Source organism: Perca fluviatilis, chromosome 14 (assembly GCF_010015445.1).
Source record: "Perca fluviatilis chromosome 14, GENO_Pfluv_1.0, whole genome shotgun sequence".
NCBI lineage: Eukaryota > Metazoa > Chordata > Actinopteri > Perciformes > Percidae > Perca > Perca fluviatilis.
The window spans coordinates 30,478,530-30,622,708 of record NC_053125.1 but is presented as its reverse complement, the minus strand read 5'-3'; the positions used below and the strand labels follow the sequence as shown (position 1 = coordinate 30,622,708).

General features: G+C 41.3%; 4 protein-coding genes, 4 long non-coding RNA genes and 1 pseudogene across 14 annotated transcripts in view; 6 read left to right on the top strand and 3 right to left on the bottom strand.

Annotated features, from left to right (window-relative positions):
• Positions 1-3,693, bottom strand: part of LOC120572855 (Fc receptor-like protein 5) — a 6,044-nt gene extending 2,351 nt beyond the window's left edge. Inside the window, exons 1-3 of one of the 2 annotated variants that reach the window (XM_039822354.1) lie at positions 3,576-3,693; positions 2,925-2,960; positions 2,102-2,365 (exon numbers count right to left, since the gene is read on the bottom strand). In XM_039822354.1, the coding sequence (XP_039678288.1) occupies positions 2,102-2,365; positions 2,925-2,960; positions 3,576-3,606 (331 nt within the window). In that variant the 5' untranslated portion in view covers positions 3,607-3,693. The remainder of the gene's footprint in view (positions 1-2,101; positions 2,366-2,924; positions 2,961-3,575) is intronic. The other variant, XM_039822355.1, reaches the window with a different exon arrangement.
• Positions 3,694-10,262: 6,569 nt separating this feature from the next.
• LOC120572838 (Fc receptor-like protein 5) lies at positions 10,263-16,181 on the top strand. Of its 4 annotated transcripts, XM_039822321.1 has the most exons (7): positions 10,266-10,712; positions 11,155-11,190; positions 11,474-11,525; positions 14,437-14,700; positions 14,780-15,022; positions 15,095-15,250; positions 16,123-16,181. In XM_039822321.1, exons 3-6 carry the CDS (start codon positions 11,483-11,485, stop codon positions 15,235-15,237), a joined length of 693 nt encoding a protein of 230 aa, XP_039678255.1. In that variant the 5' UTR covers positions 10,266-10,712; positions 11,155-11,190; positions 11,474-11,482; the 3' UTR covers positions 15,238-15,250; positions 16,123-16,181. The 4 variants fall into 4 exon arrangements, with proteins under 4 accessions (XP_039678257.1, XP_039678255.1, XP_039678254.1 ...); XM_039822323.1 differs by lacking the exon at positions 11,474-11,525 and having other exon boundaries at positions 10,263-10,712; positions 14,498-14,700; XM_039822320.1 differs by lacking the exon at positions 11,474-11,525.
• A 9,768-nt stretch (positions 16,182-25,949) lies between these two features.
• Positions 25,950-27,797, top strand: LOC120572999. The gene is made up of 3 exons (XR_005641574.1): positions 25,950-25,968; positions 26,687-26,722; positions 27,669-27,797. It is a non-coding gene; the product is annotated as an uncharacterized LOC120572999 (long non-coding RNA).
• A 19,291-nt stretch (positions 27,798-47,088) lies between these two features.
• Positions 47,089-107,653, top strand: LOC120572600 (annotated as a pseudogene).
• Positions 107,654-107,657: 4 nt separating this feature from the next.
• On the top strand, positions 107,658-109,057 carry LOC120572974. The gene is made up of 2 exons (XR_005641545.1): positions 107,658-107,912; positions 108,785-109,057. It is a non-coding gene; the product is annotated as an uncharacterized LOC120572974 (long non-coding RNA).
• LOC120573040 lies at positions 108,406-110,757 on the bottom strand. Its single transcript, XR_005641613.1, has 3 exons — positions 110,367-110,757; positions 108,797-108,883; positions 108,406-108,621 (listed from the first exon to the last, which is right to left on the bottom strand). It is a non-coding gene; the product is annotated as an uncharacterized LOC120573040 (long non-coding RNA).
• Positions 110,758-112,682: 1,925 nt separating this feature from the next.
• LOC120572891 (myelin protein zero-like protein 2) lies at positions 112,683-125,644 on the top strand. Of its 3 annotated transcripts, none has more exons than XR_005641506.1 (5): positions 112,683-112,786; positions 112,929-113,019; positions 114,233-114,496; positions 117,781-118,099; positions 119,373-119,593. XR_005641506.1 is itself a non-coding variant. In XM_039822405.1 (4 exons), the coding sequence occupies exons 2-4, from the start codon at positions 112,959-112,961 to the stop codon at positions 125,608-125,610; spliced, it is 423 nt and encodes a 140-aa protein (XP_039678339.1). In that variant the 5' UTR covers positions 112,683-112,786; positions 112,929-112,958; the 3' UTR covers positions 125,611-125,644. The 3 variants fall into 3 exon arrangements, 1 of the variants encoding a protein (XP_039678339.1); XR_005641505.1 differs by having other exon boundaries at positions 114,155-114,496; XM_039822405.1 differs by lacking the exons at positions 117,781-118,099; positions 119,373-119,593 and adding an exon at positions 125,591-125,644 and having other exon boundaries at positions 114,155-114,496.
• Positions 125,645-127,900: 2,256 nt separating this feature from the next.
• LOC120572861 (low affinity immunoglobulin gamma Fc region receptor II-b-like) lies at positions 127,901-130,913 on the top strand. The gene is made up of 5 exons (XM_039822369.1): positions 127,901-127,938; positions 129,201-129,464; positions 129,544-129,786; positions 130,357-130,521; positions 130,628-130,913. The coding sequence occupies exons 2-5, from the start codon at positions 129,212-129,214 to the stop codon at positions 130,738-130,740; spliced, it is 774 nt and encodes a 257-aa protein (XP_039678303.1). The 5' UTR covers positions 127,901-127,938; positions 129,201-129,211; the 3' UTR covers positions 130,741-130,913.
• Positions 130,914-136,785: 5,872 nt separating this feature from the next.
• LOC120572953 lies at positions 136,786-140,293 on the bottom strand. The gene is made up of 3 exons (XR_005641515.1): positions 140,148-140,293; positions 137,347-138,433; positions 136,786-136,976 (listed from the first exon to the last, which is right to left on the bottom strand). It is a non-coding gene; the product is annotated as an uncharacterized LOC120572953 (long non-coding RNA).
• Between the last annotated feature and the right edge of the window lie 3,886 nt (positions 140,294-144,179).

The window sequence follows — 144,179 nt, the reverse complement described above, 5'->3', positions numbered from 1 at the left end:
AAGCAGTAGTTAGGAGTTGTAGGAAGTCATAAGGAGTGATATGGGAGTTGTTGGCACTTCCAGTCAAGGTGGTGTCACATGAGAGTTGTTAGGATCATAGGTGGTCGTTGACCCGGTTGTCATGAGAGTCATCTGAGTCAAGGTGTCGAGGTCTTTTCAGCGAGGGAGGGAGCTCAGGACTGCAGTCCACAAATGACAACAAGGTGGGTCAACGATACACCTGTGATCCTAACAATTCCAAGGACGACTCCCAACGGCTCCTTACGACCTTCCTCTACTCCCATGTGACTCGATGACCCTTAAAGTGACACAACACACAAGAGATTAAATATCTGGGATTCCCCACTAGTCAGTCTGAACTGAAGTCTCTTGGATAGGAGAAGACATGTCTTCAAGAAGTTCTGCAAGACCAGTTGCTGTCTCATTTATAAAACTGTGCGTAGGATCCTTACAATAAGTGTATGTAAGCCCAAAAGCCCAAAATGGCGTACGCCGAAAAAAATTCAGATTCATAAAACCATGTATACGCACACCTGTAAGCAATGTTCCCTTTATAAATCAGAGATTACCTACAAGTGTGCGTACGTGGATCAGCCTCTTATCCCGCCCTGTACACGCCCATTTTAACCATAAATAGTATGTAAAGCACCTCATGAATGCTGATCAGTATATGAATGACACTGGCAGTGGTTACACCAAATCATGATGACTGGCGGAGAAAAAACAAAAAAAATCTCATTGTCAATCTTAATCTATTTTCGGCCTGTTCTTGCACAGTGTAGGGAAACCTGATCTATAACTACATTTATTAATAATACGTCTAAAACGGCAGGCATTACGGCACTCGGGGACAGCTTTGACATAATATTTATTAAAAAACCTTAGCTGCCGGACATTTCCCTCTGGAAACAGCCGGTTGCCCCCAGAGTGGCGAGCACCTGTTTTTGGACCGGGACTGATCGGTTCTGGCGCATTTCCCTACTGGACCCAGTTCAGTACATAGATCCAGGAGCTTAGCTTAAGGGAATCTAAATTGGCATATTAGCCAGTCATCGTCATGGTCCCTGAAGTCTCTTTTTGTCCTGATTCTTCCATTAGCGTAGTCCTCCTGCAGGGCCAGTAGTGCCATCATGCAGCATTACACATGGGGGTTACCGCAGTAGTTATACTCTGTGTTTACAACAATTTGTGATTGTTAACACCTTGCCAACACAGCATCAACTAGTGGTATCCCTCACTCTGAGATACAATTTGAAGACAAAAGAAAATGTAATGTAAACACACTTTTCTTCATGCAGGTTTTGTCACAAACAGTATTAAAGTTAGGACTGATAACGAGGACATTAAGGGTAACGATTGCGCAAGAGCTTAACGGCTGTATTTACAGACTTTAAAAGTTGATGATATATGCACAGTTTTAAAGACAGATATTTAGTTATTTAAACTTTGTTTTGCCGTTAGCTAATGCTAAGCTGTATTTGATACTATTCTGTATTCCATTCAGTCAGGTCATCCCCTACTCCTGTGCTCCGTAGTGGACAATGTGACGGCGAGACAGCGCCGATTAAACATTAAGAAGACATTTTTATTTAAGATTTGAGTTGGAGGTGTTTATGGAACAAGTATCACTCAGTAAAATAATAAAGCAAATAATACTGCTGGATTTAATCTTCATGGTAACGTGGATGATATGGAGTGAAAAAATGTGCTAGAGGCATCAGTTCTTGAAAATATTATGAGTTATCATTATTCCCATTTAATTTTTGCAGTCTGACTTCAGTTCACCACCTCACCATCTGCGTCGCCAATTCCTATTTTGTCTCAAAAAATGTGCGTACGCATGGGTCAGAGTTTGCGTGGAGGACCACACACTCTCTCCTGAAAGACCAGTTGCCTTTACTTATTACAGAGGATGTAAACATATTCTTTGTAAATCTTTACAATAAAAAAAAATAAACCAAGTTTCTTCAATACTCGCTATTTTTAGCTTGTAGCAGGCTAGCTCGAAGTTTACTGTTTCCCGGAGTGCAGATTGAGAACAACAACACATAGAGAGTGGAAGGTGAGGGACATCCGGAAATAATCCTGAAAATGTACTTACCAGTGATAGTGATGTTGATGCTGTTACTGGCCGCTCCCTCTCTGGACTCACACCAGTAAACTCCACTCTCCACTGGGTCCATGTAGCTGATGATACAGGAGAAACCAGTAGGTCTTCCCCAGTCAGGTCCACACTGAGTCCTGGTTTCTCTGTTTGTGTTCCTCCTCAGAGTCCATCCAGCAGAGCAGTCGTCCTCCTCACAGCTCAGAGAGACAGACTGTCCTTCAAACGTCTGAGAGCTGCTGGGACTCCCAGTCAGAGAGACTGGAGGGAGGAGGGTTTAGAAAACACAAAATTACTTCTGGAAGAAAGACTGGAGCCCAAACTTGTTTGTGTGGAGACTGAAGACAGATTTCACATGTCTAAAATATCTCATAGCTGCTTTATTTGAAGTCCCATTAGAAATTGGTCATTAGGATAACTTGTTAACTCACTCCAGTCCAGTCCTTATAAAAAAGGTACACTTACTTTCTCTGACAACCTGCCTCCCTGACTGACATGAGATGAAGCTGATTGATCGGCTGAGGGCTGAACATGTTGTGTACTGACTCTATAGTTTGTATTTGTAGAGAGAATTTAGGGGTTTTCCTCATTTCATTTCACTACACTCTGTTATCACAGCAGCGTCTAGTAGACAGTAGAGGATCTGCGGCTCACTTCAGCTCTGACACATTCAGCTGAGAAAAGTGCTGATGGTGTTTGTGTCCTATATAATGTGATCAACGTAACTTCTAATGTCATGCGTCCTCAGGTTGAACTCTACTATCAGGGTTTCTCAGACTGAATCAGGGAGTTTCAGATGTAATAGAAGACGTTTACTCACCTTGGTTTGTGGTGCTGCTCAGCAGTGAGGTCAGAACTGAAGAGAAATGAACCTCAGGTTAGTTTGAGCTTTTACTGCAGACAGAAAGAACAAATGTGAGCTCAGAGAAGATGGAGTCCATGATGCTAAATGGCCAGCCTTTTGTTTTTAATGAGAACTTTAACAGAACAAACATAACAGCAAAGAACACAGCTCCTTTGAGTTAGTACAAATCCTGCGACTTGGACAATTTTTTAAATGCTTTAAAAATATCTAGCAATAGGTGCCAGGATAGCTCAGTTGGTAGAGCGGGCACCTATGTGTGGAGGTTTACTCCTCGATGAAGTGGGCCAGGGTCCGACTCTGACCTGCAGCCCTCTGCTGTGTGTCATTCACCCCCCTTTCTCCCCCTACCATGTCTTCAGCCAACACTGCAGCTCAGTCCTGACATTAACCCTTAAACATTTTCTAAACATATTGAACTGTTAAATAATGTGTTAGTTACATCTTACTCGCTTACACCTCTTACACCTTTCTTTTTTGTTTTGCTCACAATGATCAGTAAACTGTAAGTTATGATATCTGAAGTTTTCCAGCTGATATATACCGCTTTCATTCTTCTCTGCACGGCAATATAAGGTCGAAAATTAGAAAAGAACAGAGTGTACTTACAGATCAGCCATTGCAGAGATGTTCGTGCCATCGTACCTGTTGGTGATGTGACACCGAGCACTTTGAATGCTAGACTCAGAGCTGCTAAAACCACACATTTCCTGCTTTAATGTCTGGTTTCCTCTGCAGTAGACAGGAAACTACATCCATAGAGATAAACATTGTTGTTTGTGATCAGATATTCTTAAAGAGGATTATTTCCATATGTGTTTATTTGTGATTGTGGTTATTTCTCTGAAGTTACAGACATGAAGGGAAAGAGGTCTTTCTGTCCTGTCCTCAGGTAGAGATACAAAATTCAGAGTTATAAAAACAAACTTTTCCTGGCCCAAGTTTCTCTCTAGTGTCTTAAATAAATAAAGTTTTTGTCATGATATTTTCCTGAACTAGTAAGATAGATGGCGCAACTGTATTGTCAGTTAACACTGAAATTCATATTGCAACCTTAGGCAGTTCCGTTTCAGAAATGAACATACAGTTACACATAAGACCCTTTTCTTGGACATACAAACGACAAACATATCCCAATAAAGTGCTCATATTATTTGTTTAACTTTGTCACTGGCATCAGTTTGTTTAGTAAAAATAACATGTACTGTATTTGGTGGATAGAAAGCATTCAGTCATAGTTCTGCAGTAACACAATTTCCCTGAAGGCAACATGACTGAGGACTCTTCTGCCTTCTTTGTTAGGCTGTCACTCATAATTCAACGCCCTTCTGAGTTGAAGGCACGCCCTCATGCAAAATCGGGGTTCAAAGTCTGAAACTTGAAAAAACAGATCTGAAACCGAAAAAAAGATTTGAAGCCGAAAGATTTGGCCCTGATTTACATAATAATAATAAATTTAATTTATATAGGTTGATCATTGTGGAGAAGAGGGTTCTGGGGTTTTGAAAGGGGTCGGTGAGGATGGCGGAGAGGTTTAGCAGCAAAATGGGCGGCGTCTTTGTAGGCAGTGAGGTGGAGTTTATAGGCTTCATGGTGGACTAAGAGAGATGATTTTATTGTCAGATGTTCAAGTTGGCGGCCAGTTTGTTTCATTTTCCGGAGTGCAGGTGTGTACCAGGGTGAAGAGGTGTTAAAAGTGACGTTTTTTGTTTTGAGGGGGGGCCAGGGTGTTGAGGGAGGTAGACAAGGTGGAGTTGAGGTGGTTTGTGAGGTCATCAGGTGAGGTGAGGGTTGAGTCCAGGTGGAGAGTGGTGGAGAGCAGGTCAGAGAGATGGTGGGGATTGATAGATTTGAGGTTGCGGAAGGTGATTTCTCTGAGGAGGCGGGGGCGTGGGGTTGGAGAAGGGATGGTGAACTATATCAGTTTGTGATCAGAGAGGGGAAAGAGGATGGAGGTCGAGCACCGGTTGATTTGTGGAGCAGACCAGGTCGAGGATGTGTCCTTTTTCATGGGTGGGGAATGTGACATGTTGGGTGAGAGAGACGTTATCGAAGTAAAATGGTGAATTCTGATGAGAGCTTGCAGGTGGGGGAGTCCATGTGGATGTTTAAGTCACAGAGTAGCAGCAGACATGGAGAGAGAGATGAGGCTAGTGTGAGGAGTTCAGTAAAACAGAGAGGAAGGAGGGATTTGGTTTGGTTTTGACTGTCATTGAGGAAAGATCTTTGAAGGCGATATATTCAAACGATGATACTGAGGGGAGGGGAGTTCTGTGATCTGGAAGTTCTGATTGAAAATAACAGTGAGGCCACCTACAGTACAGGAGAGGCTCTCGGGCAGTTTTAGGGTTAGGGAGTTAGGGTTAGGGCTAATTTGGGACACTAAACTAATTGGGGGCGTTAAACTGCACATATACCCAAAATTCTCTTCAGATTTCTGTAATTAAAAAGTTAAGATGAAAAACATAATTCATAGACCGAGCCGACAGAGTGAACTGTGAGCTGAACTGAGCATGTGTAAAGAAAGAGAAGGTGCTGTGCTGCCACCTGCTGGCTGTCTGACTCAACTGATATGATGCTTTCATCCACAGAAAGTAACACAGATCAATTTCCATGAAAAAAAGCTTTATTCTTATAAATATTCAGGATTACAGAGATAGCTGTGGCTTGCAGTAAAGGAGCAATTCAAACTTCTTTAAACATGTTTCTAACCCCCTCACACAAAAGGTAGTAGCTTGTGTTTAGCGACCAACGTCATTAATATCGGTGTCCGCCATCTTATACATATGAGACGGCACACATACACACTCGTCACACGGTCAAATTCAAGGTCTCTGTCAAAACACATTCATTTAGAATCCCTTGTGGTATATTATGACAATAGAGACAGTAGTTAACTTGTGTTTCCAGACTTTAGCTTCACTCAGTTCAAAATTTAAAGGGAAGGGGAATAGTTAAGGGCAAATAGTTAACACACAGTGCCACATATCACAGCAAATGGCGTTGTTTGCCTGACGGAGTGTGGAGGAACATAGATTTATATTAATAACTAATGATTTACATAAAAATAGGCCCTCCTGGGCCGCCAAAACATACAGAGGCGGTGACGGCTATGGCGGAACGCACGTAGCAGCTGTTAAATACACATCCAAGATCAAATCAAATAACTTCTCTCTGTGTGTCATTTTGTTTTCCCTGAGCTATTCCTGAAATGCTGGCTGCTTGCCAAGTTACACTGAATAAAGCTGTCAGGGCGGTTTGTTGACAAATCACTATGGAGTAATAGAAGACAAAAGCACCTGAGGTGTCAAAAGTATTCACATTCATTACTCAAGTAGAAGTTAGATACTTGGGTTTAAACGACTTCTGTAGAAGTTGAAGTATCAACTCAAGCTTTTTACTCAAGTAAAAGTGTAAAAAGTACTCGTTTCAAAACTATTTAAAGTATAAAAGTATAAGTAATATAAGGGGAAAAGGCCATTAAGGGCAAGCTTAGCCTGCCCCACAGGGCATATAGTGCACTACCCCACCTCCACAAAAACATTTTTCTAAAGGCAATAATGACTATAATGTTATATTAAAATCATACCTGCAAACTCAGAAGGGCTGATAAAGGTGACACATCTTTTCTCTCTATTATATATATATATATATATATATAAAAAAGGAGCACCTTGTTCAATTGTTTTTGTCTGTTCTGTATGTTCAAAAATATAAAACAATTAATAGTTCTAATTTTAAAAAAGGAGCACAAGACGACATTAAAGAATGGCTTGTGTATTGCTAAAGGCACATGGTCAAAAATTATTAAGTGATTTATTAAAATATCATAACAATAACTTATTTCAGGCTGAGTCTGTGTTTTTCAGACAATGGCAGCTAGTCTGGTGTTACATACTCTCCAGTGAAATACAGACACACTTTTACACGATCGCCGTGTCAGCATTTTAACTGTGTTTACTCCAGCTGCTAGCTAACGCTAGGCTAACGTTACCTGCTCCTACGTGTAGTGTTAACTAGCGTCCCATTCGGGCGATGTTTCAGTTCCCCCAAACATCCGTTTTCGGAGCATCAGAGAGAAGCGCAGGCATTTAAGTGGCACCTAAATAAGGCAACGAATTCCGCGTTGATATTCGGGTCCGGTAGATAACGGTCGTTAAGGCACCGGTGGCGTATTAGCACCGGGTCTGTGCAGGTGTGATGGATCGCGTACAAACCAATAGGGTGTCGGAATGGTATATGTTTATACAAGACACAAGTTTATTTAACTTTTTTTTGTGCTTTGAGCAATTGATTTATTGGAATGCACCAGATTGTTGTTGCAAACTAATTATATACCAATTATATACAATTAAACAATCATGTATACACAATCATTTAAAGATCGATATCAAGTATCTGAATGCTCTAAATGCTCTTTTAACTTGTAGAGTAATACACAGTAGCTGCCGAGATCTGATTTACCTGGAAGTAACTACAGTATATGCGCAACATGCGACGCACGCATCGCACGCACGCATACCACACACACACACACACACACACACACACACACACACACAGCATGGGAGGTGCTGCAACTTCACTCAACCATTTTGATGTTTACAGAGGAGAGAATAAAGAATCCGTGTTTGAGACCCGGTTTTATTGGTGCAGAAATGGGAGCAATTGGGCTTTCAGTATCTGGCCCAAGGACACTTTGACATCTTGGGCCCTATTTTAATGATCTAAACGCACGCTATTAAGTGCCCCCGCGCGGGTGCGTTTAGGACATGTAAAATCCACAAAAAGGGTCAGAATTGCGAGTGGTGGATTTAGCATTTTGGGGCCCAAGGCAAACACAGTCATGTCCCCATCTGTTGTTCTCCACCTTTATAAAATTTTTATTTAACGCTTTTCAAAGCTGATCCTCTCTGCATTATTGCGCAGTGTTCTTTGTCTGTCAGTTCTTTGGGCCAGAGTGCTGGGTCATCTTCATGTACAAGACATTGCTTAGTAGGGGGACTGCTAGACCCTAACGTTGCTTTGGACAGTTGTAAGATGTGGCACATGGAGACAGACAGCTAGAAGACGAGTGGCCTCAAAGGCCGGTTCCGACTGCCTGGAGCTCTCCTGTTGGATTTCTGTGCTGTTTTGGGCCCAGCGTTACAGAGAGGAGCACTCGAGAAACCACCCGCCCGTCCCACTTCCCCAAGGGGGTCAGCTCCGGCGTCCCGTGGCAGAAACACTTTCTCTGTGTAGAGCAAGGCGTTTTTGCATCAACTGTAATATCGTGTCCATGCTGTCGGTATGGATGAACATTCATTTGGGGCATTTCACTGACTATTTAAGGGCAACTATGGGCGTGACATAAAGCCGCCAAAGCTGCACCACATTTAGTGTCAATTGTGATTTATAAAGGGAATCTGGTGTAAGGACGCGTATTGTGCACGATTTTGGTGTTTACTGTGTTCTCATGTTTTCGTCGTATGCCACTTCTGAGAGTGTCAGCTGGTCCAGGTATGTTGGCCAGCTGGTTTACATTTGGGATGGTTGAGGTAGCTAGAGCACAACGGCCTATCGGATCGCCAGTTTATTTTTATGTTGAAATACCAATGTTAACTGACACATCACGTAAGAATTAAGAATACTACTTCCTAAGAAGGCAGGGATTTAAAACACACACACACACACACACACACACACACACACACACCACACACACACACACACACACACACACACACACACACGGCCGGGAGGTGTTGCAACTTCACTCTCCACCAGAGAATAAAGAATCCTGTTTGTCCTGTTTTGTTTCATTGGTTACATCTGACACAGAAGCAAGATGATAATTCAAAAGAAGCCTCTTATATGGCGAGTCAGCCTGCTGGCTGTTGGACTCTGTTTAAAGAGGCCGAGTGTTCAGAAGTCAAAAAGCCAGCACAGAGATCTTAATGGAGATCCTAAATTGGTGACCAACTTGATTATTGGCCAATGCTTTTTTCAGGTAACTCCCAACATGAGCATGCTCAGATCTCTTCTGAACACCAACGTTCGTCCTCCAAACAGCGATTTGGAGTCCCTCCATTTAAACGCAACAGGCTGTGTGTGCATGCATGCATGTGTGTGCAAACATTGGTGGTTCACATGCGCAAGTGGCAAGCGTGACAACATGAACTGTGTGTGTGTGTGTGTGTGTGTGTGTGTGTGTGTGTGTGTGTGTGTGTGTGTGTGTGTGTGTACATATGTGTGTTTCTGTGTTTCTGTGTGTGTAGAATGGGCACAAAGCACAGGAAAGTTGTAGGATTGTGTGTATGGAGATGTCTTTCATCTCCTGGATGAAAAATATACTCTTTCCCATTCATTTCCTATTACGGTCATTTTTGACCGTGAACAACAAAAGTTGAATAAATCACTCTAAATTCAAAGAAAGTAGTCACAATGAATTGTGTGTGTTCAAATGCCTTTTCTGAAGGATATCAGTAACGTCTTGAGGCAATCTGATGAAAAATGTCATATTTATGGTACAGGGAATGTGTAACTCGGTAATTTTTGACCGGAACACGTGTAAAGCCGCAACAGGCTGAAGAAGTCTTTCATACATCAGTCTGTCCTGTTGCTCAACTACCTGAGATCTTAATCCAGAGGTTTTAATGGCATATGTTTGTCATTTATACATCTTTGTCATTTATACGTCTATGAAAAGGGTCTTATGTGTAACTGTATACAGTAACAGGGCAAACGTTTGGACACACTTTCTCATTCAATGCGCGTTTCCTTTTTATTTTCATGACTATTTACATTGTAGATTCTCACTGAAGGCATGAAAACTATGAATGAACACATATGGAATTATGTACTTAACAAAAAGTGTGAAATAACTGAAAACATGTCTTATATTTTAGATTCTTTAAAGTAGCCACCCTTTGCTTTTTATTAATAAGGGAAAAAATTCCACTAATTAACCCTGACAAAGCACACCTGTGAAGGTAAAACCATTTCAGGTGACTACCTCATGAAGCTCATTGAGAGAACACCAAGGGTTTGCAGAGTTATCAATACGCAAAAGGGTGGCTACTTTGAAGAATCTAAAATATAAGACACGTTTTCAGTTATTTCACACTTTCTTTAAGTACATAATTCCATATGTGTTCATTCATAGTTTTGTTGCCTTCAGTGAGAATCTACAATGTAAATAGTCATGAAAATAAAGAAACACATTGAATGAGAAGGTGTCCAAACTTTTGGGCCTGTACTGTACATATGCATGTATATGTATGCTCATTTCTTAAATGCAACTACCTAAGGTTGCAAAATGAATTTCAGTGTTAATTGACGTTACGGCCGAATAGTATCTTAGCTATTTGAGAAAATGTCATGACAAAACTTTATTTATGACACTAGAGAGAATCTTGGGCCAGGAACAGTTTGTGTTAAACTGTTTTTATAACTCTGAATTTTGTATCTCTACATGAGGACAGGACAGAAAGACCTCTTTCCCTTCATGTCTGTAACTTCAGAGAAATGACAACAATCACAAATAAACACATATGGAAATAATCCTCTTTAAGAATATGTGATCACAAACAATGTTTATCTCTACAGATGTATACTTAAAGTTTCCTGTCTACTGCAGAGGAAACCAGACATTAAAAGCACACAGAGGAAATGGTGGTTTTGCTGCTTTGAGTCAAACATTCAAAGTGCTCGATGTCACATCACCAACAGGTACGATGGGACAGACATCTCTGCAATGGCTGATCTGTAAGTACACTCTGTTCTTTTCTAATTTTTGACCTTACATTGCTGTGCAGAGAAGAATGAAGGCGAGATAATATCAGCTGGAAAAATTCAGATATGATAACATCTTACAGTTTACTGATCAGTGTGAGCAAAACAAGTTTTAGATTGGATTAGATTCAACTTCATTGTCTTCATTGTGATATGTGCAACGTAGCAGCAGTGACATTTTACTAGTAGTAAGAATATAGATAGGGATATATGCAGTGTATTAACAGAATATATATACATATACAGTATATATATACAGTATATATATATAATGTTATGTTTGTTCTGTTAAAGTTCTCATTAAATACAAAAGTCTGGCCATTTAGCACCATGGACTCCATCTTCTCTGAGCTCACAGTTGTTCTGTCTGTCTGCAGTAAAAGCTCAAACTAACCTGACGTTCATTTCTCTTCAGTTGTGACCTCACTGCTGACCAGCACAACACACCAAGGTCGGTAAAGTCCTTCTATTATATTTGTAACTCCCTGATTCAGTCTGATAAACCCTTATAGTAGAGTGGGATCTGAGGATGCATGACATTTTAAGTTACATTGATCACATTATATAGGACACAAACACAATCAGCACTTTTCTTAGCTAAATGTGTCAGAGCGAAGTGAGCCACAGATCCTCTACTGTCTTCTAGACGCTGCTGTGATAACACACTGTATTAAAGTGAATGCCCAACTTCTCTCTACAGATGCAAACTTACAAGTTTTCACTGTCTCATTTAGTTGTGTTTAATGGCAGTAGAGATGATTTTTCCCCTTGGTGCAGTCCGTTTACGTAAGTATGAATGCAGAAATCGTACTCCGGTTGAGCACTAGAAGTAGACCAAACAAGCCTACGCTTCAGTATGCTGTCAATCACAATATGTGTTTGTGGTGAGAACAGCTGTGCACTCTGCAAGTCTGAGCGAAACAGCTCCTGTAGTCTGGTGTGCTTTACCATCGGAGGTGTGGCAGTGCAGCAAACTGAAGCAGCTTTGATGTTTCTCTCACAGTCAACCCCATCACTTACTTCTCTGTGGTCAAACCAGCTGCCGCTAAAGTTGGAGACAGACACTGGCAGAGCAGAGCCAAGTCTCTGTGAGTGGGGCAGACGTAGAAACAACAATGGCCAGTGTTTGGCAAGTCACTTTAAAAAAGTAACTAAATTAGTTACTCAGTTACAACTTATAAAAGTCACTAGTTACTTCAGAAAGTTACTTTCAAGTACATTTAAAATGCTCAAATGTGACCCCACTTCCACCCCTCTTTAACAGAACTTAAAATACATGTGCATGTTCAATTATTGATGATAAATCTGAATATCATAATGAAATGGACACTTAATACACTACATTATTAACAGAAACAATGTACACAAATCTAAACTATTTTAATGTTGCTGTGGGACAAAATGAGACTAGCCTCCAATCAAATGCTATGTATGTATGGATTAATAGATTAATGGATAGATGAATGAATGAATGTTCAGGAGCAAAAGTTGGATACAGTCTGAAGTTGTGTTGCATCTTATTACATTTGCACTAAAAAGAGTGTATATATTTTTTGAATACATTTTTGGTACATTGCTTAAAGAGCATAATTTAATTTAGATGTATTTGTTAGCTGGCTGCAGGCTCTTGAAGTGAGATTGTCAATGGCCAGAGAAAGAGATTTATTTATATGGGGATGTATTTTTTATTTTTTATGTATTACCTGTTTATATTAGGGTGACCAAACGTCCTCTTTTGCCCGGACATGTCCACTTTTTACCTACTGTCCGGGGCGTCCGGGTTTTTTTTATAAATTCATTAAAATGTCCAGTTTTCACTGTTTTTCATGGGACCATTAAGCGTGTACTTAAATTGACTGGCACTTTGCTCAACACAATACTACGGTAGGATACTTTGTTGTGTGACATAATATCCCAGAGGCTGCCTTGTGAGCGTCTCACAGCCGCATACACACAGGGACCAGGACAGACAGACAGGGACCGGGACCAGGACAGACAGACAGGGACCAGGACAGACAGACAGGGACCAGGACAGACAGACAGGGACCAGGGCAGACAGCGGAGCAGCATTACACACAAAATGCTCGGGCGTTTCCTGCTAAAGATTTCCCACCGTGGTCAGAAAACGCAGGGGAGACACTTTGTTTCTCTCACTATGACTCTAGAGTCGGTAGGACTCGCTCGCTGTCACTCTCACTTCTCCCACCGCTCCATATCACCCACTCCCCCCACACACACACACACACACACACACACACACACGCCGTCTCGACGCACACACTAGAGCACAAGTATAAACATCAGTCCACTTACAACCATAAAACAAGACTAGTGCAGCTTCACAGTTGAACTGCAAAAAAAATGTCCCACATACCGTCCCACATACCGTCCCGGTCGGGACCGGACAAGTGGGAGGCGGAGTGCACCGTGTGCAAAGCTGGCACATATGTTTCAGTGTCTTTATTATTTATCTTATTACATTGAAAAGGTATTAAGAGATATTTTGTTGAAGCTGGATTTTCTAACACAGAAGAGGTCATATTTAGAACATTATTTCATATTATTTATTTATTTTAAAAGAGAGCTTTGCAGAGAGAGCTTTTGTTACATGTTGTTACAGATTTTATTTTATTACAGAAGTTATTTTTGCACAATTGAGGCATAATAAAGCATGTTCATTAACCTCTGAGAATCACCACTGTCTGGATTTGTCTCGAAGCCAGGCCGAGTGTCCTCTTTTTTGGAAATCAAAATATGGTCACCCTAGTTTATATTTGGATTCCTTAGTTTAGCTATACATTGCACTTCTCAGTTACATTGAAAGCACTTCATATTGTTACACTGTTCTACTTTTTTGTGCTACTTTTGGATTATTTGGGATTGCCATACCTGTCTCTCGTTGACTGACTCGCTTGTGTTGTTCGTTGTGTGTCCAACTATGCGTGCTTTTGAACACCCACCCAACTCTACCTCTGATTGGCTTACCATGAAATTTTACTCAACCTCAGCCAATCGTCAGCATTTATGCGCTTGTCTCGTGCACTGCCTACTAACCAATGAAGAACAGTAAAAAAAAGCCTTTGCCTCTTGGCTCACACTCAGAGATCAAGTTGGTCTGATGAAAAAACAGCTTCAATTATAGTAACACGCCGCCTGTTTTGGCAGTAACGGTAACGCCGTTATTAAGATGGGAAGAGTAATCAATTAGATAACTTGTTATTGAAATAAGTAACACCTTTAGTAACGCCATTATTTATACACTGTTATTCTCATCACTGCTTAAGAATGATTGAAATGTAATTAACTGATTTGACGTCCGGAACACAGGACCTTTTTCCTATATTTACGTCTCTTGCTCCCGCCCCCCAGACACATATTACCAATAAGAGAAGTAAAAAAGTTCAGTGATGCATCTTTGATTTGCTTGGGTTTTCTCCATGTGAAAGTAAACTGAATCAAGTGGAAAAAGCTGCAGGTTTACAAACTCATCAACTGTTTCAGACTAGAGGAAACAAACTTCAGGTGTGAAAACAAGTGACATTTCATCCTATCAGAGTCAGCCTTGGTGATTGCCACTAGCTTTTCACACCTCAAATATGGCAAATAGTGACAGTCTTTAGTCTCTGCACAAACAAGTTAGGGTTTCAGACTTTCTTCTCTGGGTCATTTAGTGTTTTCTAAACCCTCCTCCCTCCAGTCTCTCTGACTATGAGTCCCAGCAGCTCTCAGATGTTTCAAGGACAGTTTGTCTCTCTGAGGTGTGAGGAGGACGACAGCTCTGCTGGATGGACTCTGAGGAGGAACACAAGTGATAAAACCAGGACTCAGTGTGGAGATGGCTGGGGAAGACCTGCTGGTTCTTCCTGTAACATCAGCCACATGGTCACATGGCACAGTGGAGTTTACTGGTGTGAGTCCAGAGAGGGAGCAACCAGTAACATCATCACCATCACTGTCACTGGTAAGATCAGACTGTGGAGTCAGTATTGATGAAGCTGTGTGTGAATGGATGACATGCTGTAGTTTGTCTCTGTGTTGAGATGGACCAGTGATCCTGCAGAGTCCTGTCCTCCCTGTGATGGAGGGAGAAGACCTCACTCTGACCTGTAGAACAAAGACGACCACCAACTCCACACCTGGTTTCTATAAAGATGGCTCCTTCATTGGGAATGAGCATGAAGGTCACATGACCATCCACCATGTTTCCAGGTCTGGTGAAGGCCTCTACAAGTGTCTCATCAGCAGTGTTGGAGAGTCTCCACCCAGCTGGGTCTCTGTCACAGGTGAGGAGGTTACCTTTGATTTCAGGAGTTCATTCATCCAGATATTCACCTGACAGCTGATTCTCTCTACAGAGAAACCAAAGACCACAGGCCCTCCAACCTCTGCAGCTCCGCCCCCGGCCTCAGACCCCGTCCACCTTGTGTTCAGACTGGTCTGCCACCATGTGGGGTTCTGTCCTCACTTCATCTCCACCATCATGGTTTCTTTATATTGACACAGACCAACAGGTAACAATCAATGTCCATGTGAGTGGATTGGGGTCTGAATACCCTGATTATTTTATGGCTCTAAAGATTATCCATATATAAAATTGCCAGATATTGTGAGGTGTGAGATGTTTGTCTGATCTGCTCGGAAAACCACCCTGGCCACACCGTTTGGATCAAAATCGCAAATAATAAACACGTTTAATATTTACGGTCTGATATCCGGTTTTGAGTGGGGAATGCAGAGGACAGCTGAAGATGCAGTCCAGTCTTGTATTCCCCAGACAGGTGCTCATACCATCACGAAAGAGGGGCCATCAGGGACATTATTAATTATTACCTCACACACATACATATACACTACTGAAACACTGTCACATACACTACTGAAATGCTCTCATATACACCGGTGTTTGGTGGTTTAAGCCCCCAACGTTTTCTTCAAGGCAGCACTGCCTGGAAGGCACTGGATTAGGCAGCATGGTTAGGGTTAGGTGCCTTAAAGTCAACGGTCGCAGCGCTGTCTTGAAGTCGACGTTGGAGGCTTAAAACACCATCAAGTATATACTCCACTGAAACACTTTTGTTGGTGCTTTAGGCTTCGTCTGTCCAGCCGAAGTTTCGGTATTTAGGTGTTGTTTTTAATCTGTGCTGTCCTTGGAGTATCTCTTCGAACAGTTCATTAGAAACTGCTCTCTTCCAACTGACGAACATATCCAAACCAAGAACTGAAAAAGGTTGAATTGGAAATGATCATCCATGCTTGTACTGGGGGCAAACTTTACCTACAAGAGTCGGTGCAGTTACAGAAATTGGGTTATAATTTAGCCAGCATTTTTGTTTATCGCTTCTTTTAATACGTTTTACAAAATATGTATTGACTCCTCTGACAGGAAATTATCTACCTGTTTCCATGGCAGCAGCCTACCCACCCAAGCTGGTGGAGTTCTTGGCTGAGATGACATCGGGGGTCAAGCACCGTGCATCACATCTGAGAACAATCGTAGACAGTCTACCGTTACATCAGGAAGAAGATCCTATACTTATGATTTAAATATATTCAATATGAAATCATTGCTCTGAGTTTGAATTGCTTCATTACTTCCAGCCACAGCTATCTCTGTAATCCTGAATACTTTCAATAAAGTTAGTTCATGTAACTTTTCCTGAAGTGTCTGTTGTTCTGTCGTCAGATTGGGGCCACATTTCTAAAGTTTTTCTTAAAATTCGTTACGTTTCTACTGTTTCCCCCCCCCCTGTATTCCCCAGCCCTATGTTCTCACATTTCTAGGACATTTTCAAGATTATGTCTTGTGTTCCTACATTTCCCTTTAATTTAAGCCCTACCCTCCCACAACATTTTTAGAGTTAGGGTTAGGGATTAGGGGATGACATCTGATACAAATTTATGAAAAAGGAAATGTGTGGACATAGCGCCTAATTTTGGAAAAAGATCTTAGAAATGTGTAAACTGCGGGAACATAGGACCTTATTTTGAAAAAAGATCTTAGAAATGTGGAAACATAGGGTTGTGGGAACATAGGCACGCTCCCGTCAGATTCATGTTGTGATGCTGTCTGTGTGTTTCCAGTCAGATGGAAAGTATCGCTGCTTGTTATGGCTTGATTCAACCTCACAGAGAGATTCTCTGCCTGTCTTTGTCGTGGGTGTTTTTACAGAGAACTAGGTCACTACACATGTATTTTCCTGTTAGTGTGCACCAGGCACGATGCCAGGATTCCAGTTTTGGATGGGCCAGACCAATTGTGGGTGGGCCTTAAATTAAAAACGTTATCAAATCCCTGTTTAACCTAATACAAATGACTGGCTAATATTAAATTGTAATAGCTTGATGCTATTTATATGTTGTTGCATTGTAAAAAGTTTCGGTGCAAAGGACAGACCTATCCGCGATCGCTCTCCTTGGTTCTGACCAAAAGAAGAGCGCTTTGGACTCTCCATTACCACCATACCTGGCTGTGCTATGGCGCATCTCTCCTAACCTAAGGCCTGTAGACTGTAAAAGTGGTCAGGAATCTAATATATCTAAAAACATAGTTTAGTTCTGCTCGTATAACATGAGGCCGAATAATTCACAATTCTTTTCAACTGTTTTAAGTTTTCAACAATATACAGATCAACAACACTGCCCGACAGTTTCAATCAATACTCGGCCACAGAACTTGTTCATTGACAACGTCATCTGTCATGTAAAACACGACTCAAGTTATTTCCTTACTTTAGTGTGATGATTCATGTTAAAAACATGTTTAACAAAAATAAATAAATCACAAGCCCTAAAGCATTATTGGCCATAACAAGAGAAAACCATAAGGGAAAAACAACTTGACAACAGGAACACGCTGTTATAGAAATAGAACTGCGCCTGCAGCTTCTGTAGCGGGTTATGAATTGATTATTTTAATCCATAAATCTCATATAACGACATAATACAATACAGGCAGAGTAGCCACATACCTTACTGTTATCCTCTGGCGGTCCTACACAATCAAACTCAGCAGAAGAAGTGACCGGATACTTTAGCACTGGTTGAGTTGCGGGCTCATCCCATTGACATATATATAAGGCTCATCCACGGAAGACCGATCCACAGGCTATATCCATAGGGGCTATATCATCCACTCGCAAGGCAGAGGCAAAGGCTATAGCACCGCGCTGGCCGCACAACCCGCGCTTAGCATCGCTAGCATCCTGCGGTGTCCGGACAAAGATGTGCTAGGCGTTGTGGATCTCAGCTCTCCTTCATCTCCTGGTTGCAGCGATGACTCAGAGACCGTTTGTGCACGTTTGAGGTACCTAAACAACGACTGTTACAACCTTGTCCTTTACTGGAAATGATTTTCACACTCTCAGATCACTGGGAGCTAGCCTAGCCTAGCATACCTACAAGCTACATCCGATCCGAACCTCACTGTCTGCTGAACTTGCGCAGAAACATAAAAATAGACATGACCAGTTTTTTTTAATTGTTTTTGAAAACCATGAGGGAAAATCATTTAGACAATTTTAGCACAAATTATGAGATTATTTGCAGTTTTTAATAATTCTTCAACAAATTATAATATATTAATTAATTAATATTTTTTGAGGAAATGTTTTGGGTGGGCCTGTTGAAAAGTGGGTGGGCCTAGGGCCCGTCAGGCCCACCATAACGCCGCGCCTGGTGTGCACTCTTCCCTACCAGCCCTAACTCTCTAGTCTTGAGTAGTATAAAGATGGCGGTTTTTGCGCGTGCATGTGTGACGTCATCTCACACCGACACGCAACCTGCCATGCCAACTGATGATATACCGTGCGGCTGATGATCGCGCGCGCCGCACCCGTCGTTACTCGCGATCGCCATCTAGTGGCTGAATATGTTAGTGCATCTAATCGTCGAAGCGCGACGCATCTAGCGGATGTGATGATCGTCGCGTCGGAACGTCGGCACTTCGCCACGGTTTCATCTAGTGGCTTCTAATATGGTAGTGTATCATCTAGCGGATGTGATGACTTTCGGTAAACGCGTCAGACAGCTCTCCCCTAACGAGGGTCTTGTGGTTCGGTTTCTCGAGGCGCCTCAAACCCAGCTCAATGAGGTCACTCTGTCGCATTTCACCTGGGGCTCGTACACTTTTAGCTTTTCTGCTAGCTAGCTAGCTTACTACCACGCTTTTTCCGCCAATCAATATTAGTGTGGAGTTGTTCTTTTTTGTGAGAAAAAAAAAAAAAAAAGAGGATCCTTTTTCAGCAGTGCACCGTTTAAACCCTCTTTGTTTCATGCTAGCTGCCCTTTTTGGTAGGGATGCTTTTTCTAGCTAGTCTGGTAGCTAGCTAGATATACCACGCTTTTTCCTCATCAAAACCTCTGAGTTTCACTTTTAATTCTTCTTGGTGAAAGCAACGCAGGTGTTTCGCTTTTTTCAGCAATACCTACTTCAGTGGTAAGTAAACTAAAAAGCACCTCTTGTGTTTAAGGATGTTCAAAGATATTTAATTCATTCAATATTCCGCTGAATTAGCTAAAATCTCGAACGCGGTGGTGCTTGCACGCGGTTGGTTGTACCTTAGCGCGATCATAGTAAAAACACGGTTAGCTCCAGTGGTTAGCTTGTAAATGGGAGGTCTATTGTTGCGGGTGTTAAATCGCCATAAGGGGCGGTTTGGTGGTGTTTAAAACCCTTTGTTTTCAAGGCTGACTGCCTTACTTCTTTACCTCGCAGTTTTATTAAGCAGCTAGCTAAAATTTTCTCGTTTTCTTGTGCTTCTCAACAAAGACCCCTGAAGAAAAAAGAGGATCTTTGCTCCTATGCAAATAAAAAATAAAACTCCCTAAAACACATTGTAGATGATTTGAATCTGCAGAAAGTTTTAAAACAATAAGCAGGAGAATAATCCATTCCCCCTTTACATCAATAAAGACCTTGGCACTACATAAAAAAATGAATCCTAATGCAGGAAATTAAGTGTTTGATGCTCAAAATGTTATGGGAGGAACCCCCAAGTTATAATGGGTTGGTCACTGAACAGGGACATCAGAGAGACAACTTCAGAAAAGACATCATTCAAGACATTGAACTTCTTCTTTATGGCAAAGGCACTTTAATTTATAAAGCTCCTTTCATACACACATTAACTAAAATGCTTTACATTAAAAAGGGACAAAATATATTTTACAAAACAATTAGAAAAAACTATGTAAACACACACATTCAAGAGTCTCAATGAGTGGATGAAAACACATCACATACATATGTGCTTCTATGTAACATCCTTCAACAAAACTAAATCCTTTTACATTACATTCATAATTTAATTACTAAAATATTTGTCCTAACTCTGACACAAACATTCCATTTAGACGGGATATAATTTGTCAAAAGTTGACATCTCTTGATCTTATATATATATATATATATATATATATATATATATATATGTATATACATACATATATACAGTACAGGCCAAAGTTTGGACAACAATCTTCTCATTCAATGCATTTCCTTTATTTTCATGACTATTTACATTGTAGATTCTCACTGAAGGCATCAAAACTATGAATGAACACATATGGAATTATGTACTTAACAAAAGTGTGAACATAACTGAAAACATGTCTTATATGTTAGATTCCCTCACATACACTTAATTAACCCTACAAAGCACACCTGTGAAGTGAAATATGTGTGTGTATATATATATATATATATATATATATATATGTGTGTGTGTGTGTGGGTACGGAGGAGCCCTGATATTGTCTTCCATGTTCTGCAAAGAGCCTTGCAATAACATAGTAAAGTGCTAAGATTATGTTGGAGGGATGACGTCGTCTCTATTTGTCAAACATCAGTAATTCTATCGGCCGTCTATGTGGAGGGGGTCAAACTGCTGAAACTTACTACTACTACTACTACTACTACTACTACTACTAATACTACTACTACTACTACTACTACTAGGCACAGAGTGAATTGGTTCCTTATCAAGTATCGAAAAAATGGCCTCGTCATTCAATGCCCAGTTTTAATACCTAAAGGGTGAATCTCAAAGTAGCGCCAGTGAGCCAATCAGCACGCAGCATGCTTCTAATAAGATCTAATCATGTCTGCGATTACTGTCCACGAGTTGGTAACGTCAGAGACAGGCAGGGAGAAACTCTCTGTTACACAGAGACCGGCCCACATGTGTGTGTTGTGTTTTAGAGACTGGACTACAGGGTGTGTCACATTGTTGGAAAGCAAATGTGTACTGCAATTTGTAATGTAATTACATACACTCTAATGTAAAATGAACTATCATACAACAGGGGCAAAGGACCAGTGACCCCCGTCTGCTCTTTCGAGCCGGAACCTCGTTGTATGAATTACTTTTTTTGAGCCTGTTACCGCTTCAGAATGATACAACAACTTATAAAACAAACAATAGAAAGAGCAATCAGGCCACCTGCAAACCTACAGACTCCACCACGAAGTCTGGCGATATCCTTCCTTGTTCACTGCGGATCGCAGAGCAGAAAACAGTTGTGAGGGAATCACAAAATCTCAACACTACAAACTAACCTGCATTTTTACAACCTCACCTTCAACCTTTCAGCTGGAAGGTGCTGTAGACTTTAGGTTCTTTCTCCCTCTGGGATTCCAACTAGATATTCATATGTTCGCGTGTCGTTGGCGCTGACGTTCCTTCAGAACAACAGAAACGCTTCCATCCCTTCATCTCCGGATCACTCAGGTCACTGACCACTATATGAGGGGAGCTGGTAGTTCCCATTTGTGTGGTTTCCATTATGCAGAGAAGACATATTTATCTGAACCCAGGTCAGGTCTGCTCCACACTATCAATGGGATGTCAGCACCTCTGGGACCCTGACAGTGAAGAAGGACGTCCTTCCAGTCTTTGTTGTGATATTCTTTGCGTGTCTGAACAAGAAGAAAACAGAAAGCAGACAGTTCTTCAGAAACCCTGTCAGTGGGACTTGTCCAGATGTCAGAAGGTGTAAATGTCCACATTGGTATGGACATGAAGTTCATTTTACCCACGCATAAGGGAAGGGCTTGTATCCGCTTATAGCAGCGGGCTCGCTTCTTCCTTATCCGCTTATTACACATCTTCTTACTTGATTAATAAACCATTGTGTTTTTGATTGCCTGTTATGCAGAATCAGCAGACCCTCGAGAATGCCGTGAGTAGTCTACCTATCTATCTAATGGCAAGGCCAGTCCGCATTTGTATTAGCATACAATGTACATAATGTTAAAAATAAACAATGCTTAAATAAGTACCGCAGCATAACATCCACTAATAATAACACATGACCCAATCATCACACTCTCTCACAATATACATATAGAATATAGACTTTAAAGTAGAGGTCGGCGGATTAATTGGCGTGATTTTCTTTTTTATATATTCAGAGCAGAAGTGAAGATCCACCAACGCGTATTTTTGAGTTCAAGTGGTTTTTTCTTCAGACCTAAAACAAAGAAATGGCGGTTGGTCGCTAATGTGTGTAGCACTGCTATTGTTAACGCTAATTTATTTTTATTATGAAAGTTTGCAGATTTGTGCTTTCAGTTTGATAAAATGCCTCCAAGGGCACTAAACTTTATTTTTTCATTGAAAATTGTATTTTGACTAAGTTTATTTTTCTTCTTACCCGTTTCGCTTGTTTAATATATTTTTCATACATTATTTATATAATACGCTATGTGTTTATCATTATACCTTTTAATGTAAGCATACAAGTGCAGATTGGGAAGTGTTCATTAACTGCTCTTCTTGAGAATTTTTGTGTATCTTAAGGTTCAAAAACAAGCAAAATATCGGCCAAATATAAATCACCAGCATTTCTCGGCCATCGGGCTGACCCCTGATTTCTAAAGATCGGCATTCCCCACGAAGAAACCCATATCGAGTCGACCCTTCTTTTAAAGGCTCATTTTAGTTCAAAACACTACAAATGTTTCTAAAGGAAAAATATGAAGGCTATAGGCCTATATCACACACGCACTTACTTCAATGAGTGGATCGGTTCTTCATACACGTCCCCTGTGCTTAACATCTTCCACTTTCCACCCACTTGAATGAATTATTTTCTCCTCGATTTAGAGACCCACGTGGACGTTTAACTGGCAGATTAGATATGCTGCTTGTAAACGTTTCATGCGCGCGAGATATAGTCTGATTTTTAAGCAGCAAAACCAACTTTAAACTTGACACAGGAAATAGAACTAGACCTCTTTCTCTTTTTCTCTCTCTCTCTCTTTCTCTCTCTCTGATTTTAGGAATTGGGACGTCCTTCAACATGTCCCGTTGAGAATGATTTCTGGGTCACAAGCCAGAGGATCGAGGAGGATACATTTGGGAATTGGGAAAAGGAATCTGCCCATAGATTCCTGTCTTTGTCTGCCTCAACAACAACATACACTAAACCTGAATTGACAGGAAAGAGGCAGTTGAGAAAACGGCGAAAAGGGGCCCAGTAGCCTACATAAAGTTTTTTGAGAGGCATAATTAAAGCCAAACTGATCAGACTGTCATTAAAATGCTGCCCTGGCAACAGTTTTAATCAAATCCCTCGATACTTTGTCTCTCTATTTTCAAATTCTCATACATTTTCTTCTTCTCTATTTTCCTCTCTTACCACAGCGCCGAATGGGAAAACTTTTGCGTCATCCTGGTAGCTCAGGGTGTTACGGTGGGCAGTGACGCAGTTAACAGGGTCGCTCGTTCAACCGGAAAACAGGTGATTAGTAAAAGCTTAACTCATCTTAACAATCACACACACACATAACATACCTTTTTCCACAGAAACAACTCACCGTCAGAGAAATTCAACACAGGGACCGTCAACAAGACGTAGAACAGCGAGAGAGGAACCATGATGGAATGAACGAATCAATGAACGCCTGCCGGGCTCCGTTCTCAGTTAGCGTCTCAGGTGGACTGGGACAAACCGCAACTGTGTTGATGGGAAAGCGCTGGACGTCAGAGTCTCGAGTGGCTACAGATGCACATGTTGAACTCAAAATCAATTCAAAGTTGCTTTATTGGCACCGGGAAACAGTTTACATTTAGCCAAAAGCCATTTGGTGAAATAAAAACAAAAAGATCTGAATATCAGTCAGAAACACAACTGAAATGAAAGCATCATTATATATTCCGACATATTCATAATAGCAGGAAATTACTTTAAGTTGAACACTTTGTAAATAAGGACGAGACCGGGTCCCTGATTCCTCCCGGCCGGTTTAGTATAGCTGTGTCTCTGAGGGAGGGGGGATACATACTTTGGGGACTGCCAGAGCCCACCAAAACCACCTGTTTCAATTTTTTCCATTTTCAAGGGTCAGAAATTAAAAGCTCTGACATCTGTTTGTGTCTTTCAGGCATTTGGATCTGTTGTACACTGTTTTGTCTCGCTCCAACCAAATGCCATGGCTCTTTGGAGTTGTCTGAAGATATTGAACCCTAAAAATGGCTTCCAGGGTGCAGAAGGGACGCAGTCACAGTTTTTGTGTCAAAGAACATGAAACAATTATCTGACCATTTCACTTCAAAGACCCCTAAACTGGGTACAAATTAGACCACACCTTATAATATTAATAATTTATACTTTATTAATCCCACAAGGGGAAATTCCAATGTTTTCACTCTGTTGTTATTGCACACAGGTCTCATTACACACACATGCTCAGTACCTATACATGCACTAATGGAGAGATGTCAGAGTGAGGGAGCTGCCCATGGAAAGGCTCTGAGAAATGGTGTTCTGGCTCAAGGGGCAACTTGGTTGTGCCCAGAAGGTGAACTGGCACCTCTCCAGCTACCAGTCCACCACCATACTGTGGTCCGATGGGGACTTGAACCAGCAACCCTCCCGGTTACCACCCAACTCCCTACAGACTGAGCTACTGTCACCCCAAATCTGCTGGGATTTTTGTTTTCAACGTATTTACTTGTGATATCAGTGACCAAAACAGCCATACATTCTGCCATTGTGTTACTTAAAGCTTTAGTGCGTAACTTTTTGATATTAATGAATGTCTGTTACATTCAAGCCGTTGCCAAATGAGTTGCTCCACACAACTCTCTGTATTTGTCAGTATGGCTAACGCTAAGAAGATTGTGTCTTCTGGTGACTTCCGCGCAAAAACTCGAGGGAAGATAATTACCTCTTCCGAAGAGTCCATGTTTTTTTAAATCCTCCCGGTCCTCATTGGCTAATAGCAACTATGTGGATCACGGAAGGCTTGTTTGTATCATGTGGATGCAACAACAGTTGTGTTGTCATTACTTAGATTTCCTTATGGGGGGCAAAAGAAACTGTGCACCATAGCTTTAAGGGTGGGATTCTAGTGAAAGAACAATTCCCTTTTTGCTGGGGACCCATTTTCATTTTGGTGCGAGAGCAGCCCTGGACATGTTTAAATTCAGTCTGAAAATAAAACTTTAACTTCAGAAACCAGACATCTTCATTTAAATCTGTTTAAAGTTAAGTCCATGTGCTGTAAATGTGTCTCTAGAATGCACACTTTAAAGAAGCCAGTGGAAACTTCACACCTTGCTCTGCGGACCGATAGCTTGCAGCCGTACGGTGTCTCTTTCTGACCACATTTTTGTGGTTGAACAGAGACGAGCTGTCAGGAGACGCCGAAAATCCCCCCCCCTCCCCGTTTACTTCCACCCATCCAAACCGCTGCCATCTACAGGGACATACAGCTGGTTTCATGTGTAGGATCAATGTTTTCAGATAACAACCTCAAACTAAATGAAAGTCTTTCGGAAACTTTCCGATCAAAGCAGCAGCTTCAAGTTCAGCCTCAGATTTCAAATGCACAAAACCACAAACACATCCTTCAGAGTTTCTCCGACTGTCAGTGAACGTATCATGCAGGTAAGATTGCTCTAGTGTTTGTCTCTCTTCACTTCCTGTTGTGATTCAGAGCCTGCGTCTTTAAAATGAATTAATTCCGTTTTATTGCACCTTTACAGACTAACACACAGGACATCTAGGGTGTGTTGAAGGAAAGTCATAACAACAACAGTACTACTGTCAACAAAAGAGAACTAATCAGATTCATCTCTTCCTCAAAGTGTGTGGAAAGGAAACCACAACACTGAGCCACAGTCACAGAGGAAGGAGGAGGGTTTTTACTTGATGACACATTTCAATAAGTCTCACTTCACAAAGAGTCAGGATGGAGGAAACATCTCTCTGCTGTGGCTGCTCTGTAGGTAAACTTCGGGGTGTGTTAGGGTCTGAGCTACAACTTAACAATCATCACTCGAAGTACTGTCATCTAATTACATTATTTACAGTTTAGTTTTTTATCAATTTCATGCCTGTTTCACAGTGTTAAATGTTACTTTGAGTCGATGTGATAATGTTCTGAAAATAATTTTTAAATCTTCTTTAAAAGTGTATTGTTTCTAAAGGGGAATTGGACTAATTTAACTCATGAAGTTCGGCTTTTAGTCCCTTTTCAGACAGTGAAAACACTTATAAAATGCATGATGGGAAATGTACGATCCAGGATCCAGGATGGCACCGTTAATACTGACTAAATATTCTGCATGTAGATCATTGTGAGAACTTATAGGAAATGTTAGAAGCCAAAATATGATTTCCTATTAACTGGGACTACTTTGTTCATGGGACGTTGTCATTTTTTTAACGATCACTTTACAGCATTTTGGAGCGAAGGTGAGTCCGACTCATACGGAGCAAACCCAAATAGATATAAAGTGTTGACATGTAAAGAAAAACTGTCCAACACAGCTGCAGAACTTGAAAAGGAGACCCTTCTCCTTTCTGTCCTGTTATTCTTAGTCTGTACACAGCAGCACCAACATTTGTCTGTGTTCACTACGCTCTAATGCCTGTATCTCTTCTCTAATGTCTAGTTGCACATTAAACCACAAACCAACCTGAGTTTCATTTCTCTTCAGTTCTGACCTCACCGCTGAGCTGCACCACAAACACAGGTTAGTAAACTCCTCTTTCTCCATAGAACAGTTTTTTTTAGAACAGAGATTGCATGAGGAGAACAAGTTGTAAATGTGTTGAAACTGATCATACAAACAAGATGTATATATAATACCTAAACTACATCCTCTTTTATTGATCCCCAGTGGGGAAATTACAATTTACACTCTGTTAGAAATCACTACTACACAGGCCTGAAATACACACAGACATGTTCAGGACCTATTCATGCACAAATGGAGAGATGTCAGAGTGAGTGGTGGACCAGCACCCTGAGCGGTTGGGGGTATGGTGCCTTGCTCAAGAACTGGCATCTCTCCAGCTACCATCTCTCCAGCTACCAATCCACACTGTGTACTTTGGTCCGTACTGGGACTTGAACCAGCAACCGTCCGGTTCCCAACCCAAGTCCCTACGGACTGAGCAACCGCCACCCCTTGCTTTTGCACACTCAGGATGTTTAGTTCAATTAACAACCCAACGTTAAAACAGGCCAGCGCAGGCATAGAGTGGATTCCTCTTCACTGCTTTCTTCTTGCCTACTTAAAACACCCATAAAGACCCGGACACACCAACCTGACATCAAACTAGTGGCAACGAAGACCGAGTGTTTTGTCGCCTCACGTCGCCTGATCTGGGCCAAAAAGTTGCACTAGAACACATTGCAAAGACTTGAGCCAACAGCAAACTAGCATGCACGAAATAACTCTCCATACCAGCAGGAGTAGGCCGTTTTTTTTTTTATAGAAAAAAAAAGTTGTGATGCTACCCTGTTGACAGACAGACAGACATATAAACTCAGAACTGTTTCTGTGGTAGTTCATTCGAAAGTGGACGTCACCCAGACCACATTTTGCCATGATGACAGTCAAACATACCAGCCATGTGCTGTCACGGCTGTCGATTTATTTTTAACCACCACATCCTCTTCCCTCCTTCCTCCAGCCTCTCTGACTGTGAGTCCCAGCAGCTCTCAGTTCTTCAGCTGGTCGTCTGCCTCTCTGAGCTGTGAGGACGACACATCTGCTGGATGGACTCTGAGGAGGAAGACGAGTGAAGAAGAAAAATCTAAGTGTGGAGATGGGGGGAAAACCCTGCTGGCTCGTCCTGTAACATCGGCTACATTGTCCCTTTGGACAGTGGAGTTTACTGGTGTGAGTCCAGAGAGGGAGCAACCAGTAACATCATCAACATCACTGTCACTGGTAAGATCAGACTGTGGAGTCAGTATTGATGAAGCTGTGTGTGAATGGATGACATGCTGTAGTTTGTCTCTGTGTTGAGGTGGACCAGTGATCCTGCAGAGTCCTGTCCTCCCTGTGACGGAGGGAGAAGACCTCACTCTGACCTGTAAAACAAAGACGTCCTCCAACCTCCCAGCTGGTTTCTATAAAGATGGCTCCTTCATCAGGACTGAGCCTGCAGGTCACATGACCATCCACCATGTTTCCAGGTCTGATGAAGGCCTCTACACGTGCAACATCAGCAGTGTTGGAGAGTCTCCACCCAGCTGGGTCTCTGTCACAGGTGAGGAGGTTACCTTTGATTTAAGAGGTTTATTCAATTCAATTACATTTTATTTATAGTGTCAAATCCAAATAGAAGCATTTATGGGTGACAGTGGCGACGAAAAACTTCATTTTAACAGACACAAACCTCAGACAGCAGCAGGTGCAGCCACAATCCAGTTGCCACCACAATCCAAGGAAATCTGTGATGCAAGAAAGCAAAAGAACTCCAGGGAAGAAGCTAAATTAGTAACAGGCAATAATGGGACATGAGACACACAGATGGAGAGAGAAGGAGATAGGAGCTCTGTGTGTCATAGGAAGTCCCCCCAGCAGTCTAAACCTAAGTCAGCAAAACTAAGGACTGGTCTAAGGCAAACCTGAGCCAGCCTTAACTATAAGCTTAATCAAAGAGTTGAGTGTCCGCCTCCCAAACCACAACTGGGTGCTGGTTTAATTATCCAGATTTTCACCTGATAGCTGGAAATCTTTATTTCCCCAGGGAAACTCGTGGACACGGACCGACCTTCGACCACGGCACTGGCTCCTGACACAAGCATGGCTCCACATCCTGACTCAACCATGGCTCCGCCCCCTGAAACAACCTCAGACCCGCCCCCTGACACAACCCCAGACCACCTCCACCTTGTGTTCAGACTAGTTGTCCACCTGGTGGTGTTCTGTCCGTACTGCATCTCCACTTTCATCATGGTGTCTTTATATCGAGGCAGGACAACAGGTAGGACTCTGAATCTTTCACTGACTTTACAATCAATCAATCAATCCATCTCGCACTACCACGCTGGTGTTGATGATTGACAGTTGTTTCTTAAGTAAGTAAGTAAAATGTATTTGTATAGCACCTTTCACAGATAAAAATCACAAAGTGCTTCACAATAAAATGCAATACAACACAAGAAGTCACAATACGAGCAAATTGAAATACAAATAGAAAATGTAACAAACAACCATAAAAAAACCCATCGACTAAGTAAAAGCCTGCTTGAACAGCAGAGTCTTCCGCTGCTTTTTAAAAGATTCGACAGAATCCACACAACGTAGCGAGAGAGGCAAGTCATTCCACAGCCTAGGAGCCACTGCTTGGAAAGTCCAGTTTAGACCAAAGATTCGCTATTTCCAGCTACTTGCAATGCTCTGGTCTGCAGCGTTCTGAAACCTTCCACTTCACATTAACGCAATGAGACGAGACGGTGTATCATCTGCAAAGAGACGATTATCTTCCGTTATAGTTTCCGACTTTTTAGGCTTTTAGTAGCTGGATATCATTGGTAGAGTCTTAAAATATTAATTAGGATAGTGATAGTGAGATACTTGCTACAGTTACATTTGGCTTTATTCTGTCACCGCTACCTCTCTTCAGTCACTCTCTAGCCCGCCCCACCACATACCGTGCTTAGTGCGCTTGTTGAGCCTCCGTCTAAAACTCTGCCATTTCCACCAGGTGACAGTTTGTAACATAGAAATAACCTGGATTATGGATCATTTTTATTTCCAACATGACATCATGACTTTGCGTGTATGTCTACACCGTATACAGCATGAGTGATTATGCGTCTTGATAACACGCCAAAATGGCATACAAATTGGCGTGTCATACATACGCCACTTATTGAGATCAGTCTATGCATTTTGACCTATCCCCATGTATGTCTACGCTGTATACAGCGGACAGGTTTGGTTTAGGAAAAGAAGAACAGGACGGTTGGGTTTAGGATACGCGGGGTCACGATCCCCGGTCTCCTGGGTGAAAGTCCTGTGTTGTTTGACCCATCCAACCCCAGATCAACCTCCCTATGCTACGGCGTAAATTGGCACGCAATCGCAAGGTAATATAAGTCAATGGAGGCCAAACGGCGTTGATAAACACGCTAAAAAGCGAGTATGCATCTTGATAACACACCAAAATGGTATTCCCTGCAACGTTCTCAAACTTTTTTGTCTCGGTCTGAACTGGGCTTTACAGAACTCTTCAGCTGATCAATTATCTACATTTTCTTTCTAACCTGCTCCGACTGTAGGAAACGACCTGCCCGTCTCCGTGGTGACGACCTTGCCCACCCAGGCTGAGGAGGGATTGAATGATGACTATGATGATGTCGTCACCGCTGTCACCAGAGAGCATCACTTCTGAACTGATCTGAAGAGAAGCTTGAGTGTTTTGAGTCCTCCACAACTCGGAAATAGTGCAGGACCCAGAACACTTCAAACATATTTTATATGAAGTCATTTCTTAAAGTTTGAATTGCTCCTTTACTGCCAGCCACAGCTGTCTCTGTAATCCTGAATATTTTCAATAACGTTTCTGTAGCTTTCCTGAAGTGTCTGCTGTTCTGAAGTCAGATTGATATTGTGATGCTGTCTGTGTGTTTCCAGTCAGAAAGAAAGTACTGCTGCTTGTTGTGGTTTAGTTGTTGTTCACAGAGTGAGACATCCTCTGCCTGTCACTGCGGTGTGTGTTTCTACTGAAGTTGTTATTTTGGAAAACAACATTTTGAATATGAGGACATTTTGACCTATCCTCAGAACTAAGGTTAGAAAGTGGTTTAGTTGAATCGTTTAGGGTCTTGTCTTCAGAACTAATACAGATGTGTTTGTATGTGTGCCTTGTGGTTGTGAATTGATTTGCGTTACTTTCTGTCTTTTACAGGGTTTGTATTTCAGTTCTCAGTTCAGTCAGTGTCTTTAACATCAGCTCCCTATCACTGCTGAGAGTGGGAATGAGACGCTCAATGTAGAAATGTGTTATGAAATCATAATACCAGTTGAGTCAGACAGCCAGCAGGTGGCAGCTTGCAGCTTTTTCTTTACACCTTTACACACTTGGTTCACTAGAGTTCAGTTGCAGATCGTTTAGATGACAAAATAAAGTGCATTAACATGTCTAAACACACATGACATCTCGCCACAGTGTCCAAGTCAACAGTTAATTCATTTGAGAAACCCTCTGCAGCAGAAAACAGAACAGAGACAAAACTCAGACAGTTCAAACTAAAATGACCGACAACACGCAGACACTGCACGGGTGCAACAAACATTAATAATAACATTATTAAGCTGCATAAAGTAAACACATCAACAGAATGGTTGGTGATTTGAATGCTTTACTGTTGAGAGCTCAAAACAGATGTGAAGAGTTCATTTCATACATGAAAGACAGTTTCAGCGCATCCGTTTCCTGTCAGATCAGCTGTTTGTCTGAAGGTTAACAAGATAAGACTTCTAGCATGTTATATCTGAATGCAAAACATCTCCTTTTACATTCAGGTTCTTTTGTTTAATAGGCCGTCCCCTTTAAAAACAGTCACACACACATATATTATAAACGATGCAGTGATGATAAAAATCAAACTCTTTAGTCTAAATGGCCAACAGAGAGGATAAAGTGGAGACTAAAAGGCTGTTTTACGCTTCTGCGTCAACTCCACGCCGTAGCTAAGCTGTCGCTCCTACGGCATCGTGACCCTTTCGGAGTTCTGCGTCGGGGTTGCTTTGCATCGCGGTGCATTTCACCGCCATAACGCTAGGGGGGTGATAAGTCTGAGGTTATTTGCGTGGTGTCTGCCAGCCAGTTTATGTTATGTTAGCAAGAAAACTTTAGCACAACTGCCCACAAAGTACTGCTTGCTGGCGAAGTGCTAATTTCAAAACGTTACTGACATATAGACACTTTACGAACGGATAACATTAATTATTTTAACCAAAATATGTCTGAGTTTATTTGCAAAGCTGATGTCAGTGAACTAGCATGTTGCTACTCCCCTCAGTAGGCTGCTTGAAACACCGACTATACACACAGGACAAGTAGACCAATCACAGTTCTTGCGGTCGTCGTCGCCTTGACGCAAAGTTACACATTTTTGGAGGTAAACGTCGAGCTATGGCGGAGGGCTCGGAGGGGGGTTCGTGGTGACGCAGAGGGGGTCTGCGGGGGTATGCCGTCGAAGCATAAAACAGCCTTAAAGTATGAAGGCCACAACTGCGTGCTTTTCAGTGGTGTAGTCTACGTGATACACAGGTATACTAAGAAAGCTCTAGGATTTCCATATACCCACTGAAGATTTGTGCAATGATACGCAAAAACATAGTTTTGTGACAGAACTTTCACTTCAGATATTTTTATTCACAAATACAAGGTAGAGTAATGTGACAGCAAACTGAACTAACACTGCGGAACATGCAGAGAGACTTAGGTCCCTGATGTGAAAGCCCCCTTACTGCTTTATATTCCATTATATTTTTGATATATGTTGAATGTCAGCTGTGTTCTCCTTCTCATAGGCTAAATAAAGCTATTCCCACCATAAATTGGTGCATAAAAGTGTATCAGAATGCAGGAAATAAAGTCTTTGACGCTTAAAATAACCCTGGGGGAGGACACCAAGACCCCATAATTTGATATGCCCCCCACACACACACACACACACACACACACACACTCTGAGCCAGGAAAAAAATACACATACAGTACAGGCCAAAAGTTTGGACACACCTTCTCATTCAATGTGTTTCTTTATTTTCATGACTATTTACATTGTAGATTGTCACTGAAGGCATCAAAACTATAAATGAACACATATGGAATTATGTACTTAACAAAAAAGTGGGAAATAACTGAAAACATGTCTTATATTTTAGATTCTTCAAAGTAGCCACCCTTTGCTTTTTTTGATAGCGCTGCAAACCCTTGGTGTTCTCTCAATGAGCTTCATGAGGTAGTCACCTGAAATGGTTTTACCTTCACAGGTGTGCTTTGTCAGGGTTAATTAGTGGAAGTTTTTCCCTTATTAATAAAAAAGCAAAGGGTGGCTACTTTGAAGAATCTAAAATATAAGACATGTTTCAGTTATTTCACACTTTTTTGTTAAGTACATAATTCCATATGTGTTCATTCATAGTTTTGATGCCTTCCGTGAGAATCTACAATGTAAATAGTCATGAAATAAAAAGGAAACGCATTGAATGAGAAGGTGTGTCCAAACTTTTGGCCTGTACTATATATGTGTGATACAGTATACCCACTACAATACATTGTAGACCACTGGTGCTTTTAATTTGACGGAGATTACAAACAACTAAAGTGAGGAGGAAGAGTGAGCCACTGAGTGTAAACTATTTTTAATTAATTCACAAATAAGACGCAAGATTAAAAGATGTTCTCCTCACACAGCCAAACTGATCCGTGTGATTTGCGTTGCTCAGCAGAGAGGACCTCTCCTTAGCCATCCCTACCTCTCCTCTGTTGTTGGAACTTGGCTCACAGCCCGAAGTAGGAAAATCAATCATGTATTGTTCTTAAAGCAAATTAATCAGATGCACTGTGACTGACTCTTGTGTGCTCTGACACATTTCAAATTCAAAACCATCATATTGTAGAGACAGGACAGGTTAAACAACTAAGGAGAGGAGTTTATCCTGCTGCTGCACAGAGAGACTGAACCAAAATTGATTATTTAGAATCAGAATCAGGTTTATTGCAAACTTTTGGAAGTTTTTCACATTCACAGGGTTTTACAACAAAAAGGAAATAACCTAAACCCATCCTTACAGTGAAGCATCATAAATAGAAACATTCGCAACAGCCCTTTTAACTCCGACATCAATACATTACAGAATATTATTTCTAGAAGGTCACCTAAACAGTTGAGTAGGCTTTCATTATTATTTTTAAATCTCTTTTGACCTCAGTGTTTTTTCTTCATCAGCAGCCAGGCGGTCTGCATTCTTCAATCTTCATGTTTCCATAGAACTATAAAACTACAAAATAATCATAACACTAATAACTGACACTGAGCCAGGCAGGTTACAGTGACGTCCTGTACAGCCTTCGCTGGTACCTCTTTTTGGTTAAAAACATGAATAAATCCAGAGAAAAACAGGAAGCGAAAGACAGTAATACATTTCAGACAGCAACCCAGTTTGTTCACATGGAAACGCCTTGACGACAGTAACAACAGAGACGTGAAACACAAACGGTGGTCCATTTTTAAGGACATTAGGGGAACATTGTGGCTTCATGTTACCACAAGTAATCTACAAAACTGGGTTGTAATGGACACAAACATCACTCATGATTGATGACGTAAGAACATGAATATAACAGCAGATTCATAACATTTTGAAAGGGGTGTATGTTACAACATGGCATCATTTGTTAATCCCCACCTCTCCCTCTCACACACAAATCTCACCTGCTACAGTCGGAAAAGCTATCCATATAGATATGAAGAAAGCTACATATCGTCACCTTCCTAAAATAATTGCCTAAGTCATTTTTTCAGGTTTTTCAGAAAACACAAAAAATAAAACTGCCTAAGTCACATGCTTGACATAGGCAGTTATACAAGGTGTAGAATCACATGACCTGTTCAACTGAGGATGTAGGCAATTTTACCAAAGGTTGCCTGCACAATGAGGAGATGATTTAGGCAAAGAAATCATTTTTGTTAAAAGTAATTTTTTCAGGTTTTTCGGAAAACACAAAAAATAAAACTGCCTAAGTCACATGCTTGACATAGGCAGTTATACAAGGTGTAGAATCACATGACCTGTTCAACTGAGGATGTAGGCAATTTTACCAGAGGTGGCCTGCACCATGAGGAGATGATTTAGGCAACAATATCATTTTTGTTAAAAAATGACTTAGGCAATTATTTTAGGAAGGTGACGATATGGCGCAGTTGTTAATCCAGCCATGAGAGTACAATGAACACGCCCAGACAACTCAACTATGCATTAAATGCTTCTGCAGAGGGAGGGGAAAGAGTAAGAGCACCGCTGGGTCACAGCGCCTGACCGACTTCTTGTCTTTCGCAGGCTGCAAGCTCAAACATGTTTTAAAAGGCTGAAGATATTGGTATCATATGACACTAGACGACCTAAGGAATCCTTGTCTGAGGAAAAGACTGGCATAGTTATTTCTTAACCTCCGCCCTCTAGATATATGAATGAGAAAGGGTTCTCTGGGTACCCACGAGTCTTCCCTTCACAGACATGCACACTTCTGAAAATACCATGCAGACATTTGTGGTTGGCAGTGTACATGCAAATATACAAGTGGCAACATGAATTGTGTATGTGTGTGTGTGTGTGTGTGTGTGTGGGTGGGTGTGTGTGTGTGGGTGGGGGGGGGGGGTTTTTTTTGTTGTTGGCATGTGTGTGTGTGTGTGTGTGTGTGTGGGGGGGGGGGGGGGGGGGTGGGGGGGGGGGGTTTAAAGGAAGGAATGGGAACCGGAACTGACAACATGAACTGACAACATGAACTGTGTGTGTGTGTGTGTGTGTGTGTGTGTGTGTGTGTGTGTGTGTTTGTTTTTTTTTGTGTGTTTTTTGTTGTTGTTGTGTTTATGGGAGAAAAAAAAAAAAAAGAGGTAGAATAACAATCATTTTTTGTGTGTGTGTGTGTGTGTGTGTGTGTGTGTGTGTGTGTGTGTGTGTGTGGTGTGTGTGGGGGAGGGGGGGGGAAAGAAAAAAAAGGGGGGGCGACTATAAACAAAGAAAGTGTGACCATGTTGAATAAATCACTCAAAGTTCAAAGAAAGTAGTCCCAATGAACTGCCTTTTGTGAAGGATATCATAACGTCTTGAGGCAATCTGATGAAAAATGCCATATTTATGGTACAGGGAGTGTGTAAATTGGTCATTTTTGACCGGAACAATGTTAGAAGGTTAAGCGCATACATCAGTCTGTCCTGTTGCTCAACTACCTGAGATCTTAATCCAGAGGTTTCAATGGCATATGTTTGTCGTTTATAAATCTGTCCAAAAGGTCTTTTGTGTAATTGTATGTTCATTTCTTAAATGGAACTGACTATGGTTTCAAAAAGCATATGGAAAAGCATACATACTTGGTACTGACATTATTTTGACCACATATATGTGGCTTCAGCCACAATATGGGTCTCACAGGGAGGCGAGCCCCCTTGTGGTGGAAATTTGGAATACAGCTTACAAAACTTACACCAAATGAAACATTAGGCCCTTATACAGCAATATACATATGCCAACTATTCAAAATATACATAATTAAACAACATAATGTGACCACACATTGATGGGCGTCACAACTACAATCACAAATAAACACATATAGAAATAATCCTCTTTAAGAATATCTGATCACAAACAATGTTTGTCACTACAGATTTACACTTACAGTTTTTGCAAGTTTCCTGTCTACTGCAGAGGAAACCAGAAATTAAAGCACAGAGAGGAAATCTGTGGTTTTAGCAGCTCTGAGTCTAGCATTCAAAGTGATTGGTGTCACATCACCAACAGGTACGATGGCACGAACATCTCTGCAATGGCTGATCTGTAAGTACACTCTGTTCTTTTCTAATTTTCGACCTTACATTGCTGTGCAGTGAAGAATGAAAGCGATATATCAGCTGGAAAACTTCAGATATCATAACTTAAATCAGTGTGAGCAAAACAAAAAAGAAAGGTGTAAAGCAAGTAAGATGTAACTAACACATTATTGAACAGTTCAATATGTTTAGTAAATGTTTAAGGGTTAATGTCAGGACTGAGCTGCAGTGTTAGATTTTTTGGCCCCGATTTTGCATAGGGGGCGTGGCTTCAACTCCGAGGGGCGTGGAATTATGAGTGACAGCCTAACAAAGAAGGCAGAAGAGTCCTCAGTCATGTTGCCTTCAGGAAATTGTGTTACTGCGAGAACTATAACTATGCTCTAACTCTGAATTTTGTATCTGTACATGAGGACAGGACAGAAAGACTTATTTCCCTTCATGTCCGTAACTACAGAGAAATAACCACAATCACAAATAAACACATATAGAAATAATCCTCTTTAAGAATATCTGATCACAAACAACAATGTTTATCTCTACAGATGTAAACTCACAGTTTTTGCAAGTTTCTTGTCTGCAGAGGGAACCAGAAATTAAGGAACAGAGGAAATGTGTGGTTTTAGCTGCTCTGAGTCGAGCATTCAAAGTGCTCGGTGTCACATGATCAACAAGAGCGATGGGACAAAAATCTCTGCAATGGCTGATCTGTAAGTACACTCTGTTCTTTTCAAAATTCTGTCACGACATTGCTGTGCAGAGAAGAATGAAGGCCAGATAAGATCAGCTGGAAAACTTTGGATATTATAACATCTTACAGTTTACTGATCAGTGTGAGCAATGTGAGATTTATACTAACTCAAATTAGCTGTGTTCTTTGCTGTTATGTGTGTTCTGTTAAAGTTCTCATTAAAAGCAAAAGTCTGGCCATTTAGTATCAAGGACTCCATCTTCTCTGAGCTCACAGTTGTTCTGTCTGTCTGCAGTAAAAGCTCAAACTAACCTGAGGTTCATTTCTCTTCAGTTCTGACCTCACTGCTGAGCAGCACCACAAACCAAGGTTGGTAAACGTCTTCTATTACATCTAAAACTCCCTGATTCAGTCTGAGAAACCCTGATAGAAGAGTTCGAGCTAGAAGTTAGAAGTTACGTTGATCACATTATATAGGACTCAAACACAGTCAGCACTTTTCTCAGCTGAATGTGTCAGAGCTGAAGTGAGCCGCAGATCCTCTACTGTCTACTAGACGCTGCTGTGATAAAAACAGACTGTATTGAAATAAAATGAGGAAAACCCCAAACTTCTCTCTACAAATACAAACTATAGAGTCAGTACACAACATGTTCAGCCCTCAGCCGATCAATCAGCTTCATCTCATGTCAGTCAGGGAGGCAGATTGTCAGAGAAAGTAAGTGTACCTTTTTTATAAGGACTGGACTGGAGTGAGTTAACAAGTTATCCTAATGACCAATTTCTAATGGGACTTCAAATAAAGCAGCTATGAGATATTTTAGACATGTGAAATCTGTCTTCAGTCTCCACACAAACAAGTTTGGGCTCCAGTCTTTCTTCCAGAAGTAATTTAGTGTTTTCTAAACCCTCCTCCCTCCAGTCTCTCTGACTGTGAGTCCCAGCAGCTCTCAGATGTTTGAAGGACAGTCTGTCTCTCTGAGCTGTGAGGACGACAGCTCTGCTGGATGGACTCTGAGGAGGAACACAAACAGAGAAACCAGGACTCAATGTGGACCTGACTGGGGGACAACTGCTGGTTCTTCCTGTAACATCAGCTACATAGACCCACTGGAGAGTGGAGTTTACTGGTGTGAGTCCAGAGAGGGAGCAACCAGTAACAGCATCAACATCACTGTCACTGGTAAGCACATTTCCAGGATTATTACCGGATGTCCCTCACCTGCCGCTCTCTATGTGATGTTTTTCTCAAACTGCCCTTCGGGAAACAACAAACTTTGCTAAAAATAGCAAGTTTCGAAGAACATTTGGATTATTTTTTTTCAAAGAATATGTTTATGTCCTCTGTAATATGTAAAGGCAACTGGTCTTTCAGGAATTCTTGAGGACGTTTCTTGTCCTAACCAAGAGACTTCTTCAGTTCAGACTCGTCAGGACTTTTCCTGGCGGGTCGGTAGTGTTTTTTTTTTTTTTTTTAGTGCTTTATTAAGTTTTTACAAAATTACAATTTATACATTTAAACATACAGTAGGCTACCTGACAATATATACCATACAAAAATTACAAGAATATAACTAATAAAACAAAATGTGCAAACAAAGCTAAAATATAAAGTGCATAGGGCCTCTCATAAAGTGCATAGAGATATTTATAAAGTGTATAGAGATATTTATAAAGTGCATGGAGTTTTTTTTTTTTTTTTAAAGTGCATAGAGCGATTTTATAAAGTGCATATAGAGTCTTTTTATAAAGTGCATATAGAGTCTTTTTATAAAGTGCATATAGAGTCTTTTTATAAAGTGCTGTAGTTCACAGGTTAAAAGTGTCCCATGGAAGGAGCTGTTTTTTGTCCAGAGTTTTTCTTCTCCTGAGTTCAGCTAGCACTTGTTTGCACACATCGTCACTATTTATGACTGTTTGTTGAATAACCATACAGCATCTTGTTTTCCATAGCTTGATGCATACAATACATATGATTATTTGTAAAAGTTCTTTTTGTTTTTCTGATAGAGTCTCAACAACAATACAATACATGACAGATTTATATGAAATTACAAAATTAACACCATACACTTTTAATTTGTCCCAGACTTCTTTTGCCCTATAGCAATCCATCAAAAGATGCTGTTGGGTCGTCTTCGTTCACAATTAATCATGGGACACTTTTTGTTTTACATAACAGCTCCATGAAACTACGGGCTCTAACCGCAAGTCTATTCACAGACATCAGCCATCTCATATCGCAATACTCTCGCGGAGGTTCTTATTTTTAAAAATTTCAGGAAAAGAGTTCCTTCGTTATGTGTTAAATTTTTATAATTAATGTATCCACTATATTTATAATCATTAATTTTTTAAAAAATCATTTTACTTGGGAGGCCATTCCAGTCAATATTAAGATTTACATATTCATACATAAAATCTCCGTAGATCAGATAATACTCTGGACCTTGTCTGGCTCTCCCTCTCCGTTTCCTCCACTTGGAGCGATCACCGGTCCAGAGAGCATTCCTGGAGATGGCTGCTGACATGTTTTTAATAAAGGCTATGTACAATTTAATTCTCATATCTACTGCCCCTAACCCCCCATATTCTTTACTTTTATACATGATTTCTCTTTTTGTTACTTCCCTGGTTGTACCCCAGACCAAATTTACACACTGTTTATTTAATTTCATTATAATTTTATGAGATGGAGGAAAGATATTGGCTAAAAACAGGAGTTTGGATAAGATTAAGGTTTTAACAATGTTGACTCTTGATTTATAATTGGTATTTTTTATTTTCCCATTTTTTAACTTCTTCTTTAACTTCACAGAGTTTATTTTCCCAGTTTTTTTCACTACAGTCTTGATAGTGTAGTGGTAGTGTTTTCAAGTCCCGGTCTGATAAGTTCTTAGCATCCGGCGGCCTGGTGTGCCGCTGCCCGTGAGTGCCGGTCTGATAATAGTTATACGTTGCAAGTTCTTTGCAACACCATCCGCTACCTGGCCGCAGCCTGCTGGTCAAACTGTTCCAGCCTCTGCTCAACCCGTATTGCAGCCGCAGCAGACTCTTATTTACAGACACAGGCTAATCAGAAAGCACTCACGGTCACAACACTGTCTAGGATTTTAGGGGGATCAGTGAGCGGCCCCCAAATGGCATAGCCCTGGTCGGCCTATGACGTAAAGCCATTGAACACCTCTTTTTTTCTTTGTCATGTTTGGAAGTCTATCGGTAACGTTAACATACAGTGTGCGGGTCTAATGATGGAAAGCCAAAAAAGGAAAGGGAAAGTTGGCACTGAGATGGTCAAACTCCAAAGGAAAATAAAGGGATTGTGTTGTTCATTCATTCACCATCGGAACATTCATGATTACATTGATGCTGTGTGTGAATGGATGACATGCTGTAGTTTGTCTCTGTGTTGAGGTGGACCAGTGATCCTGCAGAGTCCTGTCCTCCCTGTGATGGAGGGAGAAGACCTCACTCTGACCTGTAAAACAAAGATGTCCTCCAACCTCCCAGCTGGTTTCTATAAAGATGGTTCCTTCATCAGGACTGAGCCTGCAGGTCACATGACCATCCACCATGTTTCCAGGTCTGATGAAGGCCTCTACAAGTGTCACATCAGCAGTGTTGGAGAGTCTCCACCCAGCTGGGTCTCTGTCACAGGTGAGGAGGTTACCTTTGATTTCAGGAGTTCATTCATCCAGATATTCACCTGACAGCTGATTCTCTCTACAGAGAAACCAAAGACCACAAGCTCTCCTATGACCACAAGCCCTCCTACGACCACAAGCTCCCCTACAACCACAAGCCCTCCTACGACCACAACACATCCTACGACCACAAGCTCCCCTACAACCACAAGCTCCCCTACAACCACAAGTCCTCCTACGACCACAAGCCCTCCTACGACCACAAGACATCCTACAACCACAAGCTCCCCTACAACCACAAGTCCTCCTACGACCACAAGCTCCCCTACAACCACAAGCCCTCCTCCGAGCTCCCTGCCGCCCCCTTCCTCAGGCTCAGCTCCGCCCCTTGCCTCAGACCCCCTCCACGTTGTGTTCAGTCTGGTCTGCCACCTTGTGTTCTGTCCGGACAGCATCTCTACTTTCATCATGTTGTCTTTAAATTAAAACAACAGGTATCAATCAATTTAACAACAAAGTAGGGTACAACATCACTGTGACTATCAGTTAGAGTTATATACCCCCTAACCAACCTGGGTCAGGTTACTAGTGTGCCAGGTACACACTTCGTGAGAATCAATGATTGGTGTAGCTCCCTGTTACCATGGAAATGTTTACCGCACCCCCAAATCCTACAAAATGGCTATAGCGAGCTGCTACCGTTGATAGTCTCTTTACACAGTCTTGTTGCTTTGACTTTTCTACACCAAATCAAATGTTTTATGGTCATGATTCATCTCTGGTTTGGTTCTAGGCTGAACACTCTTTATAAAAGCATTTACTGCAATAAAACTAAAGAATTGGAGATATTGAATGGGGTCATCACTGCCCTGCAAAAAGTGGGCAGTCACTGTTAAGTTCTATAACACCTCAACACCTACTTTGTAATCAAAAAAAGACATGGAAGTCTGAATTTTTACAATATGGGACTTTTAAATGTCTTTCTTAAAACTTACATGTCTCATGTTTTCCTTTAAAGTTTTAATATCATCAAAAGGATATTTCACTGTTGGAAAGATGAATATATCTTTAAAGGGGTGATAGAATGCAAAAAGATTTTACCTTGTCATAGTTGAATGATGACAGTTTAGTGTGTAACTAGGACATACATAGAACCTCTAATTCCCATTGACACCTCTTTCCTCTGCAAATATCACAATTTGAAACTGCCTCTGAAAACGGGCAAATCTCAACTCATTTGGCTCTAGTCTCTCTCTTTGTCACGCTCCAACATTTGCATAGGCTACACAGCTGATCTGACATCAGGTAGTCTTCTGAATCTAGGTCGTGTAGATCTCAGAAATTGTATACATTGTTCATCTGCTATTTTCCCATTAAATTCACTTCTGAGACTTTTTTATGCAAGAAATCAACTATGTAGAGGTCAAATATGGGCCGTTTTATGAAAATTGATGGCTAATTGCAAATTTTGTCCGACTGTGTGGTGGAGTTCAGCGGCCGGTTCTGCCTGGGTTGCTACATCGCCGCACTGCCTGTCCTCCTTCACAGACCCCGGCCTGCTGTGAGCTCGATTGAGCTCCGTCACAGCCGGCAGCCCGCAGTGCTCAATACCCTCGCAAACTCACCCTTTCTGGGTGACTGGACTACCAAACGCCGCTGCCCTGACAGAGCTCCAGGGCCTGCAGCTCGCTGTTCTCCCTCCCCTCTTCCTGCTACCGGCCGGCCGGTGAGTGACTGAGAGTGGGTCAGCAAGCTTGTTTACGCCTGCAGTCTCTTACAGCAGGTTCCAGTTAATGTTATAATGGATATGTGTGTTTAGTTATTTAAACAAAAAATTGGGGAAATAAATGCCTCTTGTCCGCGAGTCTCGTTGATAGAGCCCGCGGTGAGCTGGAGTCCATCAATGAGAGCTAGCTAGCCTCCTCCTAACGAGACCTCTGAATTTCACAAAAATGCATTAAATTGAAATCCGAAAACGGAAAAGCGTTAGCTAAGCTTTGTAAGACCTTTGGGAACCTGTAATATTCATGCCGTGGCTGAATTCAAACTGTAAATATACTATAGTTATGCCGAAAGTGTAGTTAGCTAGCCAAGATCGTTTCCCATTGTATTGGACACATAGCTAGCTAGCTGCTCCTCCTAACAAGACCCCTGACGTTCACAAAAATGCCTTAAATTGAAATCTGACACAACGGTTAGCTTTGTAAGACCTTGAGGTATATGTTATATACATTCCGTGACGAAATTAACGGCATGTACAGTACAGGCCAAAAGTTTGGACACACCTTCTCATTCAATGCGTTTCCTTTTTATTTTCATGACTATTTACATTGTAGATTCTCACTGAAGGCATCAAAACTATGAATGAACACATATGGAATTATGTACTTAACAAAAAGTGTGAAATAACTGAAAACATGTCTTATATTTTAGATTCTTCAAAGTAGCCACCCTTTGCTTTTTTATTAATAAGGGAAATAATTCCACTAATTAACCCTGACAAAGCACACCTGTGAAGGTAAAACCATTTCAGGTGACTACCTCATGAAGCTCATTGAGAGAACACCAAGGGTTTGCAGAGTTATCAAAAAAAGCAAAGGTGAGTGGAGGAACATTGATTTTTTCTTAGTAACTAATGATTTTACAATAAAATAGGCCCTCCTGGGCTGCCCAAACATACAGAGGCGGTGGCGGCTATGGAACGCAGCGTAGCGGCTGTTAAATACAGATCCAAGATCAAATCAAATAACCTCTCTCTGTGCGAGTGTTTTTTGTTTTCTCTGAGCTGTTTTTGATCATGATTTGATGCTGGCTGCTTGCCAGGTTACACTGAATAAAGCTGTCAAGGTCTATATAAAAGAGACTTCAGATACAGTATTAGGGGACCACTAAGGTCTATATAAAAGAGACTTCAGATACAGTATTAGGGGACCACTAAGGTCTATATAAAAGAGACTTCAGATACAGTATTAGGGGACCACTAAGGTCTATATAAAAGAGACTTCAGATACAGTATTAGGGGACCACTAAGGTCTATATAAAAGAGACTTCAGATACAGTATTAGGGGACCACTAAGGTCTATAATAAGAGACTTCAGATACAGTATTAGGGGACCACTAAGGTCTATATAAAAGAGACTTCAGATACAGTATTAGGGGCTTACCACTAAGGTCTATATAAAAGAGACTTCAGATACAGTATTAGGAGACCACTAAGGTCTATATAAAAAGACTTCAGATACAGTATTAGGGGACCACTAAGGTCTATATAAAAGAGACTTCAGATAAAGTATTTGGAGACCACTAAGGTCTATATATAAAAGAGACTTCAGATACAGTATTAGGAGACCACTAAGGTCTATATAAAAGAGACTTCAGATACAGTATTAGGGGACCACTAAGGTCTATATAAAAGAGAATTCAGATACAGTATTAGGGGACCACTAAGGCCTATATAAAAGAGACTTCAGATACAGTATTAGGGGACCAAGCTAAGCTACAACATAGTTTTATGACAGGACAGGTTAAACAACTACGGAGAGGAGTTTATCCTGCTGCTGCACAGAGAGACTGATCCAAAATTGATTATTTAGAATCAGAATCAGGTTTATTGCAAACTTTTGGAAGTTTTTCACATTCACAGGGTTTTACAACATAAGAAAAGAACCTAAACCCATCCTTACAGTGAAGCATCATAAATAGAAACATTCGCAACAGCCCTTTTAACTCCGACATCAATATTTCTAGAAGGTCACCTAAACAGTTGAGTAGGCTTTCATTATTATTTTTAAATCTCTTTTGACCTCAGTGTTTTTTTCTTCATCAGCAGCCAGGCGGTCTGCATTTTTCAGTCTTCATGTTTCCAGAGTACTATAATACTAAAAAATAATCATAACACTAATAACTGACACTGAGTCACTACCAGATGCTGCTGTTAGTCAGCTTCTTCTTTATGTATTTTGTACAGATAATAACAAAAACAAGAAACACTAACAGTGGCACGATAAATATCTGTGTATGATATTAACCAGTGACTTTTTGTCATCTCTGGGAGCCAGGCAGGTAACAGGGACGTCCTGTCCAACCTTCGCTGGTACCTCTTTTTGGTCTAAAAACATTAATAAATCCAATAAATCCAAATACATTTCAGACAGCAACCCAGTTTGTTCACATGGAAACGCCTTGACGACCGTAACAACAGAAATATGAAACACAAACGGTGGTCCATTTTTAAGGACATTAGGGGAACATTGTGGCTTCATGTTACAGCAAGTATCACTCATGATTGATGACGTAAGAGCATGAATATGACAGCAGATTCATAACATTTTGACAGGGGTGTATGTGACAACATTCATGGCATCATTTGTTAATCCCCACCTCTCCCTCTCACATACAAATCTCACCTGCTACAGTCGGAAAAGCTATCCATATAGATATGAAGAAAGCTACATATGGCGCAGTTGTTAATCCAGCCATGAGAGCACAATGAACACACCAACTCAACGCTTCTGCAGAGGGAGGGGAAAGAGTAAGAGCACCGCTGGGTCACAGCGCCTGACCGACTTCTTGTCTTTCGCAGGCTGCAAGCTCAAACATGTTTTAAAAGAGTGAAGATATTGGTATCATATGACACTAGACGACCTAAGGAATCCTTGTCTGAGGAAAAGACTGGCATAGTTATTTCCAAAGGGTCTCTTGACCTCCGCCCTCTAGATATATGAATGAGAAAGGGTTCTCTGGGTACCCACGAGTCTTCCCTTCACAGACATGCACACTTATGAAAATACCATGCAGACATTTGTGGTTCATATGCACAAGTGGTAACATGGCAACATGAATTGTGTGTGTGTGTGTGCAGGGAGAGTGTACATGTGTGTGTATGTCTGTTTGTGTGTGTGGGTGTGTTTCCGTGTGTGCGTGCATGCATGTGTGCGCGAACATTAGTGGCTCCCATGCACAAGTGGGAACATGAAGTGACAACATGAACTGTGTGTGTGTGTGTGGGTGTGTGTTTGTGTGAACATTGGTGGTTCACATGCACAAGTGGCAACAAGTGGCGGCCATTTTTGACTATAAACAAAGAAAGTGTGACCATGTTGAATAAATCACTTAAAGTTCAAAGAAAGTAGTCCCAATGAATTGCCTTTTCTGAAGGATATCATAACGTCTTGAGGCAATCTGATGAAAAATGCCATATTTATGGTACAGGGAAATCTGTAAATCGGTCATTTTTGATCGGAACAATGTTAGAAGGTTAAGCGCAATACATCCGTCTGTCCTGTTGCTCAACTACCTGAGATCTTAATCCAGAGGTTTTAATGGCATATGTTTGTCGTTTATAAATCTGTCCAAAAGGTCTTTTGTGTAATTGTATGTTCATTTCTTAAATGGAACTGACTATGGTTTCAAAAAAGCATATGGAAAAGCATACATACTTGGTACTGACATTATTTTGACCACATATATGTGGCTTCAGCCACAATATGGGGTCTCACAGGGAGGCGAGCCCCCCTTGTGGTGGAAATTTGGAATACAGATTACAAAACTTACACCAAATGAAAAAATTAGGCCCTTATACAGTAATATACATATGCCAACTATTCAAAATATACGTTATTAAACTATGTTTGTCACTACAGATTTACACTTACAGTTTTTGCAAGTTTCCTGTCTACTGAAGAGGAAACCAGACATTAAAGCACAGAGAGGAAATCTGTGGTTTTAGCAGCTCTGAATCTAGCATTCAAAGTGATTGGTGTCACATCATCAACAGGTACGATGGCACGAACATCTCTGCAATGGCTGATCTGTAAGTACACTCTGTTCTTTTCAAATTTTCGACCTTACATTGCTGTGCAGTGAAGAATGAAAGTGATATATCAGCTGGAAAACTTCAGATATCATAACTTAAATCAGTGTGAGCAAAACAAAAAAGAAAGGTGTAAAGCAAGTAAGATGTAACTAACACATTATTGAACAGTTCAATATGTTTAGTAAATGTTTAAGGGTTAATGTCAGGACTGAGCTGCAGTGTTAGATTTTTGGCCCCGATTTTTGCATAGGGCGTGGCTTCAACTCCGAGGCGTGGAATTATGAGTGACAGCCTAACAAAGAAGGCAGAAGAGTCCTCAGTCATGTTGCCTTCAGGAAATTGTGTTACTGCGAGAACTATAACTATGCTATAATTCTGAATTTTGTATCTGTACATGAGGACAGGACAGAAAGACCTCTTTCCCTTCATGTCTGTAACTACAGAGAAATAACCACAATCACAAATAAACACATATAGAAATAATCCTCTTTAAGAATATCTGATCACAAACAACAATGTTTATCTCTACAGATGTAAACTCACAGTTTTTGCAAGTTTCTTGTCTACTGCAGAGGAAATCAGAAATTAAGGAACAGAGGAAATGTGTGGTTTTAGCTGCTCTGAGTCGAGCATTCAAAGTGCTCGGTGTCACATGATCAACAAGAGCGATGGGACAAAAATCTCTGCAATGGCTGATCTGTAAGTACACTCTGTTCTTTTCAAAATTCTGTCACGACATTGCTGTGCAGAGAAGAATGAAGGCGAGATAAGATCAGCTTGAAAACTTTGGATATTATAACATCTTACAGTTTACTGATCAGTGTGAGATTTGTTCTAACTCAAATTAGCTGTGTTCTTTGCTGTTATGTGTGTTCTGTTAAAGTTCTCATTAAAAGCAAAAGTCTGGCCATTTAGCATGGACTCCATCTTCTCTGAGCTCACAGTTGTTCTGTCTGTCTGCAGTAAAAGCTCAAACTAACCTGAGGTCCATTTCTCTTCAGTTCTGACCTCACTGCTGAGCAGCACAACAAACCAAAGTTGGTAAACTTCTTCTATTACATCTGAAACTCCCTGATTCAGTCTGAGAAACCCTGATAGAAGAGTTCGAGCTGAGGGTGCATGACATTAGAAGTTACGTTGATCACATTATATAGGACACAAACACAGTCAGCACTTCTCTCAGCTGACTGTGTCAGAGCGGAAGTGAGCCGCAGATCTTCTGTCTACTAGACGCTGCTGTGATAACAGACTGTATTGAAATAAAATGAGGAAAACCCCAAACTTCTCTCTACAAATACAAACTAAAGAGTCAGTACACAACATGTTCAGCACTCAGCCGATCAATCAGCTTCATCTCATGTCAGTCAGGGAGGCAGCTTGTCAGAGAAAGTAAGTGTACCTTTTTTATAAGGACTGGACTGGAGTGAGTTAACAAGTTATCCTAATGACCAATTTCTAATGGGACTTCAAATAAAGCAGCTATGAGATATTTTAGACATGTGAAATCTGTCTTCAGTCTCCACACAAACAAGTTTGGGCTCCAGTCTTTCTTCCAGAAGTAATTTAGTGTTTTCTAAACCCTCCTCCCTCCAGCCTCTCTGACTGTGAGTCCCAGCAGCTCTCAGATGTTTGAAGGACAGTCTGTCTCTCTGAGCTGTGAGGAGGACGACAGCTCTGCTGGATGGACTCTGAGGAGGAACACAAAAAGAGAAACCAGGACTCAGTGTGGAGTTGACTGGGGGACAACTGCTGGTTCTTCCTGTAACATCAGCTACATAGACCCACTGGAGAGTGGAGTTTACTGGTGTGAGTCCAGAGAGGGAGCGGCCAGTAACAGCATCAACATCACTGTCACTGGTAAGCACATTTCCAGGATTATTACCGGATGTCCCTCACCTGCCGCTCTCTATGTGATGTTTTTCTCAAACTGCCCTTCGGGAAACAACAAACTTCGAGCTAGCCTGCTACACGCTAAAAATAGCAAGTTTCGAAGAACATTTGGATTATTTTTTTTCAAAGAATATGTTTATGTCCTCTGTAATATGTAAAGGCAACTGGTCTTTCAGGAATTCTTGAGGACGTTTCTTGTCCTAACCAAGAGACTTCTTCAGTTCAGACTCGTCAGGACTTCTCCTGGCGGGTCGGTAGTGTTTTCAAGTCCCGGTCTGATAAGTTCTTAGCATCCGGCGGCCTGGTGTGCCGCTGCCCGTGAGTGCCGGTCTGATAATAGTTATACGTTGCAAGTTCTTTGCAACACCATCCGCTACCTGGCCGCAGCCTGCTGGTCAAACTGTTCCAGCCTCTGCTCAACCCGTATTGCAGCCGCAGCAGACTCTTATTTACAGACACAGGCTAATCAGAAAGCACTCACGGTCACTACACTGTCTAGGATTTTAGGGGGATCAGTGAGTGGCCCCCAAATGGCATAGCCCTGGTCGGCCTATGACGTAAAGCCATTGAACACCTCTTTTTTTCTTTGTCATGTTTGGAAGTCTATCGGTAACGTTAACATACAGTGTGCGGGTCTAATGATGGAAAGCCAAAAAAGGAAAGGGAAAGCTGGCACTGAGATGGTCAAACTCCAAAGGAAAATAAAGGGATTGTGTTGTTCATTCATTCACCATCCGAACATTCATGATTACATTGATGCTGTGTGTGAATGGATGACATGCTGTAGTTTGTCTCTGTGTTGAGGTGGACCAGTGATCCTGCAGAGTCCTGTCCTCCCTGTGATGGAGGGAGAAGACCTCACTCTGACCTGTAAAACAAAGACGTCCTCCAAGCTCCCAGCTGGTTTCTATAAAGATGGCTCCTTCATCAGGACTGAGCAGGTCACATGACCATCCACCATGTTTCCAGGTCTGATGAAGGACTCTACAAGTGTCTCATCAGCAGTATTGGAGAGTCTCCACCCAGCTGGGTCTCTGTCACAGGTGAGGAGGTTACCTTTGATTTCAGGAGTTCATTCATCCAGATATTCACCTGACAGCTGATCCTCTCTACAGGGAAACCTACAACCACAAGCCCTCCTCCGAGCTCGCTGCCGCCCCCTTCCTCAGGCTCATCTCCGCCCCTTGCCTCAGACCCCCTCCACCTTGTGTTCAGACTGTCTGCCACCTTGTTGTGTTCTGTCTGGACAGCATCTCTACTTTCATCATGTTGTATTTAAATTAAAACAACAGGTATCAATCAATTTAACAACAAAGTAGGGTACAACATCACTGTGTCTATCACGTAGAGTTATATACCCCCTAACCAACCTGGGTCAGGTTACTAGTATGCCAGGTACACACATCGTGAGAATCAATGATTGGTGTAGCTCTAAAACTGGAGAATAGGGGATATTGAATGGGGTTATCACTGACCTGCGAAAAGTGGGCAGTCGCTGTTAAGCTCTATAACACCTCAACCTACTTTATAATAAAAAAAGACATGGAAGTCAGAATTTTTACAATATGGGACCTTTAAATGTGACACAGCCCACACACAATAAGGGCCATACTCTGGACTTGATTATCTCCAAGGGCCTGAACATTTCCAAGGTTGTGGTGACTGATGTTGCTCTTTCTGATCGTTCCTGTGTTTTCTTTAACAGCACTATCTCTGTGCCAAAAAGTGTTCAAACAAAGTTAATCAGAAAACGGTATATCACTGAAAACACCAGTGAAAAATTCATTCAGCTTTTCTCCTCTACACCCGCCCTTACTGGGGCCTCAGTCACTGAGCTTGTAGATAATTTCAAATGTAAAATTACGAATGTTATTGATGCTATTGCTCCCACTAAGGTCAAAGCTGTCTCTGGTAAGAAAAGATCTCCATGGAGAAATTTTATAGTTGTGAGAACAGAAAAAAGAGAGTGTCGAAAAGCTGAACGCAGTTGGCGAAAATCTAATCTCCAGGTCCATTATAACACTTATAAAGAGAGACTTCGCATTTATAATCTGGAACTAAGAAATGCAAGGCGGTCCTTCTTCTCTGACATTATTGCCAGAAACAATAATAATTCACTTGCTTTGTTTGCTACTGTTGATAGATTAACAAACCCTCCAGTACCAGTAGCATCTGAACTGTTGTCTACCAAGGCTTGCAATGACTTTGCCTCCTTCTTCACAGACAAAATTCAGAAAATTTGACAAACAGTCAGTGCTTCCATATCAAGTACACGATATGTGTTGTCACAGTGTGCACGCAAAACAAATTCCAACATGACACAATTTCATACGATCAACCTTAAAAACCTGGAAGACATTATACAACATCTGAAAACCTCCTCCTTTTGCCTTGATATTCTACCAACGGGTGTTTTCAAAAATGTCTTGAATTGTTTGGCTTCTGATCTTCTACAGATTGTAAACACATCTCTGCTCTCAGGTATCTTCCCACAGGCCCTGAAAACTGCAGTCATCAAGCCACTCCTAAAAAAGAACAATCTAGACATGTCACTAATGAGCAACTATAGGCCAATATCAAACCTTCCATTTTTAAGGAAAATCATAGAGAAAGTGGTTTTTCAACAACTCAACCTTTTCTTATCGCTAAACAACAGTTTTGATGCCTTCCAGTCAGGTTTTCGACCACAGCACTGAGACGGCTCTTGTTAAAGTCTTTAATGACATCCACTTAAACACAGATAGTGGCAAAATTTCAGTCTTAGTATTACTTGATCTCAGTGCTGCATTTGATACGGTAGACCATGACATATTGCTTGACCGATTGGAAAACTGGGTTGGTCTTTCTGGCTCAGTACTAAAGTGGTTTGAATCCTATTTAAAGAATAGGGACTACTTTGTGTCTATAGGTAATTATACATCTGAGCATACAAATATGACGTGCGGAGTTCCCCAAGGCTCAGTTCTGGGGCCTCTTCTGTTCAACATCTAAATGCTTCCACTGGCTCAGTTTATGGAAAACAACAAAATAAGTTACCATAGTTATGCGGATGACACCCAAATTTACATAACCTTATCACTAGGGAACTATAGCCCAATACAACAATTAAATATGTGCATTGAACAGATTAATGATTGGATGTGCCAGAACTTTCTTAAATTAAATGAAGAAAAAACGGAGGTGGTTGTTTTTGGAGCGAACGATTGAAAGTCAGCGCTCAGCTTCAAACGACAATGTTAAAAACAACAGACAAAGCCAGAAATCTTGGTGTAGTCATGGACTCAGACCTGAATTTTAAAAGCCACATTAACATAATTAAAAAATCAGCCTATTATCACCTTAAAAATATATCAAGGGTTAAAGGACTTATGTCTCAGCAGGATCTGGAAAAACTTGTCCATGCTTTTATCTTCAATAGACTTGACTACTGTAACGGTGTCTTTACAGGTCTCCCCAAAAAATCAATCAGACAGCTGCAGCTGATTCAGAACGCTGCTGCTCGAGTCCTCACTAAAACCAAGAAAGTGGATCACATCACTCCAGTACTGAAGTCTCTACACTGGCTTCCAGTGCCTCAAAGAAATGATTTCAAAATACTTTTACTGGTTTATAAATCACTAAACGGTTTAGGGCCAAAATACATTTCTGATCTGCTACTTCATTATGACCCACCCAGACCTCTCAGGTCGTCTGGGACAGGTCTACTTGTTGTCCCCAGAGTCAGAACTAAACAGGGGGAAGCAGCGTTCAGTTTTTATGCTCAACAGATTTGGAACAAACTCCCAGAAAACTGTAGGTCCGCTCCAACTCTCAGTTCTTTTAAATCTAAGCTAAAGACCCATCTTTTTGATGTTGCTTTTCTTTAAATAATCTATTTTATTAACTTTAATTTCTTATACTGCACTGTAACTTTTATTCTTATACTGCACTATCAATTTTATTCTTGTCTTTTAATGTTTTTAAATTGTTTTAAATTGTTTTTAACTGCTCTTTAATGTTTTATGTAAAGCACTTTGAATTGCCCTGTTGCTGAAATGTGCTATACAAATAAAGCTGCCTTGCCTTGCCTTAAATGTCTCTTTTAAAACTTACATGTCTCATGTTTTCCTTTGCAGTTTTAATATCATTAAAGGGATGTTTCACCGTTGGAAAGATGAATATATCTTTAAAGGGGTGATAGAATGCAAAAAGATTTTACCTTGTCATAGTTGAATAATGACAGTTTATTGGGTAACTAGGACATACATAGAACCTCAAAATCCCATTGACACCTCTTTCCTCTGCAAATATCACAATTTGAAACTGCCTCTGAAAACAGGCAAATCTCAACGAGGCTCCTAATTTGGCTCTAGTCTCTCTCTTTGTCACGCTCCAACATTTACATAGGCTACACAACTGATCTGAGATCCGGTAGTCTTCTGAATCTAGGTCGTGTAGATCTCAGAAATTGTATACATTGTTCATCTGCTATTTTCCCATTAAATTCACTTCTGAGACTTTTTTATGCGAGAAATCAACTATGTAGAGGTCAAATATGGGCCGTTTTACGAAAATTGATGGCTAATTGCAAATTTTGTCCGACTGTGTGGTAGAGTTTACGTCCGGTGCTGCCTGGGTTGCTACATCGCCGCCCTGCCTATCCTCCTTCACAGACCCCGGCCTGCTGTGAGCTTGATTGAGCTCCGTCACAGCCGGCAGCCCGCGGTGCTCAATACCCGTGCAAACTCACCCTTTCTGGGTGACTGGACTACCAAACGCCGCTGCACTGACAGAGCTCCAGGGCCTGCAGTTCTCCCTCCCCTCTCCTGGTGACTGAGAACGTGGTCAGCGAGCTTGTTACGCCCGCAATCTCTTTCCGCAGGTTCCAGTTAATGTTATAATGGATATGTGTGTTGAGTTATTTAAACAAAAAATTGGGGAAATAAATGCCTCTTGTCCGCGAGTCTCATTGATAGAGCCCGCGGTGAGCTGGAGTCCATCAATGAGAGCTAGCTAGCCTCCTCCTAACGAGACCTCTGAAATTCACAAAAATGCATTAAATTGAAATCCAAATCGGACAAGTGTTAGCTAAGCTTTGTAAGACCTTTGGGAACCTGTAATATACATGCCGTGACTAAATTCAAACTGTAAATACAGTATAGTTATGCCGAAAGTGTAGTTAGCTAGCCAAGATCGTTTCCCATTGTATTGCTAGCTGCTCCTCCTAACAAAAATCACAAAAATGCCTTAAATTGAAATCTGACACAACGGTTAGCTTTGTAAGACCTTGAGGTATATGTTACATACATGCCGTGACAAAATTCACGGCATGTATATAAGCTGCACCGGGGCAATCCCAGAAGTGAAATGTTGTGGATACAGACTTGGTTAAAATTGACCCCGTATTTTTGTTGCTTTTGCTTCTTTTAAAACTGTTTATAAAATGTATATTGACTCCTGTGACAGGAAATGACCTACCCGTCTCCATGGCAACAGCAACCATCCGAGCTGAGAAGATCTTGGCTGAGGACTGTGTCTGTGGTGGCATCAAGGCGGTCAGCACTGTGCATCACATCTGAGCAGAACTAGTGTTACATCTTGAAGATGATTTAAACATATTCAACACAAAAGTCATTGCTTTGAGTTTAAATTTCTCCTATACTGACAGCAACTGCCACATATGTAATGTACGGAATATTTCCAATAAAGTTTGTTTCCATAGTTTTGCCTGAAGTCTCTGCTGATTCATATAGTGTGTGTCCAGTCAGATGGAGAGAACTGGTGCTTGTTGGATTGGTTGTGTGTCTCACAGAGTGTGACAACCTCTGCTTGTCTTTGAGATCTGTTGTTGTCGTGTGTGTTTCCTGAGAAAACTAGGTCACCACCACAGTATATTTAAGCAATAGCGCTTGACAGGATATGGTATGTTGTGAATGTATCACAGAAAAGGGGTGTTGTTTGGCCTAACGGTGAGTGGAGGAACATTGATTTTTTTTTAATAACTAATGATTTTACAATAAAATAGGCCTTCCTGGGCGGCCCAAACAGTCAGAGGCAGTGGCGGCTATGGAACGCAGCCTAGCAGCTGTTAAATACAGTTCCAAGATCAAATCAAATAACTTCTCTCTGTGCGAGTGTCATGTTGTTTTCTCTGAGCTGTTTCTGATCATGAATTGATGCTGGCTGCTTGCCAAGTTACACTGAATAAAGCTGTCAGGGAGGTTTGTTGACAAATCACTATGGAGTAATAGCATCTCATATATCAAAATGAATACAAAGAACAAGTTATCTTGCTTTGACGTTGCCTCATTTATTTATAAAAACACATTTCATACAAGAGACAGACTCAATGTGCTTAAAACAATAAAAGAGCATTTAAAAGAATGCATGAAAGACATTTGATCAAAAGAATAAAGATAAAAGTGCAATATAGTTAAGAGTTTAGCGAAAAGGTTGTAATCTTGATTTAAAAGTAATCCTGCTCTGGACTTTTGTTAAACTAAGTGCTCTGCTCTATTCAGATGAAAAGGGTTTATTTACTTAGGGATTGTTAGCACACATGTTAGACTTTATGAGTGTTCAAAGTACTTTAATTGTAATAATGGGGAGTGGTTGCAGCAGTCATAGCTCAGGGCTTGTTGGACCACAAGTGTGGTTATTATCCCAGTACATTCACTCCCCTAGGGCACTTTTAATTGTGAATTAAAATGAGTGCAACTGCTTGACGCAAGTTTATTTAACTTTTTTTGTGCTTTGAGCAATTGATTTATTGGAATGCACCCGATTGTTGTTGCAAATTAATTTTTACAATTAATTGTAAAAATTATATACAATTATACCATCATGTATACGCAATCATTTAAAGATCGTTATCAAGTATCTAAATGCTCTAAGACTTTTGACTTGTAGAGTAATAGCCGGGACACACCAGCCAGACGGCCGACCGTCGACAGAAAAGCCAGTCGAGATGATCAGTCTGGTCCCCAAGGTCCAAAAAACTGCCTCGGGACACACTGAGGCGACACCAACTTGAGAATCGTAACATGTCTCCATAGCAACTGGCGGCGCTACTCTGTATTGTTGGCCAATAAAATGAAAACTGGCAGCTGATTGGACAAACACATGGGTTTGTTTTCTCCAGAAATTCAAAGCCAGACTGTCATGGCGACTCGTTCAGAATACGATATCTCATATTGTACTAAAATAGTTCACTGAAACATGTTTCTGAAAACATTTTAAGCAAGAAATAGGCTGTGCAGTTCCTGAATCTGTTTTCATTTCAGCTCAACAAAGGTCAGTTTTTGAGAGATTCAGTTTTTGAGAGATTCTAGTCACGCTTTTTCCGCTCACCATTTGAGTGAGTGAGTCCCGACTGCCCTGCCTCCGACTGAACATGTCAGGTTGGCCAAAATGAACGGCGACAGCCCCCCAGACTGACGACGGCACGGGACACACCCAACAGACTCGAGTCACTGACCTCGCCAGACTGTCCAACGGCCGATTATCGGCCCTGTGTGTCCCGGCCTTGATACACAGTAGCTGCCGAGATCTGTTTTACCTGGAAGTAACTATATGCACAAATATGCACACATACATACATACATACACACACACACACGCAGCCGGGGAGGTGCTGCAACTTCCCTCTCCACCATTTTGATGTTAATAGTGGAGAGAATGAAGAATCCTGTTTGAAACCGGTTTTATTGGGTATCTGATACAGAAGCAAGATGATAATTCAAAAGAAGCCTCTTATAGTGGCCAGTCAGCCTGCTGGCTGTTGGACTCTGTTTAACATACAGTAGTAGAAAAACACTCTACTGAGTGTAAGAAGTCCTGCATTCAGCTTTCTATTTTAAAAAAATATCTAAGCTTAGCACAAAAAGTAAGGAAATTTGTGTTTGGTAGATTATTTCTCTGTGATAACAATGCTTTTTGGCAATAAATCTTATTCCCTAGAAAGCCTGTTTAGTTCCCTTTCAAATGGTACCCCATTTGTAAGGAACATACATTTGTGGGATGAGCAGCAGAGTTTGTGGGTTGCCCATTAAAATTTTTCCAAATCTTCTCTGCCAATACCAAACAGCTTATACTGCCATTGGCTCGTTTGTTTGGTGGATTGGATGATTGAAGTTTAAAGAAACAAGACACATTGGCAATTGAACAATTTATTAATTTCACAAACAGGAGCCTCAGTAGTGTGTGGAAGAACGATACACAGCCACAACAGCCTGGCACCTCCTCCTCATGCTGGTCCCATTCTTCAACCAGCAGTCCTGACCTCAGCCAAACCGTTCTCATTCTGAACTCGTAAAATAATGACGTTTGGACAGTCAGTGGCTGTCAGCGTCTGATGCGACGAAAAAGGCGCCCTTCAGCGTGTTTGTGTAATGCACCGGGGAGAGCCGCAGTTAGATAGGATGTAGCGAGTAGTATGTAAGGGAGAATTACTGCATAAGAAGTTTGGTTGGGGTGGTGGATGGGTCAAACACAGGACTTTCACGCAGGAGACCCGGGTTCGCGTCACGCGTTCGCATCCCGCTTGTAACGCTTGCTAGAGTCGCTTTTTAGAGTCACCTTTTTCTTTCCTCCCGCGTGTCACGGAACCGTACGCCCACCCATGACCCTTTCCTAAACCGAACCATCCCGTTGTTCCCGCGTGTCACGGAACCATACAACCTTTTAATAGTCCCGACCAAGCGCGTCAAAAGGGACGGCAATAGTGCCGACCAAGCGCGTTTACTTGAAACGCTAAAGGAGACTTTTAGCGTCAATAAGAACGAGAAAGGCTCCTGACCAAATGTCCTTATTCTACGAGTTTGGTGTGAGAACCTGTTGCAGCTGGTAAAGGTGGAGCTCATGACTTAATGACTTTATATACTGCTGGGTAGTTTATAATAATACATCATTATTTATTAGCGGATAATATGATGCTAAACTGCCCATGGGGAAAAACTATGTTAAGTTTTGTACCAATTGGATTAACCTTTGCCAAGATACAACCGTTCCTATTTTAACACCCTCCTACAGGAAGTTGGTCCTCCATAACTTGTGCATTGTTTTAGTTATCAAAATTCTATTTGACTACTTTTGTCATGAGGGTCCACCGAGTCTATATGCAAGTTTTCGTGCAGATCAGACTCACAGCCCAGGAGGAGTTAGACAAAGTAGGTTTCCCATTTATCGTGATTTGGCTAATTAATAAAAAAACATTGAAACAGCTCCATCTAATCTGTGTCAAGTTTTGTGATCATCTGAATAACTATGGCTAAGATACACAACTTCCTGTTTCCACAGCCATACAGGAAGTTGGTACCCCCTAACTTTCGCATATTTTCAATTATCAAAACTCTTTTGATAACTCTTCGTCATGAAGGTCCATAGATAGTACCTGCAAAATTTTGTGAAGATTGGAATCACCCTCTAGGAGGAGTAAGAGAACACATGAAAAATGAATAAATTAAAGATGGCCACCTTCTGGTTGGGCGGAGCTAATGACGGTAAATAGGAAATATGTCTGCAATGATTAGAGCAATATATGTAGTAAATCTGGTTAATATCGGATCAACTATGTCCAAGTTTAGGCTTTCCACGCATTAGGGGGCACTATGGAGCCCGCTTACAGGTATGGGCCAAATCACTTTACAGTCTGGCACAGCTCCCATGTGTTTATGTGGGCACCAATTTTTGTGAGTTTTCGTATATATTGAGGCCATCAAAAATGTTGGCCCACCACCTGTGGGAGGAACCGCTGGGGTCGGGTGTGCTGCTACATGGGTGGCAGTGAAGGTCAGGGGCCTCGACGGACCAGACCCGGGCAGCAGACGCTGGCTCTGGGGACGTGGATCGTCACCTCTCTGTGGGGGAAGGAGCCGGAACTGGTGTGGGAGGTGGAGCGCTACCGGTTAGATCTGGTGGGGCTTACCTCTACGCACAGTCTCGGTTCTGGAACCATACTCCTGGATAGGGGTTGGACTCTTTTCTTCTCCGGAGTTGCCCTGGGTGTGAGGCGCCGGGCGGGTGTGGGGATACTCACAAGCTCCCTGGCTGAGTGCCGGTACGTTGGAGTTTACCCCGGTGGACGAGAGGGTCGCCTCCCTACGCCTGCGGGTGGTGGGGGGGGGAAACTCTGACTGTTGTTTGTGCATATGCACCAAACAGGAGTTCGGAGTATTCAGCCTTCTTGGAGACCTTGAGTGGAGTCCTGCATGGGGCTCCACTGGGGGACTCCATTGTTCTGCTGGGGGACTTCAATGCGCACGTGGGCAATGATGGAGACACATGGAGAGGCGTGATTGGGAAGAACGGCCTCCCTGATCTAAACCAGAGTGGTTGTTTGTTGTTGGACTTCTGTGCTAGTCATGGATTGTCTATAAAAAAAAATTTTTAGAATTTATTTTTGTTAATTTCTGTGGGTCACCATAATCCGGTTCCAGGAAATACATCAAACAAGGCAAAACAATAAAAAAATGAAATAAAAAATAAATCAATAAAGGACAGATTTCAAAATGTCATCAAAACAGTTTCGTCAAAATTTCATTTCTATTTTTTATATAGTATACTTCCCTCAATTCTTATTGATTTTATCGACCCACTCACCCCAGACACCCCACCTAAACACACCCCCCCCCCACCCAAACAACCCACCCCCCCCGATCCCACCCACACACCCACCCACCCACACACACACACGTAAAGTAAATTAAAATGAATTAACGGGGTTCTAAAGACAGGTTCTAGAGTGTATCATAAATTTGTCTCCATTGGCTATCAAATTGTTTCTTTTTATTTTTGTCCTCTGACATTGATCTTTCAATTCTCAGATAATACTTCATTAGGGCCTTCCAATTCTCTATTGAAGGTGCTTCCTTATTTTCCAGTTTTGCAAGATCAATTTTTTAAAGATAAGAGAGGAAAAACGTATCCGCCAACTAGTTGGATATCTTATTCCCTCTATATCTTGAAAAATACATATTTTTGGGGAGAATGTAATTTCTCTATTAGTTTACTTAGATAACCAATAACCATGGATTGTCTATAACAAACACCATGTTCGAACATAGGGATGCTCATAAGTGTACTTGGTACCAGAGCACCCTAGACCAAAGGTCAATGATCGATTTTATAATAATTTCATCTGATCTGAGGCTGTATGTTTTGGACACTCGGGTGAAGAGAGGGGCGGAGCTGTCAACCGATCACCATCTGGTGGTGAGTTGGGTCAGGGGGTGGGGGAAGACTCTGGACAGACCTGGTAAGCCCAAATGGGTAGTGCGCGTAAATTGGGAACGTCTGGAGGAGGCCCCTGTCCGACAGACTTTCAACTCACACCTCCGGCGGAGCTTTTCGTGCATCCCTGTGGAGGCTGGGGGCATTGAACCCGAGTGGACAATGTTCAAAGTTTCCATTGCTGAAGCTGCGGCAAGGAGCTGTGGTCTTAGGGTCTTAGGTGCCTCAAGGGGCGGTAACCCACGAAGCCGTCCGACTGAAGAAGGAGTCTTTCCGGGATATGTTATCCCAGAGGACTCCGGAGGCAGTTGCAGCTTACCGTAGGGCCCGAAGGGCAGCAGCCTCTGCCGTGAGAGAGGCAAAGCAACGGGTGTGGGAGAAGTTTGGAACAAGGTGCTCCTAGAAAACTGTTCGCCACCTCAGGAGGGGGAAGCAGTGAACCATCCAAGCTGTGTACAGTAAGGATGGGACACTGTTGACCTCAACTGAGGAGGTAATAGGGCGGTGGAAGGAGCACTTTGAGGAACTCCTGAATCTGACTAATACGCCCTCTATGTTAGAGGCAGAGCTGGAGGATGATGGGGGATCGTTGTCAATCGTTGTCAAAAAGTCACTGATGTAGTCAAACAACTCCAATTGATGAGATCCGTCCAGAAATGCTCAAGGCTCTGGGTGTGGAGGGGCTGTCCTGGTTGACACGCCTCTTCAACATTGCGTGGAAGTCTGGGACTGTGCCAAAGGAGTGGCAGACCGGGGTGGTGGTTCCCCTTTTTAAAAAGGGGGAACAGAGGGTGTGTGCCAATTACAGGCGTATCACACTTCTCAGCCTCCCTGGTAAAGTCTACTCCAAGGTGCTGGAAAGGAGGGTTCGGCCGATTGTCGAACCTTGGATTGAAGAGGAACAATGCGGATCCGTCCTGGTCGTGGAACAACAGACCAGCTCTTCACTCTCGCAAGGATCCTGGAGGGAGCCTGGGAGTATGCCCAACCAGTCTACATGTGTTTTGTGGATCTGGAAAAGTCGTATGACCGGGTCCCCCGGGAGATACAGTGGGAGGTGCTGTGGGAGTATGGGGTGAGGGGGTCTCTTCTCAGGGCCATCCAATCTCTGTACGACCAAAGTGAGAGCTGTGTCCGGGTTCTCGGCAGTAAGTCGGACTCGTTTCAGGTGAGGGTTGGCCTCCGCCAGGGCTGCGCTTTGTCACCAATCCTGTTTGTAATATTTATGGACAGGATATCGGTATGAGGCGTAGTCGGGGTGGGGAGGGACTGCAGTTCAGTGGCCTGGGGATCTCATCGCTGCTCTTTGCAGATGATGTGGTCCTGATGGCATCATCGGCCTGTGACCTTCAGCACTCACTGGATCGGTTCGCAGCCGAGTGTGAAGCGGTTGGGATGAGGATCAGCACGTCTAAATCTGAGGCCATGGTTCACAGCAGGAAACCGATGGAGTGCCTCCTCCAGTTAGGGAATGAGTCCTTACCCCAAGTGAAGGAGTTCAAGTAACTTGGGGTTTTGTTCGCGAGTGAGGGGACAAGTGAGCGGGAGATTGGTCGGAGAATCGGCGCAGCGGGTGCGGTATTACATTCAATCTATCGCAGCGTTGTGATGAAAAGAGAGCTGAGCCAGAAGGCAAAGCTCTCGATCTACCGGTCAGTTTTTGTTCCTACCCTCACCTGTGGTCATGAAGGCTGGGTCATGACCGAAAGAACAAGATCCAGGGTACAAGCGGCGGAAATGGGTTTCCTCAGGAGGGTGGCTGGCGTCTCCCTTAGAGATAGGGTGAGAAGCTCAGTCATCCGTGAGGAGCTCGGAGTAGAGCCGCTGCTCCTTTGCGTCGAAAGGGAGGTGTTCCAGGCACGTCCAGCTGGGAGGAGGCCTCGGGGAAGACCCAGGACTAGGTGGAGGGATTATAACTCCACCTGGCCTGGGAACGCCTCGGGATCCCCCAGTCGGAGGTGGTTAATGTGGCTCGGGAAAATGAAGTTTGGGGTCCCCTGCTGGAGCTGCTCCCCCCGCAACCCAATACTGGATAAGCGGACGAAGATGGATGGATGGATCAAAAATGTGTCCAAGTGCTAAAACCAATTAGGGGGCGCTATAGAGCAACCATACCACTTTTAAGCCTACATGTGAACTCCAATCAAAGAATTTTCAATTCTGCACATGGCTGCACAACATCCAGAGTTTTCGCGCATCCTAAAGTCCTAAAACACCTGTTCGTAAAATGAAGAATTTCGCACAAAAACCAAGATGGCTGAATTCCTGTCAGGTGGAAAAATTTCAAAAAAATGCTCCATGGACTTCAAGATGAGACCTATGTTTCTTCAAAATTTGGTATATTAACTTCTCATTTTTTTTAGAATTCCGAAGCTCGTTAAAGGGTGCTATGGAGCCCCCTGGCAACGCTTGAGTCCAGTCACTACAGAACTTTGTAGTTTTTGCAAGGTCTGACATGTGTGCACATTTGTGTGAGTTTTCCAGCATGCTAAGACCCTCAAAAACGCAAGTGACTTCGCAAAATAGTAATCCTTACAAAAACGATAGGCTCCTTCGCACGTTCGTTCTCGACAATTGCAAATATTTTTTATTAAAAATGTATTTGCAAATATAGGAAGAACATAAATTTCACAAAAGACAGCAGCCCAGTGCAGACAGTGTGGAAAAGTTTCTTCAACGAGTGAACAGGAACACTGAGCTTAAATACATCTTCAGAGTGACAGCACATACACACTTGGCTTAACATGACTCTGCGTTTCTCACAGGCCATCTGATATACATGAAGACAATCAAAAAACACAGGAGGCATCTCGGAGCCATTTCTCCTCCTCCTCTCTGTACGACTTTCACCCCCCCCCAGTTACATCTCAACGGTCATGGGAAAACTAAATGTATCAGGAGAGAGAGTTTTAGGGTGACCTTGTAGCCCTTATCTGTTCAGACATACACTTCTCACATTATGTTCCAGACTTTGTGATTCTCACTTAGTTAGAATCAGAATCTACATGTGGGAATGAGATAAACTCCCTTTCAGCATTGTGAGAGAAACTTAAACAGAAATAAGACAAAAATATAAAGAATCATGCTTAAATGTAATTTTGCCATTACAATAGCATGGACAATAAAAGAAAAGATACTAAATATAATATCCACATGAATGTACTAAGGGATGTATAAGCATTAGATGCTTGCAGTGACAGGGAAGGGACTGACCTGTGACTCAGTATGTATGGTAAGGTGCTCTATGAGAGTGTGTGTCGTGGTGGTAGTGCAAATAAGTCCAATAGTGCAAGTATAATGTCTAGAGAAGAAGAAGAAGAAGAAGAAGAAGAAGAAGAAGAAGAAGAAGAAGAAGAAGAAGACGAAGAAAAAGAAGAAGGAAAGGGTCTTATGTGTAACTGTATGCTCACATCTTAAATGGAACTGCCTATGGTTGCAAAATTTATTTCATTGTGACCTGACAATACGGTCGCTTCGTATCTTAGCTAGTTCAGAAAATGTCATGACAAAACTTTATTTATTTGAGACACTAGAGAGAATCTAGGTTTTTATAACTCTGAATTTTGTATCTCTACATGAGGACAGGACAGAAAGACATCGTTCCCTTCATGTCTGTAACTTCAGAGAAATAACCACAATCACAAATAAACACATATGGAAATAATCCTCTTTAAGAATATCTGATCACAAACAACAATGTTCATCTCTATGGATGTAGTTTCCTGTCTACTGCAGAGGAAACCAGACATTAAAGCACACAGAGGAAATCTGTGGTTTTAGCAGCTCTGAGTCTAGCATTCAAAGTGATTGGTGTCACATCACCAACAGGTACGATGGCACGAACATCTCTGCAATGGCTGATCTGTAAGTACACTGTGTTCTTTTCTAATTTTTGACCTTACATTGCTGTGCAGAGAATAATAATATAATAATAATATCAGCTGGAAAACTTCAGATATTATAACATCTTACAGTTTATTGATCAGTGTGAGCAAAACAAAAAAGAAAGGTCTAAAGCAAGTAATATGTAACTAATTAATTAGGGGGGAGAGACATGTAGCAAAGAGGCCGCAGGTCAGAGTCGAACCCAGGCCTGCTGCATCGAGGAGTAAACCTCCACACATGGGCACCCGCTCTACCAACTGAGCTATCCTGGCACCTATTGTTAGATATTTTTAAAGCATTTTAAAAATTGTCCAAGTTGCAGGATTTATACCAACTCAAAGGAGCTGTTTTCTTTGCTGTTGTGTTCGTTCTGTTAAAGTTATCATTAAAGGGGTGATAGAATGATTATATAGGGTATTTCACACTATTCCTTATGGTCTCCTAATGGGGTATGTAACATTGGTTGGGCGGAAAATGGCCCGGTTGATATTTTATTGGCCCTTATGTATCCCTATGTTTTGGCCCTATTTGTAACAAGAGCTTTTCTTCCAAATATCGTATGCTCATGAGTATTTAGATGAGCTGCGCGCTGACTGGTTAAGCAAATCCCCATACACACACATTAGAGACGCGACAGAATCTCATATTCCAGACACTGCAATGTTTTGTTACCAAATTCACTTCTGAGACTTTTTTAAGCGAGACATCAACTATATAAAGCTCAAATATGGGGAGTTTTATGAAAATTGATGGCAAATTGCAAATTTGGTAAGACGTGTCGGACTTTAGGATCTCCACACAATCTGACGAGAAAGCGGCAGCCTGCTGGGCTCCATACCCAGCGCAAAGTCACCCTTTGTGGATTACTGCACTACCGGGGCTCCGCGGCTGGCTATCAGCATAACTATAATATATTTAGGGCCCAAGCGCTGACAGCGGCGAAGGCCCTATTGAAACTGAAGGAATTATTTTTTTTCTTTTTCCCGTCAAATGAATTGGCTTTTTGAGGGGCTTAACATATTCACAAACTCACCAAATTTGGCGGTCGCATCAAGTATGGTGAAAATGTACGTATTTTAAGGGTTTCTGGAATAGGCGCACAAAAATAGCTCGCTAGCGCCCCCTACAAAGTCAAAGAAATTGAGCCCCTGCAGTGCGTTTAACGTAGACTCACGAAACTTGGTACACATATGTAACATGTCAAGATGTACAACAAACGTCATGGGAGCCATACCATAAACCAAACAGGAAGTCCACCATTTTGAATTTAAAGTTCGAAATTAGTGTGATTTTGGCCATTTCCACATGTCGTACTTTAACAAACTCCTCCTAGAGATTTCCTCCGATCAACTTCAAACTCGGTCTGTACCATACTAAGACATTAAAGATGAAAAATTGTTAAAAGAAACATTTTTCGTCTTAGGGCGTGGCCGTGGCGGGGCGGCCATTTTGTGCGTTTTGCCATCAAAAGAGGAAGTGGCTGTAACTTGCGTGTACGTTTTCCAACTGGCTCGAAACTTTTCCGGATTCATAAGAGTCCAACCCTGAGGACAAATAAACTTAAAATTAAACTTAAATATTTACTTAAAGTCATAGCGCCCCCTAGTGGCAACAGGAAGTAGGCCTAAAAGTCAAGGTGCTATACTTTAACGATGTCCTCCTACAGATTTCATCCGGTGGTATTAAAACTTCTCTGTACCATCCCAACACCTTAAAGATGATAAGTTATTAAAAGAAAAACCTTTCGTCAGACGGTGTGGGCATGGCGTGGTGGCCATTTTGAATTTTTAGCGATGAACAAATAAATTCTTGTCATATCTGCCCGAAATTTGTCACAATTGACAAGGGTCCAGGCCTGAGGACACCTACAGGCCAAAATTGACTTTTGGTCATAGCGCCCCCCGCTGGCAACAGGAAATGTGCCTTATATGACAACCATATTGGTCTACATGTGCTACTGAGCCGGCCCCTATACGTTAACCACGCCCACTTACTCAGGCCACCCCCCCTTTCATAATATTTGAACCGTTTAAGGTAGAGTCTTGTGTGAGGTGTCATTGATCTCAGCAGAGAGTTCCTTCTTCATTGATGATTGTTTGGCCCGCCCCTCTGTGCTTAGCCACGCCCCCTTTCATAAATGGTGACCCGTTTATGGTAGAGTCTTCTGTGAGGTCTCAATGAACTCAGCAGAGACTTCCTTATTCATTGGTCATGGTGTGACCTGCCCCCTAAGCTTTAGCCACGCCCACTTTTATAACTAATGACCCGTTTGATGTAGACCCTTGAGTGAGGTATCATTGAACTCAGCAGAGACTTCCTTCTTCATTGGTGATGGTTTGGCCCGTCCCCTATGTTCAAGCCACGCCCCCTTTCATAAATGCTGACCCATCTAAGGTAGAGTCTTATGTGAGGTATCATTGAACTCAGCAGAGACTTCCTTTTTAATTGGTGATGGTTTTACCCGCCCCCTATGCTTTAGCCACGCACCTCACCTTGTCTCAGCTAATAAACCGTATGACGTAGAGTCTTGTGTGAGGTGCTGTTGAACTCAGCAGGGAGTTCCCTTTTCATTGTTGACGATTTGCGGTGTCTGAGTGCCGCGCAAATGCACGGTCACAAGGAGCCGTGTCCGCCAGTAACCCCGACGCTCGCAGAGGCGCGAAGGCCCGTCCATCGCTGCTTGCAGCTTTAATTACAGTTTGAATTTCGTCACGGCACTTATATCACAGCTATCACAAGGTCTTACAAAGCTAACAAAAGCTAACAGTCCGATTTGATTTGAATAAAGGTCTTATAAAGGTAACCGCAGATTTCAATTTAAGGCATTTTTGTGAACATCAGGGGTGTTGTTAGGAGGAGCAGCTAGCTAGCTATGTGTCCCATTCAATACAATGGGAAACGATCGTGGCTAGATACACTTTCGGCATAACTATAGTATATATACAGTTTGACTTTCGTCACGGCATGTATATTACAGGTTCCCCAAGGTCTTACAAAGCTTAGCTAACACTTCAATTTAGTGCATTTTTGTGAATTTCAGAGGTCTCGTTAGGAGGAGGCCAGCCAGCTCTCATCGATGTACTCCAGCTCACCGCGGGCTCTATCAATGAGACTCGCGGACAAGAGGCGTTTATTTCTCCAATCGTTTGTCTAAATAACTCAACACACATATTAACAAAACACATAAGATTAACTGGAACCTGCAGTAAGAGATTGCGGGAGTAACAAGCTCGCTGACCGCGCTCTCAGTCACACACCGGCCATTTAGCAGTAAGAGGGGGGGAGAACAGCGAGCTGCAGGCCCTGGAGCTCTGTCAGGGCAGCGGCGTTTCATAGTCCAGTCACCTTGAAAGGGTGAGTTTGCGCGGGCTGCCGGCAGTGACGGAGCTCAATCGAGCTCACAGCAGGCCGGGGTCTGTGAAGGAGGACAGGCAGTGCGGCGATGTAGCAACCCAGGCAGCACCGGCCGCTGAACTCCGACACACAGTCGGACACAATTTGCAATTAGCCATCAATTTTCATAAAACAGCCCATATTTGAGCTTTACATTGTTGATTTCTCACATAAAAAAGTTTCAGAAGTGAATTTTGTAATGGAATAGCAGAGATCTGCGCGACCTAGATTCAGAAGACTAACTGATCTCAGGTCAGTTATGTACCCTATGTAAATGTTGGGGCATGACCATTCTCTTAATACACCCATGGGCGTGACAAAGGTACAGGTCCTGGGATGCTGACGTCAACTTCTAGCTTTGTTGAGATTCGCCCGTCTTCAGCGGCAGTTTCAAAATATAAGATTTTCATAGTAAAGGGGTGTCAATGGGATTTTGAGCTTCTATGTATGTCCTATTTGCCCACCGAACTGTCATTATTCAAATATGACAAGGTAAAATCGGTTTTGCAATCTATCACCCCTTTAAAAAAAAAAGTCTGGCCATTTAGCATGGACTCCATCTTCTCTGCGCTCACAGTTGTTCTGTCTGTCTGCAGTAAAAGCTCAAACTAACCTGACGTTCATTTCTCTTCAGTTCTGACTTCACTGCTGAGCAGCACACCAAACCAAGGTCAGTAAACATCTTCTATTACATCTGAAACTCCCTGATTCAGTCTGGGAAACCCTTATGGTAGAGTCCGAGCTGAGGACGCATGACATCAGACGTTACGTTGATCACATTATATAGGAAACAAACACAATCAGCACTTTTCAGTGTCAGAGCGGAAGTGAGCCGCAGATCCTCTGTCTACGCTGCTGTGATAACAGCCTGTATTGAAATAAAATGGGGAAAAATTCTCTCTACAAATACAAACGAAAGAGTCAGTACATAACATGTTCATCCCTCAGCCAATCCATCTGCTTCATCTCATGTCAGTCAGTGAGGCAAATTGTCAGAGAAAGCAGGGCGATGAATAAAGGTGACACTCACCGGAAACTGGGGGTGACTGATGGGTAGTGTCGTCTTCTAGACAGGTGGACAAAATCAAATTTGAAAGCAAGGTGCCCAGGATGGATGTCCCCAATGTGTAGTCTCTGTTAATCTGCGCGACGTTTTTGATGAAGTTGGTGTCTTCTCTGGAAAATGAGTAGCATAGCTATAGGTTTATAGATAGTCAGGATCACGGAGCGTGTGTGTGCTGTTTAACATGTGTAACAGTGTTCAGGGGTTAGGTTTGGCAGTGTGGAAACTCGGTGTGTGTCTCACATATGTCAATTTCATTCTTGGTATGCATATTACCATTTCTCCTAGTCATAATTTCAATCAGGAGAGACTTTGTTGCAGATATGCAAATATTTATTATAGATGAGCATGAAATGAACATGGATAACATGAATAAATGAAATGTGCATATTCTTTGGGGATTAGACTCCATCATAGAAAATATTTAAAGGGGCAGAGAAACAGGCATATTCCCCCCCGATGGAGCCTAGACACTGGTGATGGCGGAGACGGAACCAGGAGGTCCAACAGAGGACCCGTCCGCCAGAAGGGACTCCAGTTGCAAGGGTGGACGAAGCCCGGAGGTGGAAGGGGAGGAGGAGGGTTGCACTTTTGCCTGAGAAGACAGCTGATAGCAAGAGAGGGACATTTAAAGCAACATGTCATTCTGTGATTGGATCATGATTTCATGGCCAATTCTGATTGGTTTACTGAAGAGTGCACGCCTCTTAACAGCTGAATAGAATTAGGGAGAAATAGTGGTGATTGCAATCATATAAGTCTTCCTGAAGGAATTTGCGCTGAGCTTCATTATATTCTCACTAGTCAGAATAGAAATAAAATAGATCCATAATCAAATTCTAACTAGTTGGAATTTTAGGCGATTTAAGATATCTAGAACTTTGGTTGTACTAGTCTAACCTAATCGAAGCCCATTTCCACAAATGTGATGAAAAAAGATAACGTGAGTCATGAGAAACATGTATCCAAATAATAATATAATAATATTTTTTCAGAAACCTTCTCATAGATTTTGATATATGTGCGATAGAAAGGTATGGCAATTTAATTCAGACCCAGCCCATAGCTCATATTAAAGGTATTATGGAGGATTTTCTTTTTCGGGGTGGATCATCAAGACTATTGGTCCTCCTAGTTGTCAATCATTCTGGCGCTATGTTTACGTAAGGCCGTCGTACGTGCTCTTCCCTAGGGTAGTTTTCGCTTTCTGCGCATGAATACTTTCAGGTGTATATGTGTGGTGAGCTACGAGTGTCTAAGAAAGGTATGACAAGAAGAGAAAGGCCTCTGAAGAAAGAAACAAGACCGGAGTGTTTTGGGAGAATGTTTCACACGGCGCTGGCGTGCGCTAAAAGCACAGGTTGGGCTCTCCACTGATGCCTTTGCAGTGTGGGTTCTACTCCACAGGTAAAGTTTGACGTGCTGGTTTGGAGAAATCCATTTAAAATCACTGCTAGTGAAAGTTGATGTAAGCTATGATTAGCGATGCTAGCCCTGGCACAAGTCACGCACCGCACAGACACGGTAAACATTTCAATTTGTGAAAAAGTGCAAATCTTCTTTTGGAAAGTAGGCTTGTATGAGCCATGCCGACAGCAACTTGTAAACAGTGCACTCTCGTGCACACGTTTAATAGGCGTTACGTCTCGGGAGCAGGTAGAGTGTTGCGCATGTGCATTTTTTCAAAAAGTGGAGAGGGCGGATCTTTTCTAAAATTCGGGAAAATCCTCCACTATACCTTTAAGTAAGACCTCACGAAGTTTAACGTGTTCTATTTTAAAACGTTTTATTGTTCAATAAAAACATTGTCAGTGACGCTGATTACACAGTAGTGTAACGGACCCTAGTTCGCAAGTTTTACTGCCACTGTTAAGTGAACAGCGGCAGCAGGAATAAGCCTAAGGGCCAATAAAGCTGTAACAAATGTGGTAACACTTTTGGGATGGGAGAGGGAGGTAGAAGGGTGTTTTAGGCCCAGTGGTGTAGTCTAAGGTATTTTAGCGGGTATACTGTACTATATAAATATATGGACAAGAATGGACATATGGGGTCTGGGTGTTCTCCCCCAAGGACATTTTGAGTGTCAAAGACTTCATGTCCTGCATTCTGATACACTTTAAGGCACTAATTTACGGTGGAAATACCTTTATTTAGCCTATATGCAAAGACAAACCCAGATCACAATTCAAAATGTATCAAAAACATAATGGAAAGTATGTTGTTACGTGCCATTTCACATTTGTAAGTGGGTATATGGAAATCCTACGTATCATGTAGACTACATCACCGTTTAGGCCTATATTGTGTGAGGTGTGTACAATGTTTTAAATCAAAATGTATCGATAGGATATATAGGTTTGGCCTTATTTTAACATCTGAAATCATTACCGGTATCAGTAAAAAACAGTTGACCAGGAAAACCGAGTGTGTGTGAAAAGTAATAAATTAAATGATCTAATGTTTTTTTTTATCGCTAGTTATTCCAGACTCTGACCTTGAATAAAAATCAGATGCAGACTGTTTTAGTCATATTTTTGAGAACAACTAGCCTACTAGATTTTTATTCTATCACATTGTTGGAAATTGTTTTCCAAAAAAAAAGAGCCTAAGATCTTTAAATCCTTAAAAATGTATAAGTGGCCATTTTAATATTTAATAGCTGGACTGGATAATGTTTTTATTCATTGCAGATATCCATAATTTTATTCTTCCTAGTCTATATATATATATAGATACAGTACAGGCCAAAAGTTTGGACACACTTTCTCATTCAATGCGTTTCCTTTTTATTTTCATGACTATTTACATTGTAGATTCTGACTGAAGGCATCAAAACTATGAATGAACACATATGGAATTATGTACTTAACAAAAAAGTGTGAAATAACTGAAAACATGTCTTATATTTTAGATTCCTCAAAGTAGCCACCCTTTGCTTTTTTTATTAACAAGGGAAATAATTCCACTAATTAACCCTGACAAAGCACACCTGTGAAGGTAAAACCATTTCAGGTGACTACCTCATGAAGCTCATTGAGAGAACACCAAGGGTTTGCAGAGTTACCAAAAAAAGCAAAAGGTGGTATATGTTGAAGAGGTTTGGACTCAAGCTGCATCTCTGTCTAACACTGGCTTTGGGGAGAGAAGTCTGGGTGGGTTTTTTTAACCAATCTTTACAGCACACTCATGTTATGAAGACATACGACATCTCTCAGAACTCATAAGCTTTCTGCATTTGATCTAATGCAGAGATCATGATGTCTGAGTTTAGCGTCTTTTAGAGCCAGCAGGCTCAAATGTACAAACTGTACACTACAAACATATTCAGTAGTTCAGAGAGAGCCAAAACAACTGTACGAAATAAAATGGTGTTCCTGCTAAGAGTTGTCATTACTGATATAGGTTACCGTGGCAACAAAAACCTGCAAGGGGATGCATAAAGTAAGCCCTACTATTACTTCATGGCTTCGTTCAGTTGCATTTGGTTTGCACAGTTTCAACTATAAATGTTTTTCCTCAGTTGAGAATCTGTTTCAGAGATTAACTATTGACTGTAAGTGATGCACCTCTCAGGTAAACTCAGGATTTAGACAACGGGAACTCTGCGTGAGTTCAGATCAAATGCAGAAAGCAGATCAAATGAGTTTCATGAGTTTACATCCAAACTAATAATGAAATAGTCACATGTGGAGCTGTTTGAAGTTTAACTATATTCCTGACTTCCTGCTTTTCTCTCCGTTTCAGACCCAGAAGAGATAACAGGGAACGCTGGAGAGGATGTCACTCTTCAGTGTCGGGATCATAGAGGTGGTGACATTGGAAAGTTAGTGTGGAGCAGAACTGACCTGGGGTCAGACGGTTACGTCTTCTTCTTCAGAGAAAACCGCACCTACGAGTACTTGCAGCATCTGTCATATTGTGGTCGAGTGACCCTTAGAGATCCGGAGATGAAGGACGGAGACGTTTCTGTTGTTCTGAAGAACGTCAGCGTCAACGACAACGGAACATACCAGTGTCGAGTTACAAACGGTGAAGGAGACAAGCTCATCAACACCACCAAGCTGACTGTCCCAGGTGAGTTTGTAGAGTGGAGTCTCTGAGTTTATGTGATATTTGTGTTTTCTGAAGAGAACAGCTGCTGTGAGTCAGCAGATAATGTCTGACATTGTCTGAGACTGACGAGAAAAACTGATTCCGTTGTGTTCTTCAGTTTTCTCCTGACAGCTGATTCCTTTCAACTCTTTCCGCTCTGCAGATCACACAGATGGAGACGCTGATGGAAATCGTCAGTGGGTAGTTGGTGTGGTTGTTGTTGCTGTGCTTGTTGTTGCTGGGCTTGTTGTTGCTGTTTTTGTTTGTTTGTTTTGGAAACATGGAACATGTAGGCATAGGCATATAGGCGTCAATTTTGGTGGGGACGGTTACCTTTAGATTTCGTCATGAGTCATTTTGTACCCACCACTTTTTTTGAAAACCTCAAGCTCAATTTAGTTAAAAAAAATGTCCATAACACATCTAATTATTGAGCAACGGATCCCAAAAAAATCCACAACAATTTCTATCCCCACAGGGCAGGCACAGACAGCCGCTCTGCTGCTGCGCTGGCTGCTGCACGCTTCTCTGTTCACCTGCCTGTCGGGACATTCTGCTTAACGTGAAAAAGCTTAACGTGGTTTAATGTAGCCTACCTAAACAACGATCAATGATCCCCAAATTTCTCATGGCCATATCTTGTAATGAACACTTAAGCCTGTCAAAAGAACTAAACCGAAATCCAACGATTAAGTTATCTCACAAAGCGTTGTCTTCTTCATTGCCACCTATGGCGAGGAAAAAGATTGTACCTAAACAATGATCAATGATTACCAAATTTCTCTCTCATATTGCTCCTCATAACCACTGAAAACTGTCAAACAATCTAACCAGAAATGTGGTGATGATTGACCGTTGTTTAGGTACATTAAACCACGTTAAGCTTTTTCACGTTAGGACTTAATAAGCCTATGAGAACCATGGGGAGTCAACCCACAGCCGCTCTGCTGCCCTGCTGAAAATGTGAAGCAGAAACGCCTCAGATGTCAGATAGTATCCATAATAATTGGACTTTGGGTTTGATTTTTTTCAGTGGTTATGAGGAGCAATATGAGAGAGAAATTTGGTGATGATTGATTGTTGTTTAGGTACATTAAACGCTTTTTCCTAAGCTCTATTGAAGCAGACACGCTTTCAGATAACGTCCATATCCTACTAATTGGACTTTGGGTTCGATTTTTTGACAGTTTTCAGTGGTTATGAGGAGCAATATAAGAGATTAATTTAGCAATCATTGTTTACGTACATTAAACCACGTTTTTATTCATCCGTAAGCTACAGTACAGCGTCTTTCAAAACATGACCTGCACTTCTAGAAATGTAATTCCTGATGAGGCTCTGTCCCCAGCACATTTCAAACCAAACTGATGCCCATGGGGAGAGGGACAGAGGGAGGGGAGACACTTCAACAGCGCGGCGCTGCACTTCTAGTGACACAAGGCATGTTATGGTTGAGATTGCTGTTATAGCCTCATTTAACTCAGGGGAAAAATGTTAAAAAGACAACAAAGTTTGCTTAACTTGTTCAAATACGCTGGCAAGTCGGATCCCAAACGAGCAAAAACCGTTTCTGCCGATCAAGAATGCGGAGACCACTGTGTTTTTATTTTTTATTTAATAGTCCGATGGATAATTGCTGCTTGTAAAAACGATTGTTGCAGTGTATTTTTTATTTTTTTTACATTTCACACCGATGCAGTCCATGTTCTGAAATAAATAACATTGCCCTGATGTACACAAAGCTTTGTTAAGGTATTTTTAGTCAGAGAAGCTACTAGGCAGTGTAATTTTTATTTTTTTGTTCAGTTACTTCCAACCCCTGTTTTGAGTCGCCGGATCCACCCCCCCTCTGCGCTCCGGGACCTCCCACTTTACAAATTAAGCACTGGACATACTTGATAGGTTTTACAGTTGTCTGTAGTAGTAGTCTATAGTATTTACTGTACTTAAGTAGAATTTGTAGCTACTTTTACTTAGTGAGTATTTCCATTTTCTGCTCCTTCCTACTTGTACTCAACTCCATCTCAGAGACAAGCTATGTACTTTTTACTGCACTGCATTAATGTGACAGCTTTAGTTACTTTACAGATTCAGATTTTTTTCTTCTTCTACTACTGTATGTTAAACAGAATCCAGCAGGCTGACTCGTCACCATAAGAGGCTTTTTTAATTAATTTTAATTATCATCTTGAATCTGTGTCAGATGTAACCAATAAAAATGGTTTCAACAGGATTCCTTATTCTCTGCACTATTAACATCAAAAAGGTGGAGAGTGATGTTTCAGCACCTCCCCGGCTGTGTGTGTGTGTGTGTGTGTGTGTGTGTGTGTGTGTGTTGTGTGTGTGTGTGTGTGTGTGTGTGTGTGTGTGTGTGTGTGTGCGCGTGCATATAGTCACTTCCAGGTAAAGCAGATCTCGGCAGCTACTGTGTATTACTCTACAAGTCAAAAGTCTTAGAGCATTTAGATACTTGATATCGATCTTTAAATGATTTGCGTATACATGATTGTACAATTGTATATAATTAGTTTGCCACAACAATCTCTTGCATTCCAAAAAAACAATTGCTCAAAGCACGAAAAAAAGTTAAAAAAAACTTGTGTCAAGCAGTTGCACTCAAACATTTAAATTCACAAGTAAAAGTGCCCTAGGGGAGGGCATGCACAGGGATGATAACCACACTTGTGGTCCAACTAGCCCTGAGCTATGACTTCTGCAACCACTCCCCATTATTACAATTAAAGTACTTTGAACAATCATGAAGCCTAACATGTGTGCTAATGGAACAGAGCACCTAGTTTAACAAAAATCGTGAGCTGGATTACTTTTCAATCAAGATTACAACCTTTGCTTTCTGCTAAACTGTTAACTATATTGCATTTTCATTCTTTTGAAAAAAATATGTCTTTCATGTATTTTTTAAATGCTGTTTTATTGTTTTGTTATATGACATGTTTTAATGTGAAGCACATTGAGTCTGCCTCGTGTATGAAATGTGTTTTTATAAATAAATGAGGCAACGTCAAAGCAAGATAACTTGTTCTTTGTATTCATTTTGATATGTCTGTAACCGTGTTATTGGTGCTGCTGCCTGTCTCGGCCAGGCCACTCTCATTCACAGCTCATTCACTCAAGAACTGTATTTCCAATAGATCTTAAAGAAATCCTGATAGTGGGGAATGTATATCATTTAGTTGACTACAGAAATGGCTTCAGAAGGAAAAATCAGCATTAAATAACTCTATGCATCTATGTCTCAGGTGTGTTTGTCTTCTATTACTCCATAGTGATTTGTCAACAAACCTCCCTGACAGCTTTATTCAGTGTAACTTGGCAAGCAGCCAGCATCAAATCATGATCAGAAACAGCTCAGGGAAAACAAAAAACACTCGCACAGAGAGAAGTTATTTGATTTGATCTTAGATCGGTATTTAACAGCTGCTACGCTGCGTTCCATAGCCGCCACCGCCTCTGTATGTTTGGGCAGCCCAGGAGGGCCTATTTTATTGTAAAATCATTAGTTATTAATAAAACTCTATGTTCTTCCACTCTCCATCAGGCCAAACAACACCCCTTTGCTGTGATACATTCACAACATCCTGTCAAGCGCTATTGCTTAAATATACTGTGGTGGTGACCTAGTTTTCTGAGGAAACACACACGACAACGACAGATCTCAAAGACAGGCAGAGGATTTCATTATGTGAGACACACAACCAATCCAACAAGCACCAGTTCTCTCCATCTGACTGGACACACACTATATGAATCTGACTCCAGAACAGCAGAGACTTCAGGCAAAACTACGGAAACAAACTTTATTGAAAATATTCCGGACATTACATATGTGGCAGTGGCTGTCAGTATAGGAGAAATTTTAACTCAAAGCAATGACTTTTGTATTGAACATGTTTAAATCATCTTCCAGATGTAACAATAGTTCCGTTCAGATGTGATGCACAGTGCTGACCGCCTTGATGCCACCACAGACAGGCAAAATCTTCTGAGCTTGGATGGGTGCTCTTACCATGGAGCTGGGTTGGTTTTTTCCTGTCAGAAGAGTCAATATACATTTTATAAACAGTTTCAAAAGAAGTGAAAGCAAAAAACTACGGTGTCAATTTTAATCTAGTCTATGTCCACGAAGTTCCACTTCCGAAGTTGATCCGTTGCCGCTGGATATTCCTCCATTTGCCCTTTTTTCGACAGAATATCCGTTACCGGCACCGGAGCAATCCCGGAAGTGGAATGTCAAGGATATAGACATGATGTTCCACTTTCGGGATTGCTCAGTTGCCCCTGGAAATTCTGCCGCATGTCCCTAATTTCAGCCGGATATCCGTCCCCTTCCTCTTTTTTTGTGTAGGCTTTCTAAACTCCGGTGGATTTGTGAGGACTATGGTTAACTGCTCCTCAGATCTCTGCAGGGTAAATCCAGACAGCTAGCTAGACTATCTGTCCAATCTTAATTTTCTGTTGCACGACATGTTCCACCAAAACAAGTTCATTCTGAGACTATTTTGCAGAGGCACCGTGACTTCGTCCGGGGCCTAGACTCACAGACGATTGTGATTGGTTTAAAGAAATGCCAATAAACCAGAGCACTTTTTTCTCCCATCCCAGAATGCTGGGTGGAAAAGTCAGACCCTACTCCGCAGCGCTGTGGAGGAAGGTCTGGCAATGCAACACTAATTTTAACCCCATTTCTGCCAGTCTAGTATAGACTGTACTGGTTAAAGTTTGCCCAGTACCTACGAGCATCAAATACATTTGATCACTAATCACAAACAAAACATCTTGACGCATTTTTAGTGTTATTTATATTATTTCCATTGGGCTTTTCAGACAAAGTAATGTGTAGTTATTTTGACCCACTATTATTTTGTATATATACGATACAGATATTTAAATTTCTTTTGGGTCACCAATTAAAACCAAAAATGTTATGTTTCTCTAAAACAGTGTTCCATTAAGACAAAACAAGCTTTTTACAACTTTTACCTTTAAATTGACACCAATTAGTGATAAAACTGCAAAGGAAAACATATGACATGTAAGTTTAAAAAAAAGACATTAAAGGTCCCATATTGTAAAAATTCATTCCATGTCTTTTTTTGATTATAAAGTAGGTTGAGGTTTTATAGAGCTTAACAGCGACTGCCCACTTTTCGAAGGGCAGTGATAACCCCATTCAAGATCCCCAATTCTCTAGTTTTATTACAGTAAATGCTTTTATAAAGAGTGTTCAGCCTGCAACCATGAATCATGAAGATTAAACATTTGATTTGGTGCTGAAAAGTCAAAGCAACAAGACTGTGTAAAGAGACTATCATAGACTTCAATGGTAGCAGCTCGCTATAGCCGTTTTATAGGATTTGGGGGTGCGGTAAACATTTCCATGGTAACACAGAGCTACACCAATCATTGATTCTCTTGTAGTATGTACCTGGCACGCTAGTAACCTGACCCAGGTTGGTTAGGGGGTATATAACTCTACGTGATATAGTCACAGTAATGTTGTACCATACTTTGTTGTTAAATTGATTGATACCCGTTGTTTTAATTTAAAGACAACATGATGAAAGTAGAGATGCCGTCGGGACAGAACACAACAAGGTGGAGGGGGTCTGAGGCAAGGGGCGGAGCTGAGTCTGAGGAAGGGGGCGGCAGCGAGCTCGAGGGAGGGCTTTTGGTCGTAGGTTTCTCTGTAGAGAGAATCAGCTGGCAGGTGAATATCTGGATGAATGAACTCCTGAAATCAAAGGTAACCTCCTCACCTGTGACAGAGACCCAGCTGGGTGGAGACTCTCCAACACTGCTGATGGTGCACTTGTAGAGGCCTTCATAAGACCTGGAAACATGGTGGATGGTCATGTGACCTGCAGGCTCAGTCCTGATGAAGGAGCCATCTTTATAGAAATCAGCTGGGAGGTTGGAGGGCTTCTTTGTTTTACAGGTCAGAGTGAGGTCTTCTCCCTCCATCACAGGGAGGACAGGACTCTGCAGGATCACTGGTCCACCTCAACACAGAGACAAACTACAGCATGTCATCCATTCACACACAGCTTCATCAATACTAGTCTTGCATAGCAAATGACAACAAGGTGGGTCAACGATACACCTGTGATCCTAACAATTCCAAGGACGACTCCCAACGGCTCCTTACGACCTTCCTCTACTCCCATGTGACTCGATGACCCTTAAAGTGACACAACACACAAGAGATTAAATATCTGGGATTCCCCACTAGTCAGTCTGAACTGAAGTCTCTTGGATAGGAGAAGACATGTCTTCAAGAAGTTCTGCAAGACCAGTTGCTGTCTCATTTATAAAACTGTGCGTAGGATCCTTACAATAAGTGTATGTAAGCCCAAAAGCCCAAAATGGCGTACGGCGAAAAAAATTCAGATTCATAAAACCATGTATACGCACACCTGTAAGCAATGTTCCCTTTATAAATCAGAGATTACCTACAAGTGTCGCGGCGTGGATCAGCCTCTTATCCGGCCCTGTACCCGCCCATTATAACCATAAAATAGTATGTAAAGCACCTCATGAATGCTGATCAGTATATGAATGACACTGGCAGTGGTTACACCAAATCATGATGACTGGCGGAGAAAAACAAAAAATCTCATTGTCAATCTTAATCTATTTTCGGCCTGTTCTTGCACAGTGTAGGGAAACCTGATCTATAACTACATTTATTAATAATACGTCTAAAACGGCGGGCATTACGGCACTCGGGGACAGCTTTGACATAATATTTATTAAAAAAAAAACCTTAGCTGCCGGACATTTCCCTCTGGAAACAGCCGGTTGCCCCCAGAGTGGCGAGGACCTGTTTTTGGACCGGGACTGATCGGTTCTGGCACATTTCCCTACTGGACCCAGTTCAGTACATAGATCCAGGAGCTTAGCTTAAGGGAATCTAAATTGGCATATTAGCCAGTCATCGTCATGGTCCCTGAAGTCTCTTTTTGTCCTGATTCTTCCATTAGCGTAGTCCTCCTGCAGGGCCAGTAGTGCCATCATGCAGCATTACACATGGGGGTTACCGCGCGTAGTTATACTCTGTGTTTACAACAATTTGTGATTGTTAACACCTTGCCAACACAGCATCAACTAGTGGTATCCCCCCACTCGAGATACAATTTGAAGACAAAAAGAAAATGTAATGTAAACACACTTTTCTTCATGCAGGTTTTGTCACAAACTGTATTAAAGTTAGGACTGATACGAGGACATTAAGGGTAACGATTAGCGCAAGAGCTTAACGGCTGTATTTACAGACTTTAAAAGTTGATGATATATGCACAGTTTTAAAGACAGATATTTAGTTATTTAAACTTTGTTTTGCCGTTAGCTAATGCTAAGCTGTATTTGATACTATTCTGTATTCCATTCAGTCAGGTCATCTCCTACTCCTGTGCTCCGTAGTGGACAATGTGGCGCGAGACAGCGCCGATTAAACATTAAGAAGACATTTTTATTTAAGATTTGAGTTGGAGGTGTTTATGGAACAAGTATCACTCAGTAAAATAATAAAGCAAATAATACTGCTGGATTTAATCTTCATGGTAACGTGGATGATATGGAGTGAAAAAAAATGTGCGTGAGGCATCAGTTCTTGAAAATATTATGAGTAATCATTATTCCCATTTACTTTTTGCAGTCTGACTTCAGTTCACCACCTCACCATCTGCGTCGCCAATTCCTATTTTGTCTCAAAAAATGTGCGTACGCATGGGTCAGAGTTTGCGTGGAGGACCACACACTCTCTCCTGAAAGACCAGTTGCCTTTACTTATTACAGAGGATGTAAACATATTCTTTGTAAATCTTTACAATAAAAAAAAATAAACCAAGTTTCTTCAATACTCACTATTTTTAGCTTGTAGCAGGCTAGCTCGAAGTTTACTGTTTCCCGGAGTGCAGATTGAGAACAACAACACATAGAGAGTGGAAGGTGAGGGACATCCGGAAATAATCCTGAAAATGTACTTACCAGTGACAGTGATGTTGATGCTGTTACTGGCCGCTCCCTCTCTGGACTCACACCAGTAAACTCCACTCTCCACTGGGTCCATGTAGCTGATGATACAGGAGAAACCAGTAGGTCTTCCCCAGTCAGGTCCACACTGAGTCCTGGTTTCTCTGTTTGTGTTCCTCCTCAGAGTCCATCCAGCAGAGCTGTCGTCCTCCTCACAGCTCAGAGAGACAGACTGTCCTTCAAACGTCTGAGAGCTGCTGGGACTCCCAGTCAGAGAGACTGGAGGGAGGAGGGTTTAGAAAACACTAAATTACTTCTGGAAGAAAGACTGGAGCCCAAACTTGTTTGTGTGGAGACTGAAGACAGATTTCACATGTCTAAAATATCTCATAGCTGCTTTATTTGAAGTCCCATTAGAAATTGGTCATTAGGATAACTTGTTAACTCACTCCAGTCCAGTCCTTATAAAAAGGTACACTTACTTTCTCTGACAAGCTGCCTCCCTGACTGACATGAGATGAAGCTGATTGATCGGCTGAGGGCTGAACATGTTGTGTACTGACTCTATAGTTTGTATTTGTAGAGAGAATTTAGGGGTTTTCCTCATTTCATTTCACTACACTCTGTTATCACAGGAGCGTCTAGTAGACAGTAGAGGATCTGCGGCTCACTTCCGCTCTGACACATTCAGCTGAGAAAAGTGCTGATGGTGTTTGTGTCCTATATAATGTGATCAACGTAACTTCTAATGTCATGCGTCCTCAGGTTGAACTCTACTATCAGGGTTTCTCAGACTGAATCAGGGAGTTTCAGATGTAATAGAAGATGTTTACTCACCTTGGTTTGTGGTGCTGCTCAGCAGTGAGGTCAGAACTGAAGAGAAATGAACCTCAGGTTAGTTTGAGCTTTTACTGCAGACAGAAAGAACAAATCAGAGAGCTCAGAGAAGATGGAGTCCATGATGCTAAATGGCCAGCCTTTTGTTTTTAATGAGAACTTTAACAGAACAAACATAACAGCAAAGAACACAGCTCCTTTGAGTTAGTACAAATCCTGCGACTTGGACAATTTTTTAAATGCTTTAAAAATATCTAGCAATAGGTGCCAGGATAGCTCAGTTGGTAGAGCGGGCACCTATGTGTGGAGGTTTACTCCTCGATGAAGTGGGCCAGGGTCCGACTCTGACCTGCAGCCCTCTGCTGTGTGTCATTCACCCCCCTTTCTCCCCCTACCATGTCTTCAGCCAACACTGCAGCTCAGTCCTGACATTAACCCTTAAACATTTTCTAAACATATTGAACTGTTAAATAATGTGTTAGTTACATCTTACTTGCTTACACCTCTTACACCTTTCTTTTTTGTTTTGCTCAAAATGATCAGTAAACTGTAAGTTATGATATCTGAAGTTTTCCAGCTGATATATACCGCTTTCATTCTTCTCTGCACGGCAATGTAAGGTCAAAAATTATAAAAGAACAGAGTGTACTTACAGATCAGCCATTGCAGAGATGTTCGTGCCATCGTACCTGTTGGTGATGTGACACCAAGCACTTTGAATGCTAGACTCAGAGCTGCTAAAACCACCATTTCCTGCTTTAATGTCTGGTTTCCTCTGCAGTAGACAGGAAACTACATCCTTAGAGATAAACATTGTTGTTTGTGATCAGATATTCTTAAAGAGGATTATTTCCATATGTGTTTATTTGTGATTGTGGTTATTTCTCTGAAGTTACAGACATGAAGGGAAAGAGGTATTTCTGTCCTGTCCTCAGGTAGAGATACAAAATTCAGAGTTATAAAAACAAACTTTTCCTGGCCCAAGTTTCTCTCTAGTGTCTTAAATAAATAAAGTTTTGTCATGATATTTTCTGAACTAGCTAAGATACGATGCAACTGTATTGTCAGTTAACACTGAAATTCATATTGCAACCTTAGGCAGTTCCGTTTCAGAAATGAACATACAGTTACACATAAGACCCTTTTCTTGGACATACAAACGACAAACATATCCCAATAAAGTGCTCATATTATTTGTTTAACTTTGTCACTGGCATCAGTTTGTTTAGTAAAAATAACATGTACTGTATTTGGTGGATAGAAAGCATTCAGTCATAGTTCTCGCAGTAACACAATTTCCTGAAGGCAACATGACTGAGGACTCTTCTGCCTTCTTTGTTAGGCTGTCACTCATAATTCTACGCCCTTCTGAGTTGAAGCCACGCCCCCTATGCAAAATCGGGGTCAAAAGTCTGAAACTGAAAAAAACAGATCTGAAACTGAAAAAAAAGATTTGAAGCCGTAAAGATTTGGCCCTGATTTAGCTACATAATAATAATAAATTGAATTTATATAGGTTGATCATTGTGGAGAAGAGGGTTCTGGGGTTTTGAAAGGGGTCGGTGAGGATGGTGGGCAATGAGGGCGTCTTTGTAGGCAGTGAGGTGGAGTTTATAGGCTTCATGGTGGACTATGAGAGATGATTTTATTGTCAGATGTTCAAGTTGGCGGCCAGTTTGTTTCATTTTCCGGAGTGCAGGTGTGTACCAGGGTGAAGAGGTGTTAAAAGTGACGTTTTTTGTTTTGAGGGGGGGCCAGGGTGTTGAGGGAGGTAGACAAGGTGGAGTTGAGGTGGTTTGTGAGGTCATCAGGTGAGGTGAGGGTTGAGTCCAGGTGGAGAGTGGTGGAGAGCAGGTCAGAGAGATGGTGGGGATTGATAGATTTGAGGTTGCGGAAGGTGATTTCTCTGAGGAGGCGGGGGCGTGGGGTTGGAGAAGGGATGGTGAACTATATCAGTTTGTGATCAGAGAGGGGAAAGAGGATGGAGGTCGAGCACCGGTTGATTTGTGGAGCAGACCAGGTCGAGGATGTGTCCTTTTTCATGGGTGGGGAATGTGACATGTTGGGTGAGAGAGACGTTATCGAGTAAAATGGTGAATTCTGATGAGAGCTTGCAGGTGGGGGAGTCCATGTGGATGTTTAAGTCACAGAGTAGCAGCAGACATGGAGAGAGAGATGAGGCTAGTGTGAGGAGTTCAGTAAAATCAGAGAGGAAGGAGGGATTTGGTTTGGTTTTGACTGTCATTGAGGAAAGATCTTTGAAGGCGATATATTCAAACGATGATACTGAGGGGAGGGTGAGTTCTGTGATCTGGAAGTTCTGATTGAAAATAACAGTGAGGCCACCTACAGTACAGGAGAGGCTCTCGGGCAGTTTTAGGGTTAGGGAGTTAGGGTTAGGGCTAATTTGGGACACTAAACTAATTGGGGGCGTTAAACTGCACATATACCCAAAATTCTCTTCAGATTTCTGTAATTAAAAAGTTAAGATGAAAAACATAATTCATAGACCGAGCCGACAGAGTGAACTGTGAGCTGAACTGAGCATGTGTAAAGAAAGAGAAGGTGCTGTGCTGCCACCTGCTGGCTGTCTGACTCAACTGATATGATGCTTTCATCCACAGAAAGTAACACAGATCAATTTCATGAAAAAAAAGCTTTATTCTTATAAATATTCAGGATTACAGAGATAGCTGTGGCTTGCAGTAAAGGAGCAATTCAAACTTCTTTAAACATGTGTTTCACTCCTCACACAAAAAGGTAGTAGCTTGTGTTTAGCGACCAACGTCATTAATATCGGTGTCCGCCATCTTATACACATGAGACGGCACACATACACACTCGTCACACGGTCAAATTCAAGGTCTCTGTCAAAACACATTCATTTAGAATCCCTTGTGGTATATTATAGACAATAGAGACAGTAGTTAACTTGTGTTTCCAGACTTTAGCTTCACTCAGTTCAAAATATAAAGGGAAGGGGGAATAGTTAAGGGCAAATAGTTAACACACAGTGCCACATATCACAGCAAATGGGCGTTGTTTGGCCTGACGGAGTGTGGAGGAACATAGATTTTTATTAATAACTAATGATTTTACAATAAAATAGGCCCTCCTGGGCTGCCAAAACATACAGAGGCGGTGACGGCTATGGAACGCAGCGTAGCAGCTGTTAAATACACATCCAAGATCAAATCAAATAACTTCTCTCTGTGTGTCATTTTGTTTTCCCTGAGCTATTCCTGAAATGCTGGCTGCTTGCCAAGTTACACTGAATAAAGCTGTCAGGGCGGTTTGTTGACAAATCACTATGGAGTAATAGAAGACAAAAGCACCTGAGGTGTCAAAAGTATTCACATTCATTACTCAAGTAGAAGTTAGATACTTGGGTTTAAAACGACTTCTGTAGAAGTTGAAGTATCAACTCAAGCTTTTTACTCAAGTAAAAGTGTAAAAGTACTCGTTTCAAAACTATTTAAAGTATAAAAGTATAAGTAATATAAGGGGAAAAGGCCATTAAGGGCAAAAGCTTAGCCCGCCCCACAGGGGCATATAGTGCACTACCCCACCTCCACAAAAAACATTTTTCTAAAGGCAATAATGACTATAATGTTATATTAAAATCATACCTGCAAACTCAGAAGGGCTGATAAAGGTGACACATCTTTTCTCTCTATTATATATATATATAAGGAGCACCTTGTTCAATTGTTTTTGTCTGTTCTGTATGTTCAAAAATATAAAACAATTAATAGTTCTAATTTAAAAAAAAGGAGCACAAGACGACATTAAAGAATGGCTTGTGTATTGCTAAGGCCACATGGTCAAAAATTATTAAGTGATTTATTAAAAATGTCATAACAATAACTTATTTCAGGCTGAGTCTGTGTTTTTCAGACAATGGCAGCTAGTCTGGTGTTACATTTCTCTCCAGTGAAATACAGACACACTTTTACACCGTTTAGCTGTCAGCATTTTAACTGTGTTTACTCCAGCTGCTAGCTAACGCTAGGCTAACGTTACCTGCTCCTACGTGTAGTGTTAACTAGCGTCCCATTCGGGCGATGTTTCAGTTCCCCCAAACATCCGTTTTCGGAGCATCAGAGAGAAGCGCAGGCATTTAAGTGGCACCTAAATAAGGCAACGAATTCCGCGTTGATATTCGGGTCCGGTAGATAACGGTCGTTAAGGCACCGTATATTAGCACCGGGTCTGTGCAGGTGTGATGGATTGGCAAAACACCAATAGGGTGTCGGAATGGTATATGTTTATACAAGACACAAGTTTATTTAACTTTTTTTGTGCTTTGAGCAATTGATTTATTGGAATGCACCAGATTGTTGTTGCAAACTAATTATATACCAATTATATACAATTAAACAATCATGTATACACAATCATTTAAAGATCGATATCAAGTATCTGAATGCTCTAAATGCTCTTTTAACTTGTAGAGTAATACACAGTAGCTGCCGAGATCTGATTTACCTGGAAGTAACTACAGTATATGCGCAAATGCGCACGCACGCACGCACACACACACACACACACACACACACACACACACACACACACACACAGCATGGGAGGTGCTGCAACTTCACTCAACCATTGTGATGTTTACAGAGGAGAGAATAAAGAATCCTGTTTGAGACCGGTTTTATTGGTGCAGAAATGGGAGCAATTGGGCTTTCAGTATCTGGCCCAAGGACACTTTGACATCTTGGGCCCTATTTTAATGATCTAAACGCACGCTATTAAGTGCCTGGCGCAGGTGCGTTTAGGACATGTACGAATCCACAAAAAAGGGTCAGAATGCGCAGTGGTGGATTTAGCAGTGGTGGATTTAGCATTTTGGGGGCCCAAGGCAAACACAGTCATGTCCCCATCTGTTGTTCTCCACCTTTATTAAATTTTTATTTAACGCTTTTCAAAGCTGATCCTCTCTGCATTATTGCGCAGTGTTCTTTGTCTGTCAGTTCTTTGGGCCAGAGTGCTGGGTCATCTTCATGTACAAGACATTGCTCAGTAGGGGGACTGCTAGACCCTAACGTTGCTTTGGACAGTTGTAAGATGTGGCACATGGAGACAGACAGCTAGAAGACGAGTGGCCTCAGAGCCGGTTCCGACTGCCTGGAGCTCTCCTGTTGGATTTCTGTGCTGTTTTGGGCCCAGCGTTACAGAGAGGAGCACTCGGAGAAACCACGCCGTGCCTGTCCCACTTCAAGGGGGGTCAGCTCCGGCGTCCCATGGCAGAAACACTTTCTCTGTGTAGAGCAAGGCGTTTTTTGCATCAACTGTAATATCGTGTCCATGCTGTCGGTATGGATGAACATTCATTTGGGGCATTTCACTGGCTATTTAAGGGCAACTATGGGCGCGACATGAAGCCGCCAAAGCTGTGCCACATTTAGTGTCAGTTGTGATTTATAAAGGGAATCTGGCGTAACGACGTGCATGTGCACGATTTTTGGTGTTTACTGTGTTCTCATGTTTCGTCTGTAAGCCACTTCTGAGAGTGTCAGCTGGTCCAGGTATGTTGGCCAGCTGGTTTACATTTGGGATGGTTGAGGTAGCTAGAGCACAACGGCCTATCGGATCGCCAGTTTCATTTTATGTTGAAATACCAATGTTAACTGACACATCACGTAAGAATTAAGAATACTACTTCCTAAGAAGGCAGGGATTTAATCACACACACACACACACACACACACACACACACACACACACACACACACACACACACACACACACACACGGCCGGGGAGGTGTTGCAACTTCACTCTCCACCAGAGAATAAAGAATCTTGTTTGTCCTGTTTTGTTTCATTGGTTACATCTGACACAGAAGCAAGATGATAATTCAAAAGAAGCCTCTTATATGGCGAGTCAGCCTGCTGGCTGTTGGACTCTGTTTAACGAGGCCGAGTGTTCAGAAGTCAAAGAGCCAGCACAAAGATCTTAAAGGAGATCCTAAATTGGTGACCAACTTGATTATTGGCCAATGCTTTTTTTCAGGCAACTCCCAACATGAGCATGCTCAGATCTCTTCTGAACACCAACGTTCGTCCTCCAAACAGCGATTTGGAGTCCCTCCATTTAAACGCAACAGGCTGAAGATAGATAGATAGATAGATAGATAGATAGATAGATAGATAGATAGATAGATAGATAGATACTTTAGTGATCCCCAAGGGGAAATTCAAGGTCGCAGTAGCTTAAAGACATCACACACAACATACACATACATCACAAACAGAATGATAAAACAACAAATCCACATGAATGTACTGATTGATTGATTGATTTTATTTGCCCATTTCATCATAAAATACGATACAACTATGCACCATACATTAAAAACAAAACAAAGTCAGGATAACACAATAAAGCCCTGAGGCTTATTTCCATTGTGGTCCCTTGGGACACTGAGGGATATATAAGCATGAAACGCCTGCAGTGACAGGGCAGGGACTGACCCTGTGATTCAGTATGTATGGTAAGGTGCTCTACGAGAGTGTGTGTGGATAACGTCTAGAGAAGAAGAAGAAGAAGAAGTCTTTCATACATAAGTCTGTCCAGTTGCCGAACTACCTGAGATCCTAATCCAGATGTTTTAATGGGATATGTTTGTCGTTTGTATGTATAAGGAAAGGGTCTTATGTGTAACTGTATGCTCATTTCTTAGGTGGAACTGCCTATGGTTGCATAATGAATTTCAGCGTTAACTAACTGATGGCACGAACATCTCTGCAATGGCTGATCTGTAAGTACACTCTGTTCTTTTCAAATTTCCGTCCTTACATTGCTGTGCAGAGAAGAATGAATAATATCAGCTGGAAAACTTCAGATATCATAACTTACAGTTTACAGATTAGTGTGAGCAAAACAATAAAGAGAAAGGTCTAAAGCAAGTAAGATGGAACTAACTCATTTAACACTTCAATATGTTTAGAAAATGTTTAAGGGTTAAGGTCAGGAGTGAGCTGCAGTGTTAGATTATATTTTTGGGCATTTTAGCATAATGGACTGCATCGAGGAGTAAACCTCCACCCATGGGTGCCTGTTCTACCAACTGAGCAATCCGGGCACCCAGTATTAGATATTTTTAAAGCATTTTAAAAGTCGTCCAAGTCGCAGGATTTATACTAACTCAAAGGATCTGTTTTCTTTGCTGTTATGTTTGTTCTGTTAAAGTTCTCATTAAAAATAAAAGGCTGGCCATTTAGCATCATGGACTCCATCTTCTCTGAGCTCACAGTTGTTCTGTCTGTCTGCAGTAAAAGCTCAAACTAACCTGAGGTTCATTTCTCTTCAGGTCTGACCTCACTGCTGAGCATCACTGGGAAACCCTGATAGAAGAGGCCGAGCTGAGGATGCATGACATCAGACATTACGTTGATCACATTATATAGGACACAAACACAATCAGCACTTTTCTCAGCTAAATGACTGGACTGGAGTGAGTTAACAAGTTATCCTAATGAACAATTTCTAATGGGACCTCAAATACCTCAAAACAAGTTTGGGCTCCAGTCTTTCTTCCAGAAGTAATTTAGTGATTTCTAAACCCTCCTCCCTCCAGTCTCTCTGACTGTGAGTCCCAGCAGCTCTCAGCTGTTTGAAGGACAGTCTGTCTCTCTGACCTGTGAGGAGGACGACAGCTCTGCTGGATGGACTCTGAGGAGGAACACAACCAGAGAAACCAGGACTCAGTGTGGAGATGGCTGGGGAAGACCTGCTGGTTCTTCCTGTATCATCAACTACATTGTCCCAGGGGACAAGTGGAGTTTACTGGTGTGAGTCCAGAGAGGGAGCAACCAGTAACAGCATCACCATCACTGTCACTGGTAAGATCAGACTGTGGAGTCAGTATTGATGAAGCTGTGTGTGAATGGATGACATGCTGTAGTTTGTCTCTGTGTTGAGGTGGACCAGTGATCCTGCAGAGTCCTGTCCTCCCTGTGATGGAGGGAGAAGACCTCACTCTGACCTGTAAAACAAAGATGTCCTCCAACCTCCCAGCTGGTTTCTATAAAGATGTCTCCTTCATCAGGGCTGAGCCTGCAGCTCACATGACCATCCACCATGTTTCCAGGTCTGATGAAGGCCTCTACAAGTGTCACATCAGCAGTGTTGGAGAGTCTCCACCCAGCTGGGTCTCTGTCACAGGTGAGGAGGTTACCTTTGATTTCAGGAGTTCATTCATCCAGATATTCACCTGACAGCTGATTCTCTCTACAGAAAAACCAAAGACCACAAGCCCTCCTGCGAGCTCCCTGCCGCCCCCTCTTCCTCAGGCTCAGCTCCGCCCCTTGCCTCAGACCTCTCCACCTTGTGTTCAGACTAGTTTGCTACCTGGTGGTGTTCTGTCCCGACGGCATCTCTACTTTCATGACAACATGATGACATGAACTGACAACATGATCTATGTGTGTGTGTGTGCGTGTGTCTGTCTGTCTTTTTGTGTGGGTGTGGGTGTTTCTGTGTGTGCATGCATGTGTGTGCGAACATTGGTGGTTCACATGGACAAGTGGCAACATGACAACATGAACTGTGTGTGTGTGTTTGTGTGTGGGTGTGTGTGTGCATGCTTGTGTGTGAACATTGGTGGTTCACATGCACAAGTGGGAACATGTACTGTGTGTGTGCGTGTGTGTGTGTGTGTGTGTGTGTGTGTGTGTGTGTGTGTGTGTGTGTGTGTACATATGTGTGTTTCTGTGTTTGTGTGTGTGTAGAATGGGTACACAAGCACAGGAAAGTTGTAGGAGTGTGTGTATGGAGATGTCTTTCATCTCCTGGATGAAAATTATACTCGTTCCCATTCATTTCCTATGGCGGTCATTTTTGACCGTGAACAAAAAAAGTTGAATAAATCACTTTAAATTCAAAGAAAGTAGTCCCAATGAATTTCCTTTTGTGAAGGATATCATTACGTCTTGAGGCAATCTGATGAAAATGTCATATTTATGGTACAGGGAATGTGTAAATCGGTCATTTTTGACCGGAACAATGTTAGAAGGTTAAGCGCAACAGGCTGAAGAAGTCTTTCATACATCAGTCTGTCCTGTTACTGAACTACCTGAGATCTTAATCCAGAGGTTTTAATGGCATATGTTTGTCGTTTATACGTCTTTGTCATTTAAAAGTCTATGGAAAGGGACTTATGTGACTGTATGCTCATTTCTTAAATGGAATTGCCTATGGTTGCAAAATGAATTTCAGTGTTAATTGGGTAACACTTTACTTGACAGTACCGACATGACCATGACATGACACTGTCATAACTATGACATGACACCGTCATGAATGTGTCATAAACCTTATAAACAAGCCATAAACGTTTATGACTTCTGTCATTAAGTGTCATTCGGTTTTTGTCATGACAAGTTGACATTGTTGGGCTTGTCTTGATTATGACAACTTGACATTAATCAAAGTGATATTACCAGAAGTTGTCTTGGTCATGACAAGTTGACATTAAATTTGTCTTGATTATGACAACTTGACATTAATCAAAGTGTCATTACCAGAAGTTGTCTTGGTCATGACAAGTTGACATTAAATTAGTTTGGGATGTTTTTGTAATGACAACTTGACATTAACCAGGATGACATTACCAGAGGATGTCTTTGTCATGACAACTTGACATAAACAGAAATTGACCTCTTTTTGTATTCATGACATTTTGACCTAATGATTATTATAATTAGATGTGCAAGATTAGAGACCAATTCTAGCACTTTTTCAGATAGATGTCTGACAGGAAATTTCACAAAACTGGGTCTCATGACACTGTTATGACAGTGTAACTAATAAATATTTTGACCTCAAGTAAAGTGGTACCAATTGTATTTGTCATTAAAATATCATAGATAAGACTTGCTGTCATTACCACATTATGACAGTGTAACAAATACATTATTTGACCTCAAATAAAGTGGTACCAATTGTATTTGTCATTAAGATATCATAGATAAGACTTGCTGTCATTACACTAGAATATATAATGTATACAAAAGTCTGTATAAAAAAACTATATATTTTATATTTTTTTCAGCTTTTCTTAGACATAAGAACTACAAAGGAACACACTACACACTGCAATGGAAAAAACGATTGAAAACACTGACATAATAATACGCACCTAGAGGCATGCTTGGAAACGCCTGGCTCTCAGATGATCTAACAGCTGATTGGTTCAGAATTGACTCAATATGATGTTTTATTGTTTTTGAATAGGAGATATTTTAATTGATACTAGTCTGATTTGAAGCCTTATTCAGGTAACAGATCACATGTGTGGCTGACAATAACATTTAGTAGTCAGAGACAATAAATCAGATCATCAGCAACATATTGCATGTAGAGCATTTTAAAAGCTAACGTTACTCCGTCATAATAAGAACTGGAGACTCCGTGCAAGCTGAAATATATGTCAAATAACATTTTATTAATACAGTGCCTTGCGAAAGTATTCGGCCCCCTTGAACTTTTCGACCTTTTGCCACATTTCAGGCCTCAAACATAAAGATATAAAACTAACTGGCATCCAGTAATTATGCTCAGTTAGCTCCTCTGGTAGCTAAGAGATTAATCTACCAGTTAGCTCCTCTGGTAGCTAAGAGATTAATCTACCAGTTAGCTCCTCTGGTAGCTAAGAGTTTAATCTACCAGTTAGCTCCTCTGGTAGCTATGAGATTAATCTACCAGTTAGCTCCTCTGGTAGCTAAGAGTTTAATCTACCAGTTAGCTCCTCTGGTAGCTAAGAGTTTAATCTACCAGTTAGCTCCTCTGGTAGCTAAGAGTTTAATCTACCAGTTAGCTCCTCTGGTAGCTAAGAGATTAATCTACCAGTTAGCTCCTCTGGTAGCTATGAGTTTAATCTACCAGTTAGCTCCTCTGGTAGCTAAGAGTTTAATCTACCAGTTAGCTCCTCTGGTAGCTAAGAGTTTAATCTACCAGTTAGCTCCTCTGGTAGCTAAGAGTTTAATCTACCAGTTAGCTCCTCTGGTAGCTAAGAGATTAATCTACCAGTTAGCTCCTCTGGTAGCTAAGCATATGGGGCTCTGGATACGTCACCCCGTGTATTGTTGTGATTGATCGTAGTGTTATCCAATTGCGTGCAGTGACATTTTCAAATGCACGCTTGTTGATTGGTGACTTTCCTTACTGGATGCCAGACCCTTATTCCTTTCAGATTTGGGTCTGTACTTCCAGGTTCTTATCTCTGTCTTCAATAGGGTTCATTTTCTACTTTTACCAGAGAGGAAAACAAGTTGCATGGTCGATGGGAAGACAACACGAGGGTTTAAGTGTGAAGAGGGAACTTTAGAAAAGAGAAGCTGTGTGGTTTACCGTACGTACACACCGCCGCCGACTTGAGCTTCTAAAGATACCGGAAGTCATTAATTTTCAATGCTCAGCTGCAAGGAGCGTCAAATCTGTCAGCGTCGCGTTTTGGGCGTTTTGAGCATCCAGAGCGTCAATCAGAAAGTTGAACTTTGGTCAACTTTATGGTAATGAGCTATGACGCGGTTCAGCGGCAAGCAGCGGCAAACGGCAGCAACCAATCGGAATATAGACGTCCTTCGCGCTGGCTGATCCCAGAGAAACATACGATGTAAACTTGTGTTACTACCAAGACATTAGTTCCATGAAAATGGAGGAAAATCTCATAATCGCCGTTGCTGGGTTCCCCTATCATTTATGATGTGACGTTGTTTGCGTAGCGTATAGAGACCAGTTAACGTTACCTGCCGGTCAGATGGTCTCTAAACAGTCCGCTCACGGTGAAGTCCTGCACGGATCAACAGCTGGTCGGCTGCTCGCTCTGCTGCGGTTCAGCGGCTAACGAGCGAGCTAACTACAGACACCGCTGCGACCAACAAACAATACAAATTCTGTCCTTATATATGTAATTTATAAAAGGTTTCTATTGTCTATGGATTGGCTTTTTCTTCAATCGTGTGTTGAACATGATCGAAGAATGCTGCTACGTCAGAGCGGCCAAAGCGTCAAACAGCTTCCCCGGACTTTTGGACAAGCGTCCTCGACAGGGCGGCCACAGCTTCTTTGCAGCTCAAGTCGGCGGCGGTGTGTACGTACAGTAAGTACGGCACGAACTTCAAGTAGATTAGTTCTAAGCATCTAATCCATAGAAAGAGGAACATAACATCTCTGCCGGGCTGTAAACCTTGTATGTTCAAACTCGTTGTTTTTCAGGAAATAAACAAAATGCTCATTTGAAAACATTTTATTGAGTTAATGAAGTCAGATAAAATCAAACCGTCCCTGTTTGAATATCTGTAACCCTGTGTACTTTAATATAAAGTGTTCTCAGAGTTTATACTGACCTTGGTTTGTTGTGCTGCTCAGCAGTGAGGTCAGAACTGAAGAGAAATGGACCTCAGGTTAGTTTGAGTTTGTCATACAAACACAAAAACTGTCTGTAAAATCATGTACACAACATTTCAAAATGACTCGCATCATTTCTTCTCATAAACTTGTTACATTTACATTCAGAAGCATTTTTAGCCAATTAACAACATATAATTTTGTATTTCTTTCAGCTGATGTTTTTAGAAACACTCAAAGAGTTTACTTACAGAGTAGCAGAAGTAGAGATGTGTCCTCCATCCTAACAGTTGGTGAAATGATGTCTTCACTTTGTTCACTTCAAAGTCATAGCATCACATGAATGCTCCTCCTTCCTATTTGTCTGTGGCTGGCAGTGTTGTGGTTTCCTCTGCACACATGTTAGAAAAGAAGTTGTTTTTAGTTGCCATGAAGTACATACATTCACGCAACGTTTTTGCTTTTGACTCTTTAAAAAAACGTGTTGTCACTTTTTTTTCCAACATTTTCTGTTTTTTAATTAAATAAAGCTAATTTAAATTACGTTAAACCACATTTTTTAGTTAATCCTCCTTTTGTCCTCGGGTCAAATTTGATACAAACATTGTTTTAATGCCTGAGGTTAAAGATATCTTTTCACAAAGATTCACAATGTTTATTTGAATATATTAGAGATTCATTAGAAAATGACTTGATGATTTTCAAATAAACCAGCTGTATGTTCCCTTATATGGTCGCGGTTTAGTTGAGAGGAAGTGAACAGAGGGTGATTTTGTACCAGCTGTATCTTCCTGTTTAGAACACGAGTATATCCACACGTGCAAATGTTTTAATTAATGCACTTTTATTTAATTGAATTGCACTTGAGTTGTGTTTGCCTCTTTTGTGTTTGGTTTTGTGATTGTAAATTGTTTTTTATGTAACTAACTTGTTCTGCTATCTTGGCCAGGTCTCTCTTGAAAAAGAGATTTTATATCTCAATGAGACTAACCTGGTAAAATAAAGGTTATATTAAAAAAATGATGCCCGCGGTTTAGTTGAGAGGAAGTGAACAGGGGGTGATTTTGTAGGTCTTTGGTGTTTTTTTATCCCCCAACGTCTCCTCCCTGGCAGCGCGGCAATGGTTATGTTTAGGGTTAGCTGCCTGGTTGCAAAAAACACCATTGAGCGACTTTGTACCACGACACCACAGCTCTCTTTGTTTTACTTAGTGAGTCTGTAATGACACAACATGTGACAGGGACTGCATCAGTTCCACACACCCTCTTCTCAGACTACTGTGAGGGATACATGAAGTAATAAAGTAAAACAAATGCAAAATAAAGTAAACATGCCCTGCCTCATGTGTAATAGATCACAGATAAATACAGAAACCTCATATGTGCACACACACACTAGAACAGTACAAAAACACATCAAATTCGTCCTATACAAATCCCACAGGAAAACTACATTTCCCATAATACCGTGGGTCGTGAGGGGCGACTCTGAGCATGCAGCAGCAAAGCAGCGGCACTTCAACGGAACACAGTACGATACAAACTTTCGCAATAGCTTTGAAACACATTCCAATAGACTCCAGCCCTACACACCACATCTGTCCCTCATCACTCCTCCAGAACATGAGTCATGGCGTAGTGCATCAACATTGGAATTACATTAATAAGTGGGATACTCTGTCAACAAACCTGTCTCTCTCAGTTTCCAAAACAAGACTAAGAGAGAGACGCTCATGCGCATGTACCACAATACACGGGTGATTCGCCGATCATAATTATCAACATATCTTTACGAAAATAAATGTACATGAAATATTACTACTTTCTATTGGCTTAAAATACCCCCCTTGTCATTGTCGAAAAATGGAACATCCTCTTTCCCCTTTTGAGACAGTACCACTTAAGAAAATAAAGTTAGCTGGAATATACACAAAACACACTATTACACTATTTTGCCTGGAAAACACTTCCAACACGCTTGCGTGTCGTGTGAAAAATAGGCGTTGGTCCTATTTCTAGCATGCACGCGTTTTCGGCGTGTCACACAGGCAGTGTGTAAGCTGTTAACAGGGGAGCTGAAATATGAACGGAGACACCACACAGTGGACACACCAGTGTGTAGCCGGCCTAAGTCATGTACAGGGGCGCCGTATAGGGGGGAAAAGTTAGGACAATTCCAAGGGCCCATGACTGACAGGGGCCCCAAAAAATAGGTCAAAACTAATATAAAATTATTAAACCATCATCATTCAAGAATATATATTTCAAATATAATAATACAATTAATGATCTCTTTGTTTTACTTGTTTTTGGCAGTAAAAGTTAAATATCCCCATTGACCAAAAAGTAAACATCCATATTGACCGACCACCCCCCTGCATCTGCATGAAATGGTTTGGTCCTGCCTTAGCGCACTCAGCGACGGTGTTTAGTTGCAGTCAGTAGATGCGCCAGAACTACAGTGACCACAATGTTGCCAAGTATCTCTATATCAAAATCTGGTTTTCAAAAAAGGAAAGAGAGAAAAGAGAGGAAAAACAAAGGAAAGGGTGTCAAACTGTAACCCAGTTTTTCACCAAGAAAGGTGGGTATCCTCTAGTCTGTGAGTGGTATTAACCTGTTGGCTTAATGTCCATAGTGAAATAAGCTAGCTAGCTACAGGCTAGTGTTAGCCTACATTTAATCACCATTTAATCAGTGCAGGGAAACGTTTTGCAAGATATTCATATTCAATCATTGTCCCTGCCCCTTTTAGCAGACTTAACAACAGATGAGTCAGCAGCACCCCAGTCTCCCCCTAATGGTGCCCCTCCCTGTCCCAGTGAAGAAGGTGAGCAACATTGTGTTCAATGACATGCCAGTTAGCATCATTGCAGGGAGTCTGTGGGGATTTCTCTGTCTCTCTTGCTCTTTTTACCATTACAAAAAAAGAAAAATGAAATATTTGTTAATGACAAAAATTAAAACACATTAATCACAATTATTTTATCACATAATGATCATTATGAAATAAAATAAAAAAAAAACTACTCTCTGTACTGGATGCTGGACAGTTGTAAACAGTGAGTAGCTTACCTGAGCCTGCATGTAAGATACAGACAATATTAAAATAATCCAGTTTGATACGTTCATGTAGATTGAATTATGGAATGACATCTATAGATACAGACTTTATTATTCCCATCATGAAGGACAAGTTATTTGAGAAGCTTGCACACACACACACACACACACACACAAACACAAACACAAACAAAAACACACAAACACAAAAGAATCTATCGTATCTAATGTATATAATCAAGTGGTGGTGATACAGAACTAGGTAATTTGGGTCAATGTTCTGTAGTGTTAGTGTTATTTATTAGTATATGGCAATCTTGCATCAAATAGTGAACTACATACTAGACTTGCATGCAGGGGTTAAATTGGGCCGGGGCTCTCCGGGGCTCAGCCCCAGCACATAAGCCTACTCGTGTCCGGATGTACCTACTTTCAGTCTAAATATGTCACAAAAAATATGATGAAAGTGATGCTTTTGAAAACATGATATTTCTGACAATAAATTAAAGATGTTTGAAATGGCATGTCTATTTTGTCCCTAATGCCCTAATACCTGTTGATACTACAACAATGCAAAATACAGACTCTTAACCTTGCAGTTTTGCACATATCATGTAAGACTCTATTTCTATTTCTTTAAACAAAACTCTCTAGAAAGTGCCATTTAACGGTTTAGTTTTCAATTTTTTTTCCCGGACCCCCCTAGGGAGAGCCCCCCCACATAACAAATTCCAATGTAACCCCTGCTTGCATGCATGTACAAATCACCAGCAGCAATATATTGTGATAGTACTAGTATTGAACTACAAGCAGCAAGACAATTGCAAGCCTTTAATTAGAGTTATGTAAAGCTTTTGATGGGACAGTTAGGTCCTAGAGATGTGGTGGCAACAGCTGCGCAGAGGGGGCCCAATTAGATTTTTTGTCATGGGGCCCAAAATTCCTGGCGGCGCCCCTGGTCATGTATGTCATGGTTGTAAAAAAACAGTGTCTACCTGTACATCTTTGCCAACCTCAAAACAGTAAAAAAGTCATAAATAAATCGTTGGGGAGTGTCACGCTTTTTTGTCTCATAATTTCATCAAAATACAGATATTAACTTAAAAGTAAAGCATTCTTGGTGTTTTTGTCATGTTGCAATAGTCTGTTTACACTGATTATATACCAAAATCAAAGCTGATACTGAATGCTAATAGATAAAGGACTCATAATAACATATTACATGCTTTGAATTCTATATATATATATATATATATATATATATATATACCGCGCCTTGCGAAAGTATTCGGCCCCCTTGAACTTTTCGACTTTGCCACATTTCAGGCCTCAAACATAAAGATATAAAACTGTAATTTTTTGTGAAGAATCAACAACAAGTGGGACACAATCATGAAGTGGAACGAAATTTATTGGATATTTCAAACCTTTTAAACAAATAAAAACTGAAATATGGGCGTACAAAATTATTCAGCCCCCTTAAGTTAATACTTTGTAGAGGCCCCTTTGCTGCGATTACAGCTGTAAGTCGCTTGGGTTTATGTCTCTATCAGTTTTGCACACGACGAGACTGACATTTTTGCCCATTCCTCCTTGCAAAACAGCTCGAGCTCAGTGAGGTTGGATGGAGAGCGTTTATGAACAGCAGTTTTCAGTTCTTTCCACAGATTCTCGATTGGATTCAGGTCTGGACTTTGACTTGGCCATTCTAACACCTGGATATGTTTATTTGTGAACCATTCCATTGTAGATTTTGCTTTATGTTTTGGATCATTGTCTTGTTGGAAGACAAATCTCCCCCCAGTCTCAGGTCTTTTGCAGACTCCATCAGGTTTTCTTCCAGAATGGTCCTGTATTTGGCTCCATCCATCTTCCCATCAATTTTAACCATCTTCCCTGTCCCTGCTGAAGAAAAGCAGGCCCAAACCATGATGCTGACCACCATGTTTTTTTACAGTGGGGATGGTGTGTTCAGGGTGATGAGCTGTGTTGCTTTTTACGCCAAACATAACGTTTTGCATTGTTGCCAAAAGTTCGATTTTGGTTTCATCTGACCACAGCACCTTCTTCCACATGTTTGGTGTGTCCCCCCAGTGGCTTTTGGCAAACTTTTTAAACGAAATTTTTATGGATATCTTTAAGAAATGGCTTTCTTCTTGCCACTCTTCCATAAAGGCCAGATTTGTGCAGTATACGACTGATTGTTGTCCTATGGACAGAGTCTCCCACCTCAGCTGTAGATCTCTGCAGTTCATCCAGAGTGATCATGGGCCTCTTGGCTGCATCTCTGATCAGTCTTCTCATTGTATGAGCTGAAAGTTTAGAGGGACCGGGTCTTCGTGATTTGTAGTGGTCTGATACTCCTTCCATTTCAATATTATCGCTTGCACAGTGCTCCTTGGGATGTTTAAAGCTTGGGAAATCTTTTTGTATCCAACCGGCTTTAAACTTCTCCACAACAGTATCTCGGACCTGCCTGGTGTGTTCCTTGTTCTTCATGATGCTCTCTGGCTTTACACGGACCTCTGAGACTATCACAGAGCAGGTGCATTTATAACGGAGACTTGATTACACACAGCTGGATTCTATTTATCATCATTAGTCATTTAGGTCAACATTGGATCATTCAGAGATCCTCACTGAACTTGCGGGAGAGTTTGCTGCACTGAAAGTAAAGGGGCTGAATAATTTTGCACCTACCATTTTTCAGTTTTTATATGTTTTAAAAAGGTTTGAAATAGCCAATGAATTTCGTTCCACTTCATAATTGGGACCCACTTGTTGTTGATTCTTCACAAAAAATTACAGTTTTATATCTTTATGTTTGAGGCCTGAAATGTGGCAAAAGGTCGAAACGTTCAAGGGGGCCGAATACTTTCGCAAGGCACTGTATATATATATATATGTGTATATATGCAGTGTTCTAAGCAGCCTGGATGGGTCGCTGTACGTGATGCAACACTTATTATAACCACAAGAGACTTGAGACTTGACTTGGACTCTAGCTCAAAGACTTGAGACTTGACTTGGACTCTAGCTTAGAGACTTGTCAGCATCTCTGGTGATAGGGAGCTGATGTTAAAGACACTGACTGAACTGAGAACTGAAATGGTAACACTTTACTTGACAGTACCGACATAAACATGACATGACACTGTCATAACTATGACATGACACTGTCATGAATGTGTCATAAACCTTATAAACAAGTCATAAACGTTTATGACTTCTGTCATTAAGTGTCATTCGGTTTTTGTCATGACAAGTTGACATTGTTGGGCTTGTCTTGATTATGACAACTTGACATTAATCAAAGTGATATTACCAGAATTTGTCTTGGTCATGACAACTTGACATTAAATTTGTCTTGATTATGACAACTTGACATTAAATTTGTCTTGATTATGACAACTTGACATTAATCAAAGTGTCATTACCAGAAGTTGTCTTGGTCATGACAAGTTGACATTAAATTAGTTTGGGATGTCTTTGTAATGACAACTTGACATTAACCAGGATGACATTACCAGAGGATGTCTTTGTCATGACAACTTGACATAAACAGAAATTCACCTCTTTTTGTATTCATGACATTTTGACCTAATGATTATTATAATTAGATGTGCAAGATTAGAGACCAATTCTAGCACTTTTTCAGATAGATATCTGACAGGAAATTTCACAAAACTGGGTCTCATGACACTGTTATGACAGTGTAACTAATAAATATTTTGACCTCAAGTAGTGGTACCAATTGTATTTGTCATTAAGATATCATTGATAGGACTTGCTGTCATGACAACATTATGACAGTGTAACTAATACATATTTTGACCTCAAGTAAAGTGGTACCAATTGTATTTGTCATTAAGATATCATAGATAAGACTTGCTGCCATGACAACATTATGACAGTGTAACGAAAGCATTCTTTGACCTCAAGTAAAGTGGTAACATTTTTATTTGTCATTAAGATATCATGGATAAGACTTGCTGTCATTACCACATTATGACAGTGCAACTAATACATTCTTTGACCTCAAGTAAAGTGGTATTAATATACACAGAAATATGGCATACATACAGATAAACTAACTGAAAAAAATAAAGTGTGCACACAAAAGAAACCCTCTTCAGTTCTATGAGCTCTATTGTTCTTTGATGACAAGAGTTCAGAGATGTTCAACATTGGGGCCCATATGAGTTTGGTTTCCGTTTGTCCTTCCACCATGAAGAATGAATCAAGGGAAATCCATCTAGGTTCAGAGTCTCGATCCTGAACTGGGAATCTCTAAACCCTGGAAGTCTCTGGGATGTGAAGAATCGATGTGATTCAATATCCCTCTGTGGACTGGGCCTCCCCTGCGTAGCCTTTTCACCTCCTCCACCTGTAGATAAGGCCAAAACATTTCTCTCAATTACTATTCAGTAATAAAATCAATTGCTTAGGCTACAATGAAAATAAAATTAGGTCATATTTCAGTTAACCCCTATTGAAATATCTAAACCTCTATTCAGTTTGTACAACCGTTCTTACATTTCTTCTCTTAGGTATCAAACGTATATAAATCCCTCTCATGTACCAAAAGCAAATTTATATTAATAGGCAACCTTTATACAAACAATGCATTTCTAATTCAAGTTGTATGGAACCTTAGTAACATTAACACTATCCTAAATATAATTGCATAAATTGCATGTAAACATCTCTCAAATGGTATTATTTTCCCATAACTTAAGCTACAGTGTTGTAATCTAGAGGCATTAAGACTTGCGTGCTTATTTATCCCTCCCTGCCCAGGTAACCGTAGAAAGAATGCACTAAAAATTAGCCTCTTTAAGTTACTTCACCATAAACTCCAGTTAAACAGTTAAACTCACAATTTGTACTAACATTCATTCAACAAAATACCCACAGCTAGCAATAGTGTTGAAAAGCAACATTATACTTTCCATAACCAATAGATATAATCATTAGCCTTTTCACAGGCAATATGCAGTAGCTAGTCTGCTAGCCTTTTGTGGCTAATTACCCTATTAGCATATGAATACAGCACCTTAGCTAACCCGTTAGCTTAATGCTATTAGCACCGATTAGCATGGATGCTAGCAAACTCTAGTGTTAAGGAGTGACTCACCATTTTGCTGCCTATAACTCCGTGACGATAGTTGATGATAGATAGTATTTAGTATGTAGAATTGATTTATTTCACTAACTGGCGTTCTTTCTATCTTACTGAGTGAATAACGGCAGCATCCTCCTGAAAGCTTGAAAAACACTTTGATGGGCTTGTAAATAAGCCAATGGGTGAACTTGGGTCCGTGAGCTGACCAATCAGATTTACGTCTCCTCACATCCCTTTTGGCGCCTGCATCAGAATGTGGGAGGCTGCCGTTATTCACTCAGTAAGATAAAAAAGAACGCCAGTTAGTGAATAGATCCACCTTGTGTTCAGACTAGTTTGCTACCTGGTGGTGTTCTGTCCCGACGGCATCTCTACTTTCATGACAACATGATGACATGAACTGACAACATGATCTATGTGTGCGTGTGTCTGTCTGTCTTTTTGTGTGGGTGTGGGTGTTTCTGTGTGTGCGTGCATGCATGTGTGTGCGAACATTGGTGGTTCACATGCACAAGTGGGAACATGAACTGTGTGTGTGTGTGTGTGTGTGTGTGTGTGTGTGTGTGTGTGTGTGTGTGTGTGTATATATGTGTTTCTGTGTCTGTGTGTGTGTAGAATGGGTACACAAGCACAGGAAAGTTGTAGGAGTGTGTGTATGGAGATGTCTTTCATCTCCTGGATGAAAATTATACTCGTTCCCATTCATTTCCTATGGCGGTCATTTTTGACCGTGAACAAAGAAAGTTGAATAAATCACTTTAAATTCAAAGAAAGTAGTCCAGAGGTTTTAATGGCATATGTTTGTCGTTTATACGTCTTTGTCATTTATACGTCTATGGAAAGGGACTTATGTGTAACTGTATGCTCATTTCTTAAATGGAATTGCCTATGGTTGCAAAATGAATTTCAGTGTTAATTGACAATACGGCTTTATCGTATCTTAGCTAGTTGAGAAAATGTCGTGACAAAACTTTATTTATTTAAGACACTAGAGAGAAACTTGGGCCGGGAACAGTTTGTATTAAACTGTTTTTATAACTCTGAATTGTGTACCTGTACATGAGGACAGGACAGAAAGACATCTTTCCCTTCATGTCTGTAACTTCAGAGAAATAACCACAATCACAAATAAACACACATATGGAAATAATCCTCTTTAAGAATAGCTGATGACAAACAACAATGTTCATCTCTATGGATGTAGTTTCCTGTCTACTGCAGAGGAAACCATACATTAACGCACACAGAGGAAATGTGTGGTTTTAGCAGCTCTGAGTCGAGCATTCAAAGTACTTGGTGTCACATCACCAACAGGTACGATGAGACAAACATCTCTGCAATGGCTGATCAGTAAGTACACTCTGTTCTTTCCAAATTTCTATCAGGACATTGCTGTGCAGAGAAGAATGAAGGCGAGATAATATCAGCTGGAAAACAAGAGATATAACAAAATCTCATAGTTTACTGATCACTGTGAGCAAAATAATTTTTAAATTAGATGAGATTAGATTAGATTAGATTCAACTTAATTGTCATTGTGCAGAGTAAAAGTACAAAGACAGTGTGATCCAGTTGGCATCTAACCAGAAGTGCAAAAAAAGCAGAAAAGTGCAATGTGATATACAAGTATAGACAGGTAGTGCATAGACAGGACAATACATATAATGCAGTGTTATAACAATATGGCTATGTAATATGAACAATGTATGAACAACTTGTACAGATATGTGCAAAGTAGTAGCAGTGACATTATACTAGTAGTAATAATAATGTAGATATATGTAGTGTATTAGCAGATATAAGGTCTAAGGAAAGTAAGATGTCATTATTTAACAGTTCAATATGTTTAGAAAATGTTTAAGGGTTAATTTCAGGACTGAGCTGCAGAGTTAGATTATTTTTGGGGCATGTTTAGGCCTTTATATGACAGGACAGCTGAAGACATGATAGGGGGGGAGGGGGGGGGGATGATATGCAGCAAAGGGCCGCAGGTCGGAGTCGAACCCAGGCCTGCTGTTCTAACTCAAAGGAGCTGTGTTTTTTGCAGTTATGTTTGTTCTGTTAAAGTTCTCATTAAAAACAAAAGTCTGGCCATTTAGCATGGACTCCATCTTCTCTGAGCTCACAGTTGTTCTGTCTGTCTGCAGTAAAAGCTCAAACTAACCTGAAGTTCATTTTTCCTCAGTTCTGACCTCACTGCTGACCAGCACAACAAACCAAGGTCAGTAAACGTCTTCTATTACATCTGGAACTCCCTGATTCAGTCTGGAAAACCCTGATAGTAGAGTGGGACCTGAGGATGCATGACATTTTAAGTTACATTGATCACAATAAATACGAAACAAACACAATCAGCACTTTTCTCAGCTAAATGTGTCAGAGCGGAGTCACAGATCCTCTACTGTCTTCTAGACGCTGCTGTGATAACACACTGTATTAAAGTGAATGCCCAACTTCTCTCTACAGATGCAAACTTACAAGTTTTCACTGTCTCATTTAGTTGTGTTTAATGGCAGTAGAGATGATTTTTCCCCTTGGTGCAGTCCGTTTACGTAAGTATGAATGCAGAAATCGCACTCGGTTGAGCACTAGAAGTAGACCAAACAAGCCTACGCTTCAGTATGCTGTCAATCACAATATGTGTTTGTGGTGAGAACAGCTGTGCACTCTGCAAGTCTGAGCGAAACAGCTCCTGTAGTCTGGTGTGCTTTACCATCGGAGATGTGGCAGTGCAGCAAACTGAAGCAGCTTTGATGTTTCTCTCACAGTCAACAGTCAACCCCATCACTTACTTCTCTGTGGTCAAACCAGCTGCCGCTAAAGTTGGAGACAGACACTGGCAGAGCAGAGCAGAGTCTCTGTGAGTGGGGCAGACGTAGAAACAACAATGGCCAGTGTTTGGCAAGTCACTTTAAAAAAAAGTAACTAAATTAGTTACTCAGTTACAACTTATAAAAGTCACTAGTTACTTCAGAAAGTTACTTTCAAGTACATTTAAAATGCTCAAATGTGACCCCACTTCCACCCCTCTTTAACAGAACTTAAAATACATGTGCATGTTCAATTATTGATGATAAATCTGAATATCATAATGAAATGGACACTTAATACACTACATTATTAACAGAAACAATGTACACAAATCTAAACTATTTTAATGTTGCTGTGGGACAAAATGAGACTAGCCTCCAATCAAATGCTATGTATGTATGGATTAATAGATTAATGGATAGATGAATGAATGAATGTTCAGGAGCAAAAGTTGGATACAGTCTGAAGTTGTGTTGCATCTTATTACATTTGCACTAAAAAGAGTGTATATATTTTTTGAATACATTTTTGGTACATTGCTTAAAGAGCATAATTTAATTTAGATGTATTTGTTAGCTGGCTGCAGGCTCTTGAAGTGAGATTGTCAATGGCCAGAGAAAGAGATTTATTTATATGGGGATGTATTTTTTATTTTTTATGTATTACCTGTTTATATTAGGGTGACCAAACGTCCTCTTTTGCCCGGACATGTCCACTTTTTACCTACTGTCCGGGGCGTCCGGGTTTTTTTTATAAATTCATTAAAATGTCCAGTTTTCACTGTTTTTCATGGGACCATTAAGCGTGTACTTAAATTGACTGGCACTTTGCTCAACACAATACTACGGTAGGATACTTTGTTGTGTGACATAATTCCCGAGAGGCTGCCTTGTGAGCGGCTCTGCGACGCGCACATACACAGGGACCAGGACAGACAGACAGGGACCAGGACAGACAGACAGGGACCAGGACAGACAGACAGGGACCAGGACAGACAGACAGGGACCAGGACAGACAGACAGGGACCAGGGCAGACAGCGGAGCAGCATTACACACAAAATGTCGAAGCGTTTCCTGCTAAAGATTTCCCACCGTGGTCAGAAAACGCAGGGGAGACACTTTGTTTCTCTCACTATGACTCTAGAGTCGGTAGGACTCGCTCGCTGTCACTCTCACTTCTCCCACCGCTCCATATCACCCACCCCCCACACACACACACACACACACACACACACACACGCCGTCTCGACGCACACACTAGAGCACAAGTATAAACATCAGTCCACTTACAACCATAAAACAAGACTAGTGCAGCTTCACAGTTGAACTGCAAAAAAAATGTCCCACATACCGTCCCACATACCGTCCCGGTCGGGACCGGACAAGTGGGAGGCGGAGTGCACCGTGTGCAAAGCTGGCACATATGTTTCAGTGTCTTTATTATTTATCTTATTACATTGAAAAGGTATTAAGAGATATTTTGTTGAAGCTGGATTTTCTAACACAGAAGAGGTCATATTTAGAACATTATTTCATATTATTTATTTATTTTAAAAGAGAGCTTTGCAGAGAGAGCTTTTGTTACATGTTGTTACAGATTTTATTTTATTACAGAAGTTATTTTTGCACAATTGAGGCATAATAAAGCATGTTCATTAACCTCTAAGAATCACCACTGTCTGGATTTGTCTCGAAGCCAGGCCGAGTGTCCTCTTTTTTGGAAATCAAAATATGGTCACCCTAGTTTATATTTGGATTCCTTAGTTTAGCTATACATTGCACTTCTCAGTTACATTGAAAGCACTTCATATTGTTACACTGTTCTACTTTTTTGTGCTACTTTTGGATTATTTGGGATTGCCATACCTGTCTCTCGTTGACTGACTCGCTTGTGTTGTTCGTTGTGTGTCCAACTATGCGTGCTTTTGAACACCCACCCAACTCTACCTCTGATTGGCTTACCATGAAATTTTACTCAACCTCAGCCAATCGTCAGCATTTATGCGCTTGTCTCGTGCACTGCCCACTAACCAAGGAAGAACAGTAAAAAAAAGCCTTTGCCTCTTGGCTCACACTCAGAGATCTAGTTGGTCTGATGAAAAAACAGCTTCAATTATAGTAACACGCCGCCTGTTTTGGCAGTAACGGTAACGCCGTTATTAAGATGGGAAGAGTAATCAATTAGATAACTCGTTATTGAAATAAGTAATGCCTTTAGTAACGCCGTTATTTATACACTGTTATTCCAATCACTGCAAAAGAATGACTGAAATGGAATTAACTAGTTTGACGTCCGGAACACAGGATCTTTTTCCTATATTTACTTTTCTTGCTCCCGCCCCCCAGACACATCTGACCAATAAGAGGAGTAAAAAATATTTAGTGATGCATCTTTGGTTTGCTTAGGTTTTCTCCATGTGAAACTAGACTGAATCAAGTGGAAAAAGCTGCAGGTTTACAAACTCATCAACTGTTTCAGACTAGAGGAAACAAACTTCAGGTGTGAAAACAAGTGACATTTCATCCTATCAGAGTCAGCCTTGGTGATTGCCACTAGCTTTTCACACCTCAAATATGGCAAATAGTGACTCTTTAGTCTCTGCACAAACAAGTTAGGGTTTCAGACTTTCTTCTCTGGGTCATTTAGTGTTTTCTAAACCCTCCTCCCTCCAGTCTCTCTGACTATGAGTCCCAGCAGCTCTCAGATGTTTCAAGGACAGTTTGTCTCTCTGAGGTGTGAGGAGGACGACAGCTCTGCTGGATGGACTCTGAGGAGGAACACGAGTGATAAAACCAGGACTCAGTGTGGAGATGGCTGGGGAAGACCTGCTGGTTCTTCCTGTAACATCAGCCACATGGTCACATGGCACAGTGGAGTTTACTGGTGTGAGTCCAGAGAGGGAGCAACCAGTAACAGCATCACCATCACTGTCACTGGTAAGATCAGACTGTGGAGTCAGTATTGATGAAGCTGTGTGTGAATGGATGACATGCTGTAGTTTGTCTCTGTGTTGAGATGGACCAGTGATCCTGCAGAGTCCTGTCCTCCCTGTGATGGAGGGAGAAGACCTCACTCTGACCTGTAGAACAAAGACGACCACCAACTCCACACCTGGTTTCTATAAAGATGGCTCCTTCATTGGGAATGAGCATGAAGGTCACATGACCATCCACCAGTCTGGGTTTCTAGGTCTGGTAAAGGCCTTTACAACCTGTTCACAGCAGTGTTGAGAGTCTCCACCCAGCTGGGTCTCTGTCACAGGTGAGGAGGTTACCTTTGATTTCAGGAGTTCATTCATCCAGATATTCACCTGACAGCTGATTCTCTCTACAGAGAAACCAAAGACCACAGGCCCTCCAACCTCTGCAGCTCCGCCCCCGGCCTCAGACCCCGTCCACCTTGTGTTCAGACTGGTCTGCCACCATGTGGGGTTCTGTCCTCACTTCATCTCCACCATCATGGTTTCTTTATATTGACACAGACCAACAGGTAACAATCAATGTCCATGTGAGTGGATTGGGGTCTGAATACCCTGATTATTTTATGGCTCTAAAGATTATCCATATATAAAATTGCCAGATATTGTGAGGTGTGAGATGTTTGTCTGATCTGCTTGGAAAAACACCCTGCGCCCGGCACACCGTTTGGATCAAAATCGCAAATAATAAACACGCGATATTTAACGGTCTGATATCCGGTTTTGAGTGGGGAATGCAGAGGACAGCTGAAGATGCAGTCCAGTCTTGTATTCCCCAGACAGGTGCTCATACCATCACGAAAGAGGGGCCATCAGGGACATTATTAATTATTACCTCACACACATACATATACACTACTGAAACACTGTCACATACACTACTGAAATGCTCTCATATACACCGGTGTTTGGTGGTTTAAGCCCCCAACGTTTTCTTCAAGGCAGCACTGCCTGGAAGGCACTAGGATTAGGCAATGGTTAGGGTTAGGTGCCTTAAAGTCAACGGTCGCAGCGCTGTCTTGAAGTCGACGTTGGAGGCTTAAAACACCATCAAGTATATACTCCACTGAAACACTTTTGTTGGTGCTTTAGGCTCGTCTGTCCAGCCGAGTTTCGGGTATTTAGGTGTTGTTTTTTAATCTGTGCTGTCCTTGGAGTATCTCTTCGAACAGTTCATTAGAAACTGCTTCTTCCAACTGACGAACATATCCAAACCAAGAACTGAAAAAGGTTGAATTGGAAATGATCATCCATGCTTGTACTGGGCAAACTTTACCTACAAGAGTCGGTGCAGTTACAGAAATTGGGTTATAATTTAGCCAGCATTTTTGTTTATCGCTTCTTTTAATACGTTTTACAAAATATGTATTGACTCCTCTGACAGGAAATTATCTACCTGTTTCCATGGCAGCAGCCTCACCCACCCAAGCTGGTGGAGTTCTTGGCTGAGATGACATCGGGGGGTCAGCACCGTGCATCACATCTGAGAACAATCGTAGACAGTCTACCGTTACATCAGGAAGAAGATCCTATACTTATGATTTAAATATATTCAATATGAAATCATTGCTCTGAGTTTGAATTGTTCCATTACTTCCAGCCACAGCTATCTCTGTAATCCTGAATACTTTCAATAAAGTTAGTTCATGTAACTTTTCCTGAAGTGTCTGTTGTTCTGTCGTCAGATTGGGGGCCACATTTCTAAAGTTTTTCTTAAAATTACGTTCTATGTTTCCACAGCCCTGTGTTCCCACAGCCCTATGTTCTCACATTTCTAGGACATTTTCAAGATTATGTCTTGTGTTCCTACATTTCCCTTTAATTTAAGCCCTACCCTCCCACAACATTTTTTAGAGTTAGGGGTTAGGGATAGGGGGATGACATCTGATACACATTTATGAAAAGGAAATGTGGGAACATAGGGCCTAATTTTGGAAAAAGATCTTAGAAATGTGGGAACTGTGGGAACATAGGACCTTATTTTGAAAAAAGATCTTAGAAATGTGGAAACATAGGGTTGTGGGAACATAGGCACGCTCCCGTCAGATTCATGTTGTGATGCTGTCTGTGTGTTTCCAGTCAGATGGAAAGTATCGCTGCTTGTTATGGTTTGATTCAACCTCACAGAGAGATTCTCTGCCTGTCTTTGTCGTGTGCGTTTTTACAGAGAACTAGGTCACTACACATGTATTTTCCTGTTAGTGTGCACCAGGCACGATGCCAGGATTCCAGTTTTGGATGGGCCAGACCAATTGTGGGTGGGCCTTAAATTAAAAACGTTATCAAATCCCTGTTTAACCTAATACAAATGACTGGCTAATATTAAATTGTAATAGCTTGATGCTATTTATATGTTGTTGCATTGTAAAAAGTTTCGGTGCAAAGGACAGACCTATCCGCGATCGCTCTCCTTGGTTCTGACCAAAAGAAGAGCGCTTTGGACTCTCCATTACCACCATACCTGGCTGTGCTATGGCGCATCTCTCCTAACCTAAGGCCTGTAGACTGTAAAAGTGGTCAGGAATCTAATATATCTAAAAACATAGTTTAGTTCTGCTCGTATAACATGAGGCCGAATAATTCACAATTCTTTTCAACTGTTTTAAGTTTTCAACAATATACAGATCAACAACACTGCCCGACAGTTTCAATCAATACTCGGCCACAGAACTTGTTCATTGACAACGTCATCTGTCATGTAAAACACGACTCAAGTTATTTCCTTACTTTAGTGTGATGATTCATGTTAAAAACATGTTTAACAAAAATAAATAAATCACAAGCCCTAAAGCATTATTGGCCATAACAAGAGAAAACCATAAGGGAAAAACAACTTGACAACAGTAACACGCTGTTATAGAAATAGAACTGCGCCTGCAGCTTCTGTAGCGGGTTATGAATTGATTATTTTAATCCATAAATCTCATATAACGACATAATACAATACAGGCAGAGTAGCCACATACCTTACTGTTATCCTCTGGCGGTCCTACACAATCAAACTCAGCAGAAGAAGTGACCGGATACTTTAGCACTGGTTGAGTTGCGGGCTCATCCCATTGACATATATATAAGGCTCATCCACGGAAGACCGATCCACAGGGCTATATCCATAGGGGCTATATCATCCACTCGCGAGGCAGAGGCAAAGGCTATAGCACCGGCGCTGGCCGCGCTAACCGCGCTAGCATCGCTAGCATCCTGCGGTGTCCGAGACAAAGATGTGCTAGGCGTTGTGGATCTCAGCTCTCCTTCATCTCCTGGTTGCAGCGATGACTCAGAGACCGTTTGTGCACGTTTGAGGTACCTAAACAACGACTGTTACAACCTTGTCCTTTACTGGAAATGATTTTCACACTCTCAGATCACTGGGAGCTAGCCTAGCCTAGCATACCTACAAGCTACATCCGATCCGAACCTCACTGTCTGCTGAACTTGCGCAGAAACATAAAAATAGACATGACCAGTTTTTTTTAATTGTTTTTGAAAACCATGAGGGAAAATCATTTAGACAATTTTAGCACAAATTATGAGATTATTTGCAGTTTTTTAATAATTCTTCAACAAATTATAATATATTAATTAATTAATATTTTTTGAGGAAATGTTTTGGGTGGGCCTGTTGAAAAGTGGGTGGGCCTAGGCCCGTCAGGCCCACCCATAACGCCGTGCCTGGTGTGCACTCTTCCCTACCAGCCCTAACTCTCTAGTCTTGCATAACTCAGGAATCTTACAGCCCAGCTACCTGTCATCACCGTTGGCATGCAAATGGAAACCCCCCAAGTGCCACTCCCCGCCACAGGTGCTGCAGTTTATTTTAATCAGCGTTGTAGCAGCACAGATCAGGGTGCAGTCATTTGTCACATGATCTTATAGTAGAAAGTTTAAAGGTCCCATGACATGGTGCTCTTTGAATGCTTTTGTCTTAGTGGTCCCCTAATACTGTATCTGAAGTGTCTTTTATATAGACTTTAGTGGTCCCCTAATACTGTATCTGAACTCTCTTTTATATAGACCTTAGTGGTCCCCTAATACTGTATCTGAAGTCTCTTTATATAGACCTTAGTGGTCCTCTAATACTGTATCTGAAGTCTCTTTTATATAGACCTTATTGGTCCCCTAATACTGTATCTGAAGTCTCTTTTATATAGACCTTAGTGGTCCCCTAATACTGTATCTGAAGTCTCTTTTATATAGACCTTAGTGGTCCCCTAATACTGTATCTGAAGTCTCTTTATATAGACCTTAGTGGTCCCCTAATACTGTATCTGAAGTCTCTTTTATATAGACCTTAGTGGTCTCCTAATACTGTATCTGAAGTCTCTTTTATATAGACATTAGTGGTCCCCTAATACTGTATCTGAAGTCTCTTTTATATAGACCTTAGTGGTCCCCTAATACTGTATCTGAAGTCTCTTTTATATAGACCTTAGTGGTCCCCTAATACTGTATCTGAAGTCTCTTTTATATAGACCTTAGTGGTCCCCTAATACTGTATCTGAAGTCTCTTTTATATAGACCTTAGTGGTCCCCTAATACTGTATCTGAAGTCTCTTTATATAGACCTTAGTGGTCCCCTAATACTGTATCTGAAGTCTCTTTTATATAGACCTTAGTGGTCCCCTAATACTGTATCTATTCAATTCAATTCAATTTTATTTATAGTATCAAATCATAACATAAGTTATCTCGAGACACTTTACAGATAGAGTAGGTCTAGACCACACTCTATAATTTACAAAGCCCCAACAATTCCAACAATTCCAGTAATTCCCTCAAGAGCAAGCAGTGCGACAGTGGCGAGGAAAAACTCCCTCTTGGGAAGAAACCTGGGACAGACCCAGGCTCTTGGTAGGCGGTGTCTGACGAGCCGGTTGGGGGTGTGATGAACAGTGGAGATAGTAGTCACATTAATAATGGAACAGTGACTGGATGTAGCGGGAAGCTGCAGGGTTCAGCAGGACGCAGCATGACATTGCAGGGCATCGCTGAGCTCAGCAGGGAGTGCAGCAGGACCACGGCGACAGCTGCAACCAGGATCTTGGTGCCAACGTTCTCCAAGGAAATACGCTGGGGGAAAAAACATAAGGACTCCGGGGAGTAAACTCCCCAGAAGCTAGGATTAGTAACAAGCATTTCTGGGACGGGCTGCACACAAATAGTAATAGTAATAGTAACAGTAATAGAAACAGTAATAGAAAGGGAGAGGAGAGAGCAGCTCAGTGTGTCAAAGGAAGGAAGTCCCCCGGCAGTCTAGAACTATAACAGCGTAACTATAACAGGTAACTAAGAGAGACAGAGAGAGAGAGAGAAAGAGAGAGAGCGTAGGAGAAAGAAAGAGGAAACGAAAGTGACTTCGGAGAACAGGAGGAGCTGGGGAGCTCAGGTGATTTATAAACTAACTCTCATTCTTTAATAGTGTCTTTGAACTTGTTAAACTTTAGTTTCATATTAAGTCTCAGACTCATTCTTTAATTTGGTCGTTCTTTAAATATCGATTTAAACTCTGACCTGTCTCTCTGACATAGATGAAGATGAGATAGCAGCAGATCCCTGTCATGGCGCATGGTCCTGGTCCATTGCTGCTGTTGTTGTCCCTTCTGTTTGGAGCAGCTTCTGGTAAAAATCAGCTTTTTAAAGATTCATGTATTTATTTCTTACCTGTGTGGTTATGATGTGTAATGTGAAAACACAGATAGTTTCACAGGAAATGTATAAATGTAGAGCCAAACAGGTATAACAGGTTAAGAGGCAAATTGTTTTGTACACGGAAGTTATTGTAAAAATACATTGTTATTGTATATACACAGAAACAACACACAGTAGAATGTTCTGATTGACCAATGTAGTAAGTAAAGGTTGTATTCAACTTTGTCAGTTACTTTAAAATCTAAATAATATCACTGTGTTTTTAACTGTGCAGTTTTAAAAAAGGGTGGAAGAAAGAGAATGAGGGGGAAGAGACAGAGAGAGTGTGTCTTTGTGTTTGTGTGTGTGTGTGTGTTTGTGTGTGTGTGTGTGTCTGTGCATCCCTCTCTCTGAGTCCTTTGATCAACCTGTAAATATTCTCTCCATTCTTGCTGAAAATGAGACTTAACTTATTTGACTACATCTCCTGATTTCAATCTGTTGTTATTCTTCAGCATGCATATATCAACTTCAGTGTGTGTGTGTGTGTGTGTGTTTGTGTGTGTGTAACTTAAATGTAGAATCTGTAGACACAGCAGTTTGACTGTAATACAGAATATAAAAGTGCTTTGACAGAGGAAACAAAAGCACATACAAGACACAAATATAAACAACAAATCAATGCACATACCTTTAACTCAACATTGTAATAGTGAAACCAAGTTGGGACAGATCTACATGACAGAATAACATCACGATTCCATGAACAAAATAAAAATAATGACGATAAAAAGATAAAAAAGTTCAAGACATTTCAGGTTACAGACACACTAAATCACTAAACAAACTGAAGCACAGATCCTCATCCTTCCTTTGAGAATAAAAGGAGTAAAATCCTACCTACTATTGACTTTCGACCTCCCCCCACTGGGACCAGAGCTCACACAGCGTCTACCGTTAGTGTCATTAATACATTGGAATACATACATATTACAGTGCTTTACTTTTTCATGAGAACAGGCTGAAGTGGGACACTAAAGAGGCCTTCTGCAGTGTCCTGGCCGGGGAGTCCTTTTGAAATGGAATGACTTTTTATTATACATTATTGATTATTATTGTTTTTTAGACCGGATTAAGGTGGTGACAGTGCATCCTGGAGATAATGTCACTCTGAACTGTACGGCTCCTGATCACTCCATCATAGCTGTAGTGTGGACCAGATCTGACCTGGAGCCAGAGTACGTCCTCTATTACAGCGATGAACACCTGGATCCAACCAAACAGCATCCATCCTTTAAGGACAGGGTGGACCTGGTGGACAGAGATCTGAAGGACGGAGACGTGTCTTTAATTCTGAAGAATGTGAGCAGCAACGACAACGGAACATACGAGTGTCGAGTCGCATCAAAAAGAACCGACCTTGACTCTGAGCCAATCACTATCATCCGACTGCAGGTTACAGACTCAGGTGAGTGAGTCTCTCTCAGTGTTTGTTTTTCTTCTGTGTAGCATGTTGTAGCCCAAGACTTTCCCCTGAACAGGTTCATAGGACATTGTACCAAATTTTAAGCACACAAATTTGTATGAAATCCTACAAAATTGGTCACGTGACGCCGGCTACAAAGCTACGTGAGCTGTCAGCCAAATCAGAGGCCGTTGGTAGTTGAGTTAAGCCAGGGCCGTACTGGGACTGAAATTCAGCCCGGGACTTTAAGATGGAGAGGCCTTTTACGCGAGTGCCCTTGGTGCACGAGCAGAAGGATTTTTTGCAGTTATTTTAATTCTAATCGTGTTTTTATGGTATAAAGAGAATCAGATTACGCTGAAGACCTTCAAGAAACTTTAGGATGACACCTGCCTCCTCAGGTTGTATAAGCAAGTCACCACTGCACTGAACACAACCAGGTCAGCAAAACCTAATCTCCAACACATAAGTCACAGTATACTGCTAACTACCAGCATGTCATGTCATGTCGGTTGGAGAGTGATGGACCCTGCCTCTGCTTACTGATTGTGCAGCTACATATGCATGAGAAGAACATCAGTTATAAATATGACTAAGAATAAAACATTTTCTAATTCAATCTGTGCTTCAGTCAAGTTATTATCTAGTATGTGGAACTATTGGCATTTTATCCTATATGTAAATATCTGATTGATTGATATGCCTAATATGATTGCCTAGCCAGCCCTGCACACTGCCCCTCTACCTGTCTGTTTCCTTCTCTTCCTCTCTCCTCCTCCTCCTCTCTCCTCCTGATGAGAGTGTATGTGTGCAACAATAGAAAATAAAAACAATTAGCTTATCAAAGCAAAAATTTGGAGACAGAAACAACTCAGGTATACAGGCCTAAAACTCCTAAAAACCTAAAACTGTCCTACCTCACATCACCAAATCCAAACCTGACTGAAGTAAACTCTTTTTTCCGCGCCTTAAGTTTGAGCCAATCGGATGTCAGGAAAAACGAGGATCAGTCCAAGTTAGGAGGGGCCGCTCGTATCCCCCCTCAATATTGAAAGTATTGGTTTGGCCTGGCCTGAAACACACACAAGGCTCGTTCAAGATGAAGTGCGCCTCGCCTGTAAAGTAGACGAGAGCAGGCGGCAGCAGCAGGGGGCGGTGACAAAAGTCCGCTCTCAAATCGGACAGTTTTCCAGCTGATTCCAGCAGCTGACAGCAGCCTTCAGGCTCAACAGGAAGTGACACAAACACTGTGGTCCGAATTCCGATTTAATAAAATGTTATCAGACCCATATATCAGCTCCTACACAGTCTCCAGTTGATTTTATTATGACAGAGTAGCTGTCAGAATGCTCTACATGCAATCTGTTGCTGATTTTAATTAACAACAGACTGTAGATGATCCGTAACCTGAACAGATTTAGTCTCTCTGACTTCTAAACGTAACTATCAGCCACACAACAGGTGTTCTGTACAGAATAAGCCTTTAAATCAGAAAAATAGCAGTTAAAATCCCTCCGATTCAAAATCAATGAAAAGTTTATATAAAACGTCGTCATGTTGAGTCGATTCTGAACCAATCAGCTGTTCGATCAGCTGAGAGACCGGCGTTTCCCAGCATGCCCTGGGTCCCCTGCGTCCCCCCGGCTCTTGCAGTTGGTGAAAAGCAACTGCGCTTACCTGTGCCTAAACTGCGAACTCGCGCCTTTGGTCTCGTGAGATTATCGTTGCCCACGTGTGCATGACGTCAGAGCAAGTCGGGATCAAGTCGGACACAAATCTAACCGGCATGCAACGGGCGGCGATCGCCGGTGATCGATTCTGCGCAGATCTGCGCAGATCTGGCTCATCTTGAACGAGCCTACAGACACAGCGCTGCGCTGTAGCTGAACGGCCGGCCAGGCCGGTCGCGTATGAAAGAAAAAAAAAAAAAATTTATTGAAAAATGTAAAAAACGTATTAAACACCGGCCGGTTCGGCCTGAAATGGACCGGCCGTTCGGGATTGTTCCCGGTATTCCCGATGGCCAATCCGCCCCTGAGTTAAGCTGAGAAAAAGTGAGCATCATGTGGCGACAACAGTTATTGAAACACTCCCGGGACATGAACACCTGTTTCCTGGGTGAAAGTCTTGTGTTTTCTCCTTAACTTCTTCAGGACATGAACACCTGTTTCCTGGGTGAAAGTCTTGTGTTGTCTCCTTAACTTCTTCAGGACATGAACACCTGTTTCCTGGGTGAAAGTCTTGTGTTGTCTCCTTAACTTCTTCAGGACATGAACACCTGTTTCCTGGGTGAAAGTCTTGTGTTGTCTCCTTAACTTCTTCAGGACATGAACACCTGTTTCCTGGGTGAAACTCTAGTGTTTTCTCCTTAACTTCTTCAGAACATGAACACCTGTTTCCTGGGTGAAAGTCTTGTGTTTTCTCCTTAACTTCTTCAGGACATGAACACCTGTTTCCTGGGTGAAAGTCTTGTGTTTTCTCCTTAACTTCTTCAGGACATGAACACCTGTTTCCTGGGTGAAACTCTAGTGTTTTCTCCTTAACTTCTTCAAAAAACAAACACCTTTTTCCCGGGTGAAAGTTTTTTTTTTCTTCTCCTCTTTTTCCCCAAAACCCCCCCCCCCCCCCCCGTGAAAGTTTTTTTTTTTTTTTTTTTTTTTTTAACCCCCCTTTTTTGGGTGAAACTCTAGTGTTTTCTCCTTAACTTCTTCAGAACATGAACACCTGTTTCCTGGGTGAAAGTCTTGTGTTTTCTCCTTAACTTCTTCAGGACATGAACACCCGTTTCCTGGGTGAAAGTCTTGTGTTTTCTCCTTAACTTCTTCCAGGACATGAACACCTGTTTCCTGGGTGAAAGTCTTGTGTTGTCTCCTTAACTTCTTCAGGACATGAACACCTGTTTCCTGGGTGAAAGTCTTGTGTTTTCTCCTTAACTTCTTCAGGACATGAACACCTGTTTCCTGGGTGAAAGTCCTGTGTTGTCCCTTTCATTTCTTCCAGGAAATGAACTCTGCTCCCCCTCTTGAAAGCCCTGTGTTTTAGGAATCAAACATCCCCCCTGATCTCCTCCCTACGAGGATCTTCATGCTCTAAAGCAGTCAATGTGCTAAATACATGGAATACATATGAGTTACAGGGCTTAACTTTTCATAGCTATATGTACGAACGCTTCATGAGAACAGGCTGTGTAGCTGCAGTTTCAAACAGCAATCAGGAATACTCAAGAGAGGAAGAAGGCTCCTCCACTATCTTGATATTTCCTGACTTTTGTGTTTTTTCATCTTTAGATTCAAACAGAAAAAACAAAATGAAGGATGTCCCTGAGGATGGAAACTCCTCTCCTGTAGGCCAATACGGTAGACTGGCAGCAGGTGTTCCAGTGGGACTGATTCTTGTAGCTGTTGTTGCAGTGGTTGGTGTCCTGATATATAGAAGACGTAGGGACAATAGACCAGAACCGCCTCCAACGAGAGAATCCATTCCTCTACAAAGTTCCAGACCTCGTGTGTGAGGTCATGTGTAAATCTGTAGTAATTTCTCCCTTCAAAAACCCCATGTACTTTTTTCACTTACTTTAAAGACACCAATAATGTCTCCCCTATCATGGTGGAGGGCAGACCCGTCGCTAGACCTCAGTCTTAAGGGGGGCACATGAAATACATGGGGGGGCACAATTATTATTGGCGTACAGTACGTATATGTATAATAATCATATACTCTTGTTATACTATTCGCACGTAATCATCACGTTAAACATAACCAACAGCAATATGACCAGGTAACCTATATAGCCTACAACACATTACATAGAAGAAATGTTTTGAATATCCATAAAACACTTGACTATACAACATATTAGATGTAACACCAGAAGCATCTCTCAAACATTGCATTTTAAAGCAGTCAACAGAAGGATATGCATTGCTATGCATGTGCTATGAGACACACACACGCACACACACACACACACACACACACACAGAGACTTTGAACCTACCGGTACTTTGAGTGGAGGCAGCCTGTCCTCTCTCCAGTCCCTCCTGTCATTTGAAGTTGCATGCTTATTTAAGCCCTTGTCTGTAAATCTTAAACCCCTTAATGAAGAAGGTCGTGTCCGATGATACAGATGTGAATTTCCTGCAGGCATAACAAAATGCGGAGTCCTTTTCCACCGAGTAGCCTACGCAAGCCAGTCTCTGTTCAAATGCCAGCTACAGCTACGTTTTTTTTTTAACCAAACATTTTGACTGGATATTTCCTCAACACAACCTGTTTGGGTTTGTCCATCACACCCCCTGATTCAACAGTTAGTTGTGGCCCAAATGCTGCCCCAGTCGCAGTTGCACTTGACCTGCAGGTCCTGCCAGGCCCAGGGTCGGGCTCCACGGAGCTACTAGCATCAGGCTCAGACTGTCGTCCAGGGGCTCCTTCTCCAACGACAACATCAGGAGGCGTCGGTGCCGTATCCAATTTGGCAGAGGAGAATGTTGGTGGGCTTTTCAACCACTTACCATCACGAACTGAAGCGAGTAAGCCGGCGAAAACTCATCCAGCTTTCAAAAATGTGCGGTAACTGTTGAGCAGCTACACTGACGTAGGCTACGTCGCGTCGTAGCCTAACTTTCTTTTTAGTAAGGCCGTGATAGGCTGTTGCAGTGTAGATTCCCATCAATCAAACAAAAATCACACCATTGTTTATTTATATTTATAATGTTTTAATGATAAAGAATGCAACATTAATGCAACACAAAATTAGCAACTATGATAATATAAAATTAAAGTAATTTTTTTAAGAGATCTGTGCCTCAAGTGGGGGGGGGCACAAGCATTTTTGGGGGCGGGCCCGGCCCCCTATGGCCCGCCCATAGCGACGGGTATGGTGGAGGGGTCTGTGTATCTGAGTCTGGGATCTCTATTATCTGGAGCTCTGAGTCCTGTAGGGCAGGGGTGTCAAACTCAAGTTCACTCAGGCCCAGTGGTGGAATGTAACAAAGTACAAATACTTCGTCACTGTACTTAACGTAACCTTCACGTATCTGTACTTTACTTAAGTACAATCAATAGTGCATACTTTTGACTTTTACTTCGTTACATTTTGCAGCAATTATCTATATTTCCTACTCCACTACATTTCTACAATGTTCCGTTACATTTTCTGATCAGTTGTATCCTCTGCCAAAACGTCTTCCTGACCGTCTCACCAGTCTGCAGGGAAGCTCCCTCCCCCACCCAACCCCCCCTCTCCCCCCCCTTCCCCCTTTTATTTTATATTCCCACTCCCCCCCCCCCCCCCCCCCCTCTCCTTCTTCCTTTTTTTTCCCTTCTCTTTTTTTTTATTTTTTTTTTTTTTTTTTTTTTTTCCCCCTCCCTCCCCCCCCCCCCCCCCCCCCCTCTGATCAATTGATCATAAATATGTGTCTCATCTCGCTGTCCCTGGGAAATAATGCAAAGTCGAGCTTCATGCTTTCTGACCTACGCTGTACATAAACCTAGAACCAGATGGTAAGCCCAATTACATCAACCTAAAACTAACTTAATTGAAATGCTACAGCCCGTACTGTTTTTTTTTACATATAGACATTACGATAAATCGTTATGCAAGTACTTTTACTTTTAATACTTAGTACTTTACTTAAGTACATTTAAAATCAGGTACTTTTTACTTTTACTTAAGTAGGTTTGTCATAGTGGTACTTCTACTTTTACTAAAGTAAACATGTCTCTGGTTATTTGTACTTTTACTTAAGTACTGAGATTCAGTACTTCCTCCACCACTGCTTCCATCCATCTTCGTCCGCTGATCCGGTTTACTGACATGCTTTCATTTAATCAAAAAAGTTAAATATCTTTGGATTTATTGTTGCATGTCTCATATAGCTTTCTCCCATGCAGTTTGATTGCTATATAACCCTAAAAAAGTCAGCACATTCTTTTAAAAGCAGGCTCCCACACAGCTGGGTGTGGTTAAAGGTGACTTTCACAGCCTGACTATTGGGAATTTCTGACACTCAAAGTCAGCAAATCTGCCAAAATCTGTTACCTGACCTTTTTGTTGTGGTGCACAACTAGTTGGGCCAAAATCTGTTGTGAACCTAAATTGATATGCGGCCGGATAAAAATTTACAAGGGGCCGGATTTGGCCCCCGGGCCTTGAGTTTGACACATGTGCTGTAGGGTCTCCCATGGTAAGATGGTCCCAGACGAGGGTCAGACAGAGAGAGATTTATTTCAAAAGTCCACCTTTTAAGAATGCCCTTAATCATTTATTTTGTAGATTTGTATTAGTCCTTTGTGGTTGTTTTATTGATAATGCTTCTTCTAGAAGTGTTATGTTGTTTTGAGCTTCATCAGTCATCATCAAGTGACAGAGTCCTGTCTGTTCTAAGGGTGTTTTAAGAGCACTTAATTTGTAAAATTGAGAAGTGAAATGAATCTACAACGAATGGGAGTAACACGTTTTAACAGTGTTCTGAATAGGAATACATATACATAATGTGCACAATTCATAAAGCAGGTTGTGAAGTGGGTTTTATTTGCTTCTACCTGTGTTTACTTACTGCCTCTTTTGAACAATTGAACTGCATGTTTGATAAATCTCAGTCCATCAGGTCTATATTTTGATCTGGTTTATCTTATTGGAGCTGCTCCTGAATCACTGCATATTAAAGAATGACTTGTCTGGGTCACTGTCCTCTACCCACCAAAGCACCCATGATATTGCCATCAACTCTGCTGGGAATACTGAAATCAGATCTGAAACTATGTCCCTTTTTTATTCTTAATTCAGGGATGGTTACTCCAAATGCCACGTTCCCTCTCTCTGAGTCCTTTGGTTCGTCTCTATGCATCTGTAAATATTACCTATTCTTGCTGGGAATGAGACTTAACTTTTTTGACTACATCTCCTGATTTTTATCTTTTGTTATTGTTCAGCATGCATACATCTACTTCAGGTTCTGGGATTAGCCATGATGGTCACCGATTAACAGACTTGAGGGCACACATTAATATTAATAATACCAATGTCAGATTCAAAAGGATCGCCTATTTTATTTTATATTCAGTTACTGTTAACTGACACATCACATAAGAATTCTACTACTAACCAACTATTACTATACCTCTGATGTGATTCCCTAAACTGTCATCACAGCCAGCAAGTGAAAAAATACCTCCAGGCGACTCCTATTATTTACACTCTCCATCCTACACACATCACTCCTGTTCTCTACACACTACATTGGCTCCCTGTGTGTTTTAGAATTTATTTCATGATTTTATTTTTTAAACATTTTATTGTTTGTTTTCAAGGCCTTAAATGGCCTGACCATTTGTCCGAGATCTTAACGCTGTGTGAGCCAAACGGTGAGGTGATCTGCCCGGAGACTCTGGGTATAGACTGATATATGCACTATTACAGATGTAGCTCTTTTTAGATCCAAACTCAAAACCTATTTCTTTAGAATGGCTTTTAATACGTAGTAGTGGTGTGACAATTTCCCTCTCTCCCTCCTGTTTCTTTCTAATCTTTTCTGATTTTACTGTTTCCTATGTTTCATTATTTTTATTGTATGATATGTTGTTATATTCTTGGTTCCTGATGTGAAGCACTTTCGATACCTGCTGGTTGCTGTGATGTATAAATGAATGTTGATTGAGTGATTGATCGAATCATTCTATTTTAGAAGTCCCAGAGTAGAGGTAGAAAACTGTGGGCTTATTTTGACTTTGGTATAGGTTACCCTCTGATATTTGCACTTTTTTTTAAATTTAACAGCTTTTTATGCATGGTAGAGATGTGACTTTTTCCTTTATTCTTCCTATTTTTATGTAACCTTTTCTGATTTTACTGTATGTTATGTTTGTATTATTGTTCCATGATGTGAAGCACTTTGGATACCTGCTGGTTGCTGGAAAGGGCTATATGAATACATGTTGATTGATTTTAAAAATAAACACCTTTTTGATGCTTTTTCTGACAATTATATTCCTTTCCTCAACACTTTTGATGCTTTCTTTCTGTGTTTTTGTCACTTCTTTTATGTTTTTGATGCTTTTTATGCCCAACCACCAAGTTATTACCACTAGGTTTACACTTTATTTTTGGACTTCATGGACAATAATCCTCATTTGTAGGAAATGCTACCTAATCTTTGAGTAAAAAAACTAAAATGATGAAATATTTAGACTTAGATATTAGAGAAACGTATGTTGATGGATAATCAGAGACTTCAAAGAGTCAAAGTTTTGTCAGAATACAGTTTTGAAACAGTTTCATTTTTTCTGAAATGCCAAAACTTGAAGAAAACAAAAAAATTCAATAAAAGTAGTGATTTCTTGCAAAGAGCTTTGAACGGAATCCGTCAAATTTTTGCGTAATATTTCTGATGTTGAGATTTTGAAAAGGGGTCGAATAGGACCCGAGGATAACATGAGGGTTAACATTTATGTAAACAGGTAATCTTAATTAGACACAATGTCTCATTCTCAAGAGAGACTTGTTTGCGACAATACCACTACAATCAGTTATAGACAGACAGGTTGAAATATCTCTGATATATCTCTCTAAACATACTTCAACTGTTTACACTTCCCTCCCTGGGAATATGTGTCTTCGTTAGATCGCATTTGATAACCAGGGGCAAGACACACACACACACACAGGTTTGTGGCACTATCTTTGTGGGGACCCATCATGGACATAATGCATTCACCTAGCCCCTTACCCTAACCCTAACCATCACAACTAAATGCCTAACCTTAACCCTTACCCTAACCCTCACCCTAACCATGACTTAATTCTATTGATAATCCTAAAACTAAGTCTTAACCCTCAAACAGCCCTTTAAACTTATGGAGTCCAGCATTTTGACCCCACAAAGCTGTCGGTATACTGGACTCTCGGGTTTTGGACCCCACGAATATAGTTTAACAAACACACACACACACCTGATCATACCAATCGTATCAAGTTAGATTTGTCATTAACTGAGTGTACTCATTACAGTTATTTTACTGCTCCGACGCCAGTGTCTGAAATCTGTTTTTCATTGTTTTCATTTAGATCATCAAGGCTATAAATACATATTTGATCTCTCGATGGGTTAGCAAAATAAAACGTACAGGAGGCCATCGCTTCATGCAATATTAGTATTTGTTGGCTGTTGAATTCATGTCCTCAAGGAAGCTTAACTAAACTGTAACTCTGAAAGTGAGGTTTGCATGTCTGGGCTTGTCCTGTTATCAGATATGTGTTGATGTACTGTAGAGAGCATTAATTAGGATGTGGTTTAAAATCGTTCAAAGCACAATACCCCACTGTCTGTCTGACTAATGGTGTGGTTAAAGGTGAAAAGTGCCTTTTATTGTCATTCCATAAGCATACACAGATACATGGAATTTGGCCTTGTGCTTTAACCTAAAATATGCTACATGTTTTTGCTGGTTTTGCCACTTCCTGTGTTGGTGATACACAGTGATAAGAATATAAGACAACAGGTCACTCAGGTTTCACAGCACAGCAAACAAAACACTGACTGCGTGTTTGCTTTAAAGAAACATGAATCTGTTTCTAGTTGTGTTCCCTGCTGTAATCACAGGGAGCAGCATCCTCCTGCTCTTCCCACAATCTTTAGTAATGTATTTTAATGTGGTTATACCTTGTGAAGCACTTTGTGATTTTTATCTGCTCTATAAATAAACTTTACTTCCTTACTTACTTACTTACTAGTAAGCAATCAAACACACACAGCAGTTTGCATCATTTACAAATAGCTGACATTGGCGGAAATAGAGGAAAATAAATACGAGCTGTTACAGTTCAAAGTGCTTTTTGTTTAAGACAGTGTGACATTGAATGAATGTATTGTTTGAACTCATTGCTAAAGACAATAAAGCATGGTTTCCTTTCTGTGAATTTACACGTATGGAATTTGGCCATTTGAAAAGCATGATTAAACATACTGTATATAATCATGAATATGTTCCATGTATTCTTTTCCAGGGCCTGAAACAATTCCTTCAAGCAAGACAAAACTCTCATTAATATTCTCAGTAACCAAAGCTCATAGCTTTTGACATAATATCTTCACAACTGGGCATAAAATTATGCATTAACTTCATGCCCAGAAATTACATTTTACATCAATGTCTATTCTTTGTCCATTTATGGTTCCTGTGTGTACTGCAGATGCTCAGGCTGAACTCAAACTGTTGATATACTAGGGGCCCCTCTTGTGGCGGCTTGTGAAAACATTGCAGTGTCTCTGTGGTAATTGTTCGTTCCAAGGTTCCAAGTTCATGAAAGGAAACCTGTGCTATTGGCATGACCTACTTTCTTGCCCTCATGTTGGTCATCTTAAAATGTTGTGTTCAGCACTCTGCCAACCAAGCTAGCTAGCTTTCACTAGCGTTAACTGGTAACTTGGGAGTGTGCCTATGTACCCATAGTTCTGTGTTCCCATAGCTCTATGTTCCCATAGCTCTATGTTCCCATAGCTCTATGTTCCCACATTTCTAAGATTATTTTCAAAATTAGGCCCTATGTTCCCCATTTCCTTTATCATAAAGTTGTATCAGATTTTATCCCCCTTTCTCTCAATTGGAGTTAAGGTTAGGGGTTAACCATAACCCTAATCCTAACGCTAATTTTAAGAAAAATCTTAGAAATGTGGGAACATAGGGCTTTGGAAACATAAGGCTGTGGGAATATAGGGCCTACTTTTCAGTGAAAAACAAATCTTAGAAATGTGGGGACATTGGGCTGTGGGATCATTGGGCTGTGGGAACATAGGGCTTTGGGAACATTGGGCTGTGGGAATATAGACCTGACCCCGGTAACTTTAGGGAAAGTCTGCACATTTTCTGTTCTGCCATATGCAGATGAAAGGCACTACTACCCGCAGGTCGGACGTATTCATCAGCAATCAGCTAGCCCATTACCAACGAAATCCGATGTTTAAAGAAATTATATTCACCATGTGTCAGCGAACAATAATGAACATTTTCTGCTTAATAGCTCAATAGCTTAAAAGAAACTTCTTTGCAGGCACTGATACAGTGAAGCTGAACAACTAATCGGTGTGATTTCTTTTACAGACGGGCTTGCCACCAATTAAACATCAATCATCCGCAAAGCCAATGACAAGGGCCTGTTTCTGTGTGAAGAGAGAATAAAAACTTGACATCTAAACCAACTTAAAAACATGAATCACGGCAGAATCTAAGGAACCATCTGCTACTAAGATAAGTTCAACATCTACAAGTCAAACTGTTGAGTTCCACTGGGAAGCGTCTTGCGTCCTCTACAGTTTCCGATCTACGGAGGACTCGAAACATTCAAGCTTCTTCTCAGATCAGCTTAGAAGTGATGCTCGATGGTGAGAGCAGTGATGACATCATCATAGTCATCATCCAATCCCTCCTCAGCCTGGGTGGGCGGGTCGTCACCACGGAGACAGGCAGGTAATTTCCTACAGTCAGAACAGGTCAGAAAGAAAATATTGATAATTGATTAGCTGTTGAAACAAATGTTTAGTTAGAAACAACTGCCAATCATCAACATTAGAGTGGTGGTATGAGATATATTGATGGATGGATTGATGGATTGATGGATTGATTGTAAGTAAATGATTCAGAGTGTTACCTGCTGCCCTGTGTCGATATAAAGACACCATGATGAAAGTGGAGATGCAGTACGGACAGAACACCACCAGGTGGCAGACCAGTCTGAACACAAGGCGATCTGAGGCTGAGGGTGGAGCTGAGGTTGGTCAGAGCAGTTTAAACCACCATTTCCTCTGTGGAGGGGGGGGGGGGTGCAGCAACCGTGTGGTTTCTCCTCCTGCAGTTGATCGGACAGTTAGTCTCTAGTTAGTTTATAATTGCAGAGATGAACGTTGTTGGCTTGTGATGAAATATTCTTAATGAAGATATTTTCCATATATGTTGTCAGATCATAGTTGTCATTTACTTGAAGATAGACTTTGTCTTTGTATCTAAAAGCATTGCATGTATTGATATGAACACTCACTCATGCTCTTGTTTTCCATTTATTATACCATCTAGTGTGTTAAGAAGGAAGTGAATTTACAAACCTCTGTAGCTCGCTGCTCATCTCTGTTGCAGGATACAATAGTTGCTTCTAGCATCAACACACCCTACCACTGCATTCTGGGTAATGTAGGCACCACGTTTTAACAAGACATAAGAATGTGTAGAATAAAAAAAGACAATATCTCTCATTCTGCTGCATCGATTTTGATCCTTTTTTTTGTAAAAACTGTCTATCTTAAGTCCAACAGTGTTAAAGCAGTACAATAGCTACGCCCACTTCTTTTAAACAGTTTATGCTGCTGAGAAGGTGATTGGCTGCAATCTGCCGTCCCTCCAAGACCTGTATCTCTCCAGCTGGCCTCGCCTTGTACCAAACATTACATGTCACATTAACGCAAATCTTTTGCACATTTCTTATTTTAACCACAAATGTTAATTTGACCGCAGGAAAGCACCAAGGCACATTACTTCTATGTGAAAACCTGATTTGATTTTTGATGTGCAGTTTGATAGCGTGCAGCTACACAGTTTATTTTAGTCTCTTTCTGACCACATTTCAGTGGTTGAAACAGAAACATGCTGTCAGGCATGCAGGTATGAAATCCCCGTCTGTTCACTTCCTCTCAACTAAACCGCGGCCATCTACGGTAATATGCAGCTTGTTTTTTTAAAAATCATCGTCAAGTCATTTACTTTATTAATCACTCACAGATTTAAAATACATATCTTCAACCTTTGTGGAAAGGTAACTTTCACCTCAGGCATCAAAACAATGAACACACACAAGTGTTGCATTTTATTAATGTTAATTTACATTCAGGTGTGGGTCGGTTAACTTTCATCTCAACGTTATCTGTTGGTTTTTATTCTCTTCACTTTGTTTAAACAAACGTTTTTTTTCTCACACTGTTAAAACTACTAACCCTGTTTGTCACACTGTGGAGGAAACCGCAACACTGAGCCACAGACACAGAGGAAGGAGGAGGGTTTACTTGATGCTATGACTATGAAGTGAACAAAGAGTAAACATCATTTCACCAACTGTTAGGATGGAGGACACGTCTCTACTCTGGCTGTTCTGTAAGTAAACTCTGTGAGTGTGTCCAAAACCATCAGCTGAAAGAAATAAAAGAAAAACATGAGAAATCCATAGTTTGGTATTTACATCTTATTCATGTTTTTGTTTTTGTTTTTGTCCGGCTGAAATAAATGCTCCTGAATGTTAACTTAAATGTGTGAGAATTTCATTTTCAAAGGTTGTGTGAATGCTTTTCCAGCCAGTATTCAGACATTTAAACTTTGAATGTCTTGTTGTGTTACTAACTCAAACTAACCTGAGGTTAATTTCTCTTCAGTTCTGACCTCATTGCTGAACAGCACAACAAACCAAGGTCAGTACACTTGTTTTTCTATACAGAACAGAGTAGGCCCTGATCAGAACAGAGCGAGATTTAGCAGCCTAGGTAGGGTTAGGGTTTGCACCTTGCATTTTTGCAGGAACGCCTTGAGTTGAAAAAAACGTATCTTTAAGCACGCGACGTCAGTGCCTGTATTGGACAAGAAAAGATACCGACTTCAGAAGTTACATGACATGATACTCACAAGGGTCTTGGATATATTGATCTATTTTTCTATTGTTTTACCGTATGTTATATGCGGTTAACATCACATGCGGTTTACGTTGTGAATTCAAGCAAAAATGCTAAGTTTTAGGAAAAGATCATGTTTTGGCTTCAAATAATGATGTTTGTTACGTAAGTTGACATGAATAAGTCACTAAGTCATTAAAATGACTTTTGATTTCAGATGGGCAGCGAACCTCGATCTCCTGAGTGAAAGTCCAGTGTTAATGCACATTCATATACCCTCATATTCACGTTATGCATGTATGTGCAAATGAAGTATATATGTACACTGAACAAAATTATAAATGCAACACTTTGTTTCGGAGGGTCCGAACACTAGTCAGTATCTGGTGTTAGGGTTAGGGTTCATCCCTCTTTCTCTTTCTCTCTCTCTCTCTCTCCCCCTCGACCTGACTGCAGTTCGTCGTCGTAACCAACTTGAGTGGACAAATGCTCACATTCGATGGCGTCTGGCACTTTAACCCTATTACCAGATACTGACTGGTTTTCAGACCTCCCTTAATACAGTTAAACTGTGAGGTGGATGGTTTATCTCGGCAAAGGAGAAGTGCTCACTAATACAGATTTTAGAACGATTTGTGAACAATGTTTGAGAGAAATAAGCCTTTTGTGTACATAGACAAAGTCTTAAATCTTTGAGTTCAGCTCATGAAAAATGTTGGGAAAAACAAAAGTGTTGCCTTTATAATTTAGTTCACTATATGTACAAGTATTCACTTTCGGCCTTTAGCTTTTCATACTTAGTATCTATGTATGTGCGCCGGGCACATACATAGAAAAATGTACATCTCTCTAACTTTTGTAAGACATGTTTCACTGGATAGAATCAATGGATCAACTTAATTGACACTTATGTTCCATTATTTGTTAGAAGGAACTTCTGTGGTACATGGCCACGGCTAAGTGGTTTCTTCCAGTCAATATTACTAAAAAAATGACTCCCTCACATGGCCAGAGCAGTGTCACATCAACTGATTTCTTTAAACACCACACACTCCTCCCTCCAGCCTCTCTGACTATGAGTCCCAGCAGCTCTCAGGTGTTTCCAGGACAGTCTGTCTCTCTGAGCTGTGAGGAGGACGACAGCTCTGCTGGATGGACTCTGAGGAGGAACACGAGTGATAAAACCAGGACTCAGTGTGGAGATGACTGGGGAAGACCTGCTGGTTCTATCTGTAACATCAGCCACATGGTCTCATGGCACAGTGGACTTTACTGGTGTGAGTCCAGAGAGGGAGCAACTAGTAACAGCATCAACATCACTGTCACTGGTAAGATCAGACTGTGGAGTCAGTATTGATGAAGCTGTGTGTGAATGGATGACATGCTGTAGTTTGTCTCTGTGTTGAGGTGGACCAGTGATCCTGCAGAGTCCTGTCCTCCCTGTGATGGAGGGAGAAGACCTCACTCTGACCTGTAAAACAAAGACATCCTCCAACCTCCCAGCTGGTTTCTATAAAGATGGCTCCTTCATCAGGACTGAGCCTGCAGGTCACATGACCATCCACCATGTTAACAGGTCTGATGAAGGCCTCTACAAGTGCAACATCAGCAGTGTTGGAGAGTCTCCACCCAGCTGGGTCTCTGTCACAGGTGAGGAGGTTACCTTTGATTTCAGGAGTTCATTCATCCAGATATTTACCTGACAGTAAACCTGTTTGAGTCGTGACTCACTCGGCTCTTTCACCCGAGTCTTTAAATTAACCCATGAGTTGCGAGTCTCTAGTATCATTAACTTGGATCAGTTGAGTCCTACTACAATTCAATCTAAAATGATAGCAGCACCACACACAAACCTCTTGCAACATTAGGTACTACTAGTCCTAGCCATCTTAGCTGCCGAAAGCTTTATAACTTAAAATTTCATAGGCAACCACAACTCCACAAGTCAACTCAAGCGACTGAGTGAGCAGAGACAGTCCCGAGATTAGGAACTTCCCGCAGTGCCGGAAACAAGTCAGTAAGTCAGTCGTGCAAATCAGCCGTTAGTGGTTAGAGACAATGGGCTAGGACGGAGTTTCCTCGGCGATTTAGCAATACTGACTCAAGTGACTCAAGTGACTAGCACAACCCGGATCAGTTTAGTGAGTGAATCAGAATAACCCGAATCCTTAAAAAGAATTGAGTTTGCCAGGCCTACCTGACAGCTGATTCTCTCTACAGGGAAAATAAAGACCTCAGACGAACCTCCAACCTCGCCACCGCCCCCTAACGCAACTTCAGACCTCCTCCACCTTGTGTTCAGACTGGTCTGCCACCTGGTGGTGTTCTGTCCGTACTGCATCTCTACTTTCATCATGGTGTCTTTATATCGACACAGGGCCACAGGTAACTCTCTCAACTCACCTGGTGTTGATGGTTGACAGTTGTCTCTAACAGAACTCTTCAGCTGATCAATTATCTACATTTTCTTTCTAACCTGCTCTGACTGTAGGAAACGGCCTACCTGTCTCCGTGGTGACAACCTCGCCCAACCAGGCTGAGGGGGGATTGGATTATGACTATGATGATGTCGTCACCACTGTCACCACAAAGCATCACTTCTGAACTGATCTGAAATCAGGATCACAGACGTTACATCAGGAAGCCGATATAATTGTGATTGAAACATATTTTATATAAAATCATTGCTTCTAGTTTGAATTGCGCCTTAACTGCCAGCCACAGCCATCTCTGTAATCCAGAATACTTTCAATAAAGTTTCCGTAGTTTTTCCTGAAGTATTTGCTGTTCTGGAGTCAGATTCATGTTGTGATGCTGTCTGTGTGTTTCCAGTCAAATAGAAAGTACTGCTGCTTGTTGTGGTTTAGTTGTGGCTCACAGAGTGAGACATCCTCTGCCTGTCACTGTGGTGTGTGTTTCTACAGAAAACTAGGTCACCACAATCATACTGAGCTTTGAAACTTCACTCAGCTCGTGTCCTTAAATTACTCATATTTGTGGTTGGTAAATGTCACACGGTCACATTGTGGGGACTCAAACCCAAATGGGAGTCGAGTCCCAACAATGTCAAGAATTTCAGGATTCACACTTGGTTTCTGGTGATGTTAGTGTTTAGATAACATTTTGAATGTGAGGACATATTGACCTATTCTCACGACGAGTTGAAGTTGAAGTGTTTGAGGTCTCTTCTTCAGAACTACTACAGACGTGTTTATGTTTGTGGTCGTGAATTGATCTGCGTCGCTTTCTGTCTTTTACAGGGTTTGTATTTCAGTTTTCAGTTCCGTCAGTGTTTAACGGGGTCAGCCCTATGTTCCCACATGTCTAAGATTTTTCTTAAAATTAGGCCCTATGTTAGGGTTAGGGTTACATTCCATCTGTAGTCCATTGCTACTGGATAATAGATTGAGTGTAATTGGCTACAAAATTGGGAGAAAGGGGAATAAAATCTAATACAAATTTATGAAATAGGAAATGTGGGAACACAGGGCCTAATTTTGGGGAATAAATAGTAGAAATGTGGGAACTGTGGGAACATAGGGCCTTATTTTCATTGAGAATTTTTTTTATTAGAAATGTGTGAGCATAGGACTGTGGGAACATAGGCACACTCCCTCTTTAATGGCAGATCCCTATCATGGCTGTGAGTGTGAATGAGACGCTCATTGTAAAACTCTCTTTGGATGAAAGCATCATATCAGTTGAGTCAGACAGCCAGCAGGTAGCAGCACAGCACCTTCTCTTTCTTTACACATGCTCAGTTCAGCTCACAGTTCACTCTGTTGGCTCGCTCTTTAAATGATGAAGTCTAAATACAGAAATATGTCCATGTGTCTGCTTGAAACTCTCATGCTGTCTCACCTCCAAAGATGGATAGAGCATTTGAATAGTGTACTCAAGTAAGTGTGCAAAAATGAACTTAGATAAAAGTAAAACTTAGGTCAGTCAAAAAGTAATAAATGTTACTGTGTTTAGCCGACAAAATAAAGATCATTAACATGTCAACACACATGAGATCACACCACAGAGTGTCCAACCCAACAGTTAATTCATTTCAGAAACACTTAAGCAAAACACTCAGAAAATAGACAAAACTCAGACAGTTAACTAAAATGACCAACAACATGCGGACACTGCAGCAGGTGCTACAAACATTATAATGAACTTATTAAGCTGCATAATGTAAACAGAATCAATGGCACGATAACATATCACAACACAGAGATTTTTAAATATTATAAACTCCACAGCAGCTTCAGAAAGACACACACACACACACACACACACACACACACACAGAGGAACAATTGGACCTGTGTGTTGCAAATGCCAGGGCCGTTTTTTGATCCCAGTCCGTGAGTGTCATCACACCACCCACCGTAAGAAAGGAGACCCACCAGGTACTCCACCTAAAACACTAAGAAACTGGCTACACCATCCAAAATCCGACTAGCACCCTTCGCCACCCCTTTGCAACCTTGGGACCTTAATGAGCATTTCAAGAGATAGTAGGTAGAGACATAAAAAGGTACTATAGGCAACATTATCAATATGCTAATGTCTCTAGAAAGCAGGAGAAGGCTGCTGGAAGGCTGTTGATTAGGATTTTTCCAAGAGTGCAGAAATGCACACACAACAACAAACTGTACATCTCTAAATGTTGACTTACAAGTGTCCAATGTGATGTGTCCAACAAGCTGGCCTGCAGCTAGACAAAGCATAATTGAAGATGCTCTGCTTTTACAAAATACCAGCTAACAAATCCACCCCAAACTGAAATAACTTAAGCGCTAAATCAAGTAGCTAAACCTAAGGTTACTCTCTAAACAAAGGCTCACAAGCCAACCAAGTCATCCTAATCTTACACACAAAGAGGAATCTAAACTACCGTAACAAAGGTCACTTAAACCAAACCAAACAAAGGCGCTTCATACTAAAGCTGCATGACCTATTTAACTTGCAGACACAACATTGAGGCACCAACTTATTCACTACCTGAACACTTTGTTTTTTTTAGCAGTAATCACAATTCCTACTGGAATCATTTTTCTCCAAAGTACTCGTCCCAAGACTGAAAACACCAGCCTCCCCATGTGACACAAATCATTTTCCTCCCAAATACAACTCTCGAACATGGAAGAACCATAGAACCCCCAGGTGACATGAAATGGTTACCTGTGCACTCTGAAACAAATGTATTAGTCAACTCATTATCAAAGTGCCCAGCAACCTTTAACAATTGGTCCTTCATACACTGATCAAATAACGCCACTGAAGAGTGGATAAAATCCTCCACTACAGAGCTCATAATTAAAGTCTTAACGTCTATTGAAAACACCAGCATTACCCCAATTACTCTGTGCAAACAAAGCGTAGGAAAGAAAACTGATAGCATATGATTGTTTTCCTGGGTCAGATAAGGGTTGAGTTCAGCACAAAGAGCCCACAGTGGGATTATGAGATTTTATATGAGATTATATCTTTAAAGAAGACATTTTAAAGTGGCTGAGAAATGCCATTTCCTTTTAAGTCAAGATTCTACAAAAGCGCTGTTTCCAATGGAAATGTTGGCCTCCGACGTAGGGAATGTGTACACAAGATGTTTTTAAAAAACTTTGGGTTTGCATCACTAGGTCTCAATTCACCACCACTGAAATAAGAAATGAGCAATGAAAAATGTGTAGAAGTAGAAGTAGACCTAGTGTCCAATGGGACATGTCTTTACAGGACGGCGATCAGGAAGAGAAGATTCAGGTGGTGCTGATTCTCCTGCCACACCTGTGCCACTCGGGCAACAACTGACACGGAAAAATACCAAAGAGACACCGACAGTGTGCATGCAAATGTTTGCACACAACGCTATGTTTCCTAGCAACCTTTTTTTAGAACAGTTCCTTGCATCACAGAGAGTGTGTTATTGAACTCACCGGTCTGAACGTTAAACTGAGAATAAAGATGTGAAAAGAGTTTATCTATAAATCAGATGAGCTGTTTGTCTGCAGGTATACGGGATAAAGAAACTTCAAAGGAGTTCAGGTCCAACATGTTATTTCATCTGAATGCACAACCTGTCATTCCACATTCATGTTGTTGTGTAAAAGACACACCCATGAGGATACCAACCAACCTGCCAACATTAAAAAGGAACAGACACCACGTCCTTGCTCAGACTGAGATTGTGGGGAGGTGTCATTTTAAAATGTGGAAGCCATTTCTTTCTTTATAGTGAAATACAAGTTCAACGTGAAGACACATATGACACAATACAAGACACAGGGGGAATGAGATAGGGGACAGAGGGGCATAATGTTTGGCGTGTGTATGTGTATGTGTGTGTGTGTGTATGTGTGTGGGTGGGTGTTTTCAACAGCTCAAGTTTCTAGCTCCAGATGTGAAAATAGTTCATTTATATGTAACAAAGTGTTTGAGTGAATCTTTTCCCTCTCAGATCAACTGTTTGTCTGCAAGTAAACATGTTTCTGTGTCTCCTGGATCAGTTCCAACAAGTTATTTTACCTGAATGCAAAACATATTATGTCACATTCAGGCTCATTCAAAGTGTTTCTGTGACTTAACAGGGGAAAATGTACTGGAATATGATTTGAATTTGAATAATCAAATGGCATTGTGTGCATTTGGCTGCAGTAAAGATGGCTGCTTTCTCTTCTGTTGTAACCTGGTTGAAGCTGAACACTTCCTGCTTCATCTTCTTTATAATCATTTTTCTCAATCTAATCAAGTATTTCAGTTACTTTCTACAAAATAGTGTGGGAATGAAATACGAATGTCCGAGTCATTTACGTGGAGGTCTTACCTTTTATATGGTACAAAAAAACACTGAAATGTGCTCTTTTCTGGGAACAAATACAGGGTTAGGGTTGGATTCCAGAACAGAAATGTGAAAATGTTACTTAAGTAGAGTAACAAAGTATTTGTAGCCTACTTTGTTACATTACAATACTGTCAGCAGCAACTGACAACTAAAAAAAGACTATATACCAGAAACACACTGGGCCCTCTGTTGCACCCGGCGAAGCACGGCACAAAGCCCAACCCAAGTGTTTTTGCTATTTTAAGACCGACGCAGTTGTCAATTTCATGTCCAGCAACCATGTGGTTAAAATAGCAAATGCACCTGCACCCATCTTTGCCTATGGGCGTGCTGGTCTTACAGGGAGGTGTGTTCAGGTGTATTCCGGGAGTATTGCTATCTTGAGGCAGCGGGAAGTGAACGCGCCATTGAACAAACAAAACCTGGTCTAAAGTCAATAACGCAGCATTTCATTGTTATTTTAACAGAGCATTAGTAAAATGCTCCTAGGCTTATCCTCAGTGTGCGCACACTATGCTTGTTACACACACAGGGATGCACAGCAGCACACACACATGCAGAAGATTACATATAAAAATATGTCGGTGCAAATCCGCCTTCCACTTGCTCACCCTCTCTCACCCCGACCTCCAGCTGGTCTACAATATAGAAATTACATAAAGTAAAAACCTTGATAATGAATCAATTCCATAAGAATCAAGAACAACTGAAGCAATTCAATTACATTTTATTCATAGTATCAAATCATAACAAGATGATTCTCAGGACACTTTACAGATAGAGTAGGTCTAGACCACACTCTATAATTTACAAAGACCCAACAATTATCCCACGAGCAAGCATTTAGTGCAACTGTGGCGAGGAAAAACTTCCTTTTAGGCAGAAACCTCGGACAGACCCAGGTTCTTGGTGGGCGGCATCTGTCGCTGCCGGTTTAGACAGAGACTGATACAAACATACAGATATAGAGAAATTCATAATGATTATAGCAGTTGGAATGATAAACCGTGGCAAATAAAGATAGTGGAACTATGACTACAAATAATAGTTGTAATTGTTCAGGGCTTAGCATGGCATAGCACTTTGTCTTTAGCAAAAATGAACAGAAAAGTCTTAAGAATACACAATTAAAAGCATAGACAGTTTGTTTTAAGTTGAGAAATTAAAGATGTCCTGAATCAAGCACACTGAAACCTATTTTTGTCCATGAGCTTCAAAAGCAGCAAGCTGCTCTTTATTTATCATAGATCTTTGGTGCAAACAAAAAACAATTATAACAATTCAATTTATAGTATCAAATCATAACAGAGTTATCTCGAGACACTTTACAGATAGAGTAGGTCTAGACCACACTCTATAAACTCACAAACCCCAACAATTACAGTAATTCCCTCAAGAGCAAGCATTATCAGTGGCTATTGCGACAGTGGCGAGGAAAAACTCCCTTTTAGGAAGAAACCTCGGCAGACCCAGACTCTTGGTAGGCGGTGTCTGACGGGGCCGGTTGGGGGTGTGATGAACAGTGGCAAATAATAGTCACATTAAAGATAATGGAACAATGACTTTGAAGGTCATCGTGGAAGTTCATGTCATAGCAGGCACATCGTGTCATACTGAGTAGTGCAGTCTCCTATACCGGATCCAGACTACTCTGTGCATGGGAACATCACAGCAGGGCGTTGCGGGATGTAATGTGGCGCTGCAGAGCATGGGTGGATGCGGCAGATGCAGCAGGAGGCAGCAGGACACAGCTGGATGCAGCAGGACGCAGCCGGGAATTGCAACAATAATAATTGATAAAATTGCTATGAGCCCAAGACGTTCATGCATATTTATTTATATTCATACTGTGCCTCTTCATCATTAGGACGTTGATATGGCCGTTCTTTACATTTTCTAAAGATCATTAAACCTACAACAACAACAACAACTCCACCAAGAAAAAGTCCACCAAAAACTGATAGACCAACTATGAGTCCAGGACGTCCAGTGTGTCCAGGTGTTTGGCCTGCAGAGCAGAAAACAAGTGTGAGGTAAAGTTGCATCAACATCTTCATAAAACACAAACCTCCGATCTGTGATGTAACTTTGAGCTAAATAACCAGGAAACAGCTTTACATTCAAAGAGACACACTGAACTCTAAGGCTGAGAACAAGTAGCAACCTCTGAGCCTAAAAAACTGAAAAAACCTGAGTGCCAAAATCTGCAGTTCATCGAGTGGCCAGTTAACAAAAGCAAGTCAATCCCCGTTGACCCCATGCGATGGCCGGAGCCACTGGCAGTAGCCCACTTTGAGCTTCATTTTATCTATTTAGAAAATTATGGGTAATGGAGACTAAATCCGTATTTTTCTAGGATCTGAATTCTTTCGACATACCCGAGTCTGTGACAGTCAGGTTGGTGGTTTGCCAGAAGTCAGTGGCTGTCTCACTGTCTGTAGCGTTCACTGCAACTCGACACAGATATGTTCCGGTGTCGTTGACGCTGACGTTCTTCAGAACAACAGAAAGGTCTCCATCCTTCATCTCCGGATCTCTCAGCTCCACTCGACCACGGAAAGAAGAATGCTGGTAATCTTCATAGGAATGGTTTTTTTCTCTGTAGAAGAAGACGTACTCTGACATCAGGTCAGACCTGCGCCATGTTAACAGTAGGATCTCAGCACCTCTGGGACCCCGACACTGAAGGATGGCGTTCTCTCCGGAATGTCCTGTAATATTTAAAAAGAAAATCCAGTGAAAAGCAGGAAGCAAAAGCCAGTAATAAAGATCAATTGTGAATAGTTTGTTTTCAAACTGCTCCAAGTGTGTTCACATGAAAGTGACCCAAGAACAGTACAGATGTGAAATACAAACTGCTTTCTGCAGTTTGTTTGTTTTTTTATGTTGAAAGATGAAATTCCAATGTTGGTTTTTAAAAAGAGATTTCCTTACTTTACCTGGCAACAGTGTGGTTCACTTGTGTTGAGAAATATCAAGTTGTCAAGCTTGTGTGAAGGGTCGCCGTGGTAGTTCACATGGTTGAGCATGCGCCCCATGTACCAAGGCTCAGTCGTTAATGTAGTAGCGCAGGTTCGATTCCATCCAGAAGTGCTTTGATGCATGTCAATTTCATTCACTCATTCATTCATTCATTCATTCATTCATTCATTGATGTTTAAAACTGTTCTATCAATTAAAGGCAAAAATACTCTTTTTTTAAGAACAATCTTTGTAACTGATGATAACCAAGAATTGGTTGGAACATGCCTACCTCTTCTGCTCAACAAAACAAACTTTGGTTTGAAAGAATTCATCCATAATACAACAAAATATTCAATACAACAACAAAGTTATTACAAAATAAAAGAAACAAATAATTAATTTGCAACAGAGATTAAAGCAAGACATTCGCCGGAAATGAGGAAATATGCTTACGGGCTGTCAGCATGACAGCAGTTGTGTTGACTCCAAAGACGTCCACAGCTGCAAAAAAATGAAAAAAAAAAAACTGCTGCATTAATGTGTATGTTTTCCTGTTGTACATGTTTAAGGTTGTGCTCATTGGAACACTGAATTATATACTGTTGGGTAGTTTAATCTACAGCAAGCATCATATACTATAAGATCATGTTTGTGTCGTCGCTGTGCTGTGAGAACCACGTATCTTTTAGAGACCAACTAAGCTCCCAAACCCCCCTATCGCACCCATAGTGTCCTATGTATTTATTTATTTACATATGTACATACTGTAACTACACTTATACATAGCCATATTCTACTGCTCTTCATACTATTAATCCTGCACTTACACTTATTCTCACTACTCCTATAATGTAACTGTTTCTGCACTACAATGGTACTGTTAACACACTGTACATATGTCTATATGGTTTATACTAAATATCCATATTTTATTCTGTTTTTCTTACAATAATACACTGCATATATCTATATTATTCTGACTACTATTATAATGTCTCTGCTGCTACATTGCACATATCTGTACGTGTTGTTCATACATTGTTCATATTGCATAGCCATATTTAATCCGCTCTTATAAGGTAACTGCTAATACACTGCACACATTTATATTTAATTTATATTACTCTAAACCACATCCTATAAACCAACTGTACACTACTGTCTACACTTCACCATATTAATTGTCTTGTCTATACTTGAATATCACATTCCACTTTTCTACTCTTTCTACACTTCTGGTTGGACGCAAACTGCATTTTGTTGTCTTTGTACTTCTGCACAATAACAATAAAGTTGAACCTAATCTTATGTAATCTAAAACTTTTCAATGTGTCGGGAAAAACACAGCCCTGTTTGTTTGTTTTTCCAGCTGATCCAAGAGGCTTTTTTAAAACTTTATTTAGCTGAATATAATATATAAGAAATAGGAGAATTTTCACTTAATCCTTTAGTTTATCCCAAACATTCAACATCAACAAATCTGGAGATACACGGTTTTCACTGGACAGGAATGGGAGTAAAAACTGTCATCTGAAAAGTAACTAAAGCTGTCTGACAAATGTACTGCAGAAAAAAGTAGAAAGTAGCAGAACATGGAAGTACACAGTCAGGAATTGCAGGTTAGAACCCAAAATCAGAAGAGGAAACGAGAAGATGGAGTTTCATTGATTTAATCACTATAATCAATTTACAGTCCAACCAAGCAGACAATTAATCCAAAACTGGGAAAAACCAGGAACACTGGGAAACAGCACAACAAACAGGCAGAACCACTCAAAACTAAATATTACAACCTGAGATTAGATGAAGAGAGCTCGCAGAATAAATACACAAGGAGCTTATCACAAGACAAGCCACAGATGAGTGGGCAGCAAACTGGCAAAACACTGAATAGGTAACAAGACTGAAAACAAAATCAGGCTAATGAGGCTAGACACAAAAGAAGTGTATGAGGAGAGACATGATAGGGCTACAGGGACAACACAGAAAAGCACAGAAAACTCAAACAATGAATGAAACATTGAACGTTAAACTGAAATCCCCAAAACACAAAATAACCTATGTAACCTAATTAGTTACAACCTCTAAATACAATTATGAACCCAAAAATGAGCATAATATGAGCGTTTTAAACTAAGGAAATAATGTCACACGGTCTTTAACCTCTGGCCACAGAGCAGGACTGTGACAATATATACCTTCCAACTCTGCTCACCTTCTGCCGTTAGAGAAAATATCCATATGAAGAAAGTCCGACACGCTCCTGCTGATAACGTAGCCATGGGAGCAGGGAAACAGGTGCGGATGAGGACGTCTGATACAGACAGAAATGTCAGCTGCTTATAAGAGCCTTGCAGAGGCAGGAGAGGCCTCCTGCTTCTGCAGAAGTAATCACATGATACAGGCAGGGGAGGGGCCTCCCATCTGTATCACCTGAACAGCTAATGTGAGACCATTAAAGACTGAAAATATTGTACTGATACTTTCAGGAGTTAAGAAAACGATATGAGAGGAAGGTTAACATGTCAGGCAGCTGCCATTAAAGGCAGAAGTACAACTGTGTGTGGTCCAAAAGTGTTTGCAATTGTTGGTGTGGAGGTGTAAAGGCTCATTTATGTTGTCTTGCTTGCTGCTGAGCGGTTCTTTGCTGACATCTGGTGGTTTACCATGAAAACTGTGATTTGAGTGACATCTACAATATTTTCCAAAGTCTAATTCATAAGAATTAATCTAATTGCCATCTCCCCAGGTAGAGGCCTCCGTAAAGCATAATTGCATTAGTCAATAATCACTAAAGTTACTTTGTGTTTCTTTTTATGAACTGAAGTGATTGTTCACCACACTGGCAGTAGATGTTATTGTGGATTAAGTGGAACACTTGAATCTTAACTTTTCATGTCTTTAAGGTCAGTGTCAGTACCCCTCCCCTCTAAGGCCGACTCAAGAAACTCTGCTGATGGAAGATTTGATGGAAGTCTTGAACAATGCTGGGGTCTAAGATGTTGTTGGAGACCCATGACCTTTCCTCTGGCCCGTATCTTTCTCTGTCGACCAGGTACTAACACCCATGCCCCTGCTACGGAACAACCAAAAGCTTCTTCACCGTGTATACTGGTTCACCATTGATGATTCGCGGTATTTGGCTGATACCAGGGTACTCACCTTCACCGGTTTCACTTTGCTGACATTGAACTTGAGGTGGACCCTCAAGTTTCAGTCTCAGAACAAGTGGATTAATAACATTTTGACACTGGAAATGGTTCAACACTTATGGATTCTTCAACAACAAGGGCCCAGGCCCGGGTCCAGGTGCGTTTGCATCTGGGAACAAAGGCCACCGCAAACAGAACCCCCACTTCCTCCTCCAGGGCCGGGAATATGTGTATTATAAAATAGAATAGAGTAGAATCGATCTGCGATTCCCTGCAATGTCCGGCTATGTCCTGCTGCGTCCTGCCGCGTCCATTTGCGTCCACCCATGCTCTGGGCCACGCTACATCCGCTAACGCCCTGCTGTGCCCGGCTATGACATGAACTACTATGACTACCATTGTAGTCACTGTTCCATTATCTCTATTGTGATTATTACGCCACTGTTCATCATAACCCCAACCGGCACCGTCAGACACCGCCTACCAAGAGCCTGGGTCTGCCGAGGTTTCTTCCTAAAAGGGATTTTCTCCTTGCCACTGTCGTAATAGCCACTGCTAATGCTTGCTCTTGGGGGAATTATTGGAATTGTTGGGGCTTTGTAAATTATAAAGTGTGGTCTAGACCTACTCTATCTGTAAAGTGTCTCGAGATAACTGTTGTTATGATTTGATACAATAAATAAAATTGAATTGAATTGAATAGAATACACCTCATTGTCCCTGAGGGGAAATTTGTCTTGGACATAGTGCTACAATCTGTTGCTTCACAACATAAACATGTAACATAAACATCATAAAGATCAACAAAGCATCCTAGGACACAAAAAAAGGACACACATGACAGCACAGACAGCACAACATCCTAAGAATTAACTGTAATAATTAAAGTGTGAATTGCAACAAATGCTGGTGTATTTATTGCACCCCTGCTCTGCTGGGCTGTGCTAAGATTTGCTATTGGGAGTTCAGCAGCTTGATGGACGTTGGGATAAACGATAACTTTAGTCTGTTTGTTTTACATCTCGGCACACAGAATCTTCTTCCTGATGGCAGAAGTTCATATTCAGGAAAGAGAGGGTGTTGAGAGTCTGCAGTGATTCTTTCAGCTTGTTTTTTTACAGCTTGCTCGTACAGGCTCTGTACTCTTTCCTCCCTATTATCCTCATAGCTGTCTTGTGTGTGACAACCATCCTGCCTTTTAGCTGCCCTGTTAAGTTGCCAAACCATGCTATGATTCCATAGCTGATAATGCTCAATCACTTGCCTTGGATCAAGGACCATCTCCAGCATATTTGTATGCATACTCCATTCAAAATAGTTGTTTGCTCCAGTATGTGGGGTTCCTAGACACCAGGCAGCACAGACCTGTCTCCAGTTCTTGATTCAACCACTCATTTTGGCCAGCAGACTTGGGATGGTGGGGATGGCTGACCGTTGCTCCAAGATGGGTGCAGAAGGCCCTTCAGAACTGGGATAATGAATCATATTTTCATGATTTATTATGCATTTACTTAATTCTATACATATTTACTCTGGATCCATTATAGTACTCTATTAACTTCAAAGATTTTTCCCAAAGACATTCAAATAAATGGACACAGCGATGCCATAGACTTCAACTGAGACCAGTTGAAGTGAATTAGAAGCACTTTTCCGGTGGCGGCATAGCGTACCGCGCCTCATAAAAATGAGCTTGACAACGTAGATGTGACGTGAGCAACCTGTCTGAAAGTTGTAAGACTTGGAGACGTTGGGGGAGGCCCACGAAAATCACACTTCTCTGCTTTTGAACATGCCGTTTGTGGGTGTGCAGATCTGGGGAAAACTTTTACATGGAAGGACAGAACAGACCCAAACGCAAAGTTCAATAACAAAATAGGTTTATTAAACAAAAATGGGGAAGCAGGTGAGGGGAGGCGGACGCCAGGAAAAGGGACAGAGACACTTGGTCTGGGGTAGGATGGCAAGGGATGAGAGGGAAGAGACAGGATGGCTAGGATAGCGAGGGACGCACTGGGATAGGTTGACGAGGAAGCTCGGGGAGCGCGGGGAAACAGGGCCGAGGGAACCGAGGAGGAGGCACTGGGGTCCAGGGAACAGGGGAGATGAAGAGGGGATGGTTGGAAGCAGGAACAGAGGCAGGACGAAGCAGAAGCAGAGGCAGGGTAGAGCAGGGAGCCGTGAGAGGGTGAAGCTAGCTGACTGGATGCGGGAGCGAAGTGTGGAGCCGATGACTGTGGGGAGAAACATGGCAGGGCCGTGTCGTGTGCACACTTAGAGAAATGTCGAAAAGATATGGTAAAGATGGTGGAGGCCTCGACTCCAAAAGAAAAAAAGAAAGAAAAACTTTTTTAATTCTGAAGTGGAGGTACTGCTGCAAGAGACATCATATTTAGTAGCGTCAGCAGTGGATACAAAGCAGCAAATAAAACCGATGCATGGAATGCAATTACCATAGACTGTTAACAGTCTATAGTTTTCTTTAACTAAATAATGAAAATAATTAGTTAAAGAAATATTAATATTTTAAATTAGAACAGATAAAAACGGTATAACCACATATTTTGGGCAAACATGTCAGCTCTCAATTGTGCGTTAGAGTGATCTTGAGTCTGCAAAGATTCTGTTCTTACCTAAGAACAAATCCCAAATAAGAAAACACTGGTGAATGCCAGAATCTTTGTGAAAACTGAGTAAGTGGTTAAAAATGATTGGTGAATGAGGCCCAATGTGAGTAATAAAAAAAAAGTAAATCTCTGATTCTGCTGCTGCAATCTCTGTGTTTTATGCACTAAACAAAATGATGATTCAACCACACACAAACCACACAGCTCTCGCCTACACACAGGAAGAAGGAGGGGTTAACTGCAGTTGTTGATAGCTTGGTGGTGATGTTTTGATCTCATAGCTGTTTAAGGTACAATGGGACATACATCTGCACAATGGCTACTCTGTAAGTACAATCTGTTCTGTTTAAATCTGCTGTGTTGGAGAAGAATCTAGAAAGGTAAAACTCCAAAACAAACATTACTGAGCTAAAGACCAACTAGACAGTACAATAGGTTTAGACTGCAATGCAGAGCAGGAAGTAACTT

Coding starts and splice junctions, on each gene's coding strand:
- LOC120572838 (XM_039822320.1), top strand. CDS start 10,538: ATGTTTATCTCTACAGATGTATACTTAAAGTTTCCTGTCTACTGCAGA. Junction 14,701..14,779: donor CATCACCATCACTGTCACTG/GTAAGATCAGAC, acceptor CTCTGTGTTGAG/ATGGACCAGTGATCCTGCAG. Junction 15,023..15,094: donor CAGCTGGGTCTCTGTCACAG/GTGAGGAGGTTA, acceptor TTCTCTCTACAG/AGAAACCAAAGACCACAGGC.
- LOC120572891 (XM_039822405.1), top strand. CDS start 112,959: ATGGCGCATGGTCCTGGTCCATTGCTGCTGTTGTTGTCCCTTCTGTTT. Junction 113,020..114,154: donor TCTGTTTGGAGCAGCTTCTG/GTAAAAATCAGC, acceptor ATTGTTTTTTAG/ACCGGATTAAGGTGGTGACA. Junction 114,497..125,590: donor ACTGCAGGTTACAGACTCAG/GTGAGTGAGTCT, acceptor TTTCTTTTACAG/ACGGGCTTGCCACCAATTAA.
- LOC120572861 (XM_039822369.1), top strand. CDS start 129,212: ATGAGTCCCAGCAGCTCTCAGGTGTTTCCAGGACAGTCTGTCTCTCTG. Junction 129,787..130,356: donor CAGCTGGGTCTCTGTCACAG/GTGAGGAGGTTA, acceptor TTCTCTCTACAG/GGAAAATAAAGACCTCAGAC. Junction 130,522..130,627: donor ATATCGACACAGGGCCACAG/GTAACTCTCTCA, acceptor CTCTGACTGTAG/GAAACGGCCTACCTGTCTCC.